Below are 125,847 nucleotides of genomic sequence, written 5' to 3'. Positions count from 1 at the left end.
TTTATTTATCCAAAGTTAAGTTAGAGTTTAGTTATATTTTTTATATTCTTACGCTCAGACCACAAGTAGTTGGTCTCTGTATTCCAAAGTACGGAAATTATTGTAAAGAGTGAAAAATAAAGGGTTTTGTATACACTTCCTGTGTATCTTGTCTACTTCCCACAGTTATTGAACATAGCTTTAGTAAGCTCCCAGTTCCGAGTCAGGTCTGTGCATGTTCCCAAAGAAAGTAAGACGGAACATTGAACCTGATAGTGGCGCCCAACGAAGAAGAATAACCATGGCCGAGTTTCAAGAACCTATGCTGCCTGCAGAAGCGGCTCAGAATCCAGAAATGCCAGCTGCCGCCCTGGAAGGATTTGGTTACATCGTCCAGACCATGCGCGCTTCGATGAGACCAGAAGCAACTTTAATGGAAACTCACCGGTAACCAGTTTTTTTGGAAAAATTGGATGACCACTTCATGCTCTACCCCGTGCACGAGTTTCAAAAAGTTACCTTAGCTACCAGCGCTTTGAGGGGCCAAGCGCTTAATTGGTTCAAATGTATAGGCAGAAGTCTCTTGGGTCAAGCAGGAAGTCCCACCTATACTTACGAAAATTTAAAGACTGTCCTACTAAAAACCTTCCCTGTCGTAAGGGATCGTGCGAAATTAGAAACGGAACTTTTCAGCATATAGCAGCAAAGAATCGAAAATCTCTCAAGCTTTATTTTAAGAAAAATTCACGTCTTCAAACTTTTGTATGGAAACCGTCCGGATCCTGAGATAATTCAAGTGATTTTGCCGAGGTTACTTCCCCAAGTGCAAGACTTTATTGAATTCAGAAATCCGACTACACTGGAAAAATTATTTGAGCTAGCAATCCAGTTTGAAAGTAGAAGAAAGGCGGACATTGAAAGAAGACGCCAATATCAACAACGAAACCAATTTGGTGCGCCAAGACCACAGCAAAGTCAAGCACACGGCTACGGAAGCAAAGCGAATCAGTGGGCAACGAAACCCGAGTATCCAAAAACAACCGGCGAACGTCGACAGTTCAATAGTAAGCCACAAAAAAAAGTCTGAAGGCCAGTGGAAAAAGAAGGAAGGCATGGAAAGGAAGAAACAAGATTTAAACTAAAACGGATTTCTGCTGACGGGAGGGTGCGGAAAACCGAAGGCCAAGAAAACCCCTCTTCCTTCAAGTTAAATACAGTGATGGTGAAAAATTTGACTCTTCCAAAGATTGAAGTGTTGGTGAATAATATCCCAGCCACCGCACTCCTGGATACAGGCGCGCAGTGTTCCTGTGTGGCAGAAGATTTTTTTAGGAAGTATTTTCGTGAATATCGCATATATAATTCGGATAATACGACAGTGTTAACTGTGCAAGGAGAAAGATGTAAGTGCATAGGTAAATTACCGCTATACGTCCATATCAAGGACGAACAAGTAAAGGTTATGTTTTTATAGTAAAGAATCTGCAAGCACATATTATCTTAGGAATAGATTTTCTTTCAGAGGCACAAGCAACGTTGGATTTTAATGAAGCGTCCCTTAAGCTGACGATGAAACCAGTTCGAGAAGAAAAGGCTGAACCGCCGGTGTTAAGCCTTGACCACCTGCCTAATGAAGAGCAAGGAAGAATCCGACAAGTGGTAAGTGAACTTGCTTCGTTATTTAGTGATGTTCCAGGATTTACTCAGTTACTAACCATAGTATTGACACCGGAGATTCAATGCCAGTTCGCCACAAAGCATACCGGTATGATAAGAATAAGCAAAAATTATAGAATGGCATATCACCGATATGCTACGTAAAAAGATCATAACGCCAATCTCAAGTATTTATGCTAGCCCGGTGGTTTTATGTAAGAAAAATAATGACTATCCATTGACACATCCAAAAAGGTGGAGATTCGCGATTGACTACCGTAAATTAAACTCCATAACTAAATATCCGGTATATCCGTTACCTATTATACAAATAGGGGTTAGGCCTGAGGACGTACCTAAGACTGCTTTTATAACCAAGTCTGCCATTTCTGCGTATGCCGTTTGGCCTTTCAGGGGCACCGGCAACATTTCAGCGATGTATGGACATTGTGTTAAGGCCTGTTCTTGGAAAGTCCGCATTTATCTATTTAGACGATATCATTATTACTAGTGATAATCTCTACCAACATGTACAGGATTTAAGACAGGTGTTTTCTTTATTAAATGAGGCCGGTCTAAAAGTTAATGTCGAAAAGTGCAAATTTGCAGCCCCTGAATTAAAATATTTAGGTTACAAAATATCTCAGAAAGGAATCGACACAGACGAATAAAAAATAATTGCTGTACAAAAGTATCCGACTCCAAACACGGCGAAGAAGCTCTCTTCTTTTCTAGGACTTTGTTCATATTATAGGTCCTTTATAAAAGATTTTGCAGCTATTGCTGAACCATTGTTAAAATTAAAAAGGAAAAAGGCAAGATTCTCGTGGACGGCCGAAGCCAATAGTGCGTTCGAAAAATTAAAGCAAGCATTAAGGCAAGCCCCTGTGTTGAAATTTCCTGAAAAGGATGAGAATTTAGAAATTTCAGCGCATGCTTCGGATTATGCGGTAGGAGCGGTACTTTCACAAAATCAGCAGCCCGTGGCATTTTTTAGCCGAACTTTAAATCAAACACAAAGAAACTATTCCGCGACCGAGAGAGAGGCACTTGCAGTTCTGTTAGCAGTGCAGAAGTTCCGAGTCTATTTTGGAAAGGCGCCAATAACAGTGTACTCTGATTATGTGGCGGTAACTAGATTGTACTCAGGGAAAAACTTATCCCCAAGGTTAATAAGATGGGCACTCAAGCTACAAGAATATAATCTGGTAATCAAGCATACTCCCGGAAAGGAAAATATCGTAGAAGATGCCCTATCCAGAATTAAAATAGATGAAGAAGGTAATACAGTAAAGGTGGCAATGCTCACAGCATGTACAATAAATTCCCGAGAAACTGTAATGACCGAACTGGGTAAGGATCCTGAGTTTGGAAGCATTTATGAGTATTTAAAGGATCCTGAAAATTTTAGCCACCAAGATATTATGGCGATAAGAAATAGGGCGGTCCATTACGAACTAATAGATGGTCTATTATTTTATACAAAAACTACGAATTCCAACAACGAATTTCGACCTGTTATCCCAGCTAGTCTTAGATTAAATATCCTGCAGGAGTTGCATGACAGCCCTTTAGCTTCTCATGCTGGTATTCGAAAAACTATCCAACGCGTACGCGAGGCAGTCTATTTTCCTGAACTGCAAAAGTTAACAAGGGCGTATGTCCAGTCCTGCCCTACATGTCAAGCAGTTAATTATATTAATTTCGGTGTCCGCCGATAACATCGCGGCAAAAACATCGTGGACGAAAACGTCGCGGAGAAAACAACGCAAGGCGAAAATGTCGTGCTACAAAACATCGTGGGAGAAAACATCGCAAAGAGAAAACATCGCAGTCCTAAAACATCGTGGTACAAAATAGCGTCGTAGAAAATAAAGCGATTCAAAAACATCGCAGTTTAAAAACATCGTCGTCGAAAATATCGTGGTAAAAAATAAAGTATCTACAAATCATCGCATGACGATAACATCGCAGACATGCTTTTTTCAGGTTTTAATAATTGTAAATGGATATTCCCATAATGATTCGTGAGCGCAAGGTGTAAAGAAGGATAAATTTTACTTTCACATATTTTATTTCCTAATAAAGTTTTGCTGATAACGTAAGAAGGAAACTTAAGCATAGAAAATTAAATGTAACTTATAGATTATACTTTTCATGAAATATTATCAGTAAAAACTTTATAAAAATGATTTATTAATGGCCTTTGTTAGTTAACTATGTCGGTTTAAAATTCTATTAAGTGCTATAAGTTGCATAAATTTTTTATGCTTAAGTTTCCTTTTTATTTTCTCAGCAAAAATTTATTAATTAATAAAAAATATGAAAGTAAAAATTATCCTTCTTTCCATCTAGCGCTCCCAAATCATTATGGGAATATCCATTTACACTTATTAAAGCATGCCTGCGATGTTATCGTCATGCGATGATTTGTAGATACTTTATTTTTTACCACGATATTTTCAACGACGATGTTTTTAAACTGCGATGTTTTTGAACCGCTTTATTTTCGACGACGATGTTTTGTACCACGATGTTTTAGAACTGCGATGTTTTCTCTTTGCGATGTTTTCTCCCACGATGTTTTGTAGCACGACGTTTTCGCCTTGCGTTGTTTTCTTCGCGACATTTTCGTCTGCGATGTTTTTGCCGCGATGTTTTCGGCTGTAACCATTAATTTCCGCCCGGCCGGGTTTCTAAATAGTATTAAATCCGAATTTCCAAATGAAATAATTGGCATCGATTTATTGGGCCCTTTCCCAAAAAGTCAGTTAAATAAAAGTCGCTATCTCCTTGTTATGGTTGATCATTTTAGTAAGTGGACCGAAATTGTTCCCTTAAAACGAGCCTCCGCGAAATTGGTTACCGATTCTATTTTAAATAAATATATTTTAAAATACGGGGCGCCCCTAAAAGTTATATCGGATAATGGTCCTCAATTTGTAAGTAATGTATTTGCAGACATGTGCCAAAAACTGGGCATACGTCATTTAAAAATGGTCCCGTATCGGCCGCAATCAAATATAGCGGAACGGGTCAATAGAAATATAGTGAAAATTATCCGTAGTTATGTTAAAAATTTTCATAAAAGCTGGGATAACTATGTCAATGAATTTGCTTTCGCTCTTAGGACCGCAAAACATGATACAACGGGCAAAACTCCTGCTGAGTTATTTTTAGGCAGAAAGATTATAACGCCGTTAGATAAATTATTTTATGTGCAACAAAGAGCCCCAGAATTTAAAATGGGTGATATAGAAAAATTTATTAAAGAAGCAAAAAAGAATACTGAAGTAGCACAGAGAAAACAGAAGCTGTATTATGATATGAAACGACGGGGAGTAACTTATAAAGTAGGGGATGAAGTGTTAAAAATTAAGCATTCACTTTCTTCAGCACCAGAAGATAAAACTGCCAAATTTTTTCCACGATTTGAAGGACCATATGTCATAGAAAAATAACTCACGCTGTAGTGGTGTTAAAAGCCAGATATGGTGAAACGTGCTCCGCAAACATTGATCAAATAAAACCCTACTATGATCGTAATAAAATGAAAATTTTCAAAGATCTTTTGCAGGATCCGGCACGGCAGACACGGCAGGCACAAGCTCCAGAGGTGGAACAACGTCAAGCACAAGGACAAGCCAGTAGGAGGCAGGAGCAATTGAAAAGAAAGTTTCCCCGTTGGAAAATTGAAGGTAACAAGAAAAAGAAGCCGTTCCACCGTCCAGAAAAGAGAGCTCACGAACACTCCCGGAATGAAGAAGGGAGAAGTACGACGAATGAAAAGAAAGCCAGGAGAAATAACGGCAACTATAACGCGGCTGCCAAACGGAAGATCTACTCATCGGACAGGACTCTCCGCAGCAAATGTCGCCGAACTGCGGAAGGGCCACCAGCGGCGGAGGAAAAGATACAAGGAAAATTTGAACGGCCAGAAACGAGGTCCAAGCAGAAAGATTCAGGAAGCAGGTTCCGCCAAGATCAGCTGCCATCGAACGGCCAAGACCACAGGCAGAGGCGAAAAAGAAGGTATTTAAGGGTGACCGAACTGGAGAAAATGAAAGCTTCTAGAGGAAGGCACTGAAGGGCGAGCCCGCACAAGAAGGAGGATAAATCAAACGAGAATCTGCGCTACCTTCCAGGACTGGGCTCAGAAAAGAATGTCCGAATATCACAAAGATAAGTAAAATTTTATGTTACTTTGCAAACTTAAGTTAATCTTTCATTCTTACTGCAAGTTGCAGATTTCAAGAAGTTTTACCTCATGTGAGGTCTACCTTTATCGCCAAAAAGGCGAGAAATGAGTTGTTACCGATTTTGGTATTATGTTTTTCAATTACTCGCGCGTAAAACTAAAGTTGATGTATAATAGGAATATGTAAATACTTAAATATTGTAAAAGTTATTGTATAAATTTTATTTAAAACATTCTGGCAAGAAAGAAGTTTTAGTCTGAAAGAATTTTTTTTCAATGTAGAAGAATTGGCACTTGCTTTGAAAAGAATAGAAGTTAACAATGTACTACTAATGTATGTTTTAAAATGCGTAAAATTAACGGCATGTTAATATGTTCTTATATACAATGTGAGCTGTTATTTTAAGGGTTAAGAAATACTGTGATATGTTAAAAGTGAAAGTAATGCCAAAAATTTTAAACTTATTCGTGTGACTGTAAAAAGAGAAAATTATTGTGAATATGTGTTAAAGGTTGAATGAATGTAGTTAGGCTCTCTGACGCTACACTTCAGAGTTAGCCACTTTCAGAATAGTACCTCAGGGTTTAGAGATGAATATAAGGTGTGTTATGGGGTCTTGTTATGTTGAATTTTAACACGTTAGTGTTTTGATTGCAGGCGGTAGTGTTGAACACTTGTACATAAACATATTCGTGTTTGGTGTTTTCTTTTACAACACATGTCAGAGAGCACGGGGAGAGATAATTAAAATAGTCATGAATGAAATAAGAATGTTAAGAGAAATATAAATATGCATGTTACTTGCCATTTCATTGTGTAACATTACATTAAACTAGTTTTCCTTCCAGATCTCTGGAAGGAACCAGATTTGAATAAAAGCTCCTGTTTAGATGCAGTACAGATGAAAAATTGGGTGTACATGGAGCTGCTATTGTAAAAACAAATTTTTTTTTAAATTTCTAGTTTCTAGTAAGAAATGTTTGTAAAAGATTGGCCTCGCGTTAGATTCTAGAGCTAAAAGTTTTCAACAAGGTCGTTTTAGACCTCAGTTTCAAACTAATTAACTCTGGCGGGAAGTATGTAAGGATCTTAAGTTTTACTAACGTTTATTTTATTTTAAATCTTTACTATCACTTCTTATTTTCTACTTCCGGCCAGAATTAAAAGCGTTAACTTACTTATGCAAAATTTGTCTGGCGAACGCCAAGTACTTAAGTTGTGGCTTTTTGCCAAGCGAGAGAGAGGAAGGAGTTAGTCGAAGCAGGCCGCTTACCTTAGAAGTTTTACTCAGTTGCTAGTTGCCTTCCAGGCCAGAGGTTTAATCCTCGTGATAATTTAAAACGTATTGTAGTGTTAACAGTTCTCTGTACTACATACGGCTTCCTGTTAATATCCGGCCAATCTTACACGTCGACCCTTGTTTATTTATTCAAAGTTAAGTTAGAGTTTAGTTATATTTTTTATATTCTTACGTTCAGACCACAAGTAATTGCTCTCTGTATTCCAAAGTACGGAAATTATTGTAAAGAGTGAAAAAGAAAGGGTTTTGTATACCCTTCCTGTGTATCTTGTCTACTTCCCACAGTTATTGAACATAGCTTTAGTAAGCTCCCTGTTCTGAGTCAGGTCTGTGCATGTTCCCAAAGAAAGTAAGACGGAACATTGAACCTGATAAACTTATTACAGAATGCGGAATATTCTCCAAAATATATCTTGAAGCAGTCATTACATTGAAATGGTAGACTATCGCGCACAATCCAAGAAGTGTGGTCCCTTAATATACGATTGAAGTGCTTTTCGTTTTCTTTTTTTAAAATTTTGTTTCCAAGCTTGGCTGTGTAAAATTTCATCTCTGCTTTATTGAAAGGGTTGTTGATCCGAAGTTCTTTAATTAGCTTGTTTTTACAACTAGAAAGATTAAGCAAAATTTTACTTGCAGCGATACTATCAGACCATTTGAATAAGAACTTAGTTTCACAGTAGGAAAACAACAGGGTTTGAACTTATAGCAGGAGCTACTGTCAGTCGTATCCTTGATCTAGTAGTTTTGCCTCTAGTTTTCTTTGATACTTGCTTTTTTCTTGATTATTCTTTAAAAACATATACTTCTACGCATGGTTGTACGAAACATGGGAAGTAAATCTTGAGGTTTATTACTTAAATTAAAACCCTTTATGTAGATACACAATTAAACAAGCTTACAGTAATCAATTTTAGAAACATCTCTCCGTAAATTTGGATAGGGTTTAGGTAGAGAACATTCCTTCGTGTGTTTTTCTAATTGAATAATAGTACAATAATAAAAAGTCTCTGTGCCGTAACATTATGTTTTTCAAAATAAAAATGAATAATAATCAGTACGTAAATGATTTTTAAGTATATTATTTACTTTTCTTTCGAATCTTACAAAATAGTAGGGTAATATGCGAGTGATTCGGTGATTTTATAATGTAATTAAAAGAGCAATTGGATAGAGCTTTGAAAACGATAAGGTGCTAATATGGGCATAGTATATGATTAAAAAAATGTTGCTTACCAATTCTTTACATACAAATGGGCTCTTATTTCATCTTATCTAATTCGCTTCTTCTCCAACAAATATTCCTCGTCTAGTAGCCTTAATTCCCTAACAGATTCAATAAAAAAAAGCTTATGCCAGATAATTCATGTTTTTAATTCTGTTAGTTAGGCATTGAAAGATCCATATCAGAGATAAAAAATATTTTGCGCACTAGTTGATATTTATAAAAGGATTCATGTAAGAAATAAATAAAAGTATACTTAAGCTTTTTGTGGTTTATGTGAGCACTCGGAAGTATCATTATCTGATTAGAAAATATTTAAACATGAGCCATCATCGCTGAACCTTATCTCTGTGTGCTTTCCTTGCTTAATCCTTTGACTTAGCGCCATCCCAAGCTTAAATATAGATTCCGTATTTTATGAATCGACAGCACATTTAACGCAAGACTTATCTTACGCTCCTAAGTTAAGGCAGTTTAGACGATATGTGCACATTGTTCTCTCTCTCGTTTTGTACGTAACATACAAGTGCAGATATACAGAAATATATATAAATATATATAAAAACTCAATGTGGCAATAGCGCTTAGCCATGGCCTGCAGTGGCCCGATATCTGTTTTCTTGACCATGGGGCCCGGGGTGCATGAGTATATACCCTGAACAAATGATCAGCTTGTCGCAGGACCCTCTCTGCTTAGTCCCCAAGCGAACTTGGTGCTCATTATATCGACTCACTCAAGGGATGAAAGGCTGAGCCAACTTTGTCCAGCCCAGGCTTCGAACTCCGGACCTGTGGCGCTCCTGCGCCACCCAAAGTCTGGGCCCAGAAGTTTGTATTATCTCGAATTGGGATTTTGCGTTGAATTATTATGAACCGTTTCACATTTTACTCGAGTCTGTTGCCATTCGGTTAAATGTAATATATTTATCCTTCAAAGCGAATCTGTCTGCCGTGGGTTAACAAACTAAGTTTTGGAAACAATACATGCAGTTCTTAAAAATATTTGTCTATTACTGTTGAATAGGATTGATTTAAATAACAAAAATGCATTTAATTCACGATATTTCTAATCAAAAATATTCAATATTTCATAGAATGACATTACATATTTTTAGTCCAAAGGGGCTTTGTCGCTAAGGAACTAAAGTTTTCGTTTTGCGATTTTGCGTTGAATCACTATAAACGGCGAATCACTTTTCAAACTGTTGCCAACAAATGTTAATCTTGCATTATATTTGAAGAAATAAAATAATGAAAAATCTGCATAAATGTATGTATATTTCTCGCATTGTGATAAAACAACGGTTCATAGAGCCATCGAATTTTGAATGTCGTAATCCTCTTACGAATATGGGCATGTGGAAGACCACATTTGAAATTTGGAATTTGTTTTATGATCGATTTCATATTTTGTAAAACGTTAACGAATTTTTGAGTAACAAACTCAACGATTTAAAAGCGAGCAATGGCAACACTCTACTGGGAAAAAAAAACCTTTTTATCTCCAGCGCGCGGAACTGTGTATCGGAAATTCTAAAGATAGGCTCATTTTAAAATTATTTTGCGACATTGCTGTTAAGTTGAATTTTATGTTTTACGTGCAAAGAACATCATACTTAATAAATCAAGGTAACACACAAAACGTTAAAAAAACGTCGTTTTGGACGTAATTTAAAATCTGAAACCTTTCAAATTTTTTTTCTTATTATTTATTTCATATTTTGTAATTATTAACGAATTTTTGATTAACAAACTCAATGATTTGAAAGCGAGGAGTTGCAATACTGTACGGAATGAAACATTTTTATCTCCACGGCGCTAGACTGTCTTTTGGAAGTTCTTAAGATATGCTGTTTTTAAACATTTTGTAATTTTTTTTATGTTGAATTGAATTTTATGCGTTGTAAGAGCGAAGAACGTGATATTTAATAAATAAAGTAAACACACTAAATTTAATAATAAAAAGGCAAAAAAAAAGTTTTGTAAATCCATCTTAGTAAGAAAACTGAATAATGAAATGGTGAACTGGGAAAAGACTGAAAAAATATAGAAAAATGTAAACCAACATTAATGCTGCATCGGGAATTCTAAACATATGCTGCTATGTTGCTTTTAAAACTTTTGCGATTTTGCTTTGAATCGTAAATGCGAAGAAAGCGATACTTAATAATAAAGCTGAAAAGACAAAAAAAAAGGGGGGGTTAGGAGTGAATGAAATCGCAGACTGGTGTTGACTGCGAACTTACCGAGAAGCTAAAAAAAAACTTAGCAAATCCTTTTTAACGATCTTTAAAATTTGAAACCTTTCAGATTTTTTTTTCATAATTCTTTTCTTTTCTTTTAGCATCACTCACAACTACCAAAGAATGTGTGAACCTTTGTCTCATTAAAAATGTCTCCACTGGGATTTGTTTCTGCCTGTGTTTTAAAATGTTCCTAAAGCAAGACATAGCATTGACATTGCAAACATTTATGCTTGTGCTTACTACTACATTACCAGGGTGATAATGTTCTGTGAATCTTTGCACCTTACCCCATTTTGCACAAATTTTGCTGATCTAAAAGAAACATCTTTCCTTCGTTCATATTCTTCTGAAGGCACTTATTTCATCCACTGCATTAATTGCATTTCGACGCGTCCTTCATTTCCGGCTTTTTTGTTCGTATCTCGAAACATCGTTCGTATTTCAAGACATTTTTCGTTTGGAAAATTTCTTCGTGAACCAATTTGTTCACAATCCAAGCTGTTTGTGAAACAAGGATCTCCTGTATGGTAAATCGATCCGATGGCTGCATTTGATTTTAACCACGCATTTACACAAATATACAACCTACAGCCTCGGACATGATTGAAAGTGCCTTTATCCTTTCGCATCCTAAATCATTGCACACACATCTATCTCGCTCTATGTAAATATATGTGATATTTTAATGCGTAGGAGGAATACAGTACTTTAATTTCTGGCATTCGAAGATAGTAGGGGCATTCGAAGGCAGTAGTGGCTGAGGGTGAAGGCGTGATGACGCAGCTAACACAACTGAGCTTGAAGTATCCACCATCTTTATTTTTACACATATCAAATCATTTCTTTGGCAGACAAGTTACGTTTCGATCATAGTTGAAGCCAATAATTTTTATGTACACATGTTACAAAAGTAAGACATCATTTTAGATCAATAAGCATAGCAGAGCAGAGAAGTTTGCAAGGCAGAAGTTAGAAAAAGGAACGACATAATTGCTCTCGAAGCAGTATTTATACTACGTAGGTGCATATATACGGCTAAGATGCGATTGGTTAATTTTAAGTTTTAGGTCCCTTTTGCAAGCAGTGTTATGTAATTTGGAAAGATCTCGAATTTGGGAGAAAGGATGAACTTAGACGGAGAACATAAAATCTAGAATAGTCAATTTTGAGGTTGCCAATCATTTCTTAGCGTAGCCATCGTATTTTATTATATCTTACATACATTTATGTGTGTGTGTAATAGGATGACTTTAGGATAGCTGCAATGGATTGGCGATGGTTCTTTGCGTTCTAACTTGGAGAGGCTTTACTGCGTACTTAGACAGACGACATTCGAAGACAGACCTAGCCATAAATTCGCACAGAATTTTATTCCTGGATAATGAATTCTGAGGACACATATTCGTTTTCAGTTCACATTATCATTGCCGGGTGCGCGATGCACACCACAATTTCATACAGATTATATTTTTAGAACAATGGACAATAGTAAGTTGAGGCTAAGCGAACGAAATAGTGTCTTTACGGGAAGAGTGTTGAAGCAAAAGCGCTCAGTTATCCAGTATGGAGGCTAATCAAGAGCAGGTTTAGGTTTAGGTTGCATTTTAAGAGAAAGGTTTCAGTTCTCGAAATTTTGAGCTTAGATTCCAAATTAGCTACGAAACCAGCGTTACGCAAGCCCTGTGATATAGACTGATATAGAAATTTCGCAGTCCAGAAAAGTTATTATTACTCTTAGAACCGAGATGGGCTATTAAGGACTACTGATAGTTTTATCAGGTTCAATGTTCCGTTTTACTTTCTTCGGGAACATGCAAGGACCTGACTCGGAACAGAGAGCTTACTAAAGCTATGTTCAATAATTGTGGGAAGTAGACAGGATACACAAGAAGGGTATACAAAACCCTTTATTTTTCTCTATTTACAATAACTTTCGTACTTCGGAATACAAAGACTCACTACTTGTGGTCTAAACGCAAGAATATAAAAATAAAACTAAACTCTAATTTAACTTTAAAATAATAAACGTGAAAGATTGGCCTTATATTAACAGGAAGCCGTATGTAGTACAGAGAACTGTGAACACTACAATACGTTTAAAAATTATCAAGAGGATTAAAACCTCTGGCCTGGAAGGCAACCAGCAACTGAGTAAAACTTCTAAGGTAAGCGGCCTGCTTCGACTCACTGCTTCCTCTCTTTCGCTTGGCAAAAAGCCACAACTTAAATACTTGGCGTTCGCCAGACAAACTTTGCATAAATACATTAACGCTTATAATTCTGGCCGGAAGTAGAAAATAAGAAGTGATAGTAAAGATTTAAAATAAAATAAACGTTAGTAAAACTTAAGATCCTTACAGTTTAAATTGTAATTTTTAATTTTACATAGGTTTTATTGTTATTTACATATCTTCTATATCACATTATATATGTATAAATACATATAAGAAATTATGAATTATTTTTAATAATGTTTTAAAGAAACATTATCTTATTTCAGGTAAAAATTGTTTCAGAGAATTAAAAGTGGTATTAGGCAAAGACACAGAGAATACGTACTATTTTAAATTATTTTAGATTATTATTAAAGCTGGAAAATGTTTTTTAGCAAATTTTATTCCAAAAGGGAAATGCGAAAAAGCAATTAAAATGTCAAACAATACAATAAGGGAAACAAATAAAAACTATTAATCGTCCTCTACTTAATGTTTCAAGTAGGAATTTACAAGGGGTAATTATTTAAAACATCAACCCGGTTAATTAATGACTGCCAAATACATGTTTCAGTCTTCATGTTACTTTCAGATTCATACTGCTACTAACTAATTTTTCAAAATTATTAAATAATAATTCAAAGTAGAGGGGAGAACGGTTCTGAAGACAAACGGCGTAACAGGCTATTCAGCAACAGATGCAGCAAGCGAGATGCTATGTATTCTAAAATGAAATTTTGGTTCCTAATATGAAAATAGAGTTTTGATTTAGTTTCGATGTGCATCTTGATTATCTTGATTCGTAATATTTAAGCTACTAAACTTACTATTGGTTGAAGCCTTTATATACTATATCACCCTTCTTATCCATCTTGAAAGTTTTACCCGACTTTTACTTTCGCAGTCGTTGGTCGTAATCATGCGTTACCAATTACAGAAATCTTTTAAATGATAAGATTTTCATGTTTCGGGAATATCATGTTAAACAAATTAATTTTGGACAAATAACGAACTCTAAATTTTAATGCGGTCTGCCGGTTTCTATACTTATATTTGGAAAAGTTTTATACGCGTTATGAAATAATAAAAATCCGTGAAGTTTGACTTCGACAAAAATTTATAATTTCAAAATTTGCAAGTGTTGATGTCATTTTCAGCTTGCCTTTATCGCTTAATTAAGTTAGTATGATTCGAAGAAATAAGTTTAAACGTTGTGTTTAAACGTTGTGTTGTTTGTTTAAAGTGTAAAAAATGTTACAATTTTAAGATGCGCACAATAAAATCATGTGGTGTCGACATCAGATTTTTTTTTCTTGGATGAATGTAGCTGAGAACTCCTTTTGTATGTTTGAGCTTTACTACAACTTATAAAGACTAACTAATTAATTCTTAAGTCAAAAAATGTGCCGTGCGCAAAACAGATTTTATGCATCAATGCGGTAAATGTAGTGTTGAATTGCATAAAGAGTACTTTGTAGAGTGGCATAAGCATAGTACGCAACTGCCCTGTTCCTCGAACAAAGAAGTATAAAAAATACACGATTGTTAATAATAATTAAATGGAACCGCCCTCTCCGATTGGGGAAAGCCTACCCCAGCCATGCCTTTTTATGTAAAAGGAGCCGATTTTTGAGACAGAATTTTATTTAAAAATCTGGTAGTTAAAGTGCCAATTACCTAACTACCTCTAGGTCAACAATGCACACAAGGATACTGCAAAGCATTTATATGTTTCAAGCATATAAATCTATGCATGCATTATAGCAAAAGGATTTCCTTGTCTCTCTTAGGCTGAAAATAAATCATCCCAACTCAAATTAATCAAAATTATAAGTTTCTGACAGTACTATAAAAGTATTTGTTTTATACGAATGGGAAAAGTATTAGACGTTATCTGAAAAGGACACTCAAAGAATATCAGTAACTCAGAGATACGCAGTTTAAGCTATAATGTTTCATGCGATCTTTCCACGCGCAACATTTTGTATTATTGCCAGATATATTGAAACAGGTGGCATATTAACAGTTACTTCCGCTCTGAATCACACAATGGGAATGACCACGACTCTTACTTAATCTTCAGAAGACTCCACTTACCAATAATCCTTTTAAGTTACAGATATTGAGTAATGCGCATTAGGGATAAACTATGAATATTTTTTCTAAAAATATCCTGAAAAGTACATTAACTAAAATGTCAATTAAATTTTAGAAACGAATTTTGCGTCGAAGCAAAGTATAGATCTTAACAATAAAGTTATTGCAAATAAAATGAAAACATACAAACACACATTTGCGGTCGTTAACATTGCGGAATATTTGATGACGGGTATAAAAATGTTTTATATCATTGAAATGACCTAAAACTAAAATAAATTAATCATATTATGGAAGCGCAATGCTGGAAACAATTTAAAAATGATTCAAAATTACCTATATGCTGTTGATATTTATTCTCATGCATGTACAAAATTCCTGCGAATTCATATAAATACATCTACTTGAAAATTTGTAAAAATAATGCGGAAAGAATATTACATTATTAGTTGTTATTTAAATTTTATAATCAGCCCACTTTACTATAGTTCTGAAAGTATTAAATTACTTCAGACAAAATATTCTTTGGTTTTCAAAATAACGTAAAAGCGCTGAAGATTCTTTAAAGTAATTTTGCTATATATTTGAAAGTATAAATGCTATTCATAATAACGTTAGAAGGTATTTTCTCTCCCTTTTCAGTATGACTACGTGGTGTAACTGGAAGCAGACTTGACGCGTAATTAAGAGGTCCGGAGTTCCAATCCCGCCGATGGCACTGGACATTTCTTCAATTTCCTGATAGCGAAAAAATTCTAAGAATCTTTACAAGAGGCGTTCGAACTGGACGATATTTCGCCACCACCAGGATTTGGGCGACTAGGTCCTCTAACTCCTAATAGCCCTTTAAAAGGGGGAGTATATAAAGTATTTTCTCCCTCCTTTCCCCATGCCTTTGTGGTGTAACTGGTAGCACGCTCAACGTGCATTCTGGAGATCCGGAGTTCAAATTCCAGCGAGGTCGTTGCACATATTTCCCGTTCCTGCTTCGATATAACCTAATGACTCTACAATGTAACATCTAATAGTTTGTTGTTTTGAGAGTTTGATCTAGTGGAATGCACTGAATTTGAAGTAACATACAAAAGATTTGAAATATATACACGTGCAGAACTTAATTAAACCAAACACAAAATACAGGCTTGAAAAAGTAGAGAAATTCTTGATTAAATAAAAGATAGAAATATTTAAAAAAATTTACACTCTTAAAATATGTATAATTAAAACTTGGGATAACTTAGAACAAATGATGAAAAGAGAATTACTAAATACACTATGCATAACTTGATACTAATTTCACCAATTCCTATTGTGGAAACGTTTTGTCCTTTTGCACTGAAGATTTTAACAGTCGGATTATAAACTATACTATGATATTCGTTATAATTCAAATATTTTAATTTTTTCGAAAATTTAAGATCTGCGAAGATCGATGAAAGGCTTTTTATTGTAATGATTAGGGTTTATCGAATACCGAAGCCTTTAGAAACAACTAAAATGGTTGAAGCGCATGCATATAGTATTATACTGATAGCCCTTGTGATTATCATTATCAGTCTCGAATAAATTTTATGCTATCTGTCTCATTACCTGAATATTTGCTTAGCCCAAAATAGACAACTCTGGAAGAATTCATGCAGTTAATGTTGGTATCACGTAAAATTAAATACAAATGATTCATTAAAGCAAGATTTTATCACGAAGCTTTTCAGTAATACGGACAGTTTATCCAAATTTTTGGCTGTGTTAATCGTACATAAATTAGCGATTTTTGCATAAGACTACATATGCATTTATCTATATAATTACTGTATATCGAAAAGAATTTATTGGTAGGAAATAAAGACTATGAAACTAAAGTTTGTAATCAAGGTAAGAAGCATCCTAAAATAATACTTCTAAACATATTTTAATTTCTGAATCAGTAAAAATTATGTAAACACATTATATTTCCTAATACGAAAAACAAACGAATAGCAATTTTTTGACAACAAAACATTTTAACAGCTCAGAAAATTAGCATACATTGTAATTGAAAAAAATTAGTATACATTGTAGGTTTTTTAATAACAACAAAAATTAAAGATACAATTCAAATTCTTGGGTATGCAAGCATGATATTCTTACAGAGAACATGCATCCCAAACTTTGTAAAATAAGATATGATGAATTACATGCAATATCATACAAAAATTAATAAATTTTTAATTTATAAAAAATTAAATTTAAAGGCTAGATGATATATATATAACAAATTAAATTATTGATTAGTAAAGTATTTATAATTAGTAAGTAAATCAAATTTTAGGCAACAAAATTAATATACATGCAGGATCAAGAGACTGAAAGTGCTTTAAGCTTCTTCTTTGAGCAGATCAGCATACAATTAATACAGCTTAATTTATGATATTAATAGGGAGAATTTCTGTACGAACACCCTAGAAAAATTAAAAGAAATTAACATCAGAAATCTCATTCTTAAATTTCTGATCATAGCTATAACTTATAATAAGCATATGAATTTAAAAAAACAATTAGGAAGTTGTTAATGAAAATTTATATTTCAAGAATGGAATGAACTCCAGTGAATTATTTGATCATGGCAAAGTACATTAGAACTCCAGTCATTCCACCACGGATTGACTTGATTTTACTTTAGGATGCAGTCCATAAAGAATTCATATTCGTTTTAATGTATTTTAACCAAGGAAAATAGGTTGCGGAGGAAGAGAAGATCCTTGTCTCCTGGATTTCAAATCAAACAAACAAAGGAACGAACAAACAAAATAAATATATAAATAAATGAACAAAAATCTGAAAGCTTTCAGATTTTATATTATGCCCAAAGGGATTTCAATGTTTTGTGTGTTACCTCTACTTATTAAATATCATGTTCTTCGCACTTAAATCATAGAAAATCCAGTTCAACAACAATATCACAAAATATTTAAAAATAGTATCTCTTTAGAATTTCCGATACACAGGCTCGCGCGCTGGAGATAAAAATGCTTTTTTCCGTACAGTTTTGCCATTGTACTTTGAAATCTTTGAATTATTTGATCAAAAATTCATTAAAGGTTTAACAAAATATGAAATAAATAATAAAAAAACTTCCAAATTCCAAATTCGGGGGTCCAGATGCTCATGTTCGGATTTGATGGCTCTAGGTACGTGGCTATAGGAAGGTGTAATTTTTTCTTCATTGTATTGTGCCAATAATGTAGTAATGTTTAAATAATGGTCCCTTACGTATTCTAAAAAGCTCATGAGGATAAGAACTTTCTGTTTTATTTGAACTTCTGTTTTATGACTGAACATTTTGTTTTATGTTGCCGAAATATTCGTGAGGTACAGCAACAGGAAAAGGAAAAACCTAGTGAATTAAAGATTAAAAGAAAAAAAAATAATCAAAATTTGTTAACCCAAACTGTGAGAAAAATAAGTGATACATTAAAGGAGGACAACTTTGATAATCGCGATTTGGAAGGCTTAAAAATATCAGATGGAAGAGAAAGCTAATCAGATCATTCAGCTAAATTATAAAATATAAAAGTATAATAAATGATTTAGAAATGCTTGAAGCAGATGTTTGACAAGCCAGGATTATTGCCAAAAAATTATCGTGTCCCAAATCGAGAATAGATAAGTACGTTAATAAAAGCGAAAGGGAAACTAACGAATCCTTTAGAAATTCTTAAGAAGGGATAAATAGTAAATATCCTAATATCAAATTGTCTAAATTGAAAATAGAACATTATAATGGTAAATATGTAAACTGGTAGGAATTTGGGGAACGTTTTAAAGAATACTGAGTTCTGATTACTAATTGAACTGAAGTGTAATGATAACTATGGTAATTGTAACTAATTGTAACATGTTATTTGTAAAGTATTTACGTATAGGACACTCCGTTTATTTGCTAGATCATTACAAGAAGAAACCCAAAAATAACCGAGATTATTTTTAAGCAATTGTGTTCTACTTTACACTTGCATACTTAAGTACCTTCAGAGTATTCACTAGCTTCGACGCACTTTTCTCAGCATGCTGTCCATTGCTTGAAGAGTGGAAAGAGGTCTGGAACTCTTGGCACAGAATATTGGAACATTGAGCCTTCTCTTGTAATAGAATCCACATCACGGTATTGCTTTTTTTAATCCACTGAATTTTGGCATTTGACTTTTGGCATATTTGTGAAAATAAAGAAAAATTGCACCCAGCAGAAGGAGAAGATATGAACGTTAAATGCTACATTAGTACCCAAGTTTGGCGTTTTTTCCGAAGAAACGCCGAATGGAAATCTAGTGTATGGTCTTTTGTTAAGAGTTTGGTGAATAGTCTTTCGAAGACCTTTAAAAATAGCTTTGCGCCACCCAGACGGTATAGTGGCTAGGGGAGCCTGACTACGATATCGAAAGGCCTGGGCGCGAATATCGGAGAAGGCACGGATATAGTGCCTTCATAGGAGGTAATGTTGCCGCCAGATTCTTTGTCTTAGGTGCCTCCACAATAAAATGGCCACTACTTCTGACCTTAGAAGTGGCCAGTGTCGTTATACGCAAGTGCCCGCTATTGGAAAAAAATAGCTTTGCTGCACTTTTGAGAGTATTTTCCTCATTTCACTCTCAATGTCTATATTGTAGCAGACTTCATTTGGCATGTCATTTTTGGATCAGAAAAAAACACTCGTACAGTTTACCGAAATGATTTATTCAAATGCTTGACGAATCATAATAACGGTCTTTCTTGCAGATGTCTTCAATAAAAAAAACAAAATTTCAAGCACACTGTTTGTTTTTTGTGGTCGCACACCAGAAAAATCACAGACCGCTGCGAGGAGGAATATAAATAAATAAGTGCCAAAGCCGAACTCTCTTTACTTATATAGATATTATTCGGCAAATAAGCACTAGAAATCCTAAGCTAATATGCTTTAGTGGCGCAACCCCTTATTTTGAAATGCTTGCGTGTAATGCTGTCCTGGTATTTTCAGATTAGCCCTGCGTATACTGTAAGTAACTGAAATAAGGGGAAAAGCAAACAGACCATTTAAATCGATTCCACGTCGTTCGCAGTATCAGGATTTGTATTATTAAATGAAAGAAAGCAAACATACCTTTAAATTCTTTACACATCTTTCCCAGTTTTAGAATTTTGTTGATTAATATGCATAGGACAATTATTTTTCTTACAGCATATATGTTCTTCATTATAAGAAGCAATAAATAAATGACTTGAAATAACAAAGTATTTATTGTTAGCAAAAGTAAAATAAGTTTAGGGTAAAGTAGCCAGTTTATCTATTCATGTCAAGATGATTCGTTAAGGATGCAAGATTATTAAATCTTTGATTTTAATTTTCCTGTTCCATAATTCACAGACATTGTAAAATGCGTAGTATTAAAGCTTCCAAGTGCCAAACAAGTAACATTATTAATTGGACAGGGAAAAACAGGCAGTCATTACTTTTACATGCAAAGAAGACTCCAAAGGAACGCTCGAGAAAGGTACGTATCGTTTCTAATGTTTCTGAAGTTAAATCGTTGGTAAAAAAAGGAAATCCACCGACGCAGAAATCAATCGCTACCATCTGTAACAGCAATAAATAAAATAATAAAGCAAGATTTACAACTTAAAAAAGCTAAAAAGAATAATATTCACCACCTTTTGCATAGGCCTGTGGAAAATTTGATAGAATAAATAGAAAAATAATAGAATAAATATAAAATAAATAGAAAAATTTGTAGAACTCTCTATAAAAACTAATATTTAGCAGGAGATAAATGGGAATATATTGTGATCCTTTAAGGGTTTACCTTTTAAGTGTTTATTAAAAAGTCTATTTATTATCGAAAATGAAGGGACGAAAATGTATAAACCTCATTCCAAAGGGTAAAGGGTTTATGATTATCGCAAGATTCTCTTACAGTGGCAAGAGAAAGTTTTAAGTCCGATGTTTACATGAGAAATTATATATTTTTTTATTCCGATGGCTATTAGTGAGTGAAACTTCATCAAGACAAAGTAATAAGTCATCCTTCGAAAATTACCACTGCATTCCTTAGGAAAAAATGAAGACAGATTTTAAAAAATGATACAGGTATTGCATATATAGCTTTTCAACGTATTTCTACGAAGCCATGACGTTTCATCTATGGACTATTGTGCCTCTTGAAAAAAGCTTTTTCTAAGCGCAAACCCACTACGCCTCGAAAGTAGTTAAAGAGGAATAGAAATCACTACTAAAAACCTTTCGGTCATGGAAATCAAATCACGATGCAGACTTATTGTGTAGAAAAAAGGCTATCAGATCGAACATTTAAAATATTCACTTTGCATTTTAAACATCAATTAAACCTCCCCAAAATCGTTCTAAAAACCCGTAAATACACTTTGTAGTTTGGATAAGTCTGAAACTCTCAGTGCATGCTTTGCTCCAAAGATAAGGTGTGTACTATAATAGAATAAAGATAATTTAATGAGACAAATGAAATATCCCAGTGAAAACGGCTAGGTAAGATTTCAAATACAAATAAATATTTGTTATTTTTAGCGCAACAATACGCATCCATTTACAGATGAGACGATCCTGGGTTCAGACATAGATTTCAACACCAAATTCGGAACCGACTTTGCAAGAAAGAAAACAAAACAAATTTAGATTTTTATGTGTATTGTGTAATTACATATAATGAAACGAAACATTGCATTTGTGGCCAAAGAAGAGAAGAAATAGTATCTAGAAAAAATACTTCCAACATGCCTTCGTTTTTATTGATTCCAATGTCTTTGTCAAATCTTGCGCGGTGTCAATATCAAGCCAGTGATCCTTTAACTTCTCAAACTCAGGATGTTTCATCAAAACGGTAAACATGAGTTTCCCACAGTGCCTGCGCAAGAGAAAAATTTTGTAATTAGTTCAAGAAATATGTGATAAAATGCTCCTTCAAATGCCACATTAATATTCAGCAACTTCGCATGTGGTAGCTTCAGTTCTCTTTTTCATATTTTATTTCCTGAATTTGTTTTTCTTTTTAATGCTTTATATGCAACACCTCATCAAATATCTTCATTTGGATTTCGTTAGAAGTACGTTTATGCGAATCCAAGCGGGAGTTCGTTTTATATCATCCGTTCATACTGACATTGCCTTCTGAGTTCGTTGCTCGAAAGCTTTTGGAGTTGAAGGGATTCTGTGCTTCGGAGTTAAAACTATTAAACCGCAAATTGGGAATTAAGGACTTGTAATTGAAAGGGAATGAACTACAGTGAACATATATAAATTTATCACAATTCAAAAATGTATATTAAATTATCAATTCTACTTCCTATTCACAATTTCAGTTGTTTTCTATAATTAAAGGAAAGTGTTTAATGTGCAGGTACAACTCTAATCGAAATATTTTTGTGTGGTTTATATTCAGATGAGAGCTCTTTTTCTTTCTCATTGTAATCTTTTCTACATGTATCTCATGAAAGTTTTACAAAAGGAAAAATAAATTAAATTACTTTTTCTACTGGAGATAAGAAAAATACACTTACCCATAGTTAGCACACATGTTAAGCTACTTTACAAACCTATACGTGAAATTGACGTAAATAAATAACAAAACACGCATCTTTAGCACTGAAAGTAGAATGTGTAACTTTTTCAGTTACAGGTCTCCAAATAAGCGGAATATCTGGTGTCAATTCATCTGGATAATAGAAACTTCTGGGCAGCTGAGTTGTTTGTTATCTAAGGTTTCGCCCCCCTCCTTTTCACATGCCTTCGTGGTATAATTGGAAGCATACTAGACGCATATTCGAGAGGTCCAGGGCTCGAGTCACAACGAGGGCACTGCACATTTTTCTCATCTCCTGCTTCAAAATAATCTAATACCTCTACAAGTGGCTTCGAAACTAAAAGGTGGTGTACAATAATTCGTCACCACCAGGATTTGGCAACTGAGTTCTTTAATACATAGTCGACCTTTAAAAGGAGAAGTATATAAGGTATTTTTTCTCTCCTATCCGCATGCCTTCGTGATGTAACTGAAGGCATACACTAAAATTTAATTTTTATTAAAGTAAATGGCCCTAAAACCAAACATAATTTTGGTCTTTCTACTCAAATAAATAAGACTGCTTTTCTTTAATAGTTGCCTGATATATATTTGTTAGTCTATTGTAGGCTAATTCATATTATATGACTTTATTTAATTTAATAGCATTTCAAAAATAAGTAGTGTACCGTATTTTAGTTTTACATTGTTTAAATCAATTATATTTTAATATTACTTAAAAGAATCCGTAATTAAATAATAGCATAATTTTATTTGGCTTAGTAAGATTAGTATGTATATAGCATATGATTCGGATAACTGCTGTGCAAGTAAATGGAATTCTTCTGTATTTAAAAGTTTCGTTTAAAACGTTTTTTTTTATAGAATATACTATATTAAAACCACTGTTCCACTTCAACCACTGTTCTTGATATACATATCTGCACTAGTTTCAGAAACTTAGATAAAGAGTCGATTGCTATCATGAAAAAAAAAAAAAAAAAATACGGAAAATACGTGAAAATATCTATGAGAGAATTACAGTAACAATAAGAAGGAAAAACTCTACAAATCAATGTTCTGACTCCGATACGCATAAATAACAGTCAACAATCCTTTAAGTAGATCTTTTGAACCACTCTACATGTGGGGCCACCAGTGGCCTTACGGTAAATTAGCTAGACAGTGATAGTTCAACCTCGGCTCGAATCCTGACGAATGGGCTGGCTGCATTTCTGTTTTCGTGTTTTTCTCCATGCGCAATATGGATACGAGCAAATTTTCCTAAGAAAGTCTTTCTTCTACGAAAGCATGTCTTTTCTTAGGCAGAGAAACCTCGTTTTGCGACATTCAAATAACCCAAACTCACTCCATGTATGATTGCTTGATTCTGTCTGTACATCCACATCAAGTCACAAAATATTTCCTCATGTAATTGAAGGACACACATTACAATAAAAATCATCAAATATCAATCATTAATATAACTTTGAGACAGCTGCATTCATTTTATAATTAACAGTGAACAACCTTCAAAACGCAAACCAGAATGTAAAAAAAAAAAAAAAAAAAAAAAAAAAAAAAAAAAAAGAAAAGGGAAAAAAAAAAAAAAAAAAAAACATTATGCCCAAAGCGGCATTTTTTTAACGTTTTGTGTGTTACCCCTTTATTTATGAAATATCATCTTCTTCGCACTTAAACCATAAAATTCAGTTCAAGAACAATATGGCAAAATAATTTTAAAATGAACATATCTTTAGAATTTCCGATAGACAGTCTCGTGCGCTGGAGATAAAAATGTTTTTTTTTCGTACAGTTTTGCCATTCCTGGCTTTGAAGTCGTTGAGTTTGTTAATCAAAAATTTACAAAGTTTTACAAAATTTGAAATAGATAATGAAACAATTCCAAATTTGGGCTTCCAGATGCCCATATGCGGGTCGAAACGTACGTTATTCAAAATTTGATGGCTCTAGGTATTTGATTTGAATGATCTCAAAATTTGATGGCGCTGCTTTATGACAATGCGAGAAACATATATACATTTATGCAGATTCTTCATTATTTAATTTCTTGAAACATAACACAGGGCGATAATATTTGGTGGCAACAATTTGAAAAGTGAAACAACGCTTATCGTGAATCAACGCAAAATATTAAAACGAAATTACTAGCCCTTTTGGGAAAATTACCTTTTTGGACTAATAAAAACTATTAAAAAAAGAAGTTATTCATTTAAGATCGAAAATAAAATAAAATAAATTTAAGAATGAAAATAAAATAAAGTTTTAAATAAAGTAAAGTAAGTGAGGGAAAAAAATTACTATGCAGTTTAATGAGAACAGTTTTAGTGATTAGTTAATTTAGTGATTAAAATTTTACTGAGAATTAAAATTTCTTCTTGTTCTATTTCAGTGCAAATATTTTTAATTTAATTGAAAACTGTATTATAAATAACCTTTTTATAGATGTTGGTGCTCCAATTTATAAACTTAATTGTAGAAAAATTAAACTCTCTTGTTTTATCAAATGGGCTTATTTCTTTAAGATTATATATACTAAGAACCAGATCATCAACAATTAATTTATTTTTATTGGTCTTGTTTGGTTTTAGACAGTTAGAGAAGATACTGCTAATTTCAATAAGATTATTATTGCTGAATGTAATAATATCATCAATATATCTGAAAGTGGATTCAAATTTTTTAAAATCATCTTCTGAAAAGTTTCTAAGAAATTAAAATTCTATAGAAAACAAAAAGAAGTTACATAAATGAGTTGAATAAGAACTTCCCATTGGAATACCATTTGTTTGTAGGTAATTATTATTATAAAAGTTATAGAAAAATTAAAGTTATTGAAAACCGAGAAATAGATATAATCTTTCCATTTTTGCAAACCCAGAATAGTATTTATGAAACCCTCAGAGTCATATTTATAAATATAGCACGGATTTACGAAGGAATCGGTAGTGAGGCAGAAGAAACGTGATTCCCCGAATTTCCACAAAAGTTGCCAAGTTGGCGAGAAATTGCCAACTTAGTAGCAAAAAGTTTCTTAAAAGCAAACTGAAGCGTATTTCCTCATAATCTAGCGTTCTACCTGAGCTAATTTTAAAATTTAAATTTGTTGGAATCACAATAAAAAGCTTTGCTATTCAGTTTAAGAAATAATAACTTATACCCGAAACATGTCGCCATAAATTCAATTACACTGTAGAAACATTAGGTTTTTTGAAGCAGGAGGTGTAAAAAATGTGCAATGCCCTCGGCGGGACTCGAACATTGGAACTCTCAAATACGCGCCGAGTGTGCTGACCATTACACCACGAAGGCATGCTAAGAAGGCGGGTGAAATACCTTATATACCCCCTTTTAAACGGGCGACTGTAGATTAGGGGACCCAATCGCCAAATCCTGGTGTTGGAGTATCATCATCTACCACCGTTTTTAGTTCGGGCTCCACTGTAGAGTCATTAATGAAATGTGCTGTGTGCTCATCGGGACTCGAACCTGGACCTTTCGAATATGCGCCGAGTGTGCTGACCATTTCACCACGAAGGCATGCTAAGAAGGCGGGAGAACACATAAAATAAACCCTAAATTTATCACCCTAAAATCAGCAAATAAATAACTAAATAAAAATGCCGTGAGCAAGTGCAAAGTGCCTGTCGCAGGACCCCCCGTGTTTACTCCCCAAGTTAACTAACTTAATACTCATTTTATCGACCCACTTAAGGAGTGAAAGGCTGAGTCAACCTTGCCCAGCCCGAGGATCGAATCCCGGACCTGTGGTGCAGTTGCGCGACGCGCTAGCCACTTAGCCACCGGGCGGACTTACTGACTTACGGGCGGATTTACAACAATATAAATCTACTCATCTGATTAAAAAACTCCAAATCGAATTTTTAAAATTCGCTTTATCAGTTTTTATTTTTCTTGACAAAGCGTGTGTGTACAGAATTTGAACTCGATAGTTTATGAGGAATTATGTTAAAAATCGACGACAAAATTTCAACCAAGAGTGAATACCACGAGTGCAGTAAATAAAAGCTTATAAAATTATATATTTAAAGAGAGGGACTATAAAATAATACAAACAATGCTAAAAAAATTATTTTTCTATCAGCAAAGCAAAATAATAAAGAGAAAAATGAAATTACAATGTATGAAATAGAAATCGTTAAGCTAGATTTAGAAAAGAATGGCATGATATTATCATCACCATCTATTTCCTTTCAAGTTCCAAGATTAGAAAATATAACATTGAGGTAAATTTATAACACTTAGTCTTGTCACTGGACATAGCTATTCACCATAAGATGTGCATATTTTTACCTGTAAAAGTCCCAGTATTTCTCTTGACGTCGTGTAGCTTTTGCAATGAAACTAACGGATGAAAAACAATGACCTTTTACGCTGCACTTTCTGTCGGGCACCTGGAGGCCAGAGACTGACAAAGAAGACTGGGTTTCGTATTACTTTTATGCTCTACACTCCAGTATGCAGGCACCAGTATTTTTGGAAGGTATTGGCAGGCCAGAGAGATGTTAATAAAGCTTGGGTAACAATATATGGCTTATACTTTAGCCTTATTTACATTGTCTTTAACTTATCACGTTTAACCTTGTTTTAATCATTTATGATGTAGAGTTGAATTTTATAAATGTACACACATGACTTTTCTTCAGATAAGTGCTAAATAATATTATGACACTTTTTTAGTACATTAATGAATTCCGCTTCCTGATTGTACTTAACATAAGAAAAATTCTAATCCTAATTTATACATCGTCAACCATTTCATGTACAGGGCTGTTCGCTACCGCGAATGCAGACTTCTGGGAAGGGTAAGTTACATAAAGACGAATCGCTAACAGTTTCAATAAAGCGATGTAAGTTTGAAATCGAAAATATAACTCAATACATGAAATTGCTGGAAAGCCGTTTAATCTTGCCTGCTGAAAAATCATGATTTGGCAAACGATAGCTCTGGTAGAAAAGATGATAGGTTTTACAGATGCGGATTTAGCAGATATGCATCTAGCACATCAATCTGATGGTTGCAAGAGATGGCGCATTGTGTTCTCAAGTTTGATTCGATAAGGCTTATTATGAATTGTTACATTTTGATGACTAAATTATGTTCTTCACTTATTTCTTGCTCTTCCATTTTCTGTGTTTCAGAAACCTTTATCCCTCTTTGAAGTTTGCACACGTAGTAGCGAATAACACTGTATACAAAATGGGGATAGATCGTCAAATCGCCTTAATCGAGGATCGACAAACATTTCATTTTCAAAGAAGGCGGCGATATAGGGTATTTTTGCACTTAGAACCAAGAGATAAACTGAATTTATACAATATCTGATGGGTAGAAAGGGTTACCGAAAACGTATCTCCACAGTTATTTAATAACGTAGTTTAAAATACAATTATGAGTATATAAATATTAGTAAAATTAAATGAAAGTTTTTAAAATAATGAATTTGCTTGACTAAGTTTGTGTCTCCGATTGTAAATACTCATCTTTCAATGCTAACTTGTAGTTAAAGTGTTTTCTTCATCTTTGACAGAGTCTTTTCACAGAAATAGGGGCTGTTATCGCTGTGTGAAACATTTCAATAATTACTGTTACAAATTCTGTTATAAATATTGTAGGGTCCAGGTGGGTTAACTTCTAACTGGACACAGGAGTAGCAGGAAAGTACACAGAAGAAGGGTTCAAACCCTTTATTAACTCTTTAGAATTTACACTGAGTCAACTCGACGCTAACAAACTTCGCCTCTACTTGGGCGGTAACTGAAATGCAGGTAATTGAAAATCAAAAGTTGAAATGTTTAACAAGTGCTAAACTAACCTACGGGGCTCAGCGAGATCCCGAACTTCAACCCCCTTCTAAGCTAGTAGCAGTAAGACAATGCAATTAAGCCACTTGAACCAGCAATAAGCAAACGTACCTACGGCAGAGATGGCAGCTAGTGCCCAACTCTCTAACTTCTATTCTAAAAACTCGGAATTTAAACTTTTCCTCCTCAAGGTAGAATTTGCATTTTTCCACGCGCACTACCAAATTTAACTATTCTGGCACTGACAATTAGGGAAATGAAGGCTTATAGGAAAGTCTGAACTAAAATTTAAATTATTAGTTAAAATAATATAAATCCCTACAATATAAATAATTGTAGTAAAATCATATGTAAACTGTAGTATCTCTTGCGTTATGTAACATGAAAGGCTTTAGAATGCGAAGCTTCGCCGGAAAAAGAAGGTTACACGCTAAGTCCATTTAACATTGATGTAAATGTGGCGATGAATTTGGCCAGAAACTGTTGTCGCAAATTTTGCCAAGAAATCGCTATAGCGATATTTTGGTCTGATTCCTGTATAACTGTAACTGGTCCTATGTAATTGTTTCTGTCCATGTGTACCTATAATGTAAACGCCATCCAGCAATTTCGAGAAATCGAAAGTACTGGAAATTTCTCGGCAGCCGAGGAAAACTATGAAGGATCGGAGTGAGCCTCATTTAGTTCAGAGAATTAAGTTCTGATTATTGAGAGACCACCCTCCGAGCTTTCGCTTTGCATTGCTTTACATTCAGCATTCTTTGTAGTTTAAGTGTTAACCGCTCAGTGTGTTCTGTCCTACTGAGAAGAGCTTTACATGTACATTTGTGTGAAAAGTTCCAGAACTTATGTTTCTAGAAAAATAAATTTCATCGAGCTATCATCGGTTCTGTGTACATTCAACCCATTACGAGCCCGTACATACGTAAATAGCTAAATACTGAAATACGTCAACTACCATAGGATTTAAAACGAACATATTTATGATTTAAAATAACTTTAGGAAATAGTGTTAAATTCATCTCATGATACAATTAAAACGCTTGTAACGACAGCCACTTAAACGGTAATATCAAAATAACGGCAGATTCAATTTAAATTCGAAATTTAGGCCCATAAGATAAAATTTAATGGGCTAAAAGTCTGAAGACTTAAATGTAGAGAACATTCATGTTATGTTTTTGACATCAAATGTAACGGCCTTATCCTTCCAATGAACCGAGACATTATTCAGAATCTAAAGATAAACTATAGATCCTTTTTTTATACTTCGACGTTGTGAATTTTGAATGCAATTTCCATAATTTTCAGAGACAATTCATATTGAAAGACGCCAGATTTACTTCACCTGTTCTTGGAAAGATATAAAAGACATTACTTTATGTCGCTGGTGACGTAAATACTAAACCTAGGATCATGTCCGTAGATTGAAAAGTGATGAACGTCCTGTTGATCTGGCGCCTGTTGCTAACATCTTAAGATTTAGTCACACGTTCGGAGAAGATTAGTACAAGTGAAGACGAGATTCAAGCTTGGCTGGATATAGACAATTCTGTTCCCTTCACACACTTTCAAGATGAAGACGAAATAATCTGAGATTTATTCAGAGGAGTTGAGTTTCAGAACAACAACAATATTTCAGTTCAACAACAATTTTGCATTATTTTGTCAATAAGAGAAATTAATTCTACGATTTTAAATCTGGAGTTACAGTTTATTTAACACTTCAGGGATCAATCAAAGCACTTCGTTCTTAGCTTCACAAATAGTTTTTTTTTACAAAAATAAGAAAAATTTCCTAACTTGAAAATCCGATAGATGAATAACACATACGAATCTAGTATGCAATTCAAAAGGTTACTCACAAATATCCCCCCTCCAAAAAAAATTGAGTCGTCTACGAGACTTACACCAATCTATTAATGGCATTTGTGGGTTGTTCTGAAATTCAATTCTTCTGCATAAATGTCGCCAAATGGTCGCCAAGTTTGACGATTTTTTGACGATTTCTCGCTAAATATGGCCCCAAGAATTAGTCGCTAAAACCACTCCCAGCTTAGCGATATTTCACCAATTAGCGAGATAACCATTGCCCCTGTACTTCTTTAATTTTTCATTTATATTGTAAAAAAAAAACACTACAGTTTCGCAGATAATTTCCTGAAAATTATTTGCATACGTATAAAATTCGTAACAACATAAAAAGAAACATGTTTGCTATGTTTAATTAAATATTTTCGTGACTGTTCAATTCAAAATGGTTTCTTTTACAGCTTTCTGTCAAAAGAGTTTATATTATTTTCCTATGCTGGCATAAGTCTAGGCAAACTGTCAGCTATTTTTAACCTTGCACTAGGGCAGTATGTACTTTTTTATACTGTGTTTCTGAAAACAAATGTCCATCTTTGCAATTTTACGGAATTCGCAGGACCTATGATAATATAAATTAATGAGATGTAGAGTTATGCCGATGTAGAGTTATGACTATCGATGAGTTCAATAAGGTAACCAGAAAGTCCAAGTTCAAAACTTTGGTAAACTCCAAATTATGGCGTAATTACTAATGCCATTTCACTGGGGCAAAACAAACAAGCTTCGGTCTGGATGGTCAAAGTTTTATTTAAAATAGGTCTGTAAAACTTTGGAGCACTGATAAATGCACTTTTCAATTTATGAAAACTTGTCTTTTCGAGTTCTGACTAAGTTATCTTTTCTGATACTTTCCTGACAATCTTTCGTTTGTGAATTCTGTAATCCGATAAGTAAGTTCAGCATAATACTTAATATGTTCGTTACGACAGTTGCATGAACTCAGGAGACTCCTCAACTGAATTTTGGTTCGAGAGGACTTCAAATTCTTGATAGCTTTTAGTTCATTTGGATAGGGCTGAGGTCTGCTTGAAACAAGCAAGTGTCGTAAATATTTTACTTGTGAGCTTGCGAATACACGTTTCTTAAGATATAGGATGAAATGGAGATCTTTAAATTTTTATAGTATAATGTCTAGATATTTCATGTGAGATTCATAGTTCATTGAATAAACAACATCGGTTTAGGATGTGCTATAGTTCTTGTAATCCGATTTAACCTCGTTTACAACAGGCCGGAATGTTTCGTTATTCAAGCGGCATACCTTTCTGGCAATTTGATTTTGCTCATTTAAATATTCAGCATTTAAATCCTTCAAATGTTTTTTAGTTTTGTTCTTTCCCTACACTGGGTTTGGATAACTTTCTCCGAAGTCTTGACCATCTTAAAAAATAACGCCTACTGTTTATTTCTAGGATACGATTTCTTTATTTTATTAACATGAGAGTGTCGGATATATCCATCAACGAATTTTATGCAGTAACAGTGAGGAGATATTGCTCTATAATTTCTACCTTTCCAGTCCAGCGAGTATACAATTTATTTAACGAATTGGGTTTTAAGAGTATTTGTTCTTCGACCTTAGAGTTTCTGGATGATGAATATCAATTCAAATAATCTTGATAAACACTTACTTCAGCCATTAAAGAAGCTTGCTTCGCTGCTTTCTCTAAACTGATCTTTAAATTTTGTAAACAGTCCACTGCAGATTCTGAAATATTTCATGGAATATGAATTTCTCCAGCCGATGTAGATTTTAGTATCTATCGAGCGGTCCTTTAGCTTTCTTATGATACCAAGTTTGAAAGGAGAAACTTCAGAAATACAACTCTGTGTGACAGGACAGCTCCCGTCCTAGCTATTGGCCTTTCGGAATTGCTTTCGTCCTAGCTATTGGCCTTCTTACAGTCTACCATGTTGTGACCCCACATAGCAAGGGCAAACAAGGCAATACCAGTACGGTCCCTGCGGAGCCTTACCCTGTCCCGAGAGCCCTCAGGCCTTCTGTGAAGTCTGTTTTTATACCCCCGTGGTTGAGACTGCCTAGGTACAGATCCCAACCAGTACTTCCCAAGCATTCGCCTGAGTCAACCTCCGGGGGGACTTCAGAGATACAATTGGGGTATTTCTCGAACCCATAATAAAAATGATATTTGTTTGTTCCAGTTAGTAGATTTTCCGCCTATTACACCATGAAAAATCCTCTTAGGGACACATTTCCACTAATGCGTTATTCGCTGAGTACTCTGTTGCAGAGGAACGAGGAGAACTTCTTATTCTTTTTAAGAATTCTTGAGTTGTATTTGATGTAAAATTACTTACACTGTCACTAGCGGTAATATTTTGTATTCCTATGTATGAGTAATGAAGCATCATAGGTAACTTTAGCTATTATAGATTTGAAAGGTACTATTTTAGACCAACATGCACGCTGGTCAATGAGATGCATAACAACGTTGCTTTCTTCCTGAAATGAGGATCTATTGTTGTTGTTGTTGTCGTTTCCATGTATTTCATGGAAGAATGGTTGCTAGAGCCGCCTCAAGGAGGTTGGACTTCTACTTCCAGCCCAGTTTTGAGGTAAAGCACTCCGGGGGGGGGGGTTCGTGGGTCTCCCATCCCTCTCCCCTACCACCAAGCTACACTTTAGGACTTTCGGCTCGCGATATATTTAGAACGCCCCCATGCAGCAAAGACACTATATATTTACAAACATCCACGCCTTCTGCGGGATTCGAACAGAATTGTTCGGTACCGCAGTAGACCCTCCCCCCGTAATCACTATACCGTCTGGGCTGCGTGAGGATCTATTTTTCCTAAAATATCAACGTTTGCTACTTCGACTGGTAATTAAGTCTCACTACAGACGTATTTGGAGCTCTATTAGTTATTTTCGTCACAGTTCGAAATGGACAATTATTATATGTTTTACAGCAGTGTGTAATATCTTCAGACATAGCCGGCCAAAAGATATTGCATCGGAGTCTTTCATTTGTTTTCGTAATTCTCATATGGCTACTCAATACAGATTCACGGGATAATTGCATAACCTTTCCCTACAATCATAGAGTAAAATCAGTTAGATAATGATTTGTTTTAGTATTTTCCCTGTACAAAAAATCGGCTAGACTGAAATTTATAGGCCAGTGTCGCCAAGTTGGGAAAATTCTCCCAATCTGGTATCATGATCTTTTCCTTCTAGATTTAGGGTTGCTCTTCAAACTCAGTTGCTAGGCTATTTGAAATCATCATTTTACTATATTTCTTCTGATAGCTATGTGTGCAATATGGCTGGAGCTGAGCAAAATCCATCTGACCAAGTTTCAATTTAAAGGTGAACCCTTGGTGATAAACTGGTATATTAAAAAGTGTGCTAAGTGCAATGTGAAATTAGTTGTGACCATGTGTGAATGGTAGTGTCATACAAAGATTTCAAGCTTTCTTGAGGGACGTAAATTTCTGACTCTGATCCTTCAGTTACCGTATTTTTGGAGAAGAAATGTACAGATCATTCATTCATTGTGGATGACTTGCATGTAAGTGACCGCAATGTGAGAAGTGTTTCATAGACACACTGGAAGAGAGGTGTGCGTGTAGATGTGCCTAAGAGAGAATGATACACTTCTAGGGCCTGAAGTGTTGCAGCGGATCACTTTACCCAATTCTTGATAGCAATAAAACATGGTCATCTATAACATGAGAGAGATATATGGTTGGGAAACTTAAGGGTGATTTTCATTACTTTTTCATACAATTCCTTTCTATGCTTTTACTTTCTGAAATGATTAATAGATTTTATTAATATAAAGTTCGCAATCAAAAACAGTTTTTTTGCAGATGTCTGTTATACGTTGTTAAGAATATGGTTGAAATGCCTCATGTTTTGCATTTTATCTTCCTTTTTAATCTTTATTTTTGTAACGTTTAAATTTAGATACGAACAAATATGTTTTTCGATGTTACAAATCAAAATTTATTGTTAATGATATGAATCACGTAATCAAAAACATTTCTCGGTATTTCTTTTCCTGTTATTAATAAGTAATTATGTGCAAGGTTTAAATTTTTGCTCTTTATTTTGTCAAGTTTTAAATTTAGATATGAATAAATATGCTTTTCTATAATTTATTACTCATTTTAAAATGCTACCTTTTCTTTACTTTGCCAACTTACTTAGTCATGCAACAATTTTCTTTTTTGTTGCTAATTTTAAATGAATTATAGGTAGCATTCCAAGTTCTTAACGTGGTTTTCCCCATGTATAACGTGTATACGAACCAGTTTCCCTTAGAAAGTCCTCCACGAAGGCATCCCTCCCCTTTGGCAGATAGCCCTAGTGTGCTTTTCCACAATCAACTACACCAAAAAAAAAAAAATCCAAGTTCTTAAATGTGGCTGATCGTACATGCATATTAGTTTGCTTTAAAATAAAGTCCGCTTTTGTTTCACTTAAATTTTTTTAAAACATCGGCTTTAATCATCAATTGCCATAATTTTTTTTTCTGTTTTTAAATTCTTTGCCAAATTTTGAATTATCATTTATCTAAAAACATAATGTTTCTTCCGCGCTGGTATTAGATTCGAAGTTGATTGCATTAAGAACTTCACTCATCGATGTTTTTTTCTTTTTCAACCTTGTAAAAGGAATTTGAAGCAGCATTTTATAAACACTTAGTAACAAACGGGAAGTATTTAATTTATTCGAAACATGGATATTTTCATCTCCGTTTTTTTTTTCGATTCTATAAAAATTCTAACCAAATCGGCATTAATTTATTCACTGAATACAGGTGTCAAAACAATTTAACTTCTGTCTTGACTCTTTAATGTAAGAGTACGGTCTGATCTGAGGTCCTAAATCTAAAATTCCTTCATATTCTTTTCATCCAATTAAAATATTAACAGAATTTAATGGTGTAATATCTCGTTTAATTTGCGGGTCAGTTACAATCTTTATACATGAAAGTTTTCTTGATCTTTGCTTTTCTCTTTTATTATATCGTTAGATATTTCATAGCTTTTAAGGAAATTACGAGTTGAAACATTTGGTCCACATATGTAACATTCTTCATTTTCCGATTATAGCGTTTTATTTTTAGAACCTTCAAATCTTAATGCAGGAGGAACGCAAAGTTGATTTGAAAGTTGAATGAAGTTGATTTATTATATGAAATTTTTTACCTGAATTGCCTTGCAAGTTTTGAAATTTACTTTGATAATAAAAAGGTTTACCCTTAGATGTGAAAACAATATCGCAGTCCTAGCTTAACGAAAGCGTTTTAAACCATATATCGATTTATCCCCATTTTGTATACTTACGTGGATGCAATTTCAGAATCGAGAGTTTGATACAATTCGTATGCAACTATCAGGTATTTTAAGGATAAGATATCCTTAAAATGCCTGATAGTTACATATGGATTGTATCAGCTATTTTAAGGAATTGTATCAGCATATGAATTGTATCAGCTATTTTAAGGATATCTTATCCTTAAAATAATCCTTAAAATAGATATCATATATAATAATACATCATGATACAATAAGATATCCTTAAAATAGCTAATGGAAGCTGATGAAGTTATTTTAAGGATAAGATACGTTTAAGAGCTAATAGTAACTATCCTAGTTAGTTGTCAGTGTTGATACTAATTGTACATGCGTTTCTTTTGATTGTTGTTTCGGTTTCTTAATGCTAACCAAACAAACTTGTGTGGTAGGTTTATTGTCCTTGAGAATTTCCAATTATAATTTTATAACTTTTCATAAAACCTTCCTTACTAATAATCCTTACTAAAATATTAGCTGTTTCTTAATGCTAACCAAACAAACTTGTGTGGTAGGTTTATTGTCCTTGAGAATTTCCAATTATATTTTTATAACTTTTCATAAAACCTTCCTTACTAATAATCCTTACTAAAATATTAGCTGTTGTTTTGTACCAATAACTTCATAATTCTTTCTCCTTTAATGTTTCCTGAAACAATTTTTATCTTGAACGGAAACTCTCTAAAGAGGAAAAATATATTCCAACATTTCTGGTTTCGGTGAAAAGATATTGTTAAAATTTTGATGCTTTTTATCAATGATACAATCGATGTGCATTTTCGTATCCTATCTAAATATTCAAATTAGAATTGTGGTTATAGTTTGTTCTAACTTAGTTTTTTTTTTTTCAGCATTAAGCCTTTGTAATTGCTTTTGGGCTTTCAGTGCTCGCACCGTTACTTAATTTTATCTTTACGCTATCGATCATCATTTATCGATTCAGTTAACGAGGTTACAAATTTTTTACCTTGTTTAAACTTTATATTATTCTCAATAATATAAAATAAATCGAATTTTAAATCTAGAGTTACAATTTAACCTAACTCTTCAACAGTCCCATCTAAAGCCTAAGGCAACTTAACCCAGTCTAACGTCGTCATTTTTAAATTTATGGAACATTTTTAATACGAAAACAATAAAACTTTCCCACCTTGAAAATCCGATAGGTGAATAATAATCCAAATGCATATTTAAAAACATACTCTCACACATTTAAAATGTTTAATCATTCAAGCGACTTGCAGCAAATTATCGTGGAGTCTGTGAATAGTTAAATTTTAATTCTTCTCAATACTAGAACAATTAATCTTATTTACAGTTATTTACACATAGATGACATTTCCAAATGCACAAATTTCTTTTTCCCTAAAATTCGTCAATGAGTCTGAAACCAGAAATTTCGTTTCATGAAGTCTTCAAAATTCCATGTTTGCTTTTTTTCAGCAAACGTCTACTTTCTTTTACTTCTCTTTCTATATGTATTCTGTAGCCGGATTGCATGCCTAACTTTATTAATAAAGCAGAGATGCGCTTTACACGACAGTAATTAAACGCACTAAAATTTTCAGTTAGGTGTTTATTACACTTAGCCTGCCTTGAAAAATATTCAAACTTCGTCCCGTAAAACTAATTGTAAGAACGAAACAAGTTTGTAACTAAATTGTAAGAATTTCTCTCGTATTTATAGCAAAGTACCCAGATTCTCGCCACTGCCAAACGCAACTAAGAGGACCTTCTTTATGCGCATCAGATTCATAGGGACTACGAATATTTCTCTGAGAATTTTTACCGACAGATTGGGTTTTGCATTTTGTACTTTTCCTTACAATCAGTAACAAATTTACTAATATACAACGTGAACTGATGGGTTTCATATGATGCTTCCACAGATACATGTCTGTAGGGTTTGTAAAACCAAATGAATGTATCAGTATTTTTTGGCAACCAAGTTTCTCATTTAGTACATATGTGTTCCAAAGCACCTTCTTAGGACCATCCACGCCTTCGAAATCTCCTCAGCATTCTACACCCGGCTGAACCCTTCAAATTGAAAAACTATAAATCAGATGTTGGTTAGAAAATTTCCCACGTCAAAGAAGTTCACAGAAAAAACTCCGCAATACTGATTTGTTCACAGGAAAAATATCCAAACGGAAAGTCTCCCACACGAATAAAAGCGCACAGAAGAAAGCCCATGCTTTCTTCCCATGTCCATGCCCATGGGCTTTCTTCTGTGTGCTTTTATTCGTGTGGGAGACTCTGTTTCGTACAACTCTTCACAGTATTAAAAAGTACAATCAGTAGTTACACTTCAAACTACTAAGAATGTTAAACACCATGCAGTGCAAAGTGCATCTAAAGAGAGAAGCTAACTCGGATATATCTCAGTAAGCTGAGGAATTATACTCTCTCCGATCTTTTACAGTTTTTGGACGGCCGTCGAGAAATTTCTAGTATTTTCTTCTCAAAATTACTGGAAGCCATATGAGGGATGAATACATTTGCAGTTACACAGAGTATCAATTACAGTAATTCAATTACAATATCCATTACAGTTATACAATAACCGGACCAAAGTATCCCCAAATGATCATCAATTTGCCGACTTTTTGTTATTTATTGTCAAATTTGGCAACACAAATTAGTCTCCAAAACCGTTGCAGCTTGGCGATATCTCGCCAGTTTAATGAGATGACCATTTACTCAATGTTAAGTAGACCTTTCCCCTTTATTTTTACTTTTCCGGCAAGCTTCGCATCTCTATCATAAAAAAATAAAATAATTTAAAAAAGAAAAAAAAAACTTTCAAATCATACAGAAACATAATACAATTTCACATATAATTGCACTAAAAATCATTTATCTATGTACAAAATTTGTAACAATGCAATTAATTATAATCGCTTAAACGGTCAAATTTCCAGCCTTTAGCATTTACATGTTCCTGTAGTCTAGTTTCTATGCGCAAGTACACGTTGCATCAATTTTTGGGTTGCTACCAGTCTGTGTCATGCTTCTGCTACGAATTTCTCATGTCATGAACGGCGCGTGGTTTTCATGAAAATACTTTTTCTAACACCTTTTTTTTTCTAACACCCTTCAAAATGTCCACTGAGCTGATATGCTTAAAATAATATGAAATATACAGGAAATAATAAAAAAAAAACAAATCTTTATAACTCTGATAATTGTAAACCTGATTTATGCATGTACAGAAAATAACTTTCTTAATAATTTCAATTTATGAAAAAAAATTCTTCCATCTCGTGCATTTCAAAAGAGAAAGAAATTCTTAAAACTGCGCTTTTTATTTTAAACTCTAAAAGCTTATATGTACATGATACTCTAGAGTTTAGGTCTTTATAGGTAACATAAACTAGACCAAAACTCTAAAAGACTATATGTAAATTTTCACATATGTAAGTACTGCAGAGACAGGGAAAGGATGTAAAAGATCCTTTTATTAACTCAAATAAGGTTAACTGTTGGCACCAGCTCGTGTTTTCATAAACCAGTAGTTACAATTTAAATCAAAGATAACTGATTAATGAAAACAAAATAGCCTAACGGTTTCCCAACTGAAATAACGTGCAAGCTGGCTCTGACCAAAAGTCGGTGTGGTAAACCTAATGGCAAGGATAACCCAACGCCGCAGAATACGATTCACAAGGGAATGAAATTAGCAACGTGGCCTTCAAGCAGGCAGAACGCGCTCTGATTCTACTTTCTTAAACATTCCTATAAATAGTCCCTTATTTATGCCTTGTTAGAATATCACGTGAGCTAAAAATTTACATTTTAGCAGGAAAATGAAAATTAGAGCGATAGAACAGAAAATTAACGTAAAATAACTAGAAAGTTTAGAAACTTAAACGGGAACTCTACAATATTTATTAACTATATTTAAATATTGGATAATTTGCAAGAGAAATGCAACGAAGATATCTGCTTGAATTTTCCAAACTGTATAAAATTATAAGTAGTGCAAAGTGCATTTAAATATGTATTTTGTATACAGAAAAATTACCTAAAACTAAGAAAAGGAACTAAATCCTACAACTGTCTTACAGCAACCATACGTTTGCTCTTATTTGAAAAGATGTTTTACAAAGATAACATTTTTTTAAAATTTCAAACAAAATAGTTGATATTACGTAATTAAATAGATTGGCATACATGCATCGATCTCTTCTGTAAAATGAAGCTAACAGACGAAGTTTGACAGAAAAACAACGAAAAAGGTTTTGCAGGAATTTATCTTTTTTCTTCGGATATCAGTCTGAGCAAATGTCAAGTTGAACTGCGAAGTTACTAACTTAGGAAGTTTCCTATGCTACATCCGTCAATAAAAAAAATTATTATTTAATCCGACATCACAATGAAAATGCATCTCAATATTTCAAAATCTCAAATTTACTGGCCATTCTTAGAAACTGTTCATGATGTTGGAATTCAAAGTTGAATGCGCATTGTTCATGCATGCGTTGAAAATACATTCTGCTCGGTTACGTAATGTGAAGTCAAGCATGCCGTCTTAGGTTAGCTTGGAGATATAGGTATATGGGTATAGTGGTTTTAGCAGCAGTTAATGTGTTTTCATTTTAGTGTGTAAGGTTTTATTTTAAATTTAATTTAATAATTTTTAACCTTATTATTTCACTTTTTCCACTTCCAACATTTACTTCAGAAGGGTGCAAATGAAGAAGATTTTGCTTTAGTATAATAAAAAAATGTTCGCAGTTAGGTTAAAAGGTATAGCGGATAGTAATCGGCAACATTGATACGCGTATGATTTATAGAATTACGTATTTAAGCGCAGATTATTTATTTATACGGAATTTTGCGTTATCGGTCCACTTTTATTGCTTTACTGTTTTTCTAATTAATTTAAAAATTAATTCTAAAATTTAACTATTTACGAAATTTTAAAATTCATTTTAAAATTAATTTTTTAAAAATAATTATATTAGGTACGAGGATGGATCCAAAAAGAAGGTTTCAAGGGTAATAAAAGATTATCTATTAACAATAGACAGGAAATACAAAAGGGGAATTACGAGGCTTTTTACCTGTTATTTACCCACGCAATCCTTAGATCTGCTTAGGAGTTTAGTTTGAACTCAGGACCAATATTTTTAACCCGTTTTGGTAGAAATCACGTCCCTGCCCTTTGAGCCAATTCTCAGTGGCTGTTTTCACATAGAATCTCATTCCAGATAAATGTTCCTTCAATTTCGGTAAAAGGAAATCGTCACTGGGTGCTATATCTGGGCTATATATTGGGGGTAACTCCAGACTTCCCAGACTAGAAGAGAAACACGCTAATGTGACAGTCAAAATCGTAAAAACAACCTTGTATTTAGCGTAAGTATATTGAAACACTCAATCGATTTCGAGGGCAGCTAAAGGCATCATCAGGAGAAAGAAATACCTAGAAAGAAGGAAATAAAGGGGAAGGAGTCTCAGAAACACGTGGTCCTTATCAGCACTGCACGTGGTTATAACTGGATTTTTAATTAGAGTTTCACTGGCCGCCTACCTTTACTGAGCCAGGCTATCTGATCAAGCAAGAAAAATTAGCGAAGTTAAAAATAGGGAGCGAGGGGCAAATGCACCTTCACGCTCAAAATCTGAACTTCAAATAATGGAAAGCTTAGACTCTATAATTGACCGAGCTATTGCGAAGAGCAATGTTGCCGGTTCCAGAATTAAAGCCCAAGGGCACTTGACATAAATAAATCCGGACGTGGAGAAAATCTCAGATGAGAAAACGGAGATAAGGGGAAGAAGAGAAGTACCAAAAGGAGCAAGACAATCCAATCGGACAAGTTCGCAAAACGTGACGAGCGATCATAACTTTCAAGGAGGACCCAAGGCAATGGAAATCAATGACAACAATATACACTACAGCAATAGTTCCAATGAGAAGATACACTACAGCAATAGTTCCAATAACAAATTCAAATACAATTAATCAACATCAATCAGTAGTGCTAAATACAACACAATACAAAACAACTATACAACACAATTTAAGCAACCACTGAACGGATTTTATACATTCTGGTAGTACCAAACGCGAGGAGGTAACGCCATCTATCGGCAAAAATAACTGAATTAAGATAGTAGAATTTTAAAGGCATTAGGAAGGACTGGATTGGACTTCAAATCATTAACTAAGCCTGCTAAATCTTTGTGAATATGAAAAGCCTCAAGAAAATCCAATTCACCTATGGAAGAAGCCTTTTGGATAATTTTTTGCAGACCCAAAGTCAAAATTATGGTTAAATGCCCAACTATGATACGCTATTGAAGACTTGTTAATTTCGCCTTTTCTGACATAAGATTCATGTTTCTTGATACGAAACTTCAACGCTCTTTTTGTTTGGCCAATATATCTTAAACCACACTGACACGATATACTATAAATTCCCCTAGAATTCAAGACAGAAACGCAATCTTTTAGAATCCAAGCGTGAATTTTATTAATAGGGGAGAAACCGACTTGAAAATTGAATTTCTGGAGAATCCGTATAATTTTATAGCTAACTGAAGGATAAAATGGAAGCACGACAAGGTACTTAATATTATTCTAACAGTGGAATGTCTTCTTTGATGGGAATCTGAAAATTTTTTAACGGCTTTATCAATAATCACGGGAGGAAATCCACGATCAATCGCAACTGCTCTCAAATAATTAAGTTCATTGGTAAGCAAAGATTCAGAGGAACAAACTTTAAGCGTGCGGAGTACATAATAGTAAAAAGAAGCCATTTTTTGCTTAACAGGGTGGCATGACTTGGCATGGCGTGGTAAACAAACTGCAAAGGGTTTACGGTACACAGTGGTGCTAAAATCAATTTCATTGCGGATTATAAGAATATCAAGGAAGGGGAGGGAATTGTTGGATTCAATTTCAAGAGTGAATTGAATGGCTGGATCAATTGAATTCATAATAGATAGAATCTCGGATAAATCCTCTATATAACCGTCAAAAAGTGCGAAAGTGTCTTCAACATACCGAATCCAAAGACGAAAAGATAGTTTATCAAATAATTTCATCTCAAAATAGTTCATATAAATGTCAGCAAGTACCGGACTGAAAGGATTACCCATAGCCAATCCTTCAACTTGACGAAAATATGCATTTTGGAAAACAAAGTGGGTTTGACTGAGAGAAACTTTAGTAAGCGAAACCAACTCATTAATTTCAGTATGTGTGAAGTGAAATTCCCGAAGCCTAGTTTCAAGACAATTTAGTGCTCCTTCGACCGGAACATTAGTAAACAGTGATTTGACATCAAATGAAACCATAATGGAACGAAGTGGAGAAATATTTTTAAGTTTATCAATGACTTCAACAGAATTTTTTTACAGTGTGAATTTATTTTCTCCAGATGAGGAGGGACCTTTAGCTGCCCTCGAAATCGATTGAGTGTTTCAATATACTTACGCTAAATACAAGGTTGTTTTTACGATTTTGATTTCCTGACTTCCCACTTAAACGTTTGCAGCAATTCTTGAGTTTGGCAAGCAGTATGGGGCAGGGCGTTGTCATGCATGAGGATGACATCATCACTCAACATGCCAGGGCACTTGCATTAGATGGCTTCACTTAACCTTTTCAAAGTGGTACAATAACGATCGGCATTAAGATCGCTCCAGATATTCGATCAGGATAACGAATCACGGCTTTAACGCCCCTAAGCGAGACCTCTTTTCTAAAAGCCTATTTATTTCAATCGTTCTGACGCGTCTGCGAACTTACGCTACCTACCCTCACAAACGCTACTAGAGAACTAGTGCCATCTGTCTACACTCTGGGGGAAAAGTATTCTCTCCACAATAATTAATTTTCAAATGTTGATTCTAGTAATCTTTTTTTTTTTTTTTTTTGGATCCACCGACATATTTTCACATGCCTTCGTGGTGTTACGAGAAGCACGCTCGATGCGTTATTCAGGAGGTCCCAGAGTTCGAATCTCGGCGAGGGCATTGCGCATTTTTTACGTTCCTGCATCGATATAACCTAATGCACGCACAGCGTTCTTAGTAAAAATTTTATCTCTTACAAAAAAAAAAAAAAAAAAAAAAAAAAAAAAAAAAAAAAACTATTCTATCTCTGTTTGTTTCATATTCTTCAACAACAGTTTTTCAATTAGATTCGCAATCTTGTAAAACTGATGATACCTTTTTTGATGAGCACCTTTCAGTTATAAGGTATTTCTCCCGTTTTCTTAGTATGCCTTCGTGGTGTAATGGTCAGCACGCTCAGCGCGTATTCGAGAGGTCCATGGTTCGAAAGCCGGCGAGAGCAATGCTAATTTTTTATGCCACCATGCTTCGAAAATACCGAATAAATCTACAGTACCGTGCAAACTAAAAAAGGTGGTGGATAATGATTCTCCACCACCAGGATTTTGGTGATTGGGTCCCGTAATACCATGCTGCTCTCTAAAAGGGAGAGTACATAAGGTATTTCATCCGCCTTCTAAGCATGCCTTCAGCACGCTCAGCGCGTATTCGAGAGGTCCGCGGTTCGAGTCTCGCGAGGGCATTACTCATTTTTCATGTCTCCTGCTTCAAAATAACCTAATGACTCCACACAGTTCAAGGACTTTTCTTAGAATTTTCTGTACTTTTCTAGATTCGATTGATGATGGCATGTCATCATTTCTTCGGGCAGTTTCTGCAATCCTTTTAACACTGTGAGAGACAGTTTGTATACGCCTTGTTTCAACATTGTTGTGAACTAACACGTATTCTAGAAATGAATGTCCATAACTTCCCTAAATGATGTCTAAAAACATTAGCAATAGTTTGCAATTACTTTAAGGTTTCTTACATATAAAAGTCACAATTTGTAAAACAATTTTAACTGATTTTAAAAGATTAACCTCCTGCCATGACTATAATATGCGTGACCTCTAGCAGTTGCTTAGACAATCGACTTGTTTATCGTCTTCGAAGTGGTTGTATTTAAAAAAAAATAATTCTGTTCGTCGTTTACTGAACGTCTTTCTGTAATGACACTTCATCCGAGCCATCATGAACTCGGGCCTTTGTATTTGGAGAGCCCAAGGAAGCCCTGACCACTATGTCACGGAATGTCCACTAACCGAAAGGTTCCATATCAGAATGACTTTCACCAGTATCAACCCATTCAGACGGTTTGTATTGAGAAAACCAGCCCTACGACAGAGAATCTAAAACATCATTAACCTGCTAATGTCATCTGGTCTTCTGGACTGGATATTGTGGCCACGAACTAAGTAAGATCTATGTCAATTTTCTTCCTGAAACCTTTCCTTGGCGTTTGTACGAGCAAATGTATGCTTTACTCTACCAGTGACAGATATTAGGATAGATATATTTGTAGAGATATTCGTTTTTTTTTTTTTTTTTTTTTTTTTTTTGAAGCAGGAGTACATGAAAAATGAGCCATGTCCTCGCGGGCACTCGAACCTGGACCTCTCAAATACAAGCCATGTGGGCTAAACGTTGCACCATGAAGGTATGCTGGAAGACCTTATATATTGTGGTATACTCTACCTTATATATAAATACCTTATAAGCCTAAATTTCGGTCCCACGAACAGGTTTTAAATTATTTAGTATATAAATACATGCCGGCAATATAAAATGTTGCCACGACCTCTGTAAATCAGTAATTATATCTTGCACGAAAATACATCATAAAAGAAATCTGACGTGGACGCCACATGACTTTCTAATAAGGCCTATTAAATTTTACATACTCTTTGCTGTACTATTTTTAATGTTTTTCCTCCAGTTGTTCGAATTTACTCCTTCGTTCCTTCGAGGCAAGTTGAAAAATCAAAAGTAAAACTGCAAATTTAGAAATTAAATATCCCGGTCAATTTTGGCTAAACGGTAATCAAACGTCTTGACCATCTTTTTTTTTCATAACCAGTATAAATCTTCCTGGTATAAAAATAGAGGTACTGCGAGACTATATTAAAAGTAGACACTTAGGAATTTTTAGAAAAACTTCAGTGGATTTTTAGAATTTTTAAACAACTCTGATTTTCTTAAGGATAACAAGTATTAGATTTAGCTTTTAAATAGAAGGAATGCAAAGAGGGCTGATATTATTTATTGGAAAAGTAATTTCATTTATTGAATAATTAAATTCCATTTACTGAATAATTCTACCTAGTTTATTCAGTAAAAGATTGAAAACTAAAATATTAACTGAAAAGAGGGACACGATTTAAACATCATGTTCTGGGCAATTTCTAGCTTTTTAAAATGCCGTTAGAATGAATTCGTCTTTTAAACTGCTCATAAAACGATTTATTAAAATTTCAAGGAGCCTTAAAATGCATATTTTATTACTCAATTGACACAGTAAAATATATATTCCAATGTTTAAACTTATTTCTTTTTTCAAACTTTGTTACATTTTTATAAAAGAGACTTTTTATTTGCTTTGCCTTGAAAAACATTGTAAAGTATTACATCAATGAATGTGAAATGTGTTCATAATTTAACTAAAACATTTTAATATACAGATCTCTGTAAATTTTAATTTCGTGGTTACGGGTATAATTCCAGGTTTATGTACTTCCAGTAATGAAAATTTCCATATAAAAATACAATATTAAGAAGAAGTCTTTAAAATATTTATTATACACAAAAATACTGCGACAAACAGAAAGGCTTTGTTCATGAAGTTTCCAAGAATGTTTTGCATTGTTAAAGATTATTCTTCGTAAGAAAGAGACCAATATTGTTGGAAATGTAATCTGAACAATGCATTTGAAATAAAGTTTAATTTTCTTTCTGGAGTGAACTGATTTCAGAAAGTGATTTAGTTTGCTAATTTAAAGCTTTATAGAAAAGCGATTTGATAATTAGAAACTGTTTTAGGTGGTGAGACGGAGCCGTGAAACGGCGATTGCAGTGCATAATGCGTGGACTGCTGAGTAAAATAATTTTCGTATCTTTTTTCCTGATACCAACAGCGATTTTCGTTTTCTTACCAACAAATGCTTTGGCTCCCATTGCTTTTAATTATCTTGGTTTGAAGGAAAGGTGCATGATTATTTTGTTTTATATGAAAATCTTTTACGTATCATTTTGTGCAAATAGAAGTAATAAAATAAATGGATACAATTTGAAACCAAATGAGAAAAAGGATTCTGATGGAAGAGATAATATTATGGATATACTAACGTTGCCGACTGGGAAAAGTATTGGAAGAAAAAACGATACTGACCTCTCTGAAGTTTCTACGGATGGTGATATGTATTATAAAGAAAGATATATCTCTCACGAAATTTCTGCTGTTAATAAAAATGAAGACATTATTGAGAAAATAGAGCGGGTGTACGAAATGAAATTTGATGAAAGTGAAGAACTAATTGATGTTGAGGCAAATGATAGCAGAACAAGCCTTTTGATAAAAAGTAGGGAAACACTTGAAGGGCGATATGCAGAATTTGCGGAGGAATATAAATCTCGTATCCAATGTTTGAATCCATTTGGGCAGGACGAGATAAGAATGAGCAGCATCACCTTTAGAAACATGAACCAGCAAGATGACGCTAATTTAATAGATCTGTGGACAGAATGTGATGAAATGGAGTCCTCTGCAGACAGTGAAATTCCTCCAAAGAATGAACATTCTGAAGCAAGCCCATTAACGACGATTAAAGAAGACATCAGACGTGAAGTTTACAATGAAGTACAGAACTTTGATGAAAATGTTATCAATTGTGAAGAATTCGAAAGTAGATCATGTCATGGATCTGCCTACACTGAATCAGAAGAAGTCGCTGGTGTAGATACTGAAAACTGTGAAGTACCTAATAATCAGGACACAGAAAATGAAACCTCCGCTATGATCGAATGTAATATCATAAGCAAGAATTCCCTTCATAAGAGTGAGAATAGCATCAACACAATTAGTGGAAGTATGCACAAACAAGAAGATAGTAATTTAGCCGACGTATTGACAGAACACTTTAGAATGGGTTCCTCTGAAACTAGTCTTACAACAAATAGTGGAAATGACTCTTTTAAAAGCGACACAGTAAAAATGAACGAAAACCTCACCCATGTGATTTCAAATATATTGCCAGATTCAGGCGGTAATGCCCTGAATGGTCACAAGAATGCGAAGAATTCAAGCCTTGAAACTTGCTATACTGCTACGCGCAACGACCTGAAGGATTCAGAGCAGAAATCACTTTTAAATATGATTTTACATGTTTGCAAAGAAAAAGGGATATGCATGAAAAGAAGGGAAGATATTACTTCTATGGGAACTTCAAATATATTGCCAGATTCAGGCAGTAATGCCCTGAATGGTCACAAGAATGCGAAGAATTCAAGCCTTGAAACTTGCTATACTGCTACGCGCAACGACCTGAAGGATTCAGAGCAGAAATCACTTTTAAATATGATTTTACATGTTTGCAAAGAAAAAGGGATATGCATGAAAAGAAGGGAAGATATTACTTCTATGGGAACTTATTTGGAAAACCTCAAGACAGCTGATACAAACGCTTATGAGCATCCTCTTGATGTTTTTCGTGTAAATATGCTAACGGATGAATATACTGAACAAAAGTTAAAAGAGACCGACAAACAAAATAGTACGGATATTTCTACCGACCAATATCTGGAACAATCTGAAACTGATTTTCCGAAAAGAGAACCTAAAGGAAATGTTTTAAAAGATTATAGTCCTTATTATGTTAACTCTGTTATTAGAAGAAATAATGTCATTCGTAAAGGAATAAAACGACATGCATTTCTTCTTCTTTCTCTGTATATCACTGGCATTTGTGTTGGACATTGCATTGAAAACTTGTTTAAGAAATGAAACATTTGTCTTTCTTATGTTTATCGTTATGCTTATCAAATATGTATAACCAGTAAATTCAAAAAAAAAAAAATCGGAAATTATATTTGAAAAAATGTTTTTTGCAAGAAATAAGTTAATAAGTTTTGTTGTACAGTTTTAATATTTAATGTTGTTTCCTCAAGACACTTTGAATACTTTTTTCAAAATTAGAAATAGTTCGGAATAAAATCGTATATTAAGATTTGTTCGAGAATGTTTTTTACTTATTTTTGTGTCTTGTTCTGTAGAACCTAGAGTTCCATTTAATTTATCTTTAATAAAAACTCTGCATATAGGGTTTTCACTATTTCTCATTGAATTCAGTAATACCCACTTAACGTATGTAAACATTTCGGTCAATCATAAGTATGAGAAATGTGAAATAATTTATTTAAAAACATTTGATAAAGATCTTCGGCTGGTATTGTAAATACTAATTTAAAAATAAATGTGTTATGTTTAAGAAACGAATTTCATAGATTCTTGAGAAATTGAAATATATTGCATATATTTCTACATATTAGGGACAAAATAAAACTATCATTTACATAGATAAAGCTATTGCTCTTTCGTTTAATATGTATTTTTGTTTATTTTACGTGGATTAAAAGCGGTGAAGAAATATTATATAATAATTATTTACAACTTCCAGGATTCTAATTTTTAATAAAACTTTATACGCATGCATTTAGTTATAAGACATCATGTGTGCAAATCTAAATTCAAATTATATTTAGATTTTAAACGAATTTTCGCTCACTTTGTGAAAGATGCCCTTAGAAGGTTTTTTAAAAAACCTTTTCCTGAAAGCTTGAATTCAACGAATTGCACAGCTTATGTCTGCAAATTTAAATCTCCGTTATTTGAAGAACGTAAATAAAAGAAATTTAAGTTAAACAATTTAAATGAATTCTTATTTTGAAACTACAATATGGCGTTAACAAAAAATAATGCAAAAATGCGTACTCTGTTTGCTATTATATTTTAATTGGAGCCCAAACTTTCTGACTATAAATTTCTTTCGAGCATCCAACATATTGGGCTTAAACATACAAAATTAATTTCTTCGAAAGCAGACGAACTCATAAGCAAAAAAGAAAAAAGCTTCTTACTATGCATAAGAACTTAAATATCCTCGCCTGAGATAAAGTGAAAGCATACGCGAAACTTTGTATAATTAAACATAACATAATGTTTCAAATACATCAAATTTGCATTCATGTTTTATTTTCTGGTAATCCTAGATGTGTTTCTCCACAAATTCATTCTGTTTTGGAAAAAATATCGTGTTCATCCGAACCCTTCTTTTTAAAGTAAGGATACTTCTCAGCCGCAAGGGTTGCAAATAAATTCAGAAAACGATTTCAATTGGAGTACTGTTGCGAAGTCCTATAATAAGGCACGCTGCACTCAGTTTTACCCTTTCCAGTTTTTGAAGATTTGTATCCGAGGATACATGATAGGTTTGTTATCCATATTCAAGAATCGGTCTTATAAGTCAGTTAAAAGTTGTCCTTAGGTTTTTGGCATCAGTAGAATCCAGAAATAAATTTCAAAATATCTAGTCCCTTTCTAGCCTTAGATACCAGTAAAACCATGTGCTTATTACAAGTGATTTCAGAGTCATGGATAAAACCAAGGTATTAAGGATTCCTGTCGCAATGCAAGATGTGACCATTTAGGATAATTTTCGGATTCTTACTATATAGACGTCTGTTTGTAGTAAACATCCCAGTTATAGAGTGAAGAGGATGAAAGCTAAGTTTGGGATCAACAGTAAATCCCAAATTGAATTGCTTATACTGGATTCGATATTGTCAATGTTTGGACAACTACAGCAAAGTACAATGTCGTCAGCAAATAAACCAATTGCGCAATCACGAGTAATAACGGATTCCATCTCGGGAAAGTATAATGCAAAGACGATGGGACTCAATAGAATAAAAATTTTGTTGCGACCTCTAGCTTCCACTATTTCGGCTGACCTTCTTCTATTCCTCATGGTCGCAGTTTCTTTTTAATTTTCATCGCACTTCGTCATTTTCAAGAATTCACTTACATCGCGGATTTGGATGCAGCTGTCCACTTGTTCCAATACCGTTGCGTTCTGTATGGGATTGTTTTTTCCTGCGCCTTTCGTTGTCCTTCTTCTTTAACCTGACTTGGGCTCTTACTCGAGTGGTCGTGACGTCTGCTAACTATTTGTTCTTCTCTCTGAATCCCTGTTACCTTTTTTTTGAACTTTTCCTGCTCTCTTTGACCTCTCCTCCTCGTTTGTAGCTTTTCTTTTGGAAATTATATCAAATTTTGGATTTTTGGCCTCTTTACTTCAGTGAAAATCTTAGTTTTGCTCTAGGCGGTTCCTTTAGACTTAGATGTATCTTCTGCGCCCACCGGTGATGATAAATTGTTACATAACTGCGGATGATTGTTACTGTATCTCTATCTACCCGCTGTGCAGTATTTTACTGTGGTCGAGAAGGAAACCAATTGTTCACTTACGTATTTGTCGAATTATTATCCACCAATTTCTTTTAATTCGAGCGCCATTTCTAGAGTCATTAGATTATTTGGAAGCAGAAGACATGAAAAATGAGCAATGCCGTCGCAGGGACTCGCACGTGGATCTCTCGAATACGCGCCTAGTGTGCTACCGTTAAGGCACGAAGGTATGCTGGAAGGAGGGAGAAAATACACATAAAGTGTGCAATGCTCCCGTCGGGTCTGGAATCCAGGACCTCTCGAATACGCATCGAATATGCTTCCAATAACACCAAGAAGGCATGCGGAAAGAAGGAAGAAAATACCTTACAAGGTTTATGAACAAGCAACTAAAGGTGAGGCAAAACTTCTAACATTTAGAGGAGATTTTAAAGCAATCTGCAGCTGAAGATTCAGACAGATAATGCAAAATATGAAGCTGAAAAAAGATTGGAAAAAATAACTGATAAAAATCAGTGTGTGTTAATAAAAAGGATCGCATTGTACAGAGAAGCTATCCATTTTTATCTGAGTTATTAAGCGAAATAGATGTATGCAGAAAGCGACATAGATACAATTAATCTTACTGATTTCTTTCTAATTTTACTATAGTGGTTAATTGCTCCGTTTTGCAATGAAAATGGCCCCTTGTTGAATTTTCGGATTTCGTTAAAATTTGGTATTATTTTTTCATAGTAATGCGATTAATATTTACTGCACACTGAAGGATTAAAATGGTAAAGTTAATTATGTTTAGTACATTAACAATTAGTCTTTTACCTTACCTTGTAAGAGCGGAACTGTCAGTTGCAAACATAGCAGCACATTTCATCACATGAGAAGCCATGAAAGGCGTAAGACTATTTTCGGGACCCATCATAGAGGTTAAAATTGTTAAGAATTGCGCAGCGGTTTCCCGTGAAGCTTTGTTTGGATGCCTAGTGAATAAAAATGCAGTTAAAAAATCTTATGTGAATATCAAAACAAAGAAGTGCTGTTTTCGTTACTTCACGAAATATATACGTTAATTCACGAAATATATTACCTGAAGGTAGAAATTTTTAATTCCTAATATTTACCTCAAGTCCTCACTTTCTACAAATCTTTGGAATGAGAGTTTATTCAAGAAGTAAATCTATATTTTTTTTCAGTTATATTGAGTTGTAGCACGTCTGAGAATTATTAATAGATAGCGTTTAGAGAAAGCTGGATGAGTTTTAAATATAAATCATATGATTTCCGGAAACAACACTAAAATCATTTTGGTGAATATTTTAGCAGTTAGTCATAAAGTTAAAGTAACTGAGAGAATAGTTTGCAAAGAGTATAAATCCAAATAAGATTCAGAAATACCCGAGCCATCAGCTCTAAAGTATTCAGGTAGATTCAATAGGTGTGCGTTGAACTAAATGCATATCAAGAGAAAAAATGGAAATAATTTCTTATATATTAACATGAGATGTTACTATATTTCACATTTTATTCTGGAAGTGAGAACTTAACATAAGCAATAGGAAGTTAATATTAATTCTAATTGACTAATAATTAAAATCCCCCAAAGAAACCTTTAACTGCACAATATTTAGGTTCAGCTGAAAAAAGCTATAATGTCTAACAAACAAACAAACAAAAAGGGTAAATTTATATTACGCCCAAAGGGGCTTTTTGTTAACGTTTTGTGTACTACCTTTATTTATTAAATATCATGCTCTTCGTACTTAAGCCAGTAAATTAAGTTCAACAGCAATATTGCAAAATAATTTAAAAAGAGCATTTCCTTAGAATTTCCGATACAATCTCGAGCGCTGGGAATAAAAATGTTTTTTTTTATTTTTTGTACAGTATTGCCATTGCTCACTTTAAAATCATTCAGTTTCTTAATCAAAAACTCATAAATGATTTACAAAATATGAAATAGATAATAAAACAAATTCCAAATTTCAAATTTGCGCTTCCAGATGCCCATATTGGGGTGGAGACGTACGTTATTCAAAATTTGATGGCTAAGTACCGTTATTTTATCACAGCGCAAGAAACATACATACATTTATGCAGATTCACTTTTATTTAACTTCTTTAAGTATAATACTGGGCGATAATATTTGATGACAACAATTTGAAAAGCGAAACGCCACGAGATGTCAAAACGAAATTAATAGCCCTTCTGGGCTAACGTCCTTCGAGCTAAAAATAAATAATTTTAAAACTGCACTTATTCGGAGTGATTCTAAAGTTCTTAAACTGTAGGGAAAAGGATAAGTAAAAGGGAAATACTGGGTGTATTGTAAGCAAATGCTTCTGAAATTCATATACATAATTCAAGAGCTTCTCTTGATCACGACGTGAAGCTTACAATGTATAAAAATGTAGCGTACAATGTCTAGAAATGAAGCGTACAATGTACAAAATGTATAGTATTTGGCAGTATATAAAGTAAAAATAATCCAGCCTATGCATACTCTAAATTTTAATAATTTTGGAGGTCTTGTTTTCAAACTTATTAGCATCTATTTGATGTAGCATTACAGAATTTATTTACTTGAATCATATCTTGCTCTGAAATATGTATACATATTAATATTAAAAAGTAAAATCTCTTTGAAGAATGTAGAAAAGATATTTGATATGTATAGCATTTACTAAATGTAGTCAGTCACAAGATTTGGTACTTTGCCGTTTCGCCAGCGCAAATCTCGCCAAGCAGACTTTATTGGCGACAACACACAGTATACCTATGAAAAATGTTTACAAATGTTAGTTGTAAGAATTTTTTATTTTCAAGGTCTAAATATTTTAATGCGGTTTAAAATTTTGTAAAAAGCCAATAAATAAGGACAATCAATTTGTAAAAAGACATTAATTTAAGAATTTGCTTTGCTTTCATGGTACAACATACTGATTCGCAGGTTCACATCATGTGACCTCAAGTCCTTAGGACATAAAATTGAATTATCTGGTAAAAATTCTATGCAATTGTATGCCAGTATCGAAAGAAACAATCAGTCTGATAAGAAATGGCTGCGACTTGTTTTAAGAATGAGGAGTAAAAGGTTACCAGCCAGGATATTCCGTTTGGCATCGGTTATACCATTATTGGCGACTTTATCGCCTGCGCCGGCAAAACGGAAAAGTACCCAAGATTTCAAATTAATCGAAAACTGAAACAGCAAACTGTTTATTGTTTACATAACTGACCACTTATGCTGTGGGCAGATTTTGTCAAATTCATTAGGATGCTGTTCGTAAAATATTTTTCAAAAATGAAATTCAATATTTTAAGTTTTAAGCAGGCATGCGTTCTATTATTTCTTGCTGACATTCTGCCATATCATTATACACACTATACACGTAAACAGTGTGACATTCTGAACTGTGATTTTGCACGCAAGTGTCCATTTCGTTTATAATATTTTAACCCAATTTAGCAAAGCACATGATTTAGTAGCAATAAACCTGAACATATATCCCATTCAGCGTGAAACTGTAGATTTATTCTTGGAGACGGTAATTCTGCGACTTATATAGGAGATAATTGACTTACTTGCCTCCTTCGTTGATGAAAGCCATAGCGCATTTCTGAGGAGCAGTGTATTTCACAATCTTGAACAAGCTCTGAATAACCAAACGGAAATATGCGGCAAGGGTTCGATTTCCAGACTTGGCTAACAGAACAGCTACCACCATTCTCAGTTTCTGCAAGTCAGAATGCGCGGTTTAATATCACACAGGATTTTGTATCGTGTAAGTTCATACACTTCGAATACTTGTGTATAATAATAACGGAAAATTATTTCAACAAACCTGAGACTGAAAAACCACATTGTTTAGTTCGAATAAAAAATTATAAATTTTATTTTATTTTGATATTTACAGTCAGCTCTCCCCCCTTTTCTCATTGTGAAGCTCACTGCGTTAAAAATCCTTGCTTTCTTCGTTTTCCTTTTCACACGCTGGAAATTTGAAAGGGGAATTATGTAAACTATAGAAGATATTTGAACAACTCGAAATCATAAGCCAGAGATATTCATTCGCTAAATTCCTCATCAATCCTAATTTCGCGATTCATTATTTGGCACGCTAATTCCAACCAGCTGCAGATTCGTTTGCGATTATGCTGTGAAAATTATGATAAATCAATGTTGGTATTAAACAAAATCGTCTTGGCTGAGCACCGAATTTTATTCAGCTACTGAATAGATGGATTATACTGACAGAATGTCATTTTACCTTGTAAGGTAAATTAATTTTGTTTGCTTATACTCCTTGTTTTGAGATTGTAATCTACAAAATTAATGCATGCAAATATAATCTTATCTAATTTGCAAGAGAAGTCTAGTTATGAAATTTTGTCCTTACGTCTTAAATTGCAATTCTTTGAATTCCACTTCAAAGAAGTAATTGAAGAAAACAGAAATCTCTTCTTTCTGAGTATAAAACGTCTGATGATCGCGAGCAAGTTTCTCACGGAATGACAAGGTTATATGCTACCATTTAAACTGATTTTCCTGTGCTACCGCTATATTATGCATGTTCCTAGACATTTTTCCGTCATATGGGGAGAAAAAAATTTAATGTTGAACTATTATTTTATTGCTAATGTTCCTAAACACTTCCTTTTTATGTTTCAGAATTTATATTAATTCATTCATCCGTTTTTTATTTTACTCTTGATATAAAATTAAAAATAAAATAACTAGAAGTAGAGAAGGGATTTTCATTTAATTTATGAATTATTAATTCCTATAAGGAATTTTCTGCTCTAGTATTTATATAGAATAAAAGTTTTAATGTTCTAACTGAAATAAAGTTATGATACAATTACACGCCGAACAAGTACTAATTTTGAAGTCAAACAACAAAAATCAGCATTATATTTTCAAATTTTCACAGGACTAGTTTCTATGGTTTTACCGAACCATCGAAAGTAGTCGTGTGAAAATTTGAAAATGTAACGCTGATTTTTGTTGTTTGACTTCTAAATTAATGAAATAAAGTTCTATAACTGATAGAGCTTAATAGAAATATGTAGTGACTATTGGCTAAGTTCTTGTGCGTAAACAACAACTCCGACGAAGAGTTAAAATACCCTTTTATTTGACATCAAGATCTTTACAGACTCTTGGACGTACAGGGAGCCAACACATTTGACTTGAACTTAAAATAGAAAATGTAAAACTAAACTAAGGTCAAATAAAACTAAACAGGGACAGAGAAAAGTGGACGGAGCACCAGAACTTCGTCAGTGACTTTTACATGCATTGCTCCGCCGTACTTCTGTATCCCCTGGGTGTTCGGTTGGCCCGCATCAGAAGCCAGCCATATTTAGTCTGTTTCAGGCACATGTAACATTTCTGACCTTGCATTATTTTTGAATGTAAGCTGCACAGATTTGTTACCGCACAGTTGGCTCTTATCTAAAAATCACCGGCGTAGACTAACAGGCTAGTAGTAAGCATGGCCGTAAATTAGCCAAACTTTAACTCGTAGCGACAACTTGGTCGAAAGCTAAAGCACACTGTCTCTAACGCTCTCTGACTAACTAACTGAAGTACCTCAGAGTTCAGCTTAAATAGTAGTTTCTCCCTATTTTGCATAAAGCCTGAAACTGAAAACTCATTCTGGTAGGAAAGGGCAGGTAGAAAAATGAGGAAGGGCAGGTAGAAAAGGGTAGGTAGAAAAATGAGGAAGTAACGGAAAGTTGTCTTAACTAAAAATAACTGTTAGAAAAATAAAGTAAAACCCTACAAAGTTGAGGAAGTAATGGAAAGCTGTCTTAAAAATAACTGTTAAAAAAATAAAGTAAAACCCTACAAATGTTGAGGAAATAATGGAAAGTTGTCTTAACTAAAAGTAACTGTTAGAAAAATAAAGTAAAACCCTACGAAGTTGACGAAGCAATAGAAAGCTGTCTTATTTAAAAATAACTGTTAGAAAAATAAACCCTACAAAGTTAGTAGTAAATTTCTGTAATTTCTCTAAATTTTGGAATTTTGTGAAAATGTACTGTAAACATCAAAGAGGTGTCTAGACACTGTAATAAAGGTTGTTTTAGTAATCAGCTGAATGCAACAATAAAAGTGGTGTTAACGATAAAAGAACACATGCTCATCATTGAGCACAGTTAATGAAAAACACGTACTGATCTGTTTGCTCAAGGTTTTAAGAATGGAAGTGTCTTTGAAGAACCTTCAGCAATGGAAACGTGATGACGAAATACTCTGTAGCGAAAGGCAGTCTACTGTTTATTAACAGGAGTAAATTTAGTTATTTAGTGTGAGAATTATATGCATTTCCTGGGCCAATTTTACTTTGGCCATCTTGTTGTGGATGAGATTAAAAATGTTCCTGTAAAATACATCATAACTATTCCCATCCAAAATGAGGCAGTTGTACCGTTCGTTTAAAAAAATGTGGCTCGTTACTCCACAAGACATTTCCTAAGTCATGCACCATCTATTTGCATTTCAGAAAAAAAAAAAAAAAAAAAAAAAAAAAAAAAAATTAGAATTTCTAATTTTTATCAACAAGCAATTTCTTTAGTGTGGAAACTCATACATAATGGAAAATTTTAATCTTTTACTATATTAATTTTTTGGCTTGATATACTCATTACGAAAATACTTTTAATCATTTCTTGAAGCTTATACATTCATCATCTCCTACTCCACAGAGACAGTTCTAACATTCGCGAATGAATGAAGTAATAACTAATTTGTTACCTCTTCTTTCTCTCACTGCTAATGATCTATTATTGTGAAATTCTCAACCCATACGTTTAAATTTGTTCTTTTATGGAATTTTGTTTACTTCAATCGCTATATGTTTAGAAATACTATACTAGCATTATCGTTTTGTAAACACCAAAATCCTACTATCAAAGCATATTTAGGTAAAAGTTCAAGAATATTTAGGTTAGTTCATTCTCTTCATAATGGCGAATCATTTTGGATATCTCTAACATCCACCAAAACATAAATGAAAGAAGTGAAGTTATAAATTTTATGAATTTCGAATACCAGATTTGTCCTGCTTGAAATAATTTTAATAATTCTTTTAATAATGTTAATAATATTATTTTACTTTGAGAAATTTAAACTCAATGTTTCAAAGAGTATTTAGAATAAATTTGATTTAATGAAATGCTTATCTAAGTATAGGCCTTTAAACATTTTCTCTTTTATTGTGACCATGCTTTACTTAACTGTAAAATTTACACGTTATTTGTTATTTTTAATTTGTTTGTTATAATAAAGAAGCTGTGCATTGGTTTAATATGTTAGCACTTTCAATTTCTGGCTTTCATCCTGCAAAAACAGTGCACTTGCTACTGATAATAATTGATTTTTGTCGCCTTTTATTTGATTTTTTACGTTTTTGATATGTTCGTTCACTTTATTAATGAATTTAGAAAATATTCAAAAATATTTCCTTCACTAACATTTAAGATCACAATTTTTCTTTCTCTTCCTTGGAAGTAATTTATTATTTTTCTTATTAATAAATATTTATTTCTAACTATGCAGCTTCAGCGCAAGTTTTAGGGTTTTTTTTGCATAATTTTTACCTTTTAATTCATTATTTGAATACATATATATGTAAGATAAAAAAATATAAAATCAAACTTCTAAATTTAATTGGCTATAAACTCTTTTATTTTTTTATTTAATTTGAGAACAGCTCTTTCTTAAAACTCCTTCTCTATGTTAATTGTGTCCGCCGTAAACATCGCGGAGAAAACAACTCAAGGCGAAAACATCGTGGTGCAAAGCATCGTGGCAGAAAATAAAGCAAAGAGAAAACATCGAATTTCTAAAATATAGTGGTCGAAAATAAAGCGGTCCGAAAACTTTGCAGTTTAAAAACATTCTCGTCAAAAATATCGTGATAAAAGATAGAGTACCTACAAATCATCGCATGACGATAACATTGCAGACATGCTTTAATAATTGTAAAAGGATACTCGCATAATGATTTGTGAGCGCAAGATGGAAAGAAGGATAATTTTTACTTTCATATTTTTTATTAACTGATAAATATTTGCTAAAAATGTAATATGGAAACTTAAGCATAGAAAACTAACGCAACTTATAGGACCTAATAGGATTTTAAACTGACATTGTTAACAAACAAAGGTCATTAAGAAATTATATTTTTATAAAGTTTTACAGGTAATATTTCATGAAAAGTATAATCTAAAAAGAAAGATAAGTAACTGCATAACCTTATCTTTGAAAAAAATTGCTAAGTTAATTATGAGATTTATTTTCTTCCCTTTTGCTAATCTGATACTCTTATAGTGAAAATTATTTCTTGTTTTGTTTAAATTTCTTGTTCATTTTTTAAAATTTATTAGTTAATAAAAAATATGAAAGTAAATGTTACCATTCTTTCTATCTTGCGCTCACAAATCATTATACGAATATCCATTTATAATTATTAAAGACTTAAAAACGCATGTCTGCGATGTTATTGTCATGCAATTATTTGTAGATATTTTATTTTTTACCACGATATTTTCGATGACGATGTTTTTAAACTGCGAAGTTTTTGAACCGCTTTCTTTTCGACGAAGACATTTTGTACCACGATGTTTTAGAACTGGGATGTTTTCTCTTTGTTTTATTTTCTCCCACGAAGTTTTCGCCTTGCGTTGTATTCTCCGCGACGTTTTCTCCCGCGATGTTTAAGGCGCGATGTTTTCGACTGTAACTATCTTAATAGCGCCATAAGTCTAAACTGCGTCATTCAAATTAATCATGCAATCTTATGTAACGTTTAATGCGGATACCTCTTGCCCAATCAAAGTAATTGTAAACCAAAACATTTTGACATCATCCCTTCTTCAATTGTATTACTACTGCCACACTATTTACCTTTTCGCTTACGCTTTCATCCTGTTAAGACGCTGCTGCAATCATCTATGTTCGCTTCTATCGCAATAGTATCAAAATTGTTCTGGAAATAGGCACGACTGGAGTGCTATGTGACCACAAATATGAATTTAAATAAAAGGAAAATGAATTTAATCTGGCTCGACTCGTTCCTCTTTAACATGGGTCAATGCTTTAACCATCAAGTATCTACAACATCAGTATTTCTGCGCATCTATATATCAGTGTTCTTACCATTAGGGATTTTAAAACTGTGCTTTAATTACATATACACTCTCTTACCTGGCTTGAAAGTCCTTTCCAGGCCTTTATTTTCGAAATCTTTGGTTGTAGTTATATGCTTCCAATTACAGAAGTGTTTTAAATGATGAAAATTATCATATTTCGGCGATGTCAAATTTTAAAGAAATTAACTTTCGAAAAATAACGATATCTAACTTATAACGCGGTTTCTCGGCTCGTATACTTATATTTAGTTTTACGACAAAAACTGATTATATTACTTTATTAATTATATTAAGTTTTACGGCAAAAACTGACGAGGATATTTAATTTCAAAATTTGCAATTTTTGATGTCATTATCAGTTTGTCTTGAAGTGTTCATATGGTTGAGCCATATGGTGTTCAGATCAGACTTTTTTCTTGTAGCTTGAAATTAGTGCTGTCATCTCGCGGCATTATTTTGAAGTTTGATTTGAGATTAATCTTTCGCAAACGATCCTCATAGGCGGCATAGGCATCCAGTTAAGTTGCAAGCGTTATTCACAGATATAAACTAAATAAAAGTATAATTTGATTTGCTAATATGGTAAACTTATACAAAGCGGCAAATGCACTGGTCGCCTCTGGCTCTAAAAATGCTGATGCCAAACTTTTTGTAAATATCTTTGGAGTCCGTGCCATAATTTCAGTGTGGAGAAAAAAATAAAATGTTTTCTTTACTGTTCTTATTAGAACACAGTTTGAATTTATACATAAAGGATATGAAAACGGTGTATATGACGTCCTCTTTTTAATTTTTATTTATTTATTTTGATCTCAGTAGTATTAATATAATATAATAAATAATTCTCTGACGTAAGCAATTTACATTAAGTACACTGATGATTGATTTCTATCATTTCTTTCAGGTTTACAATTGGGAAAATTTTAGTCCTTTCACAGAGTGACAGGTGTCATTATTTTCATCTTAGAAAACACATAACAAAATCTATTTTCTAGTCTTCATCTAAGCTGCGAATTACGAAATCGATTTTGATTGAAGAAATAACATTATCTTAAGTTTGTAGCAAAATTACGCCGGAGTTTAGTATTCGATGTATACTTTTTATATTATATGTCTTAAAACTTAATTAGCACTGCTAATTTATTTACGGAAAGGTAGCAAAAAAAGATGAAATATTATAAATTTTACATTTTTCTAATTTTATAATTTTATTAAAGTTTACAGCATCAGATTCTGAGGTAAATTATTAGTAGCAATTTATATCTTTTAAAAATTTAAATTAAATAAAAGTGATAGTATAACATTCTGCCAATAGATGTCGCCACTAATTACACCGTTTCTTGCAGCTGAATGCTGAAAACTGCAAGTGAGCTCTATAGAAAATTTAAATTTGGGCCTAATTTGTGTAAGTTGCGTATATTGAAAACTTAAACACTGTCACTTAATTTTTGTTACTAATAGTGGATGCAAAGATTGGTGCAATAATAACTATGCTGTAGGAAATTTTCGGTATAACGAAAAATATGGGTAATTATAAATTTTAATCATCCTTTTAAAAATTTACATTTTTCGCTTTTGGATTTCATTTCAGGAAGCTGATCCTTCATAGATTAGAAATATATCTGTTCGAGAGTATCTTTATGTGTAGCAAGCACTGAAAAGAACTCCGTCTTTCTTGCCCTACTGAATATTTTGAATAATTTTTATTCGTTTTAAAATAGAGAAAGATCTGTCTCCTATGGTATTACTCACACATATAGTTATTTTTTTTTTTATTTTTTTTTTTTCAGAATAAGGAAACGAAGACACTGTGCTTTCGATTTTTATGAACTGGTACATATTATTCTGGTTCCGCCAATTTTGCTTTCTTTTCATTAGATGAAATTATATCAGCTTATCGTCTAATTCTTCAACATCGATATCATAAAACTTATTTCAGTTATGTAATCCGATGTATTACTTAAATCTTCAGATTCTGTAAAAAAGAGGTAATATCTTGATATTTTGGGTAATTCATATCAATTTCTCTGCAAATTTTGTCACAAATGGCATAGAATATATTGCGCAAGACTTATAATTTTGGCTTTTACAAAACCTTTATATTGACCAGATGCATTTGCTACGTTGACGTTTGACGTAATTTTGACCTCTGCATCCTAAATATTAATATCTAACAAATTTAGTTCGTTCAGTATTATTGTTTTCATTGAACAGTATGCGAATATATTACTAGTAAGAAGCTAAAAACCTCATCGTACATTGTCTACGATCTAAAATTAATCAGTATGCATTATTATATCAGATGTGGAATCAACAGTTATGGTATAGTACTTGTTAATTTTAGTTTAAAAGATTTTTCATAATTTTTTTACCGATAATTTTACTTAACTCACATATTATAATGATTTATTTACTTTTCCTTTTAATTTAAAGCCCTCATTTTCATTTTTCAGCATGTCTTTCGCTTCGCGAAATCTGGTCTTCTGCATTTCAGGTTGTTTTTCCTCAGACTCTGAAAAGTTTGGGTAAGAAAGTAGGTCATAAAAACTGCAGCTCAGAACATTTCAAAGGTTTCGCCATGAAAAGCTTCTCTATATATGAGAAAGAAATTATGATTTTACAAGAAATTTCACAAACAAGTTAAATGGAAAAGGAAAACGCCACTGAAAAACTCAAAATAAGACAATAAAAAAATAAATAATTAAAAAGAAAAAAAAAAATCTGAAAGTTTTCAGATTTTATATTACGCCCAAAAGGGCGTTTTTTTTAAAGTTTCGTGTGTTGCCTTTATTTATTAAATACCATATTCTTCGCATTTGAACCACAAAATTAATTTGAACAGCAATATCACAAAATATTTAATAAGAGCATATCTTTAGAATTTCCGATGCACAGTCTGGAGATAATTTTTTTCCGTATTGTCATTGCTCGCTTTGAAATCGTTGAGTTTGTTAATTCCACATTTCAAATTTGGGCTTCCAGATGCCCATATTCGAATGGAGGACTACGTTATTCAAAATTTGTTGGTTCTAGGTATCGTTAATTTATCACATTGCAATAAACATGCAGATTCTTTATTATTTTATTTCTTTAAATATTCTGCAGGGCTCTGGCAACAATTTGAAAAGTTAAACGCCGTTTTATATAGTAGATGACGCAAAATGCAAAAGGAAGTTAATAGCCCTTCTGTGCAAACTGCCTCTTTGGGTTAATGAAAAATTAAAAAAAAAAAAAAAATTACATTGGAATAGATTTTTAAATAAGACTTTATATTGATTTCGATGGTGACCATATATAAATTCCTCTTCCTTAACAGCAAAAAACTTTAGGAATTTGCTAAAGTTTCACAAAATTGTTTTTATTTCAGAAAAAGATGGACAAATGACTCATGGTCCATGAAATCGATAGCGTGTTATTCAAAATTTTCACCAATCTAAGATTACTTTTCGCAGACTTTAAGTTAATTATCACGTTTCACTTTCTTTGAACGTATGGATTTGTCGAAATGTTTGCCTTGAAATAAAATGGTAGGGGAGTGTATACAGACGACATTGCGGAAATACAGAAATTTGGATAAGAAAAACGTTATGAGAGTCTGATTACGCGTTATATATTTGACACTTTCTTCACAAGTGATCTAATGAAGTGGGTCTTAGAAATCTAGAAAAGACAATTACTCTAAAATCACTTTATTAGCGAAAAGATTAAAAACGAAATGCGCACATATTCTATATATACTATAATACATATTCTATATATGCATACATAAAGTTCTCTGAAAGAATGTTGAAATATTTTTACGTATAAAATGTTATTACTATTACAATTACTTACAGTAATGTTACTATTACAGTTACTTACATTTTCAATATGTTTTCCCATAATCGAGTAAAGATATCCAGATGTTAGAATAGCTTTTCCAGCAACTGATTGTCTAAAATTTTTAATTTCGTTGCAGACTGCAACGATAATTTTTGATGCATTGTCCAGTACGATCTCGGGATGGTGTTTAGCTAAGCGTATCACTATCAGCATGGCTTCTTCTTTCTCTTTCCTGAAACAAAGGGATAAAAAGTTAAAAATTTAATAAGAAATTAAATGGTATTGATGCTGAGCTTCCTTTATATTCAATTCCTGATTAGGTTAGAGGTAATTAAAATTTTACTTCACAAATTAAGTGAGCACTGAGAGTGTACTGCAAATTGTAGATTAAAGGCTATGCTTTTGCGCTTTCCGAAGATACATATTCCTATTCTATAATTCGAAAACGTTCTGAAATGCATAGCATTAAAACTTATAAGTAAGCAACATTATTAATCGGAGAGGGAAACGCCGTAAATCATTTACTTCTACATAGAGAGAAGATTTGAAAGAAATACCCAAAAAAGCTACGTACCGTTGCAGGGTTTTTCTCCATTTGCATAACAAATTTATTTTAAGTTTTCCTGTTCTCAACTTCTCAAACTTCTCCTCACATTCTCTCGCCAGGATGTAAATTTAAAGTTAAGTGAAGTGCTATTTTAACGTGTGATTATCTCAGTTTATTCAGAGCGTGTTTCGCTAGCCTAGCGCACGTTTCGTTGTTATTTCGCCGTCACGCTAGTAAGCCTCTTGACGTATCAGTTTAGTATCACGCCGGTTTGATTTCTGCGAGTCCATCTCTTAGGCGTAATTTTGAAGTGCTTTCTTGCACTCGTTTATTTTTCAGATTAGGATTTATATTACAGTCTACGTTTAGTTACCGCCGCAAGTGAACGGTGTTTTGTAACGCACGAAGTCCGTGCTTTCTGTTAAATTAGTTTGATTCAATAAAGGGTAAATTTGCACCATTCTTCCGCGCTGGTATTTAATTCACGCCTGTGCGAGAATTCGTCAGGTTCATTGTAGGATTTAAGTTAGTGTATGTGGACAAGTAAAGATATATCTTACACCGTTTCGAATGTTTCTAAAGTTAAATCTTTAGTAACAAGAGAAAATCTGCCGATGCAGAAATCAGTTGTAAAATCTCTAAACACATCTGTAACAACATTAAATTATATAACAAAGCAAGATTTACAACTTAAAAAGCTAAAACGCATAATGTTAACCAGCTTTTGTCGAGGCCTGTGGCTCGACGGAGAATGATTTGTAGAAGCCTATATGCAAACCAGTTAGCTGGAGATATATGGAAATGTATTGCGACATTTGATGAAGCGTGAGTTTACTTAGATGACAGTAAAGACAGTCGTTAATAAAAATGGTCTATATATTAAGAAAAACGAAGAGAAAAAAAGTGCAAATCCTTGTTACATTAATGTAAAGAAAGCTTCAGGAAGGAGTTTATGATTGTCAGAAGGGAAATTAAAAATAAAAATAGTGGAAAAAATGTTAAAATCAACGTGCTAGAAAAGAAAGTTTTACGTCCGATATAATTTTATTTCTTTATTCCAGAGAATTTCAAAGACTGAAACTTCATCAAGACAAAGCAACAAGTCTTACAGTGTAAAGTATACTACATTCCATTGAAAAGAGATTTTTCTGAGCCATTTTTAACCCATCACCATTGACAGAGTATGGAAAGCAATGGAAGAGAAATGGAAATCAATATCCCTGAAAATTTTAAGAAAAGCCCTTCTGTCATGAAAATCGCTTACGACTTATTGTTTAGAAAAAAGGGCTATCAGATCGAACATTTGAAGAAACACTCTTAATCATTAATTAAACGGCTTCGAAATCGTTATAAAATGGGCAAACACTCTCTATATACTCTATATTTTATAGTCTATTTAGAATTCGAGCAATATATCTTATTTGTAGTCAAGTAATCAGGTTCAAACTGATAAAACAATTTTGGATTTTGATTTGTCTAGATCCTTTTAATCTAATCAAATGCAACAACAATCACCTCAGGCCAAGTTCAGGTTTATAACAATTTTGATTTCTTGTATAAGTAATTACGGTAGACAGATAAACAACATAAGCATATAAATTAGACATATTTATTTTTAATATTTTTCTAAATTTTACATGAATATAGATATACCAATTTTTGATGCGATACAAAATTCTTAAGAAGAACATTAGACTACAAATTAAAGACCTTCTTTAAATAAAGAACTTACACTACTCATGGTATAAAGCACAATTTCATAAACTACAAGCATTTTAGATATATACTCGAGTTCATCTAACTGTCAATTCATTATATACAGTTTAGGAAAGGGTGAAGAGTACTTGTGGCAATCATTAAGAGACTCATCAGAGCCATGTTTAAAATCCTTGGATTTAAGATTCGTTATGGGCCGAGATGTGCTTATACGAAGGAGTTGAATCCCAAGGACTCATTGGCCCTGAAATCCAGCTGAACGAGCCTCAGTGATCTTGGGATCCCAAGCGTTGGCCACCGACACCAGTAATTCATTGGAGATCTGAACAATCGATGACAGAATCACGTAAAAGCTACTGAAAACAGTCTGTACCTAAGTTACAGTAGGTAAGAACGCAGCACATGAACATTCAATGTCTGTAACCGAGACTTCTAGGCCTGAAATTGGCACTTTACAGTCTTTTTCTTCATTCGCACACTTATATAGTCATTTAATTCAGCCGATGATCAATCTAACTACAATCCATCATCAGAAGAACTTCCTTCATCTCGTCATTAAACTTGAGCATTTATAGAACTGCTTATGTATCTGTCCACCGTAACCATCTTCTTTTATCATCGTTTTTTTATCGCTTAAAAACTCTTTTAGAACACCCACCAGCCCACATCAGCTTCCTTCTTCTGATGTTTCCTCTTTTCCTCAATATTTTCCCCTCATGATCTAATTATTACTCAAAAGTGACTTTTGACGTAACCACACATTGCATGATCTTAGATTCATCTAAGAGTACATCACACCATTTTTTGTCAATTCAAGTTGAAGCTCGTCGAAAATTACAACTATGTATTGAACATTCCGTACTTCGCCCCAAGAGACTTTCACTTTTTCCACATAGCAGGAGAGCCAGAGCATTAGATGAAACGACGACTAGCTAAAGATCTATTAATGTCCTAACAAGACATAATAGAACTTTTAGCTAGTCTATCGACGTTATATTTCTTTATAAATTTCTTATCAATTTATCAATCGTTTCTCCTTTCAAAGCAAGCAATGGCAATACTGCACGAAACAAAAAAAGTTTTACCTCCAGCGCGCGAGGCTGTGTATCGGAAATTCTAAAGATATGCTCTTTTTAAACTATTTTGGGATATTACTGTTGAATTGAACTTTATGGTTTAAGTACGAAGAGCATGATATTTAATAAATAAAGGTAGCACACAAAACGTTAATAAGGAGCCCCTTTGGGCGTAATATAAAATTTGAAAGTTTTCAAACTCTTTTTTTTTTTTTAAATATTTCTGCCGAGAAATTGAAAATAATCATTGTAAAATGTACTGGTGGTATTAATGTTTTCCAGTTTTTGTTTAGCTGGGAAGCGTTTATCAAAAGGTTGAGAACCGCTAGTCTAGAGTGTCGGAGACATCGATTGACGCAGCTCTTGGACCTTGAGATAGTTTTTAGATGATTGTAACCTTAAGAAAAATTGTAAAGCTGAAACATTGGTTTAATTAGTAAGTTATTCAGTGCCTTCGTTGCACGAAGTAACACGACTGCTTAAATTTCTATGTAAGGAAACGTTGGTATCCCATCCTATATTGAATGTTCTGTGGGCAAGGAAGTCATTTTCTAAAATGAGAGGAGGGAAAACTCATTATTAAGTAACTTGGGAATTTTAACACAGAACTGGAACGACAGAGACTTCCAACTATTGTTAATGTATTTATTATAGGGTGTCTCCCTATAATAAATACATTAACTCTCTCCTTCAGCTTTGCCTTTATGGTGCAACGGTAGCACACTCGACACGTATTCGAGAGGTCTAGGCTCGAGTAAGACCAGAAGCTCCAGTGTGGGCAGTGCACATTTTTCACATCTCCTGCGTCTCAAATCTAATGGCTCTATAATATAATGCAGGTACTGAATAACCGAAATAAAGCTTTTAAATCTGAGTATGCTGTTTCATTTCTTGGAGAATTAAAAAATTTAGTGATATTTGGTACAGCTTAATAAATTAAAAATAATTAATCTGGAGTTTTTCTACAGGATTTTGTTTTTTTCCACCTCAAGTCATACACTTCGATTCTACTTTCAATAACGAAATAAAGTCATGCATTAAATTAAACTTTCTAAACTGAGGAAATCTTATTCGTGGAGTAAATGACTACTATAGGAAAAGATGCAAATCACTTAGCAAAACAATCAGCCAGCAGAAGTAAATGAGATTAGCTTAAATTCAATAAAGGATTACATGAGAAAATTGGATCACAATATGCCCTTTTTTCCATCCTGCAGACACAGATGGAAGTTGGTTTAATCTTTCAGATTACCTTACGCTATTCCAGACAGATATGTATTCTCGAACAGTTATTAAAACATGTTTCGTAATGAAACATCTAACATTCTATATGAAGATAATGAAAGTGTTTCGAAACTGCTATACGTTATTAAAGTTTCAAGCTAGTCCTATCTCTAATTACTCTATGATCATTGTTTTAATTTAATTCACGTTTTGGATAAAAAGGCAAATTCATGTTCTAAGAAATTCAGTTTGTTGAAAAGACATGAGCAAAAATCCTTCTTTAGAAGACTAGAAATGTGCTATGAAAATAACAAAGTTGAATATTAAGAAAATCTGCAGTCAGATGATATCAAAAGCAATATTAAACATTAACTTATGATAAAATTCAATTTCGTTTCATTGTTCACTCCAGAAAATTAAAAATTCAAGGAATTTCCAAGGACGAAGGATACCAACTTCAGGAGAAAGTATTGTTTCTAATCCTTAGAAAACAATTTTGCTCCTAAATACAGCTAAAATATTCTTTGGAATGTAATTTTGCAAAATATTGTCATTTAGTGAAAAGAAATCGAATAAAAAGAACCTGAAACCATTGAATCGTTTTCAAAGCCAGATAAATGTTGAATGGTGCCATTTATTGAAATGAGTATTTTAAATAACTTGAAAATATGCTTAACCCAATGTATTTATAAGACTTTCCTTAAAAGACTGGTTCAGGGGACAAATATACTTTCAATTTCTTTTTTCAGTCACATTCTTCAAATAACCAAGAAAATAATCGAATTTAAAATGAGATGAGAAAATCAAACGGACTTGAGAAAGATGGGTTTTGTTTCTCCAGACACCAATAAACTGGAACGAAATTTTTCGAGTAGAAGCTGTGAGAAAGATAAAAGAGAGACACATGCAACTTATTCCCTGTAGAATTAACTCAGTAGTGTTTGAGGAAAATTCCCCCACGTGGATACATTGGATAATATTACAACTTAGAGATTCCTCAGCACGTACAAGTTGTTCAGTGTCATATGTTTTTAAATTAAAATACATCACAATTGTAACCAATTTTTTCAAATATAGCATTCGGTCTCTAAATGGATACAGGCATTTACAGGAGTTTATTGTTTTCAATAAATTTAAGTATTAAATAATTATTATACCTTAATATAACTCATGCGAACACTGAAAGCACAGTTTCTTCGCATAATGGTTTGAGTTCGAATTTATTAAACTAAAAGCTGAAGTTTAATTTTTTATGAATAATTACATAAAGAAAATGTTTGTTATCCCTCAGCTACAAAGCACATCATATCATCAACTTAAAAAATGCTTTTTGAAACTGTATTACAAAACCGTAAATGCATCATTCGTAAATATGATTACTTTTTCAGTTTTTGAATTTATTATCTGGTAAGAAATATTTGCAAATACCTAATTATGCAAAGTTAGTAAATCATATTGTGGAGGTTATTTTAAGTTTCTAGTAGTTATTTTAATTTTTAAACATGTTTTACTGTCTATTCCTGTTTCCCATCAGTTATTTCCTGCCAGAATAAGTTTTTAGTATCCGGGTACATGTAAATAAGGTAGAAAGAGTATTTAAAGGAAGGTTTCGCTTACTTCTGAAGGAAGAGCTTAGGAGTCCTTAGTGGCTAGTGTTTGCTTTCAGGCTGCTTCGTTTTTTAAAACTAACTACGCTCGCTGTATTGAACGTGTCTGCTGATATTCGACGATCAATTTAATTAAGAGCCAACTACGTAGTTGTGTATAGCTTCGGCTAAGTTCAGTTTAGTTTAGCATTATATTAATTTCTTTTATTATTATCTTGATTAAAGCCTCAAGAGAAAGCTTTTCCGAAAGCCAGAGAAAGGGACCATCTGTATTCTTAATCTGAGATTGTAAAGGGTGACTTTAGCTCTTCTCTGGACTTTGTCGTTTACACATTTAGACTCAGCGATAAGTTCAACAATGTTTCTACTAAGTTAAGCATAGACAAAGTAGTTAGAAACATTACAAAGTTTTCAAATATTAATGTCAAACAATGTATTCAAATGTAATAAATGAATCAAATTGGATTACAGTGATAGTTTAAAAGAACTGCAAGGTATATTTGATAATTGTGGTTGACTCTAATAGCATGCATTACATTATTTACATCCAGTTTATTTAATATAGTATTAAACTTCAGAGGATTACCTTTTACCAGTTTTAAATCACTTAAGGTAGATTTAAAAGGCTTAGTATAAATTAATTTAGGCAAATCCCATGAGAGCTATCTGACTAAGTTTCATTCCGAATTTTTGGGTAGCGGTATTGGCGCAATTGATTAACCAAATATCATCCTAATTTTCTTCGAGAGTAACTCGAATGTAAGCTGAGGATTCTACATTGGTGAAATAAATGAAGATAATTTTCATATTTGATCTACGATCTCCAGAACTACCGGACAGATTTTAATAAAATTTGGTGCGAACATAGGTTGAAATAAGGCATAATAAGTTGAAATAAAACTGGAAATGAGGCATTTTATCAGTGCCTGTGGCAATTGCTCCCACTCATTCAGCAATGCTGTTTTCAGTTCCTGGATGGCTCTCGGAGGGGGGTTGCGAGTTGCAATTGCCCTCCCCAGAGCGTCCCAGACATGATCTATAGGGTTGAGGCCTGGAGACCTGTCTGGCCAATCCATCCGGCGAATATCCTCACTCTCGAGAAATTCGTTGACCAGAAGAGCTCTATGTGGCCTCGTGTTATAGTCTTGTAAGATGAACATTCACAGAGCCTTTGTCAAAGACGTGGAGAGGTGTGCGGCCATCCAACATGCTTCCTTCCCTGATCATTACATCGTCGCCGCCATAATTGTTGATTTCGCGGACATTGGAGAGTAGGTAGAGGGTCCCTGGCTCTCTCCATGTAAAAGTACGGCGAGAATCGGTGTTTAGTCTAGAACAGGATTCGTCGGTGAACAGAACGGTTGCCCATTGCTCCGTACTCCAATCACTATGCTACCTGCACGAGGCTAATTCTCCTGTCCATAGACGTAAGCAGGACGCAAACGGCCGGTCTTCTGGCAAACAACGCTGGGCGTTAAATTTAAATCTCTGCATATCTTGGATTTGAAACTGGCCTGCCTCTAGTCTTTCCACAATTCGCCACCTCATTCCATCATCTAAAAGTTCGTGGTTACGCATTTGTACTGTTACGATGTGAATTTAACCAATTGCTGCAAGATAACACCAAGAAATTCGCCGAGGTGTGCTAGCGAAAGTAATTCGTCTTACCCTCCACGCGCTTATAAAGCCTGCTGCTTATAAAGCTTATAAAGCGCTATCTGCTTATAAAGCTTATAAATAAGCTTATAAAGCTTAATATAATAGCTTATAAAACGCTATCTGCTGGCTCCGCCTACACAGTGTGCGCTTACGTATTTGCCGTACAAGATTTGCATTTTTATCTAGAAGCAGTGGTTTTTTCTTCAGTTCAGTTCTTTTCATGCAATTCGATAAAATATGCAAATTCTCTTAATTTATTTTACATCAATATTTTTCAGTCCACAGTGCATTGACAGGATTTTTATATCTGTAGATTTTAAATGCGACCATTTCACGCAGGCACAAACATTCACAAATGGCAACTGGTGGACTGGGATACGAGCTGTCTTTATTTACATAAACTAAACATTAATTTCTGGGAAAAGAAAGTAACTGTATCATTCTGGATTGGCTTAATGACACAGAAGACATGCAATTTGAAATTTATGTTGATAGAAGATATAAGTTTTCTACAAACATAAATTAGGAATAATAAAGCTTAGTTTCATTGAAGTGATCTCCCTTTTTGAGGAATTATGAAATTATTATTTTTTTCCTCGAAAAATCAAACATTTTCTTACTTGGGAAAAAGAAATTACTTATGAATCGTACTAGTAACATAATTAAATATTTAAACAACATTTAAATACAATTTACACTATACAAATTAATTTGTCTGCGATAGCATATTTCTGGTTCAGTGCATACATACCACGCTTTGCCATATAAATCTTCTAATGTCTTTTTCATTTCGGCGTCTGCTATTTCATTTGAGGGGAAAGGTTTCATATTTTTCACGGTGTGTTCAAATTTCTCGGCCCAGGGACAAGTTCCACCTTTTGCTGCGTATTCCAGATCTCTTCTGAGAACAGGAAATAAATGTGTATACTATTATAATGCAATAATATCAACATGAACAAGAAAATCATAATCCTTACATTTTCAGATCTTTAAATGAGTTCGAAAGCTGTCATGTTTACATTTATGAAAAGAAACTGGTCGGTTTTTTAGGAAATGTTGACTGCAAATATGACTATTGAACTCTTATGTTGCACGATATCTTTAATTTAGATAAATATTTAGCCCAAAGGGGCTATTTACCCAGAAAGGCTACTAATTTCGTTTCGGTATTTTGCGTTGGTTGACTATACACAGCATTTAACTTTTCTAATTGTTGGCACCAAATATTACAGTCCGGCATTGTATGTAAAGAAATTAAATAATGAAAAATCTGCATGAATATAAGTATGCTTCTCGCACTGTGAAAAAACAACGGTACCTAGAGCCATCAAATTTTGAATAACATAGTCCTTCACTTGAATATGGCATCTGGAAGCCTAAATTTGGAATTTGGAATTTGTTTTATTATCTGTTTCATATTTTGTAAAACTTTTGACGAATTTTTGGTTAACAAACTCAACGATTTCAAAGCGAGTAATGGCAACACTGTAGACACACACACACACACACACAAAAAAAAAAAAAAAAAAAAAAAAAAAAAAAAATTTGTCTTCAACGCGCGAGGCTGCGTATCGGAAATTCTAAACATATGCTCTTTTAAAATTATTTTGAGATATTGCTGTTGAATGAAATTTGATTGTTTAAATGCGAAGAACGTGATATTTAATAAATAAAGGTAATACACAAAACGTTAAAAAATGCGCCTTTGGGCGTAATATAAAATCTTAACGCTTTCAGATTTTGTTTATTATTATCATTTTTATTTAGTACTTACATATTATCTACTCACAGTTTGTTACACTAATATTTGATTATGTGTACTCTGAATGCATTTCATCGCGATTGCCTTATTTTAGGTATTATTCAAAGTGTTCATTCTCTGACGTTTCATACATCCCCACGGTATCGTTCAGATTTTTGTTTGATATAAGACCATTCGTAAAGATCTTAAATATTTCTACAAGGCATATTTAGTTTATTCTTAAGCTATTCTTAAGATATCCTAAAGAGAGCTCTACAAATTATGGAAATGGCTGTAGTATATTTCAAATTTGTAGCTTATCACTATGTAATACTCACATGTATTGGTTTGGCAAGAAAGTAATTTCGGTTTGCACAAACAGATAACGTTATGTCCGTTTTGTTATTCTTGTGTCAATCTTATAATTTTTTTCATTTGAGATTGGTAGCTGACACTTTTAAGTTGCTAAAGAAACAAATTCCGTGTATTTTTGTTTACAACAGTTACTTTACGGTCAGTTTTAACATGGGGTGTAAAAATAAACAGTTTTGACACATTTTATTTTTTATTTTCATAACGGCAAGAAAACGGCTGAGGCTCAGAAAGAGATCTGTGAAGTTTATGGTATTGATTGCATAACCCTTTCCGGCACGCTACCTTTTAAAGTTAGAGTTTTGAAAAAAAAAAAAAAAAAAAAAAAAGTAGGCAGTCTAATTAGGCCTAGAGGAGTACACAAGTAAAATTTTGTGAAGACAGCACTTCTCGTTTAATTCTGTGGGTGTGCCCAAAGTGGCACACTGATTGAATAGAGCTTCGAAAAGAATGCTGAAACGAGCATTGTTGTTAATGAACTGATCGAGGAGATGCGGAGAAGCAAAGAATACAGACTCTCAGTTGTCCTAGATTATCAGTGAGCCCGGTCTGGGCACACCTAGGGCTCGCCGTTTGATTTTCGGCAAGATTTCAAGGTAAAAATTTAAAACTAATATAGAATAAGGAGATTAGCATACAGCCAAAAAAATAACATAGAAATTTCTTTTCAAACAATTTCTTTTATACCCTAAAAAAATCTGGAAGATTTCTTTGAAAAATGAGGGTCTTAAAAAACTAAACATGGCTAAAATATATAGACTGGTTTGTGTTGAGCTGCCATTTACTATAAATAAAGAAGGTTCAGAGTAACCTATAAATCCTTTTTCATTCAATTTTTCTGTGTGTGTACAGAAGGAAATTTTTAGGTGTGTCCAGAACGGACACACTGTGCCGCAAAGGGTTAACAGAATGCATGCGTCAGGTTTGGTTTAATAAATTTCATTTTGGAGAATTTTCACTTGAAGGTGACGAACATTTTGGATGACTTCCTGAAGATGTTGATGACAAAATTAAAGCCATAATCGAATCGAATCGTCATTTAACTGTTAGAAAGTTTGCAAAAAGATTAAATGCATCACACACAATAATTAAAAATCACGTAATCATAATAAGATATATTGGACTCGTTAAGAAGCTCGATATTTTGGTTCCGCATTAATTGAAAGAAGTTCATTTAACACAATGACTGAGTGCGTAACTTTCGTTACCCATTTCAAACGTAACTCAATCGGCCCGTTTTTGAAAGGCATTATCATTGGGAATGAAAAATGGATCGTCTAATATAATATTAATCGAAAAAGATTATGGTCCAATCAAAGGCAATCAGCACAAATCATAATGAAAGCTAATTTGCGTCAGAAAAAATCATGCTATCAATTTGGTGGGATTACAATGGTGGTGTGTATTTTCAGTTGCTTCCAAACGACCAAACGATGGACTCAGATGTTTACTGCTGATAACTTATGAAACTGGACGAAGCAATCAAAGAGAAAAGGACCAAGAATTGGCAAATTGCAAAGAAGCCGTGTTCTACTACGACAATGCGAGGGCTCACACATATTAAGCAATAAGTACGAAATTATTGGGGCTTGGCTAGGAAATGATGTCGCATCTTCCATATAGCCCCCGATCTTGCATCATCGGGTTCTCATTCATTTCCAAGTTTACAAAACTTCTTAAATGGTAAAAATTTCAGTAATCAGGATGACCTAACATCGCACTTGGTTGAGGTTTTTGCTGATAAAAACTAGAATTTCTACGAACGCGGAATCATGAAGTTACCAGATAGATGGCAAAAGGTCATCGAATATAATGGAAGATATTTGACTGATTTAAACTCAGTTTTCACATGGTAAAAAAAATTGAGTTTTATGCACACGAAGGAACCAAAATTACTTTCTTGCCAAACCGATAAAAAAAAAAACACATTTACAATTCATTTCAAATCGTAACCTGGCAACATTCTTCTAACACCATGAAGTTGCACAAATTTCAGTTATTGGATCAGGCGCATCTAACCGGTCCTCATATTCTTTTATATTGCTCGCACTGTACAGTCATTTACTTTAGAACAGGAAAAATGAAAAATCAACAATGTTTTAGCGGATATTTGAACTCCGGACCTTTCTATTGCTAGCGGGACGTACTTCCAGGAAGACACACAGCTAAGTAGGGAGAAAATTCCTTAAAGTCTTTCGCACTTAAAGGGCGATTTTTGAGGAGGGGACACAGTCCCCAAATCAAGCTAGTGCCGAATTGCTGCTTACCACATTTAAATTCGGGCACCACTTGAAGAGCAATTAGCTATTTATCGGAGCAGGAAACAAAAATAAGGAAGGAATTCCCTGGAGTTGAATTCCGTACCACCCCCGATAGTTAGATGGACCTGCTTCCAATTAAGTCGCAAAGCACGTAGAAAGGGAAGAGAAAAATCCTTGATCCTTTTGTAATTAAAAGGGCGACTGGAAAGCCTTGAGATCCAGTCGCCTGGTAAAAGTTGAATTCCGGATGTTCCGACTGCTGGCTGGATTTGCATCTAATTACACCACGATGGCACGCGACAAGCAGAGTGAAAACTCCTTACATTATAACCAAACGACAAAAAAGTGTGAGTGTATGCAATGGTGAATTTTAAAATGAGAACTAGTGGAAGGATTTTTAGAACAAATGACTGCTTACATAAATACTTAATCATTCAGGTTTAAAGCTAAATGATTTTAATAAATTATTTACTTCAAAGAAGACCGAGCATTTGAAATTAAACTGAAAATTTACTCTTGAAATTAAACTCACAATTCATTCTTTTACACATATTGTCTGATTATATACAGTGAAACATTTCCGTCAGTGGTTGAAATGTTATTAGAGAACTTTTTTTTTAGGGTAGATTTAAAAATAACTGAATTTCATTCTAATGCATTCTCAACTGGCACCTTGGAACCTTACAATTGAAATATCGAAGTTTCACTTAAACTCGTAACATGAAGAAACTTTGTTTAATTTGACTTCTGTAAGCTTGGGAAAATTTGAATTGCTATACGAATATTTCGTTAGTTCGTTTTGTTAGAGAAAAGCTGAATAAATAATCGTTTTACTACGAAATATTTCTTTAATTTTAAAATGACGATAAAGCGCAGATATAAGTAACACGGAAACTGTTTGCCTGAAGAACATCTAGACCAAATTAGCAAAAAAATAAAAGGGAAAAAAATGCCAGGGAGAAGTTGTAGTTTGTTTCAGAGCAGCCAGATTTAAAACGAGAAATGGCAATAGTGTAGTTACACAGAACATCATTTTTAACATCATGATATTAGTTTTTACTGCTATTTTCGAAGTACTGACATTCGTTATTTATTTTATTTTCAATCAGCTGTTTTTTATATGTAATCTCATGTATATGTGTAATAAAAAATATCTAGTTAAAAAACACTAACATTTTTTTTCTAGAAAGTAATATTAGATCCTTTGAAAAAGTAAAAAAGAAAGGGTCATATGATTAAAAAATCATTTTGATTCGGATTATAGTGACATGGTGTCTATTTAGTAAGCAACTAAATTTTTTGCACATTTGTCTCGATCAGAAGCTGAAAAGGATAATTTTGAGCTCGTTTTTAGCTTTAGGAATCACATTTTATGTAATTCAAAATAAAATTTACTAAGAGCTGAGTTACAACAACCGAATAAACTCTCTTATCTTTTCTATACACAAAAGTAAACTTTGAGAGAATAGAAAACGTGAGGCATAAAAATAAAACATGGCTAAACAATGATACCAGCAAAGTTACATTAAAATATGGACTTAGTTTTGTCAAAGCAGACAGAAATATTTTCATTTTTTTTTTCAGTCGTGTATTTTGGACATCGGTAAAGTAAAAAATGATGATCTTTAAATAAAAGAGTAGCAGCGTGTTTTAAAAGAGTAGCAGCGTGACTCTCCAAAAATCAGTACAAATCCCACGAAAAGTTATTTTTTCCCCTTCCTTGAGGTTAGCATGTCTAACAGTTCTTTTTTTTTAGCTATGGAGGAAAAATTGGCTGTAACGGTAATTGAATAATAATTGCCGAGATTATTTTCTAAAATCGACGGAGCTTCTCAACATTTTTGCAAGAATTTGCAAGTTATTTTAATTGTGTTCTTGAAAGTTCCAAAACAGATGTGTTGCAAATGGAGACAACGAACTTGTCTCTGAGCTACTTCGTCCTTCAGATTTTACACCATAGGATTTCTTGCCCTTGGAATTTGTTAAATTAAGCTTTCATATATCACCAGTGCCCATGACTATCCATAGACTATGATCAGAAAATGCGCACACAGCGGACATCATGCGCAAGAATATATGCCAAAATTAATAATATGTGGCAATAAGGACTATCTTGCGATTTTCTGAAATTTCAAAATGCTTTTCTCAAACCCTCAGATGATCTTCTGGTTGTAATTTTAACGCACCTATCGGTAACATAGCTGTTAACAGTTATTTATAAAGAACAAGTAATACATATAGTCATTCAGCTGACGATTAAAAATTTATTCTTTAGCTTAAATAGATTTGACATTATTTATTAATCTTGTTAGACAGTCTATCTGAGTATTTTAATACAATAGTTGAAATTCTGATCTAATCAGAGTTAATCTATAATTATTAATTTTAGAAACCAAATTACTCTTAGCTAATACTTATTCTTACTGACAAAAAATATATATTAATAATTAACATGTTAAATGTTATAGACACCATATAAATGAAGACATAACAATAATTATCATTGATAAGATTTATATGACCTGCTAGCTGCACTAGGAACTTCAGTCCTTTGATTTTGAAGTAGAAATTCATGCTTACCGCCATTGGCATCCGGCCCATTTTGCTGTATTATTTGCATCACTAACTAATGAAGTTTGTTTCAAAAGCTCTTCATCATCAACTTTTTTCTGAGTCTGCTTCTGAAATTTGCGATCTTCAACGACAGGTTTCTTTTTTCCGGTAACGGCCGTCTTATTTTCGATACTTTTCTAAAAGACAAAAAAAGAGTTTATTGCACTTCAAAATTTCTCTCTCTTTTTTTTCGCTATCAACAGCTTAACAATTCTGTACGTCCCTAGCTAACATTTTTGCTATCATAATAACAATTTTGCTAAGGAAAAATGGACACTGCCTCAGAATTTGAGTGAACGAAAAAAGAATCATATTTCAGGCTGTGATGTATCTCGCTGCCTTACAGTAAGATCAACTCAAATCCATGGGTTCATCCTGGCCAAGAGTACAAGGATTGCGCTGTTGGATAAGTCATGTGCATCTTCTAAGAGACATTACGGATTTGAAGGAAAATCCCAGACGGACATGAATAATAAGGCTTTCAGACTTATTATTCACGATAATGCTTTTTAGTTTGTCCAGCGTATGTGGACAAATGATTAAGACCACAAAATATGTATAGTTTGACTCAGATTCGGTTCCAAACGAACGGCCTATCTGTATGGTAGGTTTTTATAGTTTTTCTTATGTGTAACATAAACAGAAATCAGTTTCTGAGAATGTTTTCCACCAAGGCATCCCTTCCTTTAGGCACATAGCCGAGTGTAACAGCCAAGTGGTTAAGAGAGCAAAATACTAGGAGTTCGACTCAAGTTCGATCCGAACAATCCGCGTGGCTACATGATAGGTTTTTTTTTGGTTTCCTTAATGTGTAACATGAATAGGAACCAGTTTCCTTACAAAGTCCATAGCTAGGCATCCCTTCCCTTAGACACATAGCGCTAGTGAGCATTGGCATATTGCACTAACCTAACCTAAGAGAATTTGTCTTAGGCGTGATGAACAAAAGCAACAAAAGGGCCAAATCTAAAATCCTACTCATAAGCATTCTGCAGTTCTCTGGAGTTTATAAAGTGAGACGTTGGAGAACCACCTTTTCGGACACTTTATCGAAGACAAAGAATAGGCGGATGGAACGGTAAGATGTAGCCTTCTTAGGGTTTTCCCCATTGTTAAAAATGAGGGCTACTTCTGCTTTCTTTGCAGCTGCTGAGAAATATCTGTTCCTCTAAAGTGCAATGTACAACATAATGATTGACTGATTGCGTGCGATATATGACACATAGAGCGTCCGATGGACTATCCCATCTGCATCCCAAAAGGTGCCTTGTTCGGGTTGAGTAGTCTTATGTTATCATTTATTTCTTTGCCATTGGCATTGTTTCCATATCGCGAGTTGTGCATACGCGAGTTGTAATACCGTTCCACGTAGCTTCAGATAACTTGCTGTTCTGTGATGTCTGCATTAGGACTGTCATATTTGAAGATGATAATGAATATGTGTTTAATTACCTGCAACGTGGGGTTAGCACCTTGAGATGCATCTATGCTTAAGTGTAGAGGGCGATACGCTTTATCATGAGAGATTTTAAAAACAGCATTAAATTTGGTATCATTATAAATTGTTCCATGATACCATTTGGGGATCTCCTGAATGTAGATAGATCTATGTTCTTTAAAAGTAATTGTGCGTGACTGTCGCTCTTCAGAGTCGTGACAGTTCTTAGCTCTTCGTCTTAAGGTTGTCACTTTATGGCTATCTATGGCTAGTACAATGGTGATAGTCTTTTCTGTTTGGTGCATTGTACTACTTTTTAAGAAAGTTCTCAAAAGCAAAGAGGATAGTACCACTGACTTTATTATACTTTATGTCGAATTTTGATAAGTTGGCACTGTTTTCTAGTTGATGTTTATTCAGGTGACATAAATGAGGTACAGTGTTATCTCTAAAATTTGTTCATTTTGAAGTAGTTGGTTTTTGATCTATCATTTCTTATAGCATATTATTGTACTGTTGCTAATGTAAATGCTATGAAACTGTGAACGCTTAAGGAGGGAATGTTACTTACTTCCTAATGGTACATAATAGATAATACATGTATTGTAAAGGTCATGCTTTGTTGCCAGGACAATGCCTGGGCAGCTGCGTGGTTCAGAAAGTTAGAGGGCGTTTATTGCTATTTACTGCTGCTAGTCTGTGATAATTCTAGTGCAGCGGCAGCACGCGTATTATCTTCTGGTGCACTCCAGAAATGTATTTGCTGCGTTAAAGTCACCCGCTATGATGCTAAATTCTGTTCCGTAAGTGAGTGCTTGATGCAGCTCAAGCAGCTCCTCAGAGAAGTTTTATGACAGATGGTGGTTATACACACTCATTATGGCTACTTCGTCATTCATTTCATCCAGTTTTACAGTAATTGTAAACTCCTATTTGTAAAGTAGGAGTGCATAGTGGACAGCTATAGACAAACTGCTGGTAGACTGAAAGACCTTCATGTGGTTGAAACCATGTGGTTAAAGTCGCCCTTCGTTGCTTGTCCAATGCCGGCAAACAGTTTTGAGGCCGAGTGATTCATTTTTTTAAAATGTGCTACTTAAAGGAGATCTATGTCTGTCTGTGTCCAGTGCAATATTTTAGATTCTATTAAATATCAGTCTGGGATCTAAAATAATGGCCTTGAAAATGTTTCTAGAATTATGTAACTTTTAATTAAAAGTTTATAATACAAATTTTATGTAGTTACATATTAGATTTTTCATTGTTTTTGCTTCAGTTTTGTGGTCATCTGCTTCCCCGAAATGTTAATGTATATTATATGAACCGCGAAAATTTTTTAGTATAAAATCAATGCCACAGATTTTCTGCAACTTTCCTCTAATTACTCTGGAACCTCTGTAAGTCTTCCTTTTTACTCTCTTTGAAAATTGCTGCCCAAGGTATCATTGATGTTTATCAGCTTTAGATAAATAACGATGCTAGTATTGTAGATATTAATATTAAATTAAAAATAAAATTAGTGCAGAAATGATTAAACATGTTATTAACTAAAAATAAATTAAGTACCACATATTTACCCCAGCTTTTAAGCGCCAGGTTCTGAAAATTAAAAAACTTTTCCTGTTCCTCAATGTTTTCAGAATATGAGCTTCCCGAAGATGTAAAATATATTTGTTTACGTAAGGATTGCTTTTGCCTTAATAGCAAAGTACTACCTACCAAGGTCATTCCGAATCTTTCCTTTCTAACTATTGAATTTTACGTCCGCTTAATACAAGAAATGATCAATGATAGTGAAGTAGCACATTGACCTTCTCTAATTATTTCTAATGTCTTGAGGCTTAAGGAGAGCAGAGAGAAGAATAAGAATGGACAAGATTCACGTTGTGATGAAGTTGAAATGAAGATAATGTAATCTTACTATTACTATGAGTTTTTGTTTTGGAATATAGGTCTTTAAAAAAAAACAATATTGTGATAGTTACAGGTAATTTATGCATAACTAGTTTGCATTTCTGATGTTTTTACTCTAATAATGTCCTTTAGAAATTAAATTATTCCCCCCCCCCGCCCAGGATTTTCATATGATAAAATTAGTAAAAAGAAGGAAAAAAATACGCTAAAAATATGGAATACATTAATTTACCTTTCCTTTTGGCTTGCGTTGGGACAATGCACCTGCTTGTTGCGGAGTACCATCTTCAGGCGTTGATTTCAGTGGAAGTGTGTTTTCATTTAATGGTACTGGGGTCCTTGGTAGCTCCTTACCTTTAGATGGGAATGGTGTTTCTTCAGAATAACTTGGACCTTCTGCAGGTGGGCTAGAACAAACATTTAGAACATTAGTTTCTAGTCCAAGGGAAGAGCTGTTATCGATGTCACCGATATCTTCTGTCAGAGTTTCATCAGATCCTTTCCCCTCGTCAACATCTTGCAATAAAAGCGATTGTAAACTTCCGGATATACTAGACATTTTATAGTCATTAAAACCTATCATTTCTTCCTCATTATTAGCTTGTGCCGTTTCATTTTCATCGATATCTATGTCGAAACGTATGTGCTTGTTTTCTCTATAAATTTTGTCCTCATCTTCAGTGCCGTCAGTTTTTGCATGGGAATATTTGAGTGATGTTACTTCCAGAAGGTTAGCATTATCTCCAAACACAGAATTCTCTTCATCTTCGTCCAGACATGAAGTAGAATATGAAAGTACATCTGGAAAGGTTTCTTTTTCTAGGCATGTTGCACTTAGTTTCTCGATAATCTCCGTATCTCTCTTTACCTCTTTAATAGTTTCCATATCTTTACCGAGCTCCTTGATAGCTTCTATTGTTTTCTTTTGTTCGACTTGCATAAAATTAAAATTAAACTGCTCTGTATTCATTACTTCCACTCCACAGTTCGTGATTTTATTGGACTGAAAGAAAAAAATAAAATAAATATGCTCGTTTAAAATACGTTACGAGTGTTGCAATTTCAAATTTATAAAGTTGTAAAATATTTTATTGTTTTTTTTTGTTTCGTAACTATAATAAACATAAATATGAGTTCTTTAATATGAGTTTTAAAAACATTAAAGAGTTCTGTTCCAAAATAGCTCCTCATTTTCATTTATTTTACTTATTAGTAAGCCGTTTGAGATTTAATTACATTTTCCTTCGAAATGGAATGTAGTGCAGTTCTCACGATGACCACCTTCCTATGACATTTACCTAGGATAATGGCTAACTTTTCTAAGAACATAATCAAATAAATATATTAATCGTCGTCGACAGTGGGCATCATTTCAACACACAGAAAATTCCTGGAAACTGAGGCAAGGGTCTTAAGGAAGTCTTACTGTATTTTGTTGAGAAAAGTTCAGAAATCACAAACACTGAACTAAAGAACAAAATATTAGTATGTTTTATTTTCAAGTGCAGTATATTTATTAGTATTTAACCGTTAAATCGTATATAGAATAAGTAAAAAATCATCTTGTAACAACAGTTATAGAAACCAATGTAATTGGTACAATAAGCGAAAAAGAAAAGGATAATTCTACATTTATCTAGTTGGGCGAACGATAAACTTTAAATTCCATTTTCATGCTTCGATAGCTCGACTAGTAATGCATATTTCATTTATATATAACACTGTTCTAACATATGTATTCTGACACAACATCGCATTTTTCTGAAATGGCATGCTGATTTTTATTCGTAATTCAGTTCAAAGCCTCGGATTATGCACGAATACTAAAGCTTATAAAACTCATACAAGCCATTTCACAAGGCGTAAATTTGCTTGCATATTAGCGGGCAAAAAACATTTGTCAAACTTATCTTAAAATGGACTTCGCTTGTAAAGATTTCAGTCAGTAACTGGGGGCTAAAATCTTTTAGAACTTCAAAATTCGGGGTTATTAATTTTGCATTTTAAAAATAAAATAAAAAAAAATTGTCAAATTTCTTTTCAAACTACATTATTTAAAAAATGATTACTATGTCAAATATGTAGAGAGTTTTCTAGAAATGTAATTTTCCGTTAAAATTTATTTCATTTGAGAATAAAATTTGATAGTTAGGACCATCTACCAAATCTAACATTTAGAATTTAAATTATAAAAAACTTATAAAAATATATTTGTATGTGACAAAAAATATTAGTATTTGTGAAAAGGAGATTCTAGAAAAAACAAAATAGTTTTCATAGTTCATCCAATATTTGTATTAAAGCTATATTCGAAAGTTTGATGAATTAATGTTTATCAATATAGCTTTTACTAAGGATTATTTCAATAAATGCAAAACCTTATAAAATAGTAAATTTCACGTCAGTAATTCAAAAAAGATTTAAGAATTAAAATATTGAATTAAAAATTTAAAATAATTGAATTATACAAGTACTTCGGCTCTCTTCTTAAACGAAAATAATATCTAATATTGTAAAAGCCACAAAATTATTTTTTCACTTTCCTGAATAAAATTCAAATTTAATGAAAAATTTTCATTTTCAAAGATTTTGCATTTTTTTCGTAGAGTAGAAGTATGAACAAATGAATATCATTAATATAAACTGCTGGCCATTAATATTGCTACAGCAGAAATAATTCAATATGTGTTTTAATACAATATATGCGTGAGATCCTTACCTTTGAATACACGAAACACATATGTGCTTGAATTAATTGTGTCTACTGTGATCGTCTTTAATTAGAGCTATGTTGTGTAGATTTATCTGGAAACGTGCGCACTTGTAACCTTCAAAGGCAGTCCGGAACAACTGCTGATTTAATTGTGCGAAAGTAAAACTTTTAATACAATATGTGCCAAAGATCATTACCTGCCTTTGGAATCAAATATATACGTGAATTAATTGTGTTTGTTGTGATTATCTTTAATTAATTCTATATTGTGTCGATTTTGCTGGAATTGTGTGCACCTGTAGCCGCTACTTCATCGACATGCCGTCTTCCAAGCAGCCGATGGCTCCCCGTCGCTAGTGTTAATGCTCTTCAAAATCTTCCAGAAGTCCAGAAAAATATAGCAGTTCATCGAATTAATTAATTACTGGAAAATAAAATATAGCGTAACCTGCTTAACAAGGTAAGAGATTAGTTCTTTGTCTTGTCCGGAGTGCCTCAAGACGTCAGTATTCCTCCTTATAATAGTTAGGAAATGAATTTATTTATATCCTAATTTAACATTTCGGGACAGTAGCAGAGATAGCCGTAACATAGCAAAAACAGGTAGCCATGGCTGCATTTTTCTTGCTGGCTGAAATTAGTTTCAATGATCTGAGTTAACCGAAAAGTATGAGTACGATATATTCTCTAGATCGCAATGACAATGATCGGTGTTAATTCCACATTAATAATTTAAACTGATTTCTTTAATTTATATTCTGTGGTTGATATTTTTCCTGCTTATGGATCATGCCCATGTGCAATAGTGTATACTGCTTTTTATTTATTTATTTATTTAATTGAATTCAACCATGTTAATTTAGTTATATAGTAGGCAATATGTGTCTACTTAAAATACTGTCTACCATATGTGTCTACTACTTAATTCACTGTACAATATTATGCCTTTTAAATCAAGTGCAGAATTTTCATTTAGTAAGCATGCAAGATTTACATGCTGATTCGTAAATAATCATACATATGAACTGATATTATATGATGAATTTCGGTTTCCAAAATACTTTTTCTTGTAACGTCAACACACAAAATTAAAAGTACTTTAAAAATAATCATTTAAGCTGTAGAGACATTAGGTAATTTTTGGAAGCAGGCAAATTGAAGAATGAGCAACGCCTTCGCCGAGAATCGAACCGCGGACCTCTGGAATACGCGCCCAGAGTGCAGAAGCAACCAAACTACGAAGGCGGGAGAAATACTTTATAAAGTTACAAAATATTGAATTGTCGGATACTGTTGATTAGATAATAACATCAGTTTCAATTCATTCCTAAGGCACTAAATAGGAGACAATGAATCAGGTTCAAATTTAGTTTTATCATTTTAATTTTTCCCGTTGTAGCTAATTCTTTTATCACTTCGCCGTAGACATGTAAATCTTTTCTTTTACCATCTTTCAACAGATTGTTGAAAGCTTAGCAAAGGAATTTAAATCCTAATTATATCTTTAAAGAAGTATTTCTGAATGAGAATTTTGGTTCAATTAGTTTTAGTAACTGAACCTTTCAGTTGTACTTTCAAACTGAAAGAAATCTTCACTTAATGGTTTCCAATATCACTATCAAAGACTAATTACAACGATTTAAAAAACCTCTTAACACGTTTATTGCCACGTGAATTTGTACGAAAATCTCTTTCAAGCAATGAGGGTTGCTACACCATGCGTCAGTTGTTTACTATCGTAGGCGTTTAGAACGAATTTTTTTGAGACATGCATTGAGTTTAAAATCTTTCCTCAAGAATGAAATATCTAACAGAGGGTGTAAGGTTTTCAAATTATTTCTTCTTTTCCAAATATTTTTTCTGTAGTGACAAATGGTTGAAATTTTTTTTTGCGTTAAAATTGTTGTCCCAACTTTTTGCAATGTCTAAAAGAAAAATGAAAGAGTAATTTTTAAATAAGTTATATAGCAGTGAAAGCGAAACTTGTTGTGAGCTTCTGATTCGGATACTGATAAATACAGTGATAATAAATGTAGTATAGATACTTCTGATCATATTTTACAAGAACTGGTTGTTTAGGAAGAAGCGTTGATACCGAAAGAAAACACAGTTTAATGAATGAAATGAATATAGCTGTCGGCAACTATCATTTTCTTTTCTTTCAGGACGAAGTAATAATTTTTCCAAATACCTACTTTACTTCAGAAGTACTCAAAAACTGTTACTCGAATACGGGTGGCGTGGCCTGATCAGACTTTCTGCTGTCACCCGTATTGACGGATGATGCGGCAGTCAAAGTGTTAAGTACTGAGACTGGAAGTTTGTAATAACTTACTCAATATTCCATACGCGACATCGGTGGATCTTGATATGTTATGCTACCAAATAAAGACACTTTCCTTTAACTAAAGCTATTTAGGAATCAAAGACTATGTACAAGTATTATATACAGATTACAGGATATCTGGTTTATACCACTCTCAACCATTCTCATCAAACTCTCAATTCTCTAAGGTGAAAAATTTTAATTAGCTAAACATACGGGCGGCGAAGCGCCCTCTATCTCTTTTTCTACACAGTTTTCATTAATGTAATGGGTTTCTGCCATGTTGTTTGAGTATCCAGAGAGCATCCGTATCAACAAATCAGTAATTTTCTGTCATTTTAGTTACGTATTTAATACATAAAATTACCTGAATTTCTGGTTCAAAATCTTTGTTTGTGTCTTTGTGCTTTGGTTCCCGTACCATGGCAGTCTTAGTTCTGAGACGTGCCTGATGAATAAGAACATTCGCATCTCCACCACCACTGACCTGAATATTGAAATGTTGCTGTCCGGTTGGCTGAGAGTCATACCAGTAGCCACCATCTTCACTTACATAGCTCAAACCAGGGCAGTTTGTCTTTTCAGTCCATGACAATGAATGGCTGTCACATTGTATACTTTTTGATGTTCCAGGCTGAAAATTCAAAATCACAGTCCGCATGAAAACAAATTAAGCATCGTTACTGTTAAAGCATTTATCAGATAACATAATCATGAATTTCTAAAATGACTTATTGGGGCGTTTGTTATTACCATTTAAATATTTTGTACGTAAATATATTATCAATTCATTTGCAATGAAATGCCCTTGTGACTTTCCTTTGAAATTAAGAACTAACATATGGAAATCTATGACGTTCCCTCTTTTCTAAATATAATTTATTCAACTGTTTGGGATTGAAATATTTTCTGCAATAACTGTGATATGCGAAGTTATTTAGACGCTATTTAGAAAGAGATTGCCAGAAAAGTATACTTATCAACATAAAAGCTAAGTTTTTGATAAATATAGAGAAAATTATATTGCTGAAAATAACGAAACAACAAATATGCATCTTTGCGATTAAGCTGGCAGATTCAACCATCAGTCCAGCAATTTTCAGTCCTAGATTTACAGTTGATTTTGTATTGATAGTCAAGCTTCACGGAATTTGTGAAATTTTTTGGTATTTTAACTATATTTGTTTACCATAGCGACACTCTGGCGCACAGCACACTCTGTACATGGGGAGAGTAGGTTTCAGTACAAGTAAATGCATGAGGTACACCAGCGATGTATCACGAGCCACTGGTAATGTTTTTCTATGCTAAGGGGAGTTGGAACCCCAAAATCTTCAAAAAATTGTGATTTCGGATTTTTGCGTTTTCAAATTCTCTACACTTTTATCTTTCTAAAAATACCATTCTTTAATCTCTATGAAAATTAGAACTGTAAAAAAATCTAGTTTTAATTTGTCATCTACTGCTTCGATCAATGATGATTTTTACCTAAAAACGCGTTTTTCTCCAAACGTAATTTTTTTATACTCGATGTACCTTTTCTCAGGAACTACTGCTCACAGGTACCTAAACTTTTTATGGCTTATTTATTAGGTTCCCTAATATTTACTGAAATGAGATTTTTGTAATAAACGTAGAAAAAAATTTAATTTTTTTGTGTGAGAAAAGTGCTAAATGTTACTATGCCTAACAAAATATCCTGTAATTTACTTTAAAATTAAAAATATTTCAAAAGCTCATTTCAGTATAATCAGATAGGTATGCTTTAATTACAGAAAAAAAATTCAAGATTGTATCTACAGCAGATTTTGAAAAAAGGTGCATCGTAAATGGCCAATTTAACATTGTCGGTATAGGAGTTTCTCATACCCCTTAAAAATTTTTTTCCCACGAACACATCGATCAGTTTTCGTTGTGTTTTGTTTAAAATAACATCAAAGAATTGCACAGATTTGACATAGCGCGCAGCCTTTGTATTCGCATATTAATTATTACGTATATTATATGCATTATCTGTGAAATAGTTATTCTTTTCATGAAGCTTTATGTATCGTTTGGGGTGTTGACATCTAAGTAGATTTTGCTCCAACGTTTATGTTCGAAGGTAAGTGGCATCCGTTAACATAACCAAATTTCGTTTTGGAGTTCCTATAAATTAAAGAATATCAAAATTTATTTGACTAAATCGATTACATTTAAATATGGATTATGATACAAATGTCGACCATGCGTGTTAATTCTGGCCACCATCCCTAGGTATCCTCTTGTCTTCTGAAGGTGAGGTTGATTATTGAAATCTTCCTCAGCAGGTCTGCGAGCAGCTCAGTCCCCGTGCTGTTCGCTGCGCACTGCAGAGACGTAATAAAATACTGAAACACGGGTCTTTTGTTATCTATGTCCGTAAAGCCTCACTTTATCCTCGAAGGCTCACCTCCCACCGCTGCTATGAAATTATGCTTATAGCAGCAACTGTAAAAATATGTAAATAAATAAAAATAAGGATTCACAGATTCAGCAAGAAACTGTGATTCAACAGTTGTTGGCGATATATTAATTTTTTTCTTTACTTTTTCGTTCTGTTTTTACTTCTTTGTACGAAGTAAAAAGAAAGTATTGTAATCGCAAAAATATTCAGGCATCATATTTCAACGAAAATATCCATCTTGACCGCTATCGAATGCAATTTAACGATATTTTTGTGTGACATCTGAATGTAAGGAAAGAAAAGACTCTTTCCCCCCAAAAAATTATAAAACTGATTTAAAATGAATTCTGAAGAGAATTTTTCGTGGCGTTTGTATGTACGCATAACTCAAAAACGAGTAGCCTCAGAACGTTGAAATTTTCTATATAGGACAGCTATAAAATGTAGATGTGCACTTCGTATTTTGGTTGCAATCGGCCTCACCAAGCGTATATAAATATATGTATACATCCACTCTGTTAACCGGCTCAGTGATCTCAGTTTCTTTACTCTTATATGTTTGTAGGTGCATTTTTTGCTTTAAAAATGATTGAAATATGTTGTTCATATCTTCCGGTTAAGGGTTTTATGCCTTTAGTAAATCTGCGTGTAATATTTGTGATATTATCAACAATTAATCAACAAAGTTGTTTAAGTGCACCTGAGGCTAACATTTTTGCGATGGTGGACATGTTTGTTTACATTTTAAACTTGGCAAAATAAAATAGCGGATTTGTTGCCAATTCAGAGAAACTAAGCTTTGCAACAAGAAAGATAATGCCTTCTTTAATTATTGCGAATTAAATCATGTTTAATTCATCCTGGAATTTATTCGAGGAAATAAGTGTTTAAGATTTACTTAAACACTTAACGTTTAAGATTTACTTAAACACTTAATTTTTAATATAGATATTTTGAGTTTTTATGTATTTTTGTCTTATGGAAGTGAGAACTGAATTAATTAAATGAGAAATACTGAATCGTCTGTGAAAAACTGTTTCTTTTTTGTTTTGATTGCTTAATTTCTTTTATGTATCGTTTTAGATTTATTATAGTATTTGAATAGAACATGTGGCAACGATTAGATAATTCTTTAAATGATATAAATTTATAGCGTTATATTTCATTCACATTCTGAGTAATAATATGAACGAAATATAACGCTGCTAAGTGAACCTAGCACCAGAGTGTCGCTATGGTAAACAAATATAGTGAATTTTAAAGAGTGCATTTATTCTATTGTGGTTTATGCGATATCGACGAAGTACATTTAATTCAATCCAATAAAGTTTAAATGAAATGCAAAAAAAATGTATATAATTTAATATTCCGTACAAGGAAGTCATGTGGTGTACACATCAGATTTTTATCATTAACTGTAAAATATGTAAAATGTAAATAAAATCTAATTAAAAAGGGTTTTTTAAAAATATTGTCCGCAGAATAGTATAATTCTTTTTTGCAGCTTGAGGACTGAAGTACACAATAGAAATAGAAGAATTTAAAAACTAGTTAAGAAAAATGATTTAAATTGACTGCTTTAGTATTGTTGAAATTCACGATTTTTTGGGACGTAATAAAGGTCAATCACTGCCAAAATTATGAACTTTTGAAAACATACATTTGAGGGTTTTTTTATTATGGGGTACGTGTCTTGAACATTATAAATTTAAGACGCATTTTACAAATTTAATATTGTTTGTTATCAGACACTCTAGCTATTCTTACGTGATCTCTGATTTATATGATTAAGTACTCATTCGAGGGTTCTGAAGAACTATTTCTACTATAAAATATTGCAGTCAGGGCAAAAGCTTTATGGATCTGCCATTGAAAATAACTACCATATATGGCAGAAGCTGGAACAATAATTCAAGCTACATTTCTTTAAATTTGCTTTAAATTTGTTATCCGACATAATCAGGTTGGGAAGAATGTTCCTCTTCTTGTCCAATAAGTTGATAAGAATTTGAAATTTATAGAACACTGACAGGATGTATTTGATTTGTTTTAGACTGTAAAGCAGTGAAAGCTCCTTAGAGTCTTTTTACAATCAACTTAGCCAAGAGCTTCCTTGTAAAAAGATTGCAGAAGAGTAATCGAAGACAATTCTATTTCGTTATTCATTCCGATTGAAATTTTTACCTTGACTTTCCCTTTTAATGTATTCTTGACAGCTTTAGGCGTGAAGAACGTATCTTAAGGAAGCAGTGATGCTATGGTGCTTCGTTATTTTCTGCAGCTGAAATAAATCAATACCTGGAACAGAAACTGTGCAATACCGAGTCTCTACGCTGTAAGTAACGAGAATTATATAATAAAATATTTATGAGTTCCCACTCGTGAAATCTTCCAATATGCAGAGTAGAGAGCTTAATCTCATGTTTGTCTCATGGTATTAGTTGGAATTGGAAAACAGAGAAAAATAATTCTGGAATCATGGGATTTCAATTCTGTGTTGATTTAGCATGCCTCTAAAAACATAACCTAATTTTAGTTCTTATATTCAAATCCTTGACTTGAGGCATTAAATATTGATAAAAATTCGCAACGAAAGTTTTCGAAACAAAGAACTGCATTTGTTATGAAGTTTCACCACAGAAGATAATTTTATTTTAGGTGATTTATGCGTAAGTCATTTGTTATTTTCAACATATAGTAAATAAGTTGTGGTTACAGGACAAACTTTGTTTAACATATTTAATACAATTTTAAGCTGTGCATAGTTTAAACATAAACTCATTTAAGTTGTTTTTTTATTCATCGATATTTATTTCTCATTTAGTTTTAAATATGCTCTATATACAGAGTGAAAAGCTTTCAAAAGTTTAATTATAAAAAGTGTAGGGGTATACAAAGTGTTCTAAAAATGGCTGGAAGCTGGTATCACAATACGATCCAGAAACATTTCAAGGTCGTAGGAGAGTTATTCTGAAAATTTTGAGATACACATACGTTTTTAAAGTTATGCTTACAAAATTTTAGGAGTGTTCAACCTAGTCTCCTCTAGCATCAATGCACTTCTGTAGGCGAGTTTTCCTGAAGATTAAATGTCTCAGGCCATTCATTTCTTGGAATCGCTGAAAAAATGCATTTATAGCTTCATCAGTCTCATCTTCGAAATGAAAACGATGCCCATGTAAATTCTTTTTTAGATTACAAAATATCTAAAAATCACACATAGTTAGATCGAGTGAATAGGATGGATGTTTCATCACTTTGATGTGTTTTTGTTCAAGAACGCAACTGTCAATCTTCATGAATGAGAAGCTGCACTGTCATGATGAAGCATGAGTCCTCTAACATTCACTTCTTAAAGAATTTCTGTAAGACAATTAGTATTATACCAGTTTACCATGATTATCTTCTATCCTTCCAGCTTAATGGGCTTTGACCAGTCCTGTACATTTGAAGAAAACAGTATGCACTAAGCTTTCCATTTGGCACGTTGTCGTTTCACCATTGTGGGCGTAGGATCATTAACAAAGGTCCTTACTTTACTTTCTTGACGTATTGGAACGGCGAAAAAGGTATGTACTTTTCACCATACATTATGAGTTTAGAAATAATGATGCGGTAACCATCTTTGAGTAATTTAAGGTTTTCTTTACTGATTCTGACAGGCTCCTAGTTTTAGTGCTCAGTTAAGTTATGGGGAACCCAAAAGCAAACTAGTTTGTTCATATAAAACTCTTCGTGAATAATTTTATGCATTGTAAGGATCTTAAGTTTTACTAACGTTTATTTTATTTTAAATCTTTACTATCACTTCTTATTTTCTACTTCCGGCCAGAATTATAAGCGTGAAGGAGTTTATGCAAAGTTGTCTGGCGAACGCCAAGTATTTAAGTGTGGCCTTTTTTGCCAAGCAGAAGAGAGAAAGCAGTGAGTTCGAAGCAGGCCGCTTACCTTAGAAGTTACGCAGTTGCTATTTGCCTTCCAGGCCAGAGGTTTTAATCCTCTTGATAAATTAAACGTATTGTAGTGTTCACAGTCTCTGTGCTACATACGCTTCCTGTTATTATAAGGCTAATCTTATTCTAAAGTTAAATTAGAGTTTAGTTTAATTTTGATATCTTTTACGTTAGACCCCGAGTGGAGGGTCATTGTATTCCGAAGTACGGAAGTCATTGTATATAAAGAAAAATAAAGGGTTTTGTATACCCTTCGTCTGTATCCTGTCTACTTACTACAATTAGTGAACATAGCTTTAGTAAGCTCTCTGTTCTAGTCAGGTCATTGTATGTTTCCGAAGAAGGTAAGAAGAAACATTGAACCTGATAGTGGCGCCCGACGAAGAATAACCATGGCCGAGTTTCAGGAAGAACCTGTGCTGCCTGCAGAAACGGCTCAGAATCCAGAAATGCCAGCTGCCGCCCTGGAAGGATTTGGGTACATCGTCCAGACCATGCGCGCTTCGATGAAACCAGAAGCAACGTTTAATGGAAACTCACAGGTAACCAGTTTTTTGGAAAAATTGGATGACCACTTCATGCTCTACCCCGTGCACGAGTTTCAAAAAGTTACCTTAGCTACCAGCGCTTTGAGGGGCCAAGCGCTTAACTGGTTCAAATGTATCGGCAGAAGTCTCTTGGGTCAAGCAGGAAGTCCCACCTATACTTACGAAAATTTCAAGACTGCCCTACTAAAAGCCTTCCCTGTTGTAAGGGATCGTGCGAAATTAGAAACAGAACTTTTCAGTATATATCAACAAAGAATGGAAAACCTCTCGAGCTTTATTTTAAGAAAAATTCACGTTTTCAAGCTCTTGTATGGAAACCGTCCGGATCCTGAAATAATTCAAGTGATTTTGCCGAGGTTACTACCCCAAGTGCAAGACTTTATTGAATTACGAAATCCGACTACACTGGAAAAGTTATTTGAGCTAGCAATGCAGTTTGAAAGTAGAAGAACGGCGGACGTCGAAAGAAGACGCCAATATCAACAGCAAAACCAATTTGGTACGCTAAGACTACAGCAAACTCAAGCACATGGCTACGGAGAAAAAGCGAATCAGTGGGCAAGGAAACCCGAGCATTCAAAAACAGCCGGCGAACGTCGACAGTTCAATAGCAACCCAGGAAAAAAGTCTCAAGGCCAGTGGAGAAAGAAGGAAAGCACCGAAAGGAAAAATAATTTAAACTAAAACGGATTTCTGCTGACGAGAGGGTGCGGAAATCCGAAGGCCACGAAAACCCCTCTTCCTACAAGTTAAATACAGTAATGGTGAAAAATTTAACTCTTCCGAAGATTGAAGTCTTGGTAAATAATATCCCGGCCACCGCACTCCTGGATACCGGCGCGCAGTGTTCCTGTGTGGCAGAAGTCTTTTTTAGAAAGTATTTTCGCAAATACCGCATATATAATGCGGATAATACAACAGTATTAGCGGCGCAAGGAGAACAATGTAAGTGCGTAGGTAAAGTACCTTTGTACATCCGTATCAAGGACGAACAAGTAAAGGTGATGTTTTTTATAGTAAAGAATTTGCAAGCAAATTTAATCCTAGGAATAGACTTTCTTTCAGACGCACAAGCTACACTGGATTTTAATGCAGCGTCCCTTAAGCTGACGATGAAACCAGTGCGTGTAGAAAAAGTTGAACCGCCAAGGTTAAATCTTGACCACCTGCCTAATGACGAGCAAGATAGAATCCGACAAGTGGTAAGTGAATTTGCTTCCTTATTTAGTGATATTCCAGGATTTACCCAGGTTACTAACCATAGTATTGACACCGGAGATGCATTGCCGGTTCGTCAAAAACCATATCGGTATGATAAGAATAAGGAAAAAATTATAGAATGGCATATTACCGATATGCTACGTAAAAAGATCATAACGCCTATCTCAAGTAGTTATGCTAGTCCGGTGGTTTTATGTAAGAAAAATAATGATTATCCTTTGGAGCATCCAAAAAGGTGGAGATTCGCTATTGATTACCGTAAATTAAATTCCATAACGAAATATCCGGTATATCCGTTACCGATCATAGAAGAAATTTTAAGGAACATAAAATCAACCAAATTTATGACGACTTTAGACTTAACGAATGGTTATTTTCAAATAGGGGTCAGGCCTGAGGACGTGCCTAAGACTGCTTTTATAACCAAGTCTGGCACTTATGCATTTTTGCGAATGCCGTTTGGCCTTTCAGGCGCCCCAGCAACATTTCAGCGATGCATGGACATTGTGTTAAGAACTGTTCTTGGAAAGTCCACATTTATCTATTTAGATGATATCATTATTACTAGTGGTAATCTCGACCAACATATACAGGATTTAAGACAGGTGTTTTCTTTATTAAATGAGGCCGGTCTAAAAGTTAATGTCGAAAAGGTCAAATTTGCAGCCCCTGAATTAAAATATTTAGGTTACAAAATATCGCAAAAAGGGATCGAGACAGATGAATCAAAAATAATCGCTGTACAAAAGTATCCGACTCCAAACACGGCAAAGAAGCTCTCTTCTTTTCTAGGACTTTGTTCATATTATAGGTCCTTTATAAAAGATTTTGCGGCTATCGCTGAGCCATTGTTAAAATTAAAAAGGAAAAAGGCAAGATTCTCGTGGACTGCCGAAGCCAATAGTGCTTTCGAAAAATTAAAACAAGCATTAACGCAAGCCCCTGTGTTGAAATTTCCTGAAAAGGATGAAAATTTAGAAATTTCAGCGGGTGCTTCGGATTATGCGGTAGGAGCGGTACTTTCGCAAAATCAGCAGCCCGTGGCATTTTTTAGCCGAACTTTAAATCAAACACAAAGAAACTATTCCGTGACCGAGAGAGAGGCACTTGCAGTTCTGTTAGCAGTGCAAAAGTTCCGAGTCTATTTATGAAAGGCGCCGATAACAGTATATTCTGATCATGCGGCGGTAACTAGATTGTACTCAGGGAAAAATTTATCCCCAAGGTTAATAAGATGGGCACTCAAGCTGCAAGAATATAATCTGGTAATCAAGCATAGCCCCGGAAAGGAAAATATCGTAGCAGATGCCCTACCACGAATTAAATTAGACGAACAGGGTAATACCGTAAAAGTTGCAATGCTGACAGCGTGTACAATAAATTCCCGAGAAACTGTAATAACCGAACTGGGTAAGGATCCTGAGTTTGGAAGTATTTATGAGTATTTGAAGGATCCTGAAAATTTTAGCCACCAAGATATTGTGGCGATAAGAAATAGGGCGGCCCATTACGAACTAATAGATGGTCTATTATTCTACACAAAAACTACGAATTCCAACAACGAATTTCGACCTGTTATCCCAGCTAGTCTTAGATTAAATATCCTTCAAGAGCTCCATGACAGCCCTTTAGCTTCTCATGCTGGTATTCGAAAAACTATCCAACGCGTACGCGAGGCAGTCTACTTTCCTGAACTGCAAAAGTTAACAAGGGCGTATGTCCAGTCCTGCCCAACATGTCAAGCCGTTAATTATATTAATTTCCGCCCGGCCGGGTTTCTAAATAGTATTAAATCCGAATTTCCAAATGAAATAATCGGCATCGATTTATTGGGCCCTTTCCCAAAAAGTCAGTTAAATAAAAATCGCTATCTCCTTGTTATGGTTGATCATTTTAGTAAATGGACCGAAATTGTTCCCTTAAAACGAGCCTCCGCGAAATTAGTTACTGATTCTATTTTAAATAAATATATTTTAAAATACGGGGCGCCCCTAAAAGTTATATCGGATAATGGTCCTCAATTTGTAAGTAATATATTTGAAGACATGTGTCAAAAACTGGGCATACGTCATTTAAAAATGGTCCCGTATCGGCCGCAATCAAATATAGCGGAACGGGTCAATAGAAATATAGTGAAAATTATCCGTAGTTATGTTAAAAATTTTCATAAAAGCTGGGATAACTATGTCAATGAATTTGCTTTCGCCCTTAGGACCGCAAAACATGATACAACGGGCAAAACTCCTGCTGAGTTATTTCTAGGCAGAAAGGTTATAACACCGTTAGATAAACTATTTTATGTGCAACAAAGAGCCCCAGAATTTAAAATGGGTGATATAGAAAAATTAATAAAAGAAGCAAAAAAGAATACGGAAGTAGCACAAAGAAAAGAGAAGTTATACTATGATCTGAAACGACGGGGAGTAACTTATAAAGTAGGGGATGAAGTTTTAAAAATTAAGCATTCACTTTCTTCAGCACCAGAAGAAAAAACTGCCAAATTTTTTCCACGCTTTGAAGGACCATATGTTATAGAAAAAATAACTCACGCTGTTGTAGTGTTAAAGGCAAGAAATGGTGAAACCTGTTCCGCAAATATGGATCAAATTAAACCCTACTTCGATCGTAATAAAATGAAAATCTTTTCAGATCTTTTGCAGGATCCGGCACGGCAGACACCGCAGGTACAAGGTCCAGAGGTGGGAAAACGACAAGTACAAGGGCAAGCCAATGAGAGACAGAAGCAAGTGAAAAGAAAATTGCCCCGCGGAAAAACTGAAGGTAAAAAGAAAAAGAAGCCGTTCCACCGTCCAGAAAACAGAGTTCACGAACATCCCCAGAGTGAAGAAGGGAGAAGGACGATGTATGTGGAAAGGACCGGGAGAAAGGACGGCAACTATAACCCGGCTGTGAAACGGAAGATTGACTCATCCGACAGAACTCTCCGCAGCAAAAGTCGCCGAACTGCGGAAGGGCCATCAGCGGCGGAGGAAAAAGTACAAGAAAAATTTGAACGGCCAACAACGAGGTCCAAGCAGGATCACGACAGAAGTTTCCCGGTTCCACCAAGACCAGCTGCCTTCAAACGGCCAAGACCACAAGCAGAGGACAGAAGGAAGATGTTCAAGAGTGGCCGTAGTGGTGAAAAACGGAAGCTTCCAGAGGAAAGCACTGAAGGGCGAGCCCGTACAAGAAGGAGGATCAACCAAGCTACTATCAGCTATACCTTTAAAGACTGGGCCCAGAAAAGGATGTCTAAATATTACAAAGATAAGTAAAATTTTATGTTACTTTACAAACTTAAGTTAATCTTTCATTCTTACTGCAAGTGGCAGATTTCAAGAAGTTTTACCTCATGCGAGGTCTACCTTTATCGCCAAAAGGGCGAGAAATGAGTTGTGACCGATTTTCTTATTATGTTTTTCAATTACTCGCGCGTAAAACTAAAGTTGATGTATAATAGCGTTGTGTAAAGACTTAAATATTGTAAAAAGTTATTGTATAAATTTTATTTAAAACATTCTAGCAAGAAAGAAGTTTTAGTCTGAAAGACTTTTTGAAATGTAGTATTATTTCAACGTAGAAAGAATTGGCACTTGCTTTGAAAAGAATAGAAGTTAACAATGTACTACTAATGTATGTTTTCAAATGTGTAAAATTAACGGCATGTTGATATGTTCTTGTATACATGTGAACTGTTATTTTGAATGTTAAGAAATACCGTGATATGGTAAAAGTGAAAGTAATGTTAAAAATTTGTTATTCGTGTGACTGTAAAGATTAAATCATGACGAATATATGTTAAAGGTTGAATGATGTAGTTAGGCTCTCTGACGCTACACTTTAGAGTTAGCCACTTTCAGAATAGTACCTCAGGGTCTAGAGTTGAAATTAGGGTGTGTTAAGAGGTCTCGTATGTTGAATTTTAACACGTTAGTGTTTTGATTGTAGGAGGAAGTGTGGCACACGTAGACAGAAACACATTCGTGGTTGGTGTTCTTTTACAACACATGTCAGAGAGCACGGGGAGAGATAATTAAAATAGTCATGAATGAAATAAGAATGTTAAGAAAAGTATATTCTATATGTTATTTGCAATGTCATTCTGTAACATTTCATTAAACTAGTTTTCCTTCCAGATCTCTGGAAGGAACCAGAATTGAATAAAGCTCCTGTTTAGATGCAGTACAGATGAAAAAGAAAAAAAAGATTGTTGTATATCCCGGGAGCTGCTATTGTAACAAATTTCTTTCTTTTAAATTTTCTAGTTTCTAGCTAAGTTATGATTGTAAAAGGTTGGCCTCGCGTTAGTTTTTAGAGTTAAAAGTTTTCAACAAGGTCGTTTTAGACCTCAGTTTCAAACAAATTAACTCTGGCGGGAAGTATGTAAGGATCTTAAGTTTTACTAACGTTTATTTTATTTTAAATCTTTACTATCACTTCTTATTTTCTACTTCCGGCCAGAATTATAAGCGTGAAGGAGTTTATGCAAAGTTGTCTGGCGAACGCCAAGTATTTAAGTGTGGCCTTTTTTGCCAAGCAGAAGAGAGGAAGCAGTGAGTTCGAAGCAGGCCGCTTACCTTAGAAGTTACGCAGTTGCTATTTGCCTTCCAGGCCAGAGGTTTTAATCCTCTTGATAAATTAAACGTATTGTAGTGTTCACAGTCTCTGTGCTACATACGCTTCCTGTTATTATAAGGCCAATCTTATTCTAAAGTTAAATTAGAGTTTAGTTTTATTTTGATATCTTTTACGTTAGACCCCGAGTGGAGGGTCATTGTATTCCGAAGTACGGAAGTCATTGTATATAAAGAAAAATAAAGGGTTTTGTATACCCTTCGTCTGTATCCTGTCTACTTACTACAATTAGTGAACATAGCTTTAGTAAGCTCTCTGTTCTAGTCAGGTCATTGTATGTTTCCGAAGAAGGTAAGAAGAAACATTGAACCTGATAGCATGACGGCGGATCCAATGTTAAATTCCCTCTGTATCACTTTATCATTTGGTAGGTGTAGCGATTATTATCCACTAACATTTTCCGTATGGCAGACACATTTTTCGGGATGACTGCTTACAGCGGTCTTGGTGTGTTTTCTTCATCCTGAAGAGAGTTGCGACCTTTATGAAATTCTGTGATCCGTCTGAATACAGTAGCACGAGATGGAACTTAATTTTAAAATGCCAAATGTAGACGATGAACACATTCGTTCTGATTTAATTCCATTTTAAAATTATAGAAAATTATAGTGAGATAATGTTCTCGTGTCATCTCTATTTTTCCTTCTGCCTAAAATTTATTCTAGGCGGAAATTGATTATGAATTAGATCATGAATGAAAGACATAATTGAAAAATGTTTCAAGAAAGATCTAAACAAAGAAATACTATATAATGTTTTCTAACTGTGGTTGCTTGTACAAAATAGTTAATTACTAATTTACGTATATTGTCAATGATATAAATTTAACACAAAAGTTAATTTTGGTGAAGTTAAAATCAGCCATGTATCAACCGCTGATGGGCTTGTTTTACTTTTATTAATCAAATTACTTCTCCTGTAAACCGCACTGTATTGAGAGTCATTTGAAAACGTTCACTTTGTCGACAGGAGAAATATGCCTGGACAATATTTTACAAATGAGTGTTTTGGGCACAATGCACCTGGCTTTCTCACGACATCTTTGAACTTTTATGAATTTTATGTTTGAAAATAAGTTAACGGGTAGAGGACGGACCTTGTCAGCGCCATAACAATATTAACTCAAATGAGGTTGGCGACAATGTGCTGCAATATTGCTGTTACACATTATATATCTAATTAGGCAAAGTTATGAATACAAAGCACGTTGAAAGTGTTCACTTATGTGGGAGACTTTTTAATAGATACAGGCGTTCTTGGGAGAGGATTTAAGCCTAACTGTCTAGTTGGCCATTTTAAATTGCTTCTGAATTTAAACGAATGATTTTAGCGTGTTCTATTTATTGTCTTTTATTTCGCTTATTATGCTTTTAAATCTTTGTTTAAAGTATTTTATGTACTTTAAAACTATTTTTTATATTTTTTTATTCCCATCTGGGTTCATGAAGAGTTACTAGACATTAATAAGCGGTCTTGTCTTTTAAGGAAAGACTGCTTATTATAATCTGCTGTCATTCATCAAGAACTAAAGATCAACCCCCATCCACTAACAATTACTAAATGATGCTCATGATTTCTTCACTAAAATGGAACATTCAGTCTACACAGAAGTTGTTTACTCGCAAATTACTATCCTGAAATTGAAAACGTTGTGAAGCGACCATGAACCATACACCACAATTCAAAGTGGTAATTGTATAAATGTAAATAGTTTGTAAATAGTTATCATAATTAATTACGGACAAGGACGTTTTTTTCTACCAAAGCCAGCGATGGACTTTGCTTTATGACTATATTTTACACTTTTAGTGTTCTTTTTATCATCTCATCCTGACAAAGCCTAGCAAGGATTCTGAATTTATTTGGCAAAGCCCTTTTCTGCTTTGTTTAATCTTATAAAGCATAGTTATTTTTATCTTCATTATTATTATTATTTTCATTATTTAATCAAGATTTTAATTTAATATTGTATTTTCGCAAGAAACTTAGCAATTGGACACAAGGGGCCACGTGATCTCTTAGATTCATCCTATCCGCTAAAACTTCAAATTGTATTTCTCAATAATAATGTTTTGTGTATTAGTGTAAAACGAATTCCGTGTAAAATTTTGTTTATTTATTCAAGAATTCTCAATTATCTAAAAAATGCAATGTATGCCATATATTGCGTGAAAAATGCTTTCGCAGTACCGCCTTAAAATAATGATTTGTCAGTTAGTTGTTACTTGTTATAAAACTTGTAAAAATTAGAACTATTACTTACTCAAAACATGACTTTGCTATCCTACATTATTGTGTTAACTAACACCTTCATCTATTTTACATACACGAGTGGCCTTAGGACAAAAACTATGAACGAACTGTTTATAACTCCTCAATAGTTAACACTTTTTACGAAAGGATGATCCCGATTCTGTAAGAGTTGCTGCTGCAAGACGCTTGTCTTTAGACTGTTATTAGAAGTAATAAAAATAAAAGAAAGCTAATAATTGGAAGTAGTCTCAAAGTTTTCAAAATATTATATTACAATAATTGCATGGTGGTAGGTAGCTGTAAAATAATACAGCGCCCTTGAAACCTACTTTGCATTCAAGCAATTTTAAGGATCTGTATTCGAAAACAATATACTTTGATTCTATTCATATGTTTGTGGAGCTTCTCATATAGCAAGTAAAGGAAAAAATGAACTTACATATAATTTGACATCAGTGCTTCCAATATTCTTCTCATTATGCGTCATTTGTGAATTTATATCACATTTCGAGTTTTCCAAAATTATCAGTCCACTTTCTAAAGGATTCATGATTGTCCATCTTGTTCTGTGTGTGCTGACTGATGGTCCATCGATATGGGTATGCTCTGAAAATGTGCAGTTGGCAGAAAGTCTTCCTTGGCTGTACAAATAAAATAAAAACTTCAGACTGAAGTACAGCTTTGTATCATTGAATCATAATTATTTAATTTTAATGAGACTGAGATTTAGCTGCAAATATGTGTTGCGTCGTTTGTTCATAAAAAGAGTTTAACTCTACTTTATCTGTACTCAGTAGTTTTGGAAACAGCATAACTGTTATCACTTTAGGTTCGATCTTATTTAGAGGTTATTAAAGAAATTCTGAAAATGTAATAATAAGAGATTTTAGGTAAAAATATTCCAATAAAGCAGTTTCTTTCATGACTTTTATACCATAAATTCACTAGGTGATGAGCGTTCTATTAAGGAATATTTAGTAATCTTTACTATTTTATCAAAACTTAAGATAGCGTTTAATACATATTATTTCAAATAAAGGTTAGTCTGAGACACCAGAAAAAAAAAATGCCAAAGAAACAAATGGGCAGGCCATGCTATCAAAATGAATAAAGACTGTGCAACAAAAAATATCTCCAACGCCAAACCAACAGACACACGGAAAATAAGGCGGGCCAAATTAAAGATGTATAGACTGCATAGAAAATGACCTACTGGTCTTAAAAACGCAAAACTGAAAAACGCTAGCAGGGAGACGATTGGCCTGGAAAAAACTTCTTGAGAAGGCCAAGGCCCACCCTGCTGGGCTATCTGACCATTGAGGAAGGAAGGAAACACCAACAAGTATGAAACAATCGGGAGTATTTAAGCATAATGTTTCGATTAAGAAGTGCAGAAGACAAAGCAAATGCTGAAGCTTTTGAGCAAACATTAAGATCATCACGCGGAATCCCGCTATCTGATTTATCTGGTATTTTATTTTTAGAAATCGTATCTTCTTTAATGCTAAATTGTATCTCTCTAATGCTTCTCTAATGCCCGGAGAGTTAAGCAATAAATAGAAAATATCCATCATTAATAAATCAATCGCTGATGTTCCTGAAATTCTGAGTGGTAATCATGCTGTTTAAGATGAGCATATTATACCGAAGCTTAAAAATTGGGATGTTACTTTCTCTACATAGGGCAAAATGTAACATTCATTTCTACAATAGATGAAGAGCAGTGCGTTGTAAGACCATTGCAGTAACAGCAGATCTGAATGTGAACTGACGATAGTTCGTAATGTTATCAAGGTTCTTTAAAACTAGTGCAGAATTAATGTTTTAAGTTAAACATAATTACTGTTTGGTCGATGATTCTCTTCTATATATGAAAGTAAAATAAATTAAGGAAATAAAATACTGCATTTCTGCATATTCCCAAGCACAACTACAGGTTTGGGCAAATAAAAGTGGCCCGGAAGAACAGAGTAGCCACTTTTATTTGCCTATATAAGCAATTCCTATATCACCCTATATAAGCAAATTCTCATGAACGGACAAACCTGAATGTAGGCTTAGAGGCAAAAATCAATGAATATGTAGATATGTCAATGAATAACACAGAAAATCCTGATATCCACTGAATTTTGTAATTTATTTTCTTATCTAATCTTATTTGTATATAATATTCATAAAAGCTTTCAAAGTAGTCAGTATTGATTTACAACTTATTGCCCGAATTCGGCAAAATCTTTAAATACTGGTCAAATTCTATGGTAGAAAATTTTACGAACTAATATTCTGAAATCATACATTTGAAGTCATGAAACGGAATTTCAAATTCTGTATCAATCTTAAAAATGTATCATTTACTTTGTTTCATATACAAAAGTAAATTTGATTAATTAATAATTACCGAAATTTCATATAATTAAGTTGCGAATCGTCGTCTATTGAACAGTGTGGTTAGCTAGAACTTAACCAGCCTTAATTTGAAATAGTTTTTTTTCTCATTTCAGGTTAAGATACATTGAAATATTCAGGTAAAAGAGAGACTGCAGATATATTTTTTTATCAGACACTGAAGTTCTACATGCTTAAGACTTTTATTTTGATCAAATCAATTAAATTCTGGATTATCTGCCAAGAATTAAAACAATATTGATACTTGCTCCATGTAGTTCCAAATTTGCAACTAGCTTATTGATACTAGTTCCGAATACGCAACTGGCAACTGGCTAAAAGGTTGTAGAGATTTTAGGTTAATTGGAAAATCAGCAACGCCTTCGCCGTGAATCGAACCAAGGAACTCTGGAATACCGGACCACTGTGCAGAACCACTACAGCACGAAGGCACGCCAAGAAGGTGAGAGAAATAATTTATATACTCCCCCTTTTAAAGAGCAACTGTGTTTTTAGGAGACCCAATAGCCAAATTCTGGGTGGAAAGAATCATCATTCACCACCCGTTTTAGTTCGGGCGTCATTGTAGAGACATTAGGTTAATTGGAAAAACCGGAGAGATGTAAAATTAACAACGCCTTCGCCGGGAATCGAACCATGGACCACTGGAATACCGGCCCAGAACCACTACACCACGAAGGCATGCCAAGAAGGTGGGAGAAATACCTTATAAGGTTTTATCAAATAATTACTATGAACATTCACTAGATTAAAATAAATATCTTAAATGCCTACTAGGGTACCGAAGGGCACGGGTTCGGATCCCGGGGGAGACATGGATGTTTTTAAATGCATAGTGTGACTCTAAATATGCGGCGAGCCGAAATTCCTTTCATGTGGATTGTTGGAAGAGCAGAGTGGTGGGAGACCCAAGCATCCCCCCCCGAGGTGCTCTCTCTCAAAATTAAAATTGGAGGTGACAAATAGAAGTCCAACTTCTCTTCTCTTCGGAGTAGGTTCTGGCAAACATTGTTTCATGTAATATGGACAAGAGAACAACAAAAACAAGTGTCTTAAATGCTGATATTTAAATTAGTTTTTGGCATATTATTTAATAAGTAATATTATTTTTCTTTACAATTTGTGTTTAGAAATTAGCTACGTAAAAACTAACCTCTTAGATGTCAAATCTCCTTGTTCTTGAATGTTGTATTCCGAATTTCGACTCTCTCGTTTTGTTCTGGAGTCTTGAAAGGTGGTGTCTAAGCTTGATTCAATTCTTTCTTCATTCCTTAACTGTAGATTACTATCACACGCTGTTTCAAATCTAAGAATACTTTCAATACTATTGCGACATGTATCTGAATCTGCAGTTGTAGGTTTGCTGCAACCGCTCGGAGAGAGAGAAATATCAGTTGATATATTCAAAGAAACGTTTGCAGTTGAAGGTGCAGTTTCGGAAGTATCATCTTCCGTACACGAATCATAGTCTTCGCGTGAATCTTCTCTTTCTTTAATACCAATGGCTTTTAAAATATCATTTCTGAGGGCGCGATTACGCAGCATACGAACAGCTTTAGTTTCGATATCCGCTGCCGGACACTCACGCATTATGTCCAGCAGTAATATAATGCAATCTCGACTAGTTCTTTGAATGATACGATTAGAATCTTCCAAATTGTCTGCTATGCTGTTACATAGAAATACCAGATCTAATTCGTGGTATTGGAAACAGTTGAGCTTGTCCAGAATGAATCTCAGAATAGCTTCTTTTTGTAAAGATTTTTTAGTTTTTAATAGTTCCGAAAGCACTGTCATTGGATGGATATGTCTCATAAGTTTGTAGAGTACCTTTCTAGACTTACATCTTATCTTAGTGTTAGGAGAGGTTAAAGTTTTTCTCAAGATGCTGACAATGCTCCTTATATGAGGCGCTAGACTAAAACTCATGCGAAAGATAACCTCTTTAAGAACGTCGAAACCGTTCATTTGTATCGGTCTGTTTGGATCCGTAAGAAAACATGTGATAAGTTTCAGTAAGTCAACAACATGGCTCTCTAAATCTGTGTCTTTCCAAACAGATCGCTTGATAGCTACAGTAAAGCTGTTTACAGCTGCTGCTCTTTCACAGTCTCTTGTCTCTCGGATGCGGTCTAAGAAATTACGATCAACTATTCCGAAGTCTTTTGCAAATTTCCAATTTTCCCTCTTTAACTGATACGCTGAAACTAGAGTTGTGCAGTCGGGCTTTTCCAAGGATAAATAATAATCAGCCTCATAAAATGATAAGAAATCTTGATAAATATTTTTGGCTGCAGTGGGGGAATCACTGAAAAGATCATTAAACCTTTCGCTGGAGATAGTTTGGTGAACATACTTTAACGCCCGACATGCAGCGAGTACTGCACCATACGGAACATCAGCTTTTAGCAAATTTGAAAGAGAGATGATAATTCGAGAGTACAAATTGTCCCCTACATCTCGGTCAAATGTAACAGCAATTCCTGACAAGCAAGACAGTTTTATTGCGAGATCCTCATTTTCAATGCCAAAATGAATGAACATATCTAAAAATCTGTAATAAAGAAACATGAATATAATAAATAGCTTATATTTAATATACACTTTATATTAAATATACAGTTACATACAATATACAATTAGTAAAGAAATCAAGAAATCGCAGAATCTGTAGCAAGAGCTAAAAATCCTCAAATTTAGAAACTTTCTGAAGGATAGAGCACTGAAATAATATGTTAGCTAGAAAAAGCGAAAATTAACCTCACAATTATTAAATTACTAGAGAAGGTTGTAGAGACATTAGGTAATTTCGAATCTGGAGATGTGAAAAATGAGCAACGCCTTTGCCGGGAATCGAACTACGGTCCTCTGGAATTCGCGCCCAGCGTGCAGACCACTACACTACGAAGGCATGCTAAGAAGGCGGGAGAAATACCTTATAAGGTCACTACAGAAGAATACCCAATTCAAGATATTTTCCACACAGATAATTTACTTATACTAACCGAGCGCTATTCTATACAGATAATTTAATCATAAGGGCAGGTTCACATAGCACTTCATTTCTATTATAGGAGAGGAACTCTAGGACTCGAATGAACATGAAAAATTTACAGTTTATTTAGGCTGAGTGCATCTTTTACGTGATCGATACTCCGATATCTAATTTGAACATAACATGATACGAACAAGGAAATAATATTTAATAATAGGACCCATTTGTTTAAAAAACATAATAATGCAGTAATAAATAACCATGTTTTATTGTTTTAAAAACAATAAAAAATTGCAGAATATCAAGTTCATAATCTGCAGAGCAACTAATGGAGTTCATATTGAAATTCACCAATTACAAACTAAAAACAATTCAAGTTTTCGTGTTTATTTTACAATAAAATGTTGAGCTACCTCCAAAGTACTTTCTAATAAAGCGATTTAAAATATAGGCCAATTTTATATGAAACTGAATTATTTCTTATTTACGTATTATCTACGAACATTATTAACGTATTATATAAATTCAAATTCTCAGACGTTTACTTTGCAATAAGGAAGAAATAAAAAAATTATAAGAAATGCAGTACTCCCTAAATTAATATCGCAGAATTTCTGTTAGATTGCAAAATAATGGAGATTGGAAAAATAATTAAATTTCGTAGAATTCGTATCGCAATTCATTGATGTTTCTCAGTTTTTCCCAAATCTACTGATGACGAAATTTTAAATCAAAATTCTTAAAGAGAAATTTAAACGAAAAGTGAAATCTAACTCTATCGGATAAAGACTTTGGAAAGAAGGTGATATCATAAATTTAGTTGATTTACTGATTACTGGGAATATATTTTTTTCATCATTTAGAGGCAATTATATTCTTTGAATGATACGATTAGAATCTTCCAAATTGTCTGCTATGCTGTTACATAGAAATACCAGATCTAATTCGTGGTATTGGAAACAGTTGAGCTTGTCCAGAATGAATCTTAGAATAGCTTCTTTTTGTAAAGATTTTTTAGTTTTTAATAGTTCCGAAAGCACTGCCATTGGATGGATATGTCTCATAAGTTTGTAGAGTACCTTTCTAGACTTACATCTTATCTTAGTGTTAGGAGAGGTTAAAGTTTTTCTCAAGATGCTGACAATGCTACTTATATGAGGCGCTAGACCAAAACTCATGCGAAAGATAATCTCTTTAAGAACGTCGAAACTGTTCATTTGTATCGGTCTGTTTGGTGATTTTCTTTCTTTTTTAATTCTTTTCATGAACTTAAAAGTGAAAAAGTAAATATTAAAACACTCTTTAAAGTTATAAGGTTTTAAATGAATACACTAAAAAGGAAAGAAAAGTACTTCATTTTTTTTTAGTTATTGCAACATTCTTACTCATATCTGACTGAAAATAAAATCATGGCACAGCTAGTATTAGGATATTGACAAAATTTTGAGGAACAGTAGAAATGACAGAATATAAACGTCACACGTAAGAATAATTACATTAAATTCACTAAAATGTTCCAGAGACAATTTTGATTAAAAATATTTTATTCTTAGCAAGCCCACATTTTATTTTTAGTCAAATACAACACTTTTTCTCTAGTTAAAAAATAGTAATTTTTTTGGGAGCTTTTTAATTAAATTCGGGTAAACTGAAAGTATTTATATGTTTTTTTTTAAACTATAAACTATCACTATTGTTTTTACTTTTTTTCATGCATCAGTGCACAAGTGATATGTCATTTTTAGGATAAGAGCACAGATTAACATTTATTTTGTTTTACTGATAATGAGACACTAGGAAGCATTCTCCAAATGCATTTGTTCATTTTCAAAATTGTATAGTGTATGTGAAATTAGATTTTGTTCTTTATTACTATTTTTAACATCGAATTAACAAAATCATTTTGCGAATTTCTTGCAGCTGCAACATTAAGAAATTTGTCAAGCTCACATAAAATGCAATATAATGTGTTTAATAATGATAGGTCTGTACGAGAGATGTGAATAAGTAAGTCTATTTTGACAAGTAACTAAATCTATTAACTAAGCCTTTTCTTGGGGCTTTAAAATTGAAATAATTTGGTTTTGGAATTTTCTTAGTAAAATATTTCAGCAATTCTGCGCAGAAACGAGTTTGTTCTTCCTACCCACCTATGAGTAAGTTGCCATCCGGATATTTAAAATAGCATTTTTATATAAATGCTGTAACATGATCTCGAATCGGTTAAAGATTCGCAGTGCAGGGAAAAAAAACAAACTATTCACACTAGAACTCATGAAAATAACACATGGCGGCAATATGTGCAGACAGGGTAGTTTAAAAAGGATCATTCCATTTTAAATTCATATAATTTTAAAAATTAACAAAACAGATTGATCAGTGTTACCTGAATGTAAACAAAAATTTTTAAATTTTCATTGATAAATAGCTAGTTTAACGTTTAAATACTTCTTTTTGAGAAAAAGTGAAAATGGCGTGTACACAGCTGAATGTTTTCCTCATATGTTTGTCCGCACGATATAAGTTAGATGTGATTTAGCGTAGGTATAGCCCCTCTTTTAAGTCATCAGATATTAACATCTGCTGACTACTGTACGCAGCCGAATGCTTTCCTCGTATTGTTGTTCGCACGATATTAGTTGGACGTGACACTAAATATGAATGATCTATAAATTGTAAATAGTACAGTACCTTTCGTCATGTAGAAATAGAGCAAAATATTTTTGTACTATATCATCTTATTATTATTTTAAAGAGATCCCACCTGCCTTTCATTCTTATTACGCCTTCACATTATATACTCTTTGCAAAGATGGTTGAAGTTGACGTGAATCTTGTGTGGATACAACATGTGTATTATTATGCTATTATATCTAATGTATACAGTTAATGAATGTATTCGTAGCCATTAGCACAGATGATTATGTATACCTCAAATTGCTGTGACTCTGCAACTCTTGAATTTTGAATTTAAATGCCGCTGGCATGTGGGGTACGCTGATGGAGAGGTCAAATATTTCCACTGACCAGGCACTAATTCCGTTTGGCAGTTCTCGCAATTACCTTATGTCGGAAGCCTGTATCAGTGGCGAAACGTGTAGGTATAGTAGTGTAGTTAGCAGATATTAACATCTGCTGACTACTGTACGCAGCCGAATGCTTTCCTCATATTAATGTCCGCACGACATCAATTGCACGTGATTTAGTGTAGGTATAGCCCCTCTTTTTAAGTCAGCAGATACTATAACATCTGAAAATCTTTTTTTTTTTTTTTTTTTTTTTTTTTTGGAGTATGTGAAAGATCAGTTGTTTTTGCTACGTAAGCTCACAAGCCTAAGCGAACAAACATTTCTCGTGCTTTAAAAACAGCTGATATTGATATAGTGCAACGTATTTTGTAGGAGATTTCGTAATGTGTTTTTCCTTTATTACATATATTACTCATCACTCAGTGTGTTAAGCTAAAAATATCAGAAATCGGACAACTTTGAGTTATCTTTTCTATAAAAATTGGTACTGAGCTGCACAATTACTGCCGTGGGTCTATAATTCTACGATTAATAATGAAAACATGGCGCCCCGCCCATTCTTGTATTTTCTTGCATGTAACAGTAAATCCATTTACATTATGTTTTGTAGATTAATACTATTTTCTAGAAAAGAAAAATATGCTTCGAAGTAGTAGAAATTAAAATAGGTTCACTCGTAAAGCGAAGATAAAGAAGAAAAGTTTAGTCGCTTCAAAATAATGCTTGATTATTTATATTAATTTTGCCATTACACGTTTACTTATTTAAATATTTAGATGCAACATTTGCTATAATCTATGAAAAAGTGAATACGACTCTCTACAAAACTAATTTGAATGAAAAGTTTTTAGTTTTACCTAGCAGGACACTGAGCGTTCCAAAAGAAAACCCGTAGAAAATGAAGTGCTTTTAATTTGACGTCTTTCGTTTCCTCTTGTTTAAAGAACTTAAACACTTTCGGCATGATTGGAGACAACAAACTGTCTGTTCGGTTTCCCAGTCTTGGTACTGTACAGCAAAGTTGGTCGAGGGTCATATATCGGACTCTTTCGCACTGGTCTTCGAGGTGACTGTCTAGGAACTTGATTACGTTGGATCTGTAGGACAGAAAAGTAAGTAATTAAATATGAAAAAAAATTATTCCTGTCTACTTCAATAAAATCTTGAAGTTCTTTTGTATGTTTTAATGCTGTTATTTTTGTTTACCTTCATGACAGGCCATAAAACTATATAACGTTTTTGTACTCGTATTATGCAGCGGCATGTTGGCTTCAGAATTAATTTTAATTGCTGTTCAATTCCTTGGCAGGATAGACGAGAGACTAGAATGTGGAGTGGATGTGTTATAAGCGCTGATAAAGTTAAAAATGGATTGAGCATAAATTATCATTTCTCCTTCTGTGAAGAGAGAGAATGTTTTCTACTGCCTAAATGAGCAAAACAAGCCATACGGGGCTGCTTAGATGAATGAATATTGCTTGAAAAGAAAGTCTTCTTTGCACTTGATTGTCAAAATAGTCGAAAGAACTAAATTTAGCGAAAATAGATACCATAGCATACAAATTAATTTGTTGGAAGAGAGTTCACAGTCAGCTTTTGGGGGAAAAAGTATATTTATTTAGCAAGGCACTAATTTATTCTTAACTGACCCTTGGACTGTAAGGGAACAGGAACATAGACAGACCGTCTGCTAAAGATACTATTTCCTAAGAGACGTTTTGTATGTGCAAAGATTTCTCACTGCGTGAAGATGAGCAAAATCCAATATTCGCCTTTTCTTGGGGTGAAGTAGGATTTTAATTACTGCGTGGCTATAAATGATTTAGAAAAACTGTGTAGTGACTGACATTGATCAGTTAAGATAATGTGAAACGTGGTTGTGTCGGAAGATGGCCTTTTACTAGTAATTAGATTAGAAGGTTATGGGGTATTTCTTCCACTTTCCAAGCGTCCTTCGTGGTGTAACGGTAGCACGCTGGGCCGGTATTCCAGAGGTCCGTGGTTCGATTCCCAGCGAAGGCGTTGTTAATTTTTCAATCACTCTTGCTTCTCAAAAACTCTTAATGACTCTAAAAGGTAAATAGAATGATACTGTGGATAAACGGGCTTTTTATGAGGAGGAAAAAGATTGTAAGGAGAAATAAAAAGAGAGGGAGAGGAAGGAATAAAAAATTTCTGAGGAGCTTAGCAAAATGAAAAGAAAAAGAAAGAAAAAGTTATGCGAATAATAACTGATAGAAAGGAGTGTTGAATGGCGGACAGACACCAGAATATTGCTGTGATGGTTCTCAAGAATGCGTGAGATGAAGGAAAATTTACGGAAGATTTATCGGCTGCGTGTAACCGAATTATTTAGACTAGAATGAAGGAGAAGGACTTGAATGTGGAGATGATGATCTATGCTGTGTTCTTGTGGCTCTGTATATTACGTGATGAAATATTAATTTTGTTAACCCTTCAATAAAGAGCAACAAAAAGTTTGTTCGAAACTATTATTTACTGTGTAATGTTCCAACCTAGAATTTACAGCTAAATGTGTTGGACCTGGAGAACTAACTTGTAAGCGAATAATCGCTTAGTTCAGAAAGATAAAAACGTAAACTCACGAAGGGTTAATTATCCTTTATTACTCAAATAAAGTTTACAGTCGGTCCTCTCTCAGGAGTACAGAAAAGCCTTTACTTGGGCTTGAACTCAAGAATAATAAGGAAAATAAAACTTAACTAGACTTAATTAAAAAGGTATAGCCGAAGCTATCAAAATTCTACAGAAGTTGGCCCCTTAACTCTAACTAAACGGCGAAGCTATCAGGGGCCTGGAATACGGCCGAGGGTAGTAATAGCTTACAGAGAGTATAGCCAAAAGGCAAACGAGGGCTGGTCAGAATCTCTGGCTCTCTAACGTGGAACTTCAACTTTAAATACTTTCTCTTCCTTCACTTGTATTTAACCGCGATTCTGAAAACACACTCTGGCCAGAAATTTGAAAGCTGAAATTAGAAGCGACAGGAAAGCGGCTTTAACTAAAAATTAACTGTTAAAAGCTTAGGGTAAACCTTACAATTGAAGGAAGAAAAACAGCGTGAGAGTACAAATGCCAGGCCGATTGTATGATGGCCGGCTTCCGATTGCATGATGTGCAATGATCTATGTGTTGCGCTTCTGTTTATGAAGTATTCCAAAGAAGCTATTCTGGACTAAAATATAGCATAGTGGAGAGGACAGATCCACTATAATGGACAGTTACGGACAATGTTAATTACTGTAAGAGATAGTACTAAGTATAGGTTATATTAATTCATTGTAGTCTGGCTCCGTGTGGAATACCCCTCAGCTTCCCGTAACATTAAAAAAATTTTCCGGAATTCCGATATTTGCTTATGTAAGTTGTAGAGACATTAGGTTTTGTTCGAAGCGGAAGAAATGAAAAATGAGCAATGTCCTCAACAGGACAATGGACCTCTCGAATACACGCCGAGTGTGTTGACCATGACACCACGAAGGCATGCTGAGAAATACCTTATATACTCCCCGTTTTAAAGTGCGACTGGAGATGAGGTAACCCAGTCGCCAAATCCTGGTGGTGGAGAATCATCAACCACCAACCATTTTTACTTCGGGCGCAGCTGTAGAGTTATTAGGTTAGTTTTTGAAGCAGGAGAGATGTGAAAAATGGGTAACACCTTCGCCGGGACTTCAATATCGGACGTCTTGAATATGCGCCGAGCATGCTGACCATTACACCACGAAGGTATGCTAAGAAAGCGGAAAAAATACCTTACAAAGTATCCTGCAAGTTTTCCTTATGTGTAGTGATGACTGTAGTATTCTACAATAATTAGTTCCCCAAAACATATTCAATGTAATTTGATGTAATTAGATATAATTATGTAAATGTATTGTTTGTATGATGTATTAATGTATGTTTGATGTAGTTATGTTATATTAATCTGTCATAATCCAACTTTAGTTAACCGATTAAGTTCGTTGTAAAAATTGTATACTGTGTTATTGTAATCGTATATTCAATACAAAAGTCTAGAAGTAATGTAAAATATCTATGTAAATGTCTTGTTAGGCTGGCTTCTGATGCGGACCAACCGAACGCCCTGCGGGTAGAGTAGTGCAACGGAGCAATACCTGTAAAAGTCATTGATGATGTTCAAGTGCTCCGTCCACTTTTCCCTGTCCCTGTAGTGATGATTATGTATATTTGAGTTTTTGAATGTCAATTTTTATAAAGGTGTTTAGTTCAAAATAAGAGTAAAGACATTATTTGATGTTTATTGGGAACTTATGCATTATCAATGGGGAAATTAAAGACTATAAAATTTGTATATTAATATAGATATGATTATGTGTTTACTACCTACGATAGTACAGTTTAAGGGCTTTAAACGGTTTCATCTAATCGAAATTGGTTAAGAGTTTGCTGCTGTTATTTATTGTCAAATTTTTCAATTGGAAGTAAGACAATATTATTTTTATTTGTTTCGTACCTGACGAAGTTATACAAAATTTTATTTTCCCGATACAATACTCAGGAATAATCATGAATGTTCTTTGCTATTGACTAAAATCCTTGAATGCTTGTGGATATAGGGGTTTGGGAAAATTTATGGTTTGGGAAATTTATTTTTTATTTAGATTTGTTTAGATTAATAACACTCCTATGAAAAAAATCCGTCGAGTTGTACCTCTTCTTTCCCTATCATAGGATTCTCGAAAGGACTTCAAATCTGAAATTTTAAATGATTTTATTTCGAAAATGCACTATGTGGTCACAAATAATCATGCTTTGAAAGGAAAGTATTAGCCGATTGTTGCCCGTCATTAACATCCGAATCAAATTTTATTATTGTTCCACTATGATTCCATTCATTACAGCGGAATCAATTTTCTAATTTTTCAAGAGCTGATTTTTCTGCTTGTCACTTATGATCTCTCAGAAAGTATTTATTCGGACATATTTCTTTCTTTATATACTGTGTGTTCTTCATTCAGCCATACTTTCTACACTGTTATTTGAAAGCCCCCTTCCTAGAACTGAGATGCCTATAATGCCCATGTGAATGGATTTTGTTCTTTTTCTGGCAAATAAAATCAAACGGAGATAGATATTCTATGATAACCTCATCCTGTATATAATCATTCATTAAAATTTGTAAATTATATGATTACTAGCGGAAGTACCCGATGCCAGTTGAGTTAGATTGAGAGTAATGTATCTAACAACAGACAGAACGATACTGTTGTGATCCTTCTCTGATAACGATGCAAAAAATACGATTCATAGTCATGATGAAATATGGAACCCAGATAAAAAATTTCGATAGAAAAATAAATTAATTCTCTCTCATTATATCCGCAAAAATGGCACGCAGTTTTTAAAGATTTTCGTCTTTCTAATCAAATGGTCATAAAAGCTCAAGTTCCTTCCAATTTTTCGCCTATATTCAAGTTTAGTCGATTGAATGTGGCAAAAAATTTATCATAGTTAATCAGAAATCAATAACGCGAACAAACAAACAAACGCACGTTCCACGTTCTTCTTTATGCATATAAATTTCGTCAAACTTACAAATTTTTGATTAACAGACTCTACGATTTGAAAGCGAGCAGTAGCAATACGTTTCGAAATAAAGCATTTTTATCTCCACCGCGCGAGACTGTTACCGCTCGAAGAAATGAGTGCGAAAATTAATGTTTTCGGAGTTTTTAATTAATATCTCGGCTGATTTAAGTCGTACAAAGATGGGAATAGTCGAGATGGCTTCCCGCGAAATTTTAGAATCGCGAATAATGTAATGTATAAGGTATTTCTCCCACTTTCCTAGCGTGCTTTCGTGGTGTAGTGGTTCTGCACGCTGGGTTGTTATTCCAGAAGTCCGTGGTTCGTTTCCCGGCGAAGGCGGTTGCTAATTTTTCATATCTCCGGCTTTTCCAATTAACCTAATGTCTCTATAAATGTTTAGCAATGCTATTTTTATTTCTGTGTAAAACTTCGAAATTTTTGATTAACAAACTCTACTATTTGAATGCGAGCAGTGGCGACACTTCTCGAAATAAAGCAGACTTTTATTTCTAGCGTGCGAGACTGTTCCCACTCGGAAAAATGAGAGCCAAAATTAGCGTTTTGAGAGTTTTTAATTAATATCTCTGGTTTTAGATATTTTTTGTGGAAAATAGTGCACTTCAACCTTTTCTAGGACGCAGAAAAGAATGGTAAAAAGTTTGGTGACGATAGTTACACTAGTTACTGAGTTAATCGCGAACAAACACGCAAACAGACATTCTTCTTTATATAGATAGATAGGTAAAGGTGTATTGATTTAAGTTACTGTTGCAGAGAACGAGATGTAGTTTCTTCAGGTAAAAATATTGTTCTGCTTCCACTTTGCTCTAATTACTTGCATTTGTCTCTAATTTTCACCACCACGAAATTTTGCGAAAGAATTATCGGGGAAGAAATAGAAGAAGAGGTATTTAATATGTAACGAGCATTTGATTTTTCATAACTTGAATTTTCAATGCATACGTTAATCAAAAAAGAAGCTGTCTGTATACAATATAAACTTCAGTCGAAAAAGAGAACAATGAGCGGTAAAGTATAGTTTTAATTAAGGCAACAATAGTACTGTATAATTAATATTTTACCAAATGTGTACTAAACAAATTAATTACTTATTTTAAACTATATGAAACAATTACAATTAAAATTTAAATAAATATTTATAATTACATATTAATTAATTGAAACCTATAATATTAATTACAATTTATCAAATATTAAAATCATCAAAGTGTGCTGTATAATTTTTGCGACCCACGGAAGAAAATCTGCGAGGCTTTGAACTCGTACATGTAACTTTTCGCACCTTTTTCATCGAAGATTAAAGCAGTTGTAAGTTAAGTTAACTGTGAATTAAATTTGAATTATTTAAACTTTTGAAAGCAATTATTACTAATTATTGATTACAGCCGTGAAATGGCAATTACATTTACCAAATATACAGTTCAGTCAGATCCACTTAACAGTTCAGGTGAAACGAGTTTTGCTTCAACGCAGTGAAACAGCAATTCACTTTAGAGGTAAGCAAGTATAAGTCAGTTCTCATTTATGTCCTACTTCTTAACCTTTTTCTTCTCTATAAAGAATTCACATCTTCCTCTGGACTAGACTCTTAAATGCGAACCTGCATAAGATATGTTCTGCCTCCTTCCAGCATGCCTTCGTGGTGTAACTGTAGTACACTTGTCGCGTATTCGAGAGGTCCAGATTCACTTCCCGGCGAAAGCATTTCTCATTTTTCATGTCTCCAGTTTCAAAATAACTTAATGACTCTACAGTGGCTCCCGAATTAAAAAGTGGTAAACAATAATTTGTCACCACCAGGATTTGGCGATTGGGTCCCTTCATCCCCAGTCGCCCTTTAAAAGGAGGAATATATAAGGTATTTCCTCCCTTCTTCCAGCAGGCCTTCGTGGTGTAACGGTAGCACCATTATGGGCATTTTCGAGAGGTCCAAGTTCGAGTCTAGGTGAGGGCATTGCTCATTTTTCATGTACTTCTGTTAAAAAAAAAAAAAAAAACTTAATGACTCTGCAATTGTAATCGTCAAGCGGTAATGTGTCATATAAAAACAATCTCATAACCATAAGGGATTAGGAATTCGAAAATTTACAAATGCGTTTGTTACACAAAATCGAGACGTGTGCAGGTAGAAGATAACTTCCAATCAAATATTCTTTGGTATGTCTTTAAATGGGAATTTCAAACCAAAAATATCGAAGCTGCAAGATCTGTGAATTTGAAACTTAGCAAGTGATTTATAAACCACCGCACACTTTGCTGTAAAGTAATCCTTTCTGGAAATGTTGAACTATGTGGGATGCATTATTTTAAAAATACCTTTTTACTTTGAAGGTCACTATACAATTATTTCTATTATGTTTCTAACTTTTTAAGTAAAGCATTGTATCTGATATACATCAGAAATCAAAAGCAAGTTTTGTTATTAGAAGTATTTAAGTGAACAGGATGAACGTGCAATCCATAGATAACTTTTAAAGGTATAATTTCATTATTTAATACATATTGTATCAAATATTAAATTAGAAAAGGAAGCACGAAAAATATGATGTACCATCCTGGGATTCAACCTCCAAATTTTATGATTGCTAGCCGGACATATTAGCAGTTAGTTAACTTTGTAGAGACATTAGGAATATTTTAAAAGCAGAAAAGATGAAAAATGAGCAATGCCCTCGCCGGGACTCGAACTACGGACCTCTCGAATACGTGCCGAGCGTGCTGACCGTTGCACTACGAAGGCATGCTAAGAAAGCGGTAGAAATACCTTATAACATGACGAAAGCATGTAATCGGAAAGGCAAATATTCCTTAGAAAGGCTTTTAAAAAAATTGTCTTTTCGCAGCATTTTGAATGTTTCCTTCTGATAAAGAGGGGATTCTTGTAATCTTTCGAAATGCAACAAATTCAAAGCAGTAAGTAAAATACAAACGAAGGGAGAAAATAAGAATCAATAAATTTTGAAATGCATCTTTTAAATCTGTTCGTGTAGCAGATTTGTTTTGTTTCATATTTTTCAGGGATTTTCATCCATAGATAAGAAGATATTTTGAAACGTTTGTGGTAATATTTATATTGTTTACTTATTAAAATTACGGTTAAAATTCAAACACTCGTAAGCAAAGCTAAATATTGAATTGCTGGAAATTCAGATTTCTCCGCAGGTTTCGAATTTTATATCTCAAAACATTATTGTTATTGTAACGAAAGTCATAGAACATAAATCATGAAATTAAAAAAATTAGCTAATATTTTATCTTATCTCAAAATTTTTGGTAACTTTATTTTAGGTACTTTCTGAAGAACGTAAGAAAGAAACAAAATGATGTATATTAAGTTTAATCTTTTGTCCAGGAGACTGGCTTCAAATTAAGATAAATGACACGATTAAGGACTGAAAGTTAAAGAGGAAGGAGTAATTTGCAAGGGGTGAGTAATTTGCATATTTCTTCCTCCAGCAGAGACAAAGGAATGTGTTAAAAAGAAATTACCGGCATAACTTCCTTTCTTCGAAACGATTCCTTTCATTCTTGCTCATTACTGCCCTGGACAACCTCCTCAGTCTCATAAGCGTCACCTCGCTGTCTTCTTTGCTGGACGGAGTTTGCTTGCTTCTATTGCTTTCCGCCGCACTTCCACAATTCCTGGCGTTACTGCTATATCTCTCCTGTGAATTAGAAATGCCAATTACCTTAGTTACATTTACTAATTAACGGAAAGATCAGTGACTCAAGATTGGTGCCAATTAATTAGGCGATAAATCTTTCCGATCGGAAAACCTGAGGCAGCTACGACGCTTAATTCTTTTCAGAAAATATACTTACAGTGGTCGGTAGTGGAATTATTATGGAAAAGAATGGTAGTGAGTCGCAAGACTTAAGACTCGAAGGTGATTATAATGTGGAAAGTATAAAGCCACTTGAGATTATATTTATACTTTTAATAAAGAAATTTCTTTCGAAGTTTTACTCAGAGAAAGTGCAAGGTATGATTGGCTTAAAAATTTAGCAACCTTTACAACTTTAGAATCGCTTGACAAAAGAAGGAGTAAAATTTAACGTGATAGAAAAGTAAAACATTAAAGCAAAAATATGAGAAGTTAGCATAAGAGGAATTATGATGATGTTATAAGGTATTTCTCCCGCCTTCTTAGCATGCCTTCGTAATGTAGTGGTCAGTACACTGGGCGCGTATTCCAGAGGTCAGTGGTTCGATTCCTGGCGAAGGCGTTGCTTGTTTTGCACATCTTCTGCTTTCGAAAAATATCCAGTATCTCTACAGTGGCGCCCGAACTAAAAGGGTGTTGAATGATGATTCTCCACACCCAAGATTTGGCGACTGGGTCCCCTAAACCCCAGTCCTGCTTTAAAAGAGTATATAAGGTATTTCCCCGCCTTCTTAGCATGCCTTCGTAGTGTAGAAGTCAGCAAACTGGGCGCGTATGCCAGAGGTCCGTGGTTCGATGCTCAATTTCACATCTCCTACTTCGTAATAACCTAATGTCTCTACAATGTGCAATGTGCTTAGCTATATTTCATAATATTTAATTATAATAATGCCCGCGAGGTCTAGCTTTACAGAAGAATGGATGTTTTCCTAAAACATAATTTAGGAAACTTGTTAGCTCTTTTGTTACATATTGGAAACTTATAAAAAGTTATAGAAATTATTGATGGAAACTATTATTATTGGAAACTTATAGAAAGTGAGATCATTCTGTCACTCAGAACATGAGATCAACAGTCTGTTCTTCGCGGCTATATACGCTGGCCATTTGTAGACTCGAATTTTAGTAACACAGCAAGTAAAAACTGATATGCTGTTGTTTGAAAAAAAAAAAGAAAGAAAATCTCAGGGTAATATAAACAGTACTTTTAGAAAGAGCTCTGTTTTGACTTTATGCAGGTGATAACATATTTTGAAGTTTAGAAAATATCCTGTACCGAATGCAGGAATGGCTGTATTTTCGGTCGAAAATACCTGCATTTTATGATTCTATTTGCTTAGTCAGATACACTAGTGTACAAAACTTAAGCAACAAATTAATTTTTCAGCATACAATAATGAAATTGTTGAAAACGGCTTTTTGGCATCAGTACAATGAAACGCCAACTCAGCAGAAAGGTGATATATATGCAAATATCAGCATCATGACGTCAGAGGGTAAGTAAGGGCAAGCAAAACGCGAGAAGTCAGAGCGGGCAGTGCAAGACAGTTTAAAAAGAATAAAAGAAGGGGCATTTCTAAGTAGTATTCTCCTCTAATTCAAAAGTCAAACAACAAACAGAGTATTCTGTAAAAGAAAGTGATATTGTGCATGGAGTTTGGCAAAAAGAAAACATCAAGACGCCTTTACGTGTGACTGGAAATCTTGTGGAAGGGCATAGTTTAACATCTGATGCCCAAGAGTTTTGAGCAGCCCATCAGTGGCTAGAGACAGTGCAGCCCATCAGTGGCTAGAGCCGTTTACAGTGGTGTAGAGAACACAAAGACTGAATATTTTATGAATGAAGTCGCGTCCTCTTTACCGATGACAAATGATTTTCAGTGCCAGGTGATATGCAGAGAAGTAGAGATAAGTTTTCATACCACGAACATCAAGGAAAGAGACAGCTAGAATTAGTGATGAGTCGGTACTACCGAACCGGGTATTTTGTAACGGGTACTTAGTTGTAACGGGTACTGAAAATCGGTACATCCAAGTACCCGTTACTTCAGTACCGAAATCGGTACTTTTCGGTATTCGTTACTTCTGTACCGAAACGAGTACTTTTCGAATTTCGTTACTTCTGTACCGAAACGGGCACTTTTCTGTATTCGTTACTTCTGTACCGAAACGGGTACTTTTCGGTATTCGTTACTTCTGTACCGAAACGGGTGCTTTTCGGTATTCGTTACTTTGTAACGAAAATATGCGTCTCTTCTCGGTATTTCGGTATTCGTTACTGGAGGATTGATGAGGGTTCAGCTCAATTCGGTTTTGTTACGAGGACAGTAGTATTTGGTTGTATTTGCGAAATGGTGATATGCGCTCCTTGTGTCCATGAATGGTCTGCTCCTCAGACACTTCCGTAGTTGACATGTTTTCTGATATTCAAAATCTTACTCCGTACAGATAAAATCAAACACGTGGTGACGTGGCAGAGTTCCTTCAGTACGCAAAATCGTTAGCTGCATATTTCGGTACTCCAAATCGTTACTAGGGTACTTTGGTACTCCAAATCGTTACTAGGTACTTCGGTACTCCAAATTGTTACTAGGGTACTCCGGTACAGTAAACCGTTACTAGGGTACTCCGGTACAGCAAACCGTTACTCTGGTATTTCGTTACTTCGGTACTCCAAATCGTTACTTGGGTACTCGTTACTTGAAATCGGTTTTCGGTACTTTTCAAAGTGACGGTTACTTGAGTAACGGGTATTTTGTACCGGGTACTTGTCTGTACCCGTTACTCTCGTACCGGGTACAAGAATGTACCGAAGTTGCCCATCACTAGCTAGAGTGGTCCTGGTGTGCTTATATGGGGAAGCATTATAGTGAGCGGAAAGCTCCGCATTTTATAGAGGTTTACTCACTGGAGAACATTACTGTTATGAAGTTATTATCTCCCACGTGCGTCTTTTCCGGGGTGCCACTGGTTAGATTGGCCAACGAGATCTCCAAACCTAAACATTGCAGAACATATCTGCGTTGCTGCGAGGTGGTCAATAGAGGATTTCTGCTCCTACTCCAGAACCCTCCGTGGTCTGAAAATGACATTACTTCAGAAACCACGCGAACTGCCGTAGAGACTTATAAATTTCCTCATTTACAATATGAACTCGTATTTTGAAATTTGTATAGGACACTCTCATACCATCTTTTAGCCTCCGGTTTTATCAGCTCTTGTAACCTCTGTTTTAGAATTTTCTGCGCCTATGAGGCTTTACGCACGATCATTCCATGTGTATCACGAGTATTTCATAGATCAATTGTTCATCATTGTATCACTGTAGACATAATAAATTTCATTAAAATCTGCCCTCGGTTGTGGAAATAATAGAACATATACAAAAGTTCTCTTAATTTTCAGTACCTAGATATATTAAATTCAAGTAGGTAACTGAATTTATTAAATGCGGAATTTATATTGGGTGTTATAACGTTCATAAACAATTAATTACTATTATGGTTGTATTGATGCTTTCCCAGTGAGGTCTCAGAGAGTTACCCTAGTATAGAAAAAAAATATTCTCGAATGGTAAGCGTAAACTGTTAGATGGTGAAATGAGAGCGTTTCAAAATTATCCAGGTTGAGTTAAGAAAACAGAGTACAATATACAACAAATTATTATATTTTTATCAGTACTTACGTGTTTATTGCAACTACTTTGGTATAAGTTGCCAAATTTTTAGCATGTGCCAAACTCTGGCAACCATGCGCATAACCATTCTTTAGCAACCACGCTCATAACAATCCGTCAATCAAAAAACATTGCCATCTTCGTATACGTTCTTTTTCTCTATTCCATGTTCCAACGGTTTTTAGAGATAGACCGGGATATTTTTGCCTTTAATTTTAAAATATGTGCTTGTGGAATTTGCTAACAATGGAAGAAACTGTAAAATTCCTGCAAAAACACAGAATTTTTTTCCTCAAAATCTTTAAAGTGATCTGTGAGGAGATGTGTGTAGTAGATAGCCGGTGCTGCCGATGTTTGAGAGATCTCTAGTCTCTGCAATTCTCTGATTTTTTTTATCAGAGAAAATCAGAAAAATAAAAAAAAACATAAAAAGTAGATCGCTCTGCATTCGAGGAGAAGAATAAAAACAACAAAAAAATTACAGAAAGATTTAAAGAAAAATGTAAGTGTTTTATTTTTTAATATATCAGGTAATCATTATTTTAAAATTAAAATTTTTATTTTAAATGACTAAAATATGCTGACTTTTCGTATGTTGATAATGTTTGCCGAGTTACAATAATTATTAATACTTCGGGAATCTTTTTGAAAAATGTCGTTGTTTTTGAATAACAACCAGCTTGCACCTGATAAGTAATTTTTACCTTTGTAAGAATCGCGAGATAGCACTAAGCTGGTTGCTTTAATACGTAAGTACCTTTTTATCTAACATGATATCGAAAAAATTCGAAATGAATAAGAAAACTGTGTTTTAGTTTGTTTCCTTTGTTTACCATTTAAGTTATTGATTTTTTTGACGTTTCTCAAGTTTTGCGCATAATAATATTTCAGTTAATTAATTATGGATAAAAATTCACATTATTTAAAATCCAACAGTCCGATATTTTCTGAAGAGGTTGCGCCATGGAAAGAGTGCAAGAATCCCTTTTGGGCATCTTGATCTAAATTGGGATGATACTGTATCAAAGACTAAAAATCGCTGGTTATTGGTCTTCGAAAATGATATTCTTCTCTAGTTTCCCTACAGATACTCTTTTAGGGGGTTGCGGTTGCTAGAATGCGACTAGCAATAGCAATAGTGACTAACTATGGTAAACCATTCGATGGGTATTTTATTCTAAGGCAGAAATAATTTCTCAGATCGCTTTTTGAAGAAAACTCGTTTTGATTAAATTTATATATAGAATACATCTTGATGAAATAAATACCTCCATCTTGAAATGAGTATTTATCTATATACTTAGATAAATACTCATTTCAAGATATGTTAGAATAAGTGGGGAAAGAAGACTATTGAGCTTGACTCTAGTCTGACTCTGTGAAGAGACATGAGAGGTATAGTATAAGTGTCATCAATTAGTCATTAACTGATCACGCAAACAATTGGTTAAATTGAATAACACTGAACATGGTATAAAGTCCATTGAGAATTAACCAATAACAGTAAAAATATTCAGTACTAATTTTATATATTCACACTCATTTCTTATTACAGAAACTTCAGCTGATATACAGTGTTTTCTGAGAACTTAATTGCTAAGCAAATTGCATCAGACATTCATGGCAGCCGTTTGTTTATTTTAGGGTCACTTTAAAATGTATAATCTATAGTATTTCAGTTCACATAAAACTATGTGTATCGCATGCAGTATATTTCTGTTTCTTCAGATTCATTGAGTAAGGAATTTCGGTATTTTCTGTAATTGGGACCGGATTCAGAAATGTATGAGTGTATGCATGCGTGTATGGATGTATGTGTTCATGTATGGATGTATATAAGTACGTACTTGCGTACATGTGTATATGCGTATATATACACATACGTATGTATGCACATACCTACATATACACATGCATACATACATTTCTGAATCCGGTCCCGATAACAGAAGAGCACTGGAATTTCTATATTAGTACGAAGGCCATTTGTAAACATATACAGTATTAATAACATTGAATAGATGTTTCGTTATCAGATAATTCATTAGCACTATATGATACCATTAATTATGTGTTGTGATAATAGCATAGAAGACAGATATATATAGAAATGAAAAGAATCCATACTGAACGATGCCCTGTATCTCCATTTCTCCAAGATTCTCCCATTTTTCATTGCAGTTCCGTGGTTAGAAACGATTAAATAAATCAACAAATCTCATCATATATAATTTACAAATGATGTTTGAATTGTTCGGGTTACGATATCGTGACAACAGCATGGTTGCCATTCTGTGAAATAAATTTTTGTGGCGTAAGTAACCTGATTTTGTTTATAAATAAATAATAAAGCAAATCCTTGTAGACAAATTTTTATGATCATTATTGAATGGCGGGATCTGTAAAACTGAAGAAATACATTTATATAGTGGTTTTGG

The 125,847-nt window shown here is 33.9% G+C and overlaps 1 protein-coding gene across 1 annotated transcript; it reads right to left on the bottom strand.

The window, feature by feature from the left end:
* Positions 1 to 18,219: 18,219 nt before the first annotated feature.
* LOC118189782 (uncharacterized) lies at positions 18,220 to 125,625 on the bottom strand. The gene is made up of 14 exons (XM_085817863.1): positions 125,537 to 125,625; positions 119,558 to 119,733; positions 111,331 to 111,570; positions 105,603 to 107,003; positions 102,483 to 102,684; positions 87,373 to 87,639; positions 82,199 to 82,969; positions 78,582 to 78,751; positions 72,379 to 72,528; positions 63,838 to 64,030; positions 54,400 to 54,551; positions 51,644 to 51,796; positions 21,679 to 21,805; positions 18,220 to 18,288 (listed from the first exon to the last, which is right to left on the bottom strand). The coding sequence occupies exons 1-14, from the start codon at positions 125,576 to 125,578 to the stop codon at positions 18,220 to 18,222; spliced, it is 4,113 nt and encodes a 1,370-aa protein (XP_085673989.1). The 5' UTR covers positions 125,579 to 125,625.
* Between the last annotated feature and the right edge of the window lie 222 nt (positions 125,626 to 125,847).

Source organism: Stegodyphus dumicola, chromosome 5 (genome assembly GCF_044657685.1).
Source record: "Stegodyphus dumicola isolate Sdum_Otavi_A_Nest chromosome 5, ASM4465768v1".
Lineage (NCBI taxonomy): Eukaryota > Metazoa > Arthropoda > Arachnida > Araneae > Eresidae > Stegodyphus > Stegodyphus dumicola.
This window is presented reverse-complemented; position numbering and strand designations above follow the sequence as displayed.

What these genes read in the sequence shown, in the direction of transcription:
- LOC118189782 (XM_085817863.1), bottom strand. Translation starts at nt 125,578, where the DNA reads ATGGGAGAATCTTGGAGAAATGGAGATACAGGGCATCGTTCA. An exon ending in GCACTGATGTCAAATTATAT is followed by an intron (nt 87,640 to 102,482) that starts GTAAGTTCATTT and finishes TTGAATTTTCAG; the next exon opens with CCTGGAACATCAAAAAGTAT. An exon ending in TGGGCCGGATGCCAATGGCG is followed by an intron (nt 72,529 to 78,581) that starts GTAAGCATGAAT and finishes TCCTGTTCTCAG; the next exon opens with AAGAGATCTGGAATACGCAG.